We start from the raw sequence: 136,376 nt of genomic DNA on the forward strand, positions 1-136,376 counted from the left end.
CCCCTGCCTCACCGACAGCGGACGCCAGGTGCTTCCCAGCTGCATGGCCCAACCTATCTTAGGTTCTTTCTCAGAGACGCCCTTCCCTACCTCGCCCCCCACCAGGGCTCGTATTCATCCTTCAGAGCCCCGCCTGGCCCCTGCCCAACCCCCGCCCAAGTGGGTGCTCACCACATGACTCTATTTCTGGCTTTTATTTTTATTTACTAAAAATTTTTTCAATGTTTATTTATTTTTGAGAGAGAGCAGGGGAGGGGCAGAGAGAGAGAGGGAGACACAGAATCCGAAGCAGCTCCAGGCTCTGAGCTGTCACCACAGAGCCCCACGCGGGGCCCGAACCCACAAACTGCGAGATCATGACCTGAGCCGAAGTCGGACGCTTCACCGACTGAGCCACCCAGGTGCCCCTCTTTTTCTGGCTTTTAGATGTGGCTCCCTCCTGAGACCCTGAGCCCCAGGAGGTCGAGGACCAGGCTGCTTTGCCTGTGAGCACATTGTCCAGCCTGGGGCTCGCACAGAGCAGGGGAAGCTGAGGGTGGCCAGAATGCAGGGGAGAGGTGGGGGAGCTTCTGTAGCGGAGCGTCAGGATGCCCCCGCCTCCCACTCTCCGAAGTCCGGCTCAAGCACCATGGTTCACACCACCTCTCTCCTACCCTCCAGAGACCCTGGAGATCTCTGTCTTAAGAAGAAAGGGGAAATGTGATTGGGGGATTCCCAGAGTCCCTGTGCAGTGTCCTGACCGGGAGGTCACTGTGATGCAGAGGGAACAGGCAGCCTGGCCCGGGCAGGGCCCTCAGGGTGAGGCACCCGGCGTGAGCCCTGTGGGTCTCTGGGCGCAGGCTCCAGCTGAGACGGGGGAGGGGCAGGGGTCCCAGGACCCAGGTCTCAGGGGGTTATGGGAGGAGACGCCTGGGGGGGTGGGCTCCACCTCATCTCCCAGGAAAGATGGGGTGTGGGAGCCACAGACATGCTGATTCCTGGGTGCCTAGCACTGAGGAAGGGGAGGGCCACACGTGGCAGGTGACAGTCAGCAACGGGGGAGCGGAGGGCCCCGTGTCCAGCCTCCTCCTTCTGTCTCACCTCCTCAATGATGAGTCAGGTGCCCCTGCCTGGTCCTTCCCTGCTGCCCAGGATCTCCTCCCCAGGGTCCCTTAGAAATGGAATTAGGTAGTGACCACGAGGGCATTGGCGGCTGCCAGGGGGACCCTTAGCCACCCCTATCCTGAGGAGCATGGCAGGAGTTGGAAGGTCAGTGGGGGTGTGACAGGAGGCACAGTGGTTGCCAGCACCCCCAGACCCTACCTCGAGCATGCTCTGAGGCCCCTGTGTGCTGCTGGGGTTCCTAGAACGTTCTAGAACATTCCCGATGCAAATGAGGGCTGAGTGGAGCGTGCCCCTTCCCCTTCGTTGGAAACCCCCAGATGGCCTACAGGCAGGAGGGTGTACACGCCCACATGAATAGCAGCATGGAGGTACCCTCTAGCAGGCTTCCGGTGTGGGGACATGGCCTGTACTGGTGGCTGTCCCCCGGGGCCTCCCAAGCCCCCACCTGGCCTCAGGGGCAGGGCCGGTTGTCCTGGGGGACCGTGATCACCACTGCAGAAAGACAGCATTCATCTGGGGGCGCTGCAGGCAAGGAGAGCAGAAAGGGGACAGGGGAGACCTGTAGCCCCAGACGCCAGGGCTGGTTCTGCGAGGACGGGGTCCCGTGAGGGAGGCAGACATTCCAGAGACACCCTCACAAGAAGGAACGTGAGGTCAGGGGCTCCTCTCCTGTGTCCTCTGCATCGCCCCCCAGGGCTCCTGGTGCTGCGGCCACAGAGCAGGGGGGGCGGCTGGCCAGCTGAGGGACAAGGAGAAAACAGCGGGCCGCCTGGCGCCCGGGCTTAATTGACAACGGTGACTGAGGCCTGGGGCTTTTCCCGAGCGATGAGCAGGAGAGCGGCCCCCACCGCCACCCCTGGAGTCCCAGCCTCTCCACATGCGTGGACGTCAGCGTGCCCGCTGCAGAGCCCGGCCGTCACGCACAGGCGGGGTCCAAGGTCGGAGGCACACAGGACCACGTCCTCCTGCCTTGCTCCGGGACTCTGCCCACATGGGCTCTTCCCTCCCGCGGGCGTCGGGTCGGCCTGGGCACGCTGGGGGAGAGCCAGCAAGCCCCACGAGCATCAGGCATGTCCCCTAGCCTCTGAACAAGGACGGGCAGGTCCAGACTGTCTCTGGGGCCGTTCTTGCCCAGGTAGTTCAGCCCGGTGCACGCAGGACGGACGACTTGAGTTCCCTGCCGACCCCCTGCCCGGCTCTGCGGTGGCCGCGGTGGCTGGGAGACCCCGGAGGTCCAACGTGGAGTCAGTGGCCCTGGACAGGCCACCTAACCTCTCTGCTTCCACACCTTTGGAACCACGAGCCTCGGCTGGCATGTGGCACCCAGTTAACTCTGTTGCGACCGGCCCCCGTGAGGACACAGTGCTCAGCCCTCCCCTCCCTGCCCGGCCCGGGTCCCAGAGGCTGGGGAGTGTCCGTTAAAACGTCACACACCAGGGGCGCCTGGGTGGCGCAGTCGGTTACGCGTCCGACTTCAGCCAGGTCACGATCTCGCGGTCCGCGAGTTCGAGCCCCGCGTCGGGCTCTGGGCTGATGGCTCGGAGCCTGGAGCCTGTTTCCGATTCTGTGTCTCCCTCTCTCTCTGCCCCTCCCCCGTTCATGCTCTGTCTCTCTCTCTCCCAAAAATAAATAAACGTTGAAAAAAAAATTTTTAAAACGTCACACACCAACGTGTGACCCGACCTGTTCGGTGATTTCTTTGTAAGATGATTTCCAGTGATGGAGTTGAAACCAAGAAGAAATATAGCAGTCCTGGTGCGCTCCCGATGACAGTTAGGGGACCTGTGGTGACTGTCCGGGTGGGGGCTCCCTCCAACAGCCCCTCAGGGCTGGGAGCCGAGCCTGTGCTCACGGGGGGCCTCGCGGGGGCTCCCCAGCCCCTGGGTCCCACCTGACACCCCCCGGCCCCAGCCTTGGAGGACGCCATCCTGGGGGATGGTGATCAGAGGTGGACCCCGCTTCTGAGCGCTGGGAGGCTTTTGACAACAGGACAGCGGCAGCCCCCACCCCATCCCTGTGACTTCACCCCTGCCCGCTTCCTTTCCTGGCACCCAGGCTGTCCTCCTCAGTGTCCCCTGAGAAATGGAAGAGGTAGTGACCCCAGGGACATTGGTGCCAAGGTCAGTCTGGGCTGGGAGACCAGCGATCCGCTCAGTGGAGGGCGTGGTTCCTGGGTCTGGCGATGGGGACCTACCCGGGGCCTGTGGAGCTGGACATCAGGGCCGGGATGGGTCTCATTGATTTGCAGCCTCAGAGACGAGGGAAGTCAGAGGGTGTCATGCCTGTCACATGACCATGGGCTGAGGCGATGTGGGAGCCATGGGGCTCCGGGGGAGACTCCCCAAGATACTTCCCATTCGAGGCGCCAGCGGGGGTGGGGTGGGGCTAACCACCGGGTGCCTCGCACCGGCCCCCCGCCGGCCTCTTAGGGCACCGGGCATGTGGTGGTCCCCCACCCCTAAGCTGTCCACACGTCCACCGGCTCCAGGGGCAGCCATGATGCTGGGAAGCCTGGGTGGGGAGGGCCCCTTCTGGACGGGAAGTTGGGGTTTGGGTCCCAGCACGGTGTGCACCCAAGAGACGCTGGGCCTGGGGCGCCTGGGTGGCTCTGTTGGTTGAGCGCCCAACTTGGGCTTAGGTCACGATCTCACAGTTCATGGGTTTGAGCCCCGCATGGGCTCGCTGCTGTAAGCACAGAGCCCGCTTTCGATCCTCTGTCTCCCCTCTCTCTGCCCCTCCTCTGCTCGCGCTGTCTCCCTCAAAAATAAATTAGAAAAGAAAAGAAAGAGGGGCACCTGGGTGACTGAGGTGGTTGAGCATCCGACTTCAGCTCAGGTCACGATCTCGCGGTCTGTGAGTTCGAGCCCCGTGTCGGGCTCTGTGCTGACGGCTCGGAGCCTGGAGCCTGCTTCGGATTCTGCGTCTCCCTCTCTCCCTGCCCCTCCTCTGCTCCCACTGTCTCTCTCTCTCTCAATAATAAACATTAAAAAATTTTTTTTAGGGGCGCCTGGGTGGCGCAGTCGGTTAGGCGTCCGACTTCAGCCAGGTCACGATCTCGCGGTCCGTGAGTTCGAGCCCCGCGTCAGGCTCTGGGCTGATGGCTCGGAGCCTGGAGCCTGTTTCCGATTCTGTGTCTCCCTCTCTCTCTGCCCCTCCCCCGTTCATGCTCTGTCTCTCTCTGTCCCAAAAATAAGTAAACGTTGAAAAAAAAAACTTAAAAAAAAAAAAAATTTTTAATATTAAAAAAAAAGAAAGAAAACCAAGAGACCCTGGGCCAGACCTGTTGCTTTCTGAGCCCATCTATCTATCTGTGAAATGGGAACAAGAATGAACCAGCCCTGCCCCTTCCCAGGGACAGGTGAGGTGTGGACACAGTGGGTGGGCTCAGGGAAAGCAAAGCGTGGCCTCCCTCTCTCATCCCCACGGGAGACTCAGGGGGCTCCCCCCTACACCCAGGCTCCAGCGGTCTGGGGAGACACCCTTCTGCAGAGCTGTGCTCAGAAATACGCACATGGAAAGCAGGAACCCCAGTCCCCGGTGGAGGAGGGGATGTGCCCTGCAGGGCCCTGTGTGGGAGACGGGTTCCTTCGGAGGGGACAGAGGGGACGGAGGGGACGGTCACCCTGCTTCAGCAGAAGCTGAGACAGGGGACAGGAAACCAGGAAGACTCCTTTTGTGGCCTCAAGGGGGGCTGCTAACGGACAGGGGAGGGGCAGGGGGAACTTGCCCAGCCGGAACTTAGGGCGTGCTCAGCGCCCAGGCAGGAGGAAGGCACCCAGGCTCTGCCCCTGTGGCCCTGCCTCCGGCCTTTGCACACCCCTCTACCTCTGCTCTTGACAGGCCGCACCCCCTGCCCCCAGGTGGCACGTGTGTGATACTCCTCTACACTCCCGGCTGCCCAATGCCACAGGACAGGGTTAGCCGACAGAGGTCACAGTCCTGCGGGACCCGAGTCTCCGCCGCCGTCCATGGTGATGTGGGGACAACGGCAGATAGAACTAAATTTCCTTCTAACCTGCAGCCCATGGAGAGATACTTAGGCCGGCGGAACAAAATCCCCACTGGGAAAACCACCTTAGCCTGACAGCAGCCAGGCCTCCAGGACCCGGGGAGTCTTTAGCATGTGAAAGTGTCACTGGAAACTTCCCCTGGACTTCACCTCCCCTGACTCCAGACTCCGGGCTGGCTGTGAGCCCAGTGTCTCCTCCTGAATCCGGGGCAGCGCTTCCTGCCCAGGGGTCAGGTCCCCGTCTTTACTAAAATCACCTTTTATGCACCAAAGACGGCTTCAAGAATTCTTTCTTGGCCGCGAACCCCGCTGTCACCCCAAAAACCTCATCGCTCGGCCTGGTCACCTCCCGTCTCCTGCACCCCACTCCAGCCTCCACTGTGGGCTCCAGTCCCTGCTCCCCGGGGCAGTTAGGAAAGTTCTAAGAAACAACACGCCTCCTCATTGGCCCACAACAGCTTTTCTTTTACTTTCGAAAGGGCTGGTTCCGGGCAGAGCGGGCAGAGCGTAAGTCGAATCTGCTGACAGGGGTCCTGGGGCCGCGGCTGGGGAATGAAGGGTCCTGAGGGGGAGCACAGAGCCTCTCTGAGGCTGGGGGCCGCCCCCCTGGAGCCGGGCACCTGAGGCTGATGACATGAGCCTGGTGAGTCCTCTGAGCCCGTGCGTGTGTGTGCGTGTGTGTGCGTGTGTGTGTCCCAGCCCTCTCCGGGGACCTGCCCTGGGCCACAGCCACTTCCTGTCTCCTGTAGGCTTTTGTTCCCCAGCTGCCCTAGCTCTTGGGCTGACTCAGGCCCCGGCACTTGGCCCCTGCTACCAGCGGTTGGTGAACAGACTGGCAGGAAGCCATCCCCCCAAGCAGCAGCGTTCCTCTCCGTCCACCTACCCCCCCCCCCTTTCCTGGGCCTCAGGGCCAGCACCCCCCGCCCCCACTGGAGGGCGCTGCTCCTGGAAAGCAGGATTCCAGCAACGGACTCCTCCCCACCCACCGGCCACAGCCTGGTGCCCAGTGATAAAGTCCTTGTTTGTGCAGAGAGGGCGGGATCCGGGACTTGGCCCGGCTGGCGGCTAGCCCCCCGGGCAGTTACTCCTCAGGAGGGCCCCCCCGCCCCCCCGGGGCTGTGGGCTGAGTCAGCCCGGGAACCGGGGCCTCCCAGATAGCCCTCCTCCCCACCCCCTGCCCAGAGCCACCTGCCTCCCCTGCGCGGCCTGTGACTCCTCAGGGCGTCCCTGCTCTGTCCGTGCGGTTCCCCGAGGGCTGCTGCCCCCACATTTCACAGGGGGTGAGCCCGGGGCCCCGGGGACAGCCCTGGTAGCTCCCTCCTCGCCTCCCCAGCTGTGCCCTGTCTCCACAGACCCTGTACCTGCTCCTCCTGGGGCCCCTGCGCTGCTCCTTGGCCGCGGCCCCGTGCAAAGAGGAGGAGTATCCGGTAGGGGCCGAGTGCTGCCCGAAGTGCGGCCCAGGTACGTGCAGGCCTGGGGGCAGGGGGACAGGCAGGGGCGGGTGAAGCCCCCTCGGCCCCTCTTCCACTCTTTTTCCCGAGACCCTGGGGTTCCTTCCTGCACAGGGATGGGGCCCGGGGGCCCCATCCAGCCCATTCATGGCCAGGAGCTGGGCCATGCCCACACCTCCTTCCAGAGCATTCCTACCCGTCCCCGAGCAGGCTCGCTGGTGAGAGGCAGCAGGGCACCGTGTGTGGCGTGGGGAGCAGCTCGGGGGCCCTTCGGGCCTGGGGGTGTGGTCACACCTGCTGGGGGCCTCCGGGTGGCAGCACGCGTGAGCCCCCGCAGGGCCCTCCCCAGGCCCGAGTGACACGGAGCCTCTGGGGTGCAGGTTACCGGGTGCAGGAGGCCTGCGGGGAGCTGACCGGCACGCTGTGTGTCCCCTGCGACCCGGGGACCTACACGGCCCACCTCAATGGCCTGAGCGAGTGTCTTCAGTGTCGTGTGTGTGACCCAGGTAAGAACCCTGGCCCCAAAGGCTACCCGCCTCTGTCCCGTCCCACATCCCGCTGTGGGGGACGTGCCCACGTGACCGGACCAGGTGCTGGGCCAGGCCGGTCTGCCTCCGGGGCAGAGGTCTGCAGGCACATCCTTCAGGGAGCCTTGGGCCTCTGTCCACCCCTGTCTCTCCCCGGAGTGGGGTCAGTGCCTTTGTAACCCCGTTAGCCAGGCCCTCCAGAGCTCAGGGACCGCGGCGGTCACATGGACACCTGAGCCTGAGGCCAGCCCTGATGGAGCCCCAGGGTCCCGTACTGCTTGCCCCGCGCACGGGTCCTGAGGGTCTGGACCTCGCCCACTTGCAGCGTGCAGGTTCTCGCGACCCCCCCCGCCCCAGCCTCCACACCACACCGCGGCGGGCCCTACTCGCGGCTCAGCGCTCTGACCCTCACCTTCTTCCTGCCAGGTGGTCTGGGGTGGAGGGACCCCAGGAGGAAAGACAGGGGCACAGGTGGAGGCTGGAATGCATTTGGGTCCAGCCAGGTGGGGTCAGGGGCTGGGAGCCTCGGGCTCACCCACAGATCCTGCGATGCCGCTGAACAAAACACCTGTCTTATCGGGCTGAGGTTGGGGTGCAGAGGCACAGAGGCTGCCCCTCAGCAGGGGTGCAGGGGTGAACCCAGGCCCAGCGCTATCCCCGCCTCCCTCCCCCCCCCACTGCCAGCTGGGGGAGGGGGCTCTCACTGCTCTGTCGCTGCCATCTGACCAGCCTGATAGACTGCCTGAGGGGCGGGGTCTTCAGGTGTGGGTGTTGCGGCCCGGGTCCTGCTTCCTGGGACTGCCCCGGGGCTGGGGCCGGTGGCTGACTGTGGTTCCTACTTCCCGTGTGCGCCTGCTGCCACCAATCCCCGTTTCCCCACCAGGCCGGCTCCCCGGCAGGTGCTGGGTTCGGGCTGAGCGGGCAGTGCGCCCGGCGGGACCTCTGGCGGGAGCAGAGCTGGCCCCAGACACACGCACCAGGCTGCGCCGCTGGGCTGGGGGCCTGTCGCCAACCTGTCCCCAGGCGGGAGCCCTCAGGCCCGCGGTGCTGTCCGGGCCTCTGCTTGGCCTCCTCCTGGGACGGGGCGCTCAGCACTGCCCGCGGCAGCTGCTCTTAGCTCCTTCTCTTGGGTCCCAGCCATGGGCCTGGTGACCAGGCGACAGTGCTCCACAACAGAGAACACCGTGTGCGTCTGTGACCAGGGCCACTTCTGCGTTAGTGAGTCGGGGGACGACTGTGCGGAGTGCCGTCCCCACACGGCCTGCAGACCTGGCCAGAGGGTACAGCAGAGAGGTGAGCGGCAGACTGCGGGCAGCCGGCCTCCTGGTCCCCAGCACCCTCTAGGAGACGGACCCCAGACCCAAGCCCGGGGTGGGGGGAGCCCAGCTGCCCCGCTGGCCTGATGCCCTGCATCCTCTCTGCCTGGCCCTGTCATTTCTCAGGCACCGAGTGGCAGGACAGGGTGTGTGAGGACTGCCCTCCGGAGACCTTCTCGCCCAGTGGGACCCTGGAGGAGTGCCAGCCCTGGACCAGGTAGATGATCCCGGGGTGGTCTCAGCCCTGTGTCCCTGGGAGGGGCTCCTCCAGCTCCCCTGGCAGATGAGGCCCCACCCTGCTGTTCCCTATCGTGCGCCAGCCTCCGGGAGAGCCCCTGCCGGGACTCTGGGGCTCACACACCCCATCACATTAGCCGAGAACTGAAAGTCAGTAGATGCGAGCTTCCTGGAGGCCAAGGACGGACCTTCTTCCCCGGGGCAGGTCTGGAGGGATGCTGCCGCCAGATTCCCAGTCCCCTGTGGTTCTGGGGTGTCCCCAGATATCGGGGCCATGGGGGCTCCCAGCGGATCTGGAGTCAGGGAGGTTCTCAAAGTGAGGGCTCCATTCTTCCTGCGACCATCCCCGGAGCCCAGAGCTAACCTGGGCCCTCACAGTGTCCCTGGGCGGAGGGGAGGGGGGCTGGGGTGACCAGATGTGGCTGCTGGTGGGCGACATCCTGCCTCCCTCGGGTCTGTCCGTCTGTCTGCCATGCCGGCTCTAAGGGTCGTGCCCCCCTGACCAGGGCTCTCTCTGCCCTGTCTCCTCCGACCCCGTGCCTCCCTGTCTTGCTGCCTCTCCCCGGCCCTCTCCCCCGACCCGTCTCCCCGTAGCAGCAAGGCCTGGAAAGGCAGAGGGACCCGAGTTCACACCCAGAGCCGCGAGCTGCCGAGCGCCTTGCCACGGGGCGGTTGCCTCCACCTCGCAGAGCCTGGCGGCGCCTCGGGGACACCCCCCACCCCCAGGTCGAGTGAGCATCAGGCCCCCACACTGCTGTCTCCTAGGTGCAACGGCCCTTTTCAGAGCCTTTTAAATGCTGGGACCAGCAGCTCCGATGTCAAGTGCTCCTCCTGGAGCCTTTCTCTTTTTGTGGGCTTGACCTTTTCCGTACTTCTGCTTGGTGGCATAATACCCATAGTCGTCTGGCTACTGAGGAAAAGGATGAAAACCAGACGGTCACCTGGTAAGCAAGGGGGTGTGGTCCCATCAGGGCTCAGGGCCCCAGCAGGTGCGTTGGGGGGAGGTCAGCAGGAGCCGTGGGCAGGGCTGGGTCCTCCCGAGAGGCCTCACATCGTCCCCTCACTCGCTCGGTCCCTGCCCGCTTATCTGCCCTGCTGCGGGCTCCACATCTGGGCCAGGCCCCGGCCCCGGCCCCGCAGACCCGGCTCTGGCCTCCAGCAGGGAGCGGGCGCTCGGCAAGGAGTCCAAGCGGGGAAGGTCAGCCACCTTCTCAGGCTGTCAGCTAGTCCGTGCTGGGCCCTCGCCCCAGGGTCCCCAGGCCGCAGGCAGGCCTCAGGGTCCCGGGCTCTGAGCGGGCCGCCCAGTGGCCGGTGTTCTTTCTCACCCGACTCGGGGGCGCCTGTTCCCCGGCGGACCCTCCCCTGTGAAGTGTCCGCTCCCTTTCCCTGGATGACCATCACATCGGGGTGCGTTAGGGACAGGGTGTGGCAGCTGGAGGCTCGGGCAGGAAGTGCCCCCACGTTGTCACGAGTCCTGGGCTCCCTGGCGGACGAGTCCGCACGGGTCCGGCCTGTCTCCCGGAGGGTCCTTCTCTCAGGGAAGGCCACACAGAGAGAAGTCAGGAGCTTGGGTCCCCCCAACCCCCAATGCTGAGCGGACTCTATGTGACACGGGGTCTCTGTTTTGCAGGGGGACCCGCCAAGGGGAGACTCTTACAGGTATTATGGACCATTCCCCGGCCCCCACCCACTGGAGGTGATGCCGTCGGGGTGGGTGGGGCTCCCGGTTCTCTGAGGGGCCTGGGTCCTTCGGGCCAAGCCACCTCCTCGCCTTAGAAAGCCAGGAAGACCCCGAACACAAGGCCCACGGGCGGGGCCCAGTACAGGCGGGTCTTCGTGTGGAAATTCCCCATCGCGACACAGAAGGGCGTGCCGTGTCCACCCAGGTCCCGCAGGCCCCGCCGGACGTCACCACAGTGGCTTTGGAGGAGACGGCATCCGTGTTTCCCGGGAGGGACCAGCCCACCGATCGACGGCTCTAGGAGGCGGACGTCTGAGACATCTCGGGCTGTGCCCGCTCGAAGCCGCCAGGCCCCCGAGGGCAGACTGTGGGCCCTCAGACTCGACGCAGCAGAGGGATACCGGCCGCCGCTCAGGGGGCTCGGGGACCTCACACGCCTCCCATCAACTTCGCGGGGGCCCGCCTCCCTGCCACCTGTGCTGTCCACGTGTAGACCCGGCCCTGTGAGGACACCGCCACTCTCGGCTCCAAGCCCCACTCACTCCCAGTCCCTCTGGGCCTCGGCTAGCTCGTCTGTAGGATGGGCCTGCCCGCACCTACCTCACAGCTGCGGCGACACTGGAGGGACCACGAATGCGACACTGGAGGGACCACGAATGCGGCACGACACGTGACTGTCACGTTTGCAAGTGATTTCTAAATTGGAGGTGTTTGTTTAACGAATACAAAATTGCTTTATAATTTCTCGTTAAAAAGTATATTTTGGAAGGATGTTTTGAGAGTATGTAAACCTCCTGTTTCTCCCAAAACTTTCATCCACTGATGATTTAAAAGATTTTTTTTATTAAAAATTTTTTTAATGGTTATTTATTTTTGAGAGAGAGAGAGAGAGAGAGTCAGCGAGTGTGGGGGAGGGGCATAGAGAGAGGGAGAGAGAGAATCCCAAGAAGGCTCTGAGCTGTCAGCACAGAGCCCGACGTGGGGCTCGGACCCACGAACCGCGAGATCGCGACCTGGGCGGAAGTCAGACGCTTATCCGACTGAGCCCCCCAGCGCCCTGACGATTTTTGCCTGAAAAGTGATCGTGAGGGTTTCCAGTCGGGGGTGTGACTCCCCCTCGTGCACTGGTGAGTTAGCGTCCGTGGACGGAGCGAGCGCTTCCCCCGCGGGCCCTGCGGCGGCCCGTGCTTCCTCCTTCGACAGCGGATTCTGATACATGACTGTCATTATTTTGAGGCACACGTTGTCCCAGATTTGTCTCACAAGACGCTGTTTGACTCGTTTCTGATGCACAGCCCCTGCTCTGTCTCCCGAGAATCCAAGGAGCTCGGCAACCCACACACCGGCTTCCAGAGCGTTCTCCGTCAAAACCACCAGGCTGCTCCTAGAACGGCTGGCCCAGGCCGGGGCCTCGGGAGTGACAGGCTCACCGTGAAACCTCCCTTCACACAACGTTCGAGGCGGCCACTCAGTGTGCATCAGCCCAAAGCGCCCCCAGGAGGTCCCCCTGGGGGTTACGTCCGAGTCCTCTCGGGCCGCTTTCCTGCCTGCCCGCGGCCACCGGGGCCACCAGGCCACAGGGCCTCATCCCAGCACCTAAACGGCGCCAGGTGGGGCAGCAAGGATCAGCATGAAGCCCCCAGTGCCTCTGGACCAGCACCCCAGACCCAGGGCGCCCTCGGGCTCACCTGTGCAGGCTGACGGCCAAGCTCACCAAGGAGACTACAAATCCCACCCAGAGCGCCAGCGAGGCGCTAGCTCTCCAGTGAGAGCTTCGCACATCACGGGTGTGTCAGAACCTTCGAAAGCACCACAGAAGTCAAGAGGTAACATCTCCCAGAACACGTGGTTACAGACAGCACGTGCAATGGACCGGCTCCGACCCCTCACTGGGCCATTTTAGCCTCTTTTTTGTCTTTCGGGATGTTTTTTGCCCCGATTCTGTTTTCTATCAGGCACCTTTTTTTTTTTTTTTAATATTTATTTATTTCTGAGACAGAGACAGAGCATGAGCGGGGGAGGGGCAGAGGGAGAGGGAGACACAGGATCCGAAGCAGGCTCCGGGCTCCGGGCCGTCAGCCCAGAGCCCGACGTGGGGCTCGAACTCACGAACCGTGAGATCGTGACCTGAGCTGAAGTCGGTCGCTCAACCGACCGAGCCACCCAGGCGCCCCCCACTTTTTTTTTTTTTTTAGAAACACTGCCATGGAGAAGATGCCCATAGGACCCCAGAGACCAGCCCAGAGCCTCAGACAGGAGCTCAGAAATACAGGGGGATACAGGCATTCACGGGCTCTTCAACTGCTGTGTTTATTTTGTGCTGAGAGCGGCCCCCCCCCCCCCCTTTGCCAGTCTGGGGGTTGAACGAGTTAGAGGTTTCCAGAGGGAAGCCATGGGACAGGTTAGGACAGGCTGGTCCCTGCTCAGAGGGACTCAACACACAGCATCACCAGGTCCTGGCTGCCGGGCCCACCTCCCAGCCCTCGCAAGCCCCTCCCCGTCCCTCCCTTCTCCTGCAGCGCCCACGGCCCTGAGCCCTCAGTGGCTGCCCACCGAAGGCCTGAGCCTGCTCCCCCTCTGCAAACCCCACCCCCGTGACCACTTCACCCCTGCGTCTGTCTCTGCCTCCACCTCTATCCCCTCGGCTCCTGCCTCCGCCCAGTGTCTCAAGGGAGCGGAGCAGGGCCACTCAGGCCAGCAACCCTGCGTCCATCGGGAGGAGCTGTTTTCTGCTACCAGCTCCCTTCCCTCTGGCCAGCAGGAGGCTGGGGCCTTGCTGGCCTGGGGGGTCCTTTCTCTGCAGGTGAACTGGGGGTGGGGGGTGGGGACAGGCAGGCATCTCCTTGAAGGAGCCCTGATGTTGGAGCTGCACCTCAACCTTGGGGAGCCAGGGTCCATGCCCCCCTGCTCTCTCAGTCCCTGGCGGGGTCCCGAGCCCTTCCCTTCCCCTGACGGCTCTCTTCCACGGACCTCAGGGCCCCTAGGTCAGCAGCCTCCCCCACGGCTCACCCCACCCTTGGCTCACTTCCTGGGTAGCTCTTCACCGGCCCCACGCTTCCCTCCAGGGCACAAGGAGCCCCATGTGGGCTGGTTTCCAGTGCTGGGGGCGGGGGAGGGACACTGGACCCCGTGTCCTCGGTCAGTGTGCTCTCATCAGGCAGCTCTGGGTTCCGAGGGCAGGGGTCCTGGTGCCCAAGGGGCGGGGCTTCTTGCCGAACCCGGCACCGTGACCCACGGGGCTCCCCCTGCCCAGGGGCCAGGAGGCAGGAGAGCAGTCCGGGTCTCGGTGGGCATCCCGGACCCTGATCAGGAGGTCTTCCCAGGCACGCAGGCAGTCTTCACGCATCTTTCAGAACTCCAGGTCCAGGTGTGGCGGACAGTGGACAAGTGCCCTGGTGGTCACATCCCAGAACTCTCCTTGACCCGGGCAGCACCCCGCAGGAAAAGGCCGGCCTTGCAGGAGGACGCTACTCTTCACTGCCCCGGCGGGAGGAAGGAAAGCTTCCTACTACCCAGCAACAGTGCAGCCGGTGAGAGCCTCTCACAGCCCAGCCGGTGAGAAACAGTCACAGCCCGGCCAATGAGAAACAGTCGTAGGCTGGCAGCCCAGCCAATGAGAAACGGTCACAAGCTAACCAATGAGAGCCTCTCACAGCTCAGCCAATGAGAGACTGTCACAGGCCAGCCAATGAGAAGCCACTACACTTCAAGCTCTGTCTCATTCCAGTGAAGTTAACAGCCTATCCCAGCCCCCTCTGCGCTCTATGAAGGAACCTCTGCCCGGCTTTCCTCTGCCTTGTTGTCTGCAATTGCATCCTGGATTGCGATTCTCTGCTATTCCCAAGTAAAACCATTTTTTTGCTGGTAAAGTAACTGGCAGTGTAATTTTTGAAGGCTAACAAAGGATCTAACCAACAAGGGTCCGATGCAAACCTGTAAAACAGAATTGAAACTCAAATAATGAAAAACAATTATATTTTAAATGAATAAGACAACTACCAAGAAAAACTAACCCTATGCTGATGAGGGAAACAAAGGCAAGAGAATGTGGCTTAAATTAAAATCTCCTTACAGCTTGCTGCCCACTGACAAGACACCTGAAACATGCCAAAGGTGACCTTCCTCGAGGAATTCATGGCTGCATTAGTGCCTTAATGTTTATGTCTTATTACAGGCTAAAAGTAACCTTATCTTAGCAGCAGCTAGCCCCTCAAGGTCCTGAAAGCCTTGCTTCCAAATTCCTTAGAGACTGCACTGTCCATAACCCTCAGTAATTAAAAAGTATGTAGTCATTCACTCCTTCTTATTGGGACACTTTCGTGTCAATTGCTCAGGCTGCAATCCTCTAGCCAATGGCTGCTCTACAGGGAGGAGGAAGCTGGAAGTTAGTCCCCTGGCCGGAATGGTAAGAAGACCCAGAAACTCGATGCCCTCTCTTTATTCCTATTCTTTTTTTTTTTTTTTTTAATTTTTAATGTTTATTTTGTGAGAGAGAAAGAGAAAGAGAGCAAGAGAGAGACCGGAGGGGTAGAGAGGGAGAGAGAAATCGGGGTTCAAACTCACAAACTGTGAGATCATGACCTTGGCCAAAACCAAGGGTCAGACGCTTAACCAACTGACCCACCCAGGTGCCCCTCTTTATTCCTATTCTTATATAGAGTTGTCTTTTGGGAGTTAGGACAGCCACCTAAGTCCCCAGGACGGCTGCTAATCTTAAAGACTCTCACGTGAAGTTTCCTCCTCATTGGTCTAATGTGATCCCCTCCACATCCCTGGTCTAGCCACTTCTCGCTGCAAGACTTAGGCTCAGGGTGGGCCGAAACCAGCCCTCGACTGAATCAAAGCCCACTGGGGATGGCTTCCTAGAGAAGTTAGCTGTAAAAGTCTACATATGCTGGAATGTTGCTTACACTGTGATGGATTTCGCTCTTTACTATTCTTTCATCAGTGCCCCCTACTGACTACTAAAATTATGAAATTGGATAATTTCCCCTTAGAAAGCTCTTCTGGTGTTTGCCATGGGTGAAAAATGGCACGGCCTTCATGGCAAGGCGCAGCGCAGTGTTTTGGTCCATGTGCAGACACCCATTTTGCAGTCTAGCATGCGTCGGGGAAAGGGGGGCCTTTTCAGCTGCCCGGTGATCATAGTGATTCTGTTGGAGGGACCCCTCCAGTCGCTCTGACACCGGGAACCTGTAACATATTCCGCACGAGATGTCACCCGGGAGTCGGGCCAGGGGGGATTCTTGGTAATGAACCCCTAGGCTTCTTCCTTGGTCCCCAAGGTCTCTCCCTTGGGATGCCTTTTAATCCACTGGAATCAATTCAGATCGCAAGATTCAAAAAAGGTCTTCTGTCAAACTGCATGGCCTCAGTACTCCTGAGGAGACAAGAAAAAAATAGCCCATTAATGGGACTTTTAAAGCTTCAGTACGACTTATCAGTTAGATCTCTTCTGCAGGAAACGGGGCAAATGGTCTGAGGCACCCTGTGTCCAGCCCTGCATGGCCCTAAATCACGACCCTGATCGAAGGGCCTCTTGCAGAATGTGTTTGGCCACTAACCAGGCTGATGAACTCCCTCCTGATATACTGGATGGTTGTCTAAACAGGCCTCGTCTGGAAAAACCCAGGTTGCTGGAGGAAGCACAGGCCATCCCTAACGAAAGGGTCTCTGACACTCTCACTGTTCCTCCTGACAGACTCGGGTTATTCTAGCTGTGTGTGGGGGCCTCTCCCTCCTCCATTCCCGGGGTTACTGAGTGCGATAACTGGAGCCAATTGGCTCTGGTTAGTCTATCCAGGGACAGGGACTTTATGGAAAATTCCCAAGCAGCTGCTGAAACTCCTTTTGTTTCAGGGAAGCTCCCCGTCTTCTCAGGCCCGGCACAACTACCCATTTCCACTTGCTCGTGGACGAAAAAATAATCTGCATCCGCTCATATGTCCGAGCTGACAGGCTTGGGGACCGGGAGGCCTCTTTCTCTGTCCTCTGGGCTTTTTCCAGCTTCCAGCATTCCTGCACCCCACCTCTTCCCCCTTCCCCTCCCCCTCCTCCTGTCTGTGCACCGCCTTGGGTGCGGCCTGCATAGCCGGCTCCTGTACCATTCTGGGTGCCTCGGGGGCCACCGGCCCCTCCTCCTCAGTGTCCAGGAGCGAAGGGCACCCCCTTTACGGGAGCCCCAGGGAAAAATCGACAGCGGGGGACACACAGGTGGAACGCATTTGGCATTTACACTAATTTGTTGGCTCAATTATGACAGACATGTCTTTAGAGTCATCAACATAAATATGAAAATTTTTCTACCTAGGTTTACCGAAGGTCAAATAAGCTCGTGTTCTCTCTGTCGCAAATTGTTGGCGAAGGGATTCCTTGAAATGACGGTTCATTTTGCCCCTAAATATATTTTAAAAGGATACTGGTAGGGGGCGCCGGGGTGGCTCACTCCGTTAAGCGCCCAACTCTTGATTTCCGCCCAACTCTTGATTTCCGCTCAGGTCATGATCTCACAGCTCAGGGATTGAGCCCCACGTGGTCGGGCTCTGTGCTGACAGCCTGTGGAGCCTGCTTGGGATTCTTTCTCTCCCTCTCTCTCTCTCTGCCCCTCCCGCACTTGAGCTCTCTCCCTCTCTCTCTCAAAATAAATAAATATTAAAAAAATAAAAGTACACCGGTACAAGATTAAAATTCTGCTTTTCTCTCTGTTTAAAGACAAAGTTTTCTTGGGTTGTTGGTCTGCTCTTGATTAAAAAAATGTAATAAAAGGATTTTTTTCTCTCTTATTTATTTTTATTTATTAAGCTGTTTTAATTTTTATTTTTGAGAGAGAGAGAGACAGAGTGTGAGCGGGGGAGGGGCAGAGAGAGAGGGAGACACAGAATCTGAAACAGGCTCCAGGCTCCGAGCTGTCAGCACAGAGCCCGACGCGGGGTTTGAACTCACGAACCGTGAGATCGTGACCCGAGCTGAAGTCGGACGCTTAACTGACTGAGACACCCAGGCGCCCCAAGGGTTTTTTTCTCTTTTGTCTCCCTGGAAAATCAAGGTTTTTACGCTTTGTCTTTATTGAGTGTTTGGTTACTTAATAACTAAAACTCATCAATATTAAAGGAGCTGAGTTTTGCTAACCACTACCCAACCCTACATATTTGCCTTTGGAATCTCTTATTGCCACCTTGGTTAAATAAATAAAGAAATAAAGTTTTAAGTTTTATAATGATCTGTAATCCTATCTAGGCACGTGCTTCATAATTTTCTGAAGTTTTTAACAAACTTCCCCAAGATTTAAATTGTAAATGAAGTCCTTTTGACCAATTGGGCTTGCTTATTTGGTATGTTAAGTTACTTGGAAAGCCCTGTCAAACAAGTAATGATAAATCTTAGGTTGTATTGCCTGGGTTAAGTGCTAGAACTTCAAATATACTATATGAAATTCCTGCCGTTTTAATTTGTGTTGATAATAAGGTCATCCCTTAACATTCTAACTGGTGAAATGTTATGTTGCAGAAATAACTGAATTCCCTTGTCAACTGCATTTGTCTTTTGCAATTTACCAAATGAGTTTCATCTTCAAAGAGACTTATATCTTTATGATAAAAGTCCTCTTGGACTTTTTAAACAAATGCAACTGGAAAGTCATATTTCAGAGAGAGATGCATAGACTCAGATATGACCAAACAGCTTAAAGGAATTGAGGTTGACTTCACGAAACACGGAAATGTTGGCCTGACACTTTGCTTAGAGTTCCCAGCAGCCTCACCGGGTGAGTAAAGAAGGTCACCTCCTGGCAGGTGCCGGAACCTCAGGAGATCTTGGGGACCTCGTGAAGACGAATCTACCCAAATCGACAGGTATCGCAGGCCTGTCTGATAGTAAGTATTTGGCTTGGCTTCGGCCTCGAGAGGTTACCGGAAGTTCAGCTGAGATTTCCTATAAAAAGTTCCAGCACAGCAAATTTTAAAAGATTTATATTATCAATCTGCTCTTCTTGCTGAGCGTACGTAAATAATTAGGCCAAGTTTGCTAAAACTGGACTCGTTCTACGAACAAATTAGTCTTGATCTGGCTATCTCTGGAAATAAGGGTGACTTGGGAGAGAAACATTATGTTTCAGTAACACATCTTTGCAGACGTTAAACTCCTGGTTGCCTTTAAGTGTCTGTTGTTTGCCAAAGCTGGACACCTTGAGGTAAACTTCAGAGAAACTGCCAGAAGGCTCACATACAATCTTTGTGCCCGTTGCTCGGTGGGCCATTCACAAGGACCTCCAGAGGCATTTGGGTTACAAACCAGACAAATCCATCTGATTCCTGCCTGTTCCCACTCCAAGCCTGACATCTGCAAATCTCACTGGCAGCACGCAAGACTCAGACACTGGGTTTATAATTTGCTCTAACCATTACTCTATTTTCTGTTGCCGTAAAAGTGCCTCTTACCAACTACCTGATTGCTTACTAAACAAAAGTCTACAGGATGATTAACACCACCTACCACACATTTAACGCCTTAAATGACTCTCCCGAACCTGGGAGACTCCGAGGTCTCCTGCCTGGTCCAGGGGCTCTCTGTGGGACCTGGGGAGTGAGGCCGAGGGCTGGGGCCCAGACAGATCTGCGTGTCCCATTATCCGGGTTAAGTCTTGGCTTCATTTCTCACGCCAATGTCTCGGGCCTTTATCGGTAAAACCGGGTGATCACAGGTGTCACAAGACTGCGGTGAGCAATAAACAAAGTCGCAAAGCACGTAGTAAACTGCTCTTACTTCTTTCAGGTCTATTTTACCCAAAGTCTGGGGGCTAAAAGAAGACTTTGCTTTAAGAAATTACCAGCATTATGATTAAAGCCAACGCAGATAATCTAATTGAGAAAGCGAAGCATTCGCGTGGATTTTAAAGCTCAAATAAGGGTAAATGCTAAGCCCTTGGGCTCCTCTGCCTATAGGACGAGGCCCGGGCCCCAGAGCCGGGACTCGAGTGCTCATCGCACTCACCTTAACCCTGCCCTGCAAACCGGGCACTAGGTAGCCGCTGTCCCGCTCGCGCTCCCGCCTTCCCGCCCGCCCCGGACCCCAAACTCGGGACCTAGGATCAGGGGACTGCGGCCGCTCTCCGGCTCTGCACCTGGCGGGGCAAAACGGAGCCCGCCCCCACGTGGGGCAGCGCTGTGCGCAGGCGCACCATGTGTCCGCTGCCCAACGGCCCAGCTTCTCCGGCAGCCAGCGCAGCGACGCCATTGGCCGACAGGCTTATGCATATGCAAAACAAGTGACAAAGCGCGGCCCGGGCCGCTGCCGTGGGCGGTGGCGGAGAGGCGGCCTGGGGGCGGGGCCGGCAGAGGAGAGGCGGCCTGGGGGCGGGGCCGGCAGCGGAGAAGCGGCCTAGGGGCGGGGCCGGCGGGGGAGAGGAGGTCTGGGGGCGGGGCCGGCAGCGGGGAGGCGGCCTGGGGGCGGGGCCGGCAGAGGAGCGGGCGTCTGGGGGAGGGGCCGGCAAGAGGAGAGGTGACCTGGGGGCGCGGCCTGGACGAGAAGCCGCGGGAGGGCGGGGCACGGGTGGGGCGTGGCCAAGCCGGCTGGGAGCCGGGCGCGCAGCCCGAGAGCACGGTGGCAAGTGGACATGAGCGCCGTGGACCTTGCCCGCGTGGGCGCGTGTGTCCTGAAGCATGCGGTGACCGGGGAGGTCAGGCCGGACGAGCGCAGGGCGGTGGGTGGGCCCCTGGCACCAGCCCAGGCGCCCTGGCAGTGGCATGCGCGGCGGGCTTCGGGTCGTGGGGCTGGGGGCGCAGTCCGGGCTTGCGCGGTGCGGGGCTGGGGGCACGGACGCGCGTGGGAGGTGGTCCATCGGCGCCCCTCGCCCGCCCCGCGCAGGCAGTGGAGCTGCGGAGTCTGTGGCTGGAGCAGGCGTGCGTGGTGGCTGGCCTGCGGCGCTTCGGCTGCTCGGTGTGTCGCTGGATCGCCCGGGACCTCAGCAGCCTCAGGGGGCTACTGGACCAGCACGGCGTGCGTCTGGTGGGCGTGGGGCCCGAGGCCCTGGGCCTGCAGGAGTTCCTGGAAGGCGGCTACTTCGCGGGAGGTGCTGGTGCTCCCCTCCCCTCCTCCCACTGTAGCCCCACCAGCTACCTCGAGACCCTTCCCAAGCTCTGGGCAGTGGCCATCCCCTCCTTGCCCAGGCCTGACCCTTCTGTCTCCTGGAGCTCCAGTCATGTCTCCGGGGCTCTCCACCTGTTGCCCCTACCTGTGTCCCTCAGGCACGATGTCCCTCCCACCTTGGACAGAGGCAGGGCCCAGCGGTGATGCTGGCCTCGAATCCCCGAGGGTCTCTACTGGGTGGCAGCCAGACCCCGCCTTCCCAGGAGCCTGAAGGAGTACGGCTGGGACAGGAGCCCACCCTGCTAGACCCCTCTCCCTGGCACTCAGGATACGCCCTCCCAGAGCCCTGGGCCCGGTGGCAGAGTCCAGGCCAGCCCCGTGCCTCCCTTTTCCCGCCACCTCTGGGCCTCTGCCCCTCCGCTAACAGTGGGGACACTCAGTCCTCTGCTCCTACGTCCTGGGTGGGCAAGCCAGGGGAGCGGGGGGCTGGATGCAGGCAGGTGAGCGGGGGAGGGGGGAGGTGAGTGCACACCTGTGGCTTCTGCTTTCCAGAGCTCTACCTGGATGAGAGCAAGCGCTTCTACAAGGAGCTGGGCTTCAAGCGGTGAGCGGGCGGGGCAGCCGCCTCTTCTCATTCCTCTTCCCCCTGCTGCCCTCTTCCTGGGCATGAGGCTCTGGGGGCATCCACTGCTCGGTCGGTCCTTCTAAGGACTCTCTCTTGGGTGCTGGGTGTCCGTTACGGCTGTTGGTTAGGCCCCTCACCCAAGATCTACCCCCCTTCCGGCCACCTCGGGTGCCTGTGTCGTAGGCTGGCTGCCTGGCCTGACTAGTGGTGCCCAGCTGAGTCAGATCTCTGGGCTCACCCAGCCGGGGGTCCAGCCCACACTCCCCAAATCTTCTGCGGGGCCCCAGGCCTACCGGCCCCCAGGCTGGCTGCCCCATGCGCCCCCCCCCCCCCCAGCCCTGCCCCGAGTCCCTGGTGAGATGCTTGTGAGAATCTGGTGGGTGTATCTTGTAGAGACTGGGGATAGAATTGCTGGGCAAGTCTTCGCCGAAGAGCCGGGGCCCGGACTAGCCAGCTGTGTCTTCACAGGTACAACAGCCTGAGCATCCTGCCGGCCGCCCTGGGGAAGCCCGTGCGCGATGTGGCCCTCAAGGTTTGTGATGGCCAAGGACGGGTGGGACTTGAGGTGGTGGGGCTCCCCTGTAGGGCTGACCCGGACCTGCCTCCCTCCTTCCAGGCCAAAGCTGCTGGCATCCAGGGGAACCTGTCCGGGGACTTGCTGCAGAGTGGAGGGCTCCTGGCGGTCACCAAAGGTGGGCTGGGAAAGGGGTGTCAGAGGCCGATGCCTGGTTGCATGGGGGGCCGAGGTCACATCCTGGGCTGGGAAGGTCTGGCTGAACTTGGTGGCATGTCCCGACCCTCTCTGCCTCCCTTCCTCTGGCTTCCTGACCTTGTCAAGTCTTCTCTGTGCTGGGTGGGCTGTGGCCAGGACGGCTCCCTTGTCAGGGTAACCAGGTGGAGTCTCGGACAGCGAGGGGTGTCTCCCTCCTCCCAGCACGCAGGGGCATCCTGACCGCCTCCCCACCGCTGTAGGTGGTGACAGAGTGTTGCTGCACTTCGTCCAGAAGTCTCCGGGAGACTATGTCCCCCGGGAGAGCATCTTGCAGGCCCTGGGCATCCCGGCGGAGGGCTGTGCCAGCGAGGCGCCCCAGGTGAGCTTGGGCCTGGGGAGCACGCCGCCCGCTAAGGGCAGCAGCTCCCCTGGGTTGAGTGCTGGGTACGACCAGGTGCCAGGCTGCACCCGCAGGGTTGACGTACTTCTGCGCTCGTGGCAGCCCAGGATGTCACTGTCACCCCACTGTGCAGGGGGAAACAGGCTGAGGACAGTGGGGAACCAGGGGCAAGGGTGGCCAGACGGCCTGGCACAGCAGGGCTCTCCCCAGAGGGCAGGGGGCTGCCCGTCCTCTCAGCCTGGGGAGGGTCACAGTTTGCCCAAGGTGACCACAGCCAGGGTTAGGGTGGTCCTGGTGGCTGACCTCCTGTGTCCCGAATAGAGGGGAGTGTCTAGAGGCCCCAGACTGCTGGTTGGTGGGACCAGCTGCTTTGGACTCTGGGGAGTGCGGCTGGCCTGACGGGGACCCTGCTGTGCCCACAGTGTGCTGAGGGGGCGTGCACAAGGTGAAGACCAAGGCCTCCGAGGGCCTGGGAGGCGTCTGCTGCCTTGAACACTGGGAGCTGGATGTGAAGAATCTTTCTGGAATCTCTGGACTGGGGCACCAAACTCTGCCTGGGCCTCTGTGACAATGAGCATTAAACTCGTTTCTGGGCGGTGTTTATCTTCATTGGCTCTGATCCCGTCGCCTTGCAGGGGACGTGGGCCTGCAGGCTTCCTTGGGAGGGGCCGGCAGAGGGGAGGAAATGGCCCTGCAGCCTCCCCGAGGGCCTCAGGCCTTTGGCACAGGAGGGTCAGGGGTCGCAGGACCGCGCAGGGTGCGGGAGATGAGGATATGGTCAGGTCAGAGCTCATACTGGGTGGGTGTCCAGGGAGATGTTGCCCCGCAGCTGCTGGGCACGGTGGACAGTGAGGCTTAGGGAGGGCGCTAGTCGGCTGGAAGGACCTTCTCCGATGAGAGCTGTCATTTGCACCCGACTGGGGTGGCTGGCCTGGCCCAGCTGGTTCGTCCAGCTCCGCCACCCCCCCCCACCATTCCTTGGGGGGATGTGACAGGCACCTGGAACCTAGTAGTGTCCAGAGCGGAAACCTGCCCCTGCCCACTGTGCCTGGGGCTCTTTGGTCTGGGTACGTTCAGATGACCTCAGCACCACCCCTCTACCCGCCCCCCTCGCCTTGGCCAGGATGACCACAGTGGCCTCCTAGCTGGCCTCCCAACTTCCTCCCACCTTCCCCCCCTGCCCCGTTTGGTACTACTCTTGGGGGTCTTTAAAACATCAGAGCTGGTGACAGTGTCCCTTTGTGGTTTAACCCCGCCACCGGCCTCTAGTTACATAAAACCCGAAGCGTAGATTCTGATCTATGGCTCCCCGGTTCCCTCGGCCCACCTCCTGACCTCAGCCAGCTCCTGAGTCAGTGGCCCCTCCTCCCATCTGAACCCGTGGTCCCTGAGGGCCAGTATTTGGGGGCGTCCTGGCACAGAGACCCTGGGGGGCTCACCAGGCGTGGCCCTCCCTCTGCAGGGTGCCCTGCTGTTTCCCTGTCTGGCTGCTGTTTTGCCCAAGGCCACCAGCAGTCAGCGCCCAGCCAGATGCTGTCCCCGAACAGTCAGCGGCGCGTACAGACAGGGGCTCGCCCCCCCTCCAACAGACAAGGCAGATGGCTTCTTTGAAGCGTTTACTTAGCTCAAGTCTGAAGCTCATGGACAGCTGACTGGGATGTTTGGAGAGGGTGCGGACAGGTAAACGTGTCTACAGGGCTGGGGCACCGTGCCCCTCACCGCAGGCACGGAGGGCGCCGGGCAGTCACCGCTTGCCCTGGGTGCTGGGGCCGCGGCTGCGCTCCAGGCCCGCGCGGGGCCGGCCGCGTGTGCACGTTGGCCTTGCCCGCGGCTCCAGCTGCACGTCCGAGGGCCACCTGGCTTCCCGCGGCGGGTGGGCGTGGCCACAGTGCGACCGGCGACGGCTACCAGACGCGGCATCGCTCCCGCGGGTGCATGGGGGTGCCCTGGGCACAGTGGAAGGCGTCCGCGAAAGCCGCCAGGTTCTGCAGCGAGCCCAGCACCCTGCGGGCGGCCAGGGGCCTGAGCCAGGTGGCCTGGGCCCCGGGGGTGGGCGCTGGGGGGCGGGGGCGGGGGGCGGGATGGGGGTGGCGCGCACGGATGCAGGGGGCTACTCGCCTGTACTTCAGGGGGCTGTGGACGTCGGTCTTGATAGACTGTATGGCGAACTCAGGCCGGTAAGACCCGCACCACACCTGTGGGGGCGTGAGGGGCGTGGCTGTGGGGGGGGAGGGGCGGGCCTGGGGGGATGGGACGCAGGAATCAGGGGGTCCCTGAGAGCATCCAGGCGGGGGTGGGGTGGGCCTAGGGGGGCAGGGACAGGCGTGTGCTCTCACTTCTTTCTAGGCACAAGGGAGTCCCGCCTGTCCTGTCCCAGGCCATCCCTTCTTGGGTGGGGGAGGGAAGCCAGCCTCCCCTCCCCAACTGGCCCAGCTACACCTGAAGCCCCCCAGCTCCAATCCTCTGCTTCCTTTTCCTCCAGGAAGCCTTCCAGGCTGGCAAGTCTGCTTCTGCCCGGCCTGCCCTCTCAGCGTGGCCCTGGAAGTACCCCTCAGTGGAGGCCTTCCGAAAACCTGGTGGGCAACCGGTGCCCAGCTGCTGAGGCGGCAGGCAGGGTGGGGACTGTGGCTCCTACCTGGGCATAGTTGACGAAGAAAAGCTGGTCGTAGGTCAGTTCCAGTCCTGGCAGCTGCTTGTCCTTGCCACCGTCTGCCATCCACTTTAGGTAAGCCTGCAGACGCCAAACAGGTGCTGGGCCCGGGCCTGTCCTTGCTCCTGGGGTCAGCACCGGCCTGGGGTCCGGGCAGAATGGAGGTCTGGCTCCACGGTCCTGCCTCAGCACCTGATGGCCCTTCGAGCACCCCAGGGACGGCGCTCCTGCCCTGACGGCCTGGTACTCATCTCCGTGCTACAGCGGCTGGGCCCTGGCCCTGGGGCCGGGGCGGGGGGGTGGTGGGGGGGGAGGATCCCTGCTCAGGCTGCCACGCAGCGCCCACCTAGAAGGAGCTCCGAGGCCCGGTGCCTCAGGCTGCAGGTGCAGGGACGATGCCACGGCTGGTGGGGACGTGAGCGCCACTATCTTACCGGGGGAGAGTCAGTGGCTCCCCTGGGGTCCGAAGGCTCCGGTAAGGTCAGGGTAAAATGTGGGCAGCACAGCCAGGTGCCCATTCACCCGCAGCCAGGCTGGCTCCCCCAGGGCACAGCTGCTTTCCGGGACAGATGGAGAAGGGTTCCGGGGGTGCCTCGGCCTGCGCAGGGCACGGTCTCTGCCTCACCCAGGCACCTGTTCCCCTGCGCCCTTGAGGGGCCCCTGCTTAGACCCACCTTATATGCCTGCCGCACTCCTCCGTTGTCAGCGATGTTTTCCCCGAGGGTGCTGAACCCGTTCACCTGCACACAGGACGCGGGACGGTAGGGCGGCCGGGCTCCCCTGCACCCCCCGGGGGCCAGGGCTGGGGAGCCGGTCCCCGGCGGTGGCGGCGCTGCTGATGGCCTGCTCACGTTTTGGTGGTCGGCCAGGTCCCAGGAGTAGTTCCCGTACTGGTGGACCATGCACTCTGACTGCTCCTGGAAGTGCTGTGCTGAGAAGTTGGTCCACCAATCGAGCATGTTGCCGTTCTTGTCGAAGTTCCGGCCTGGCGGGCAGAGGGGGCTGCCTTCATGGCCCTGCCTGCCCAGTGCCAGCCTCACCGGCACGTCCTCCCAGAAGCCCCAGTATCTAGAGCTCATGGGGGCAGGGGACGGGCCCCTGAAGGGTTGGCACAAGGGCATCGGGCTGCTGAGGCCCGGGAGGGGGCTCTGGTGGCCTACCATCCCACCCCCGAGGTCAGAGCCTGGGGTTTCGGGGCCCGGGGGCACCGTGGCTTAATGCCCCTCGCCGTGATGTCCAAACTCTGTGAGCCCCAGGTAAGGGGAGCACGTGGTCCTGGGGGCCACGAGGCTGCCCTCAGAAGGTCCTGATGGTCAAGCCCTGTGGGAAAGCCAGCCGGGGCCCCCGTGCGTGGTCACAGGCCACTAGAGCAGGCAGGGGCCGCACCCCGGGGTGGGAGGTGGGGACGTCGGGTCAGCACATCTCTGGGCTGGAGGAGGCTGGCTGCCCTGGGGTGATGCCAGGCCAGGACCTGGAGCTTCAGAAATGCCCGGGGTAGTGTCACTATCGCCGGTTCACGGGCCCAGGGAAGAGCGGCCCGTTAGGTGGAGTCAGGATCTGGCCCGCGAGCCCTCACACTCTCTTCTCCATGTCTCTGCCCAGAGCAAGGGTGCCGGACGGGGGCCGAGCCTGCCATTCAAGACCTCTCTGCCACCATAGCTCCCCTGGGAACCCAGCAAGTCCTGTCTGCCTGGGTGTCAGTGTCCCCACCTAAATCGTGAAGGGGTTGGATGGACAGCTCCAAGGCCCCCTGTCCCCTGGTCCCCTCCCGGGACTGCTGCTCAGTGGAGAGGGGAGGAGGCCGTGTAGCTCTGACCACCCCCCACGCAGCTACCCTACCGTTGTCGTCAAAGCCGTGAGTGATCTCATGCCCGATCACCATCCCAATGCCCCCGAAGTTCAAGGCCTGTGGCTGCTCCTTGCTGAAGAAGGGGGGCTGCAGGATCCCAGCGGGGAATACTGCCCGGAGACGGGGGTGGAGACATGTCCGTGAACAACCCTCCCACGGGCCAGGCCCCGGGCAGGCACCCCTGGGGCTCCTGCATCAAACCACACGGCCCGGGGGGGCAGGGCTGTGACCCCCCCCTCCGCCCCTCACGTTACAGACCGGAGAATACAGGGCCCGGAGGTGAGAGGCCGGGGCCAGCATGCGGCAGACCCAAGCTCTCCCGCCCCCCCTCATTCTCTGCTGCCCTCGGGACTGGGGTCTGCTCCCCAGTCTCTAAACCCGGCCCTACCACTCAGACAAAGGTGAGGAACTTCCCAGCAGGTGGGGAGAGGGGTGAAGTCCCTACAGGTGGGGAGAGGGTCTCTCCTCCCGAGAAGAGGCTGGAGGTGCCCCCCAGGAGGGAGGGGAGGGTTCTTCTCTGGCACCGGAGGGCTGGGCTCAGTCATGGAGGGGTCACACATACCTATCTGGTTTCGGTTTGGGGAGTAGAATGCATTAACCACGGCCGCCCCGATGATCCAGCTGTGATAGACGGGCCGGTCACTTGGAGCCCGTCTCCTGGACCCTTTCCTCCAGGTCCCCTCCCGGCTGACCAGAGCCCCCACCCTTAGGGCCCCCATCACAGTGGCCGTGCCACGAGACCAGCATTGCCCGCAGCCAGGGCCGGGTCTGGGCAATCCACAGATCTGAATCCTCCCTGAACCCGGGGCTCCGGGTCAGACCCCGGCCGCCCTTCCCGGCCCGCTGGTTCCCGCGTGCCGCCACTCACAGGTTCTGGTCCACTTTCTCCCGAAGCTTCTTGAGGCTCCGCTGGGCACCAGCCTTGAGGTTCTGAAGACCATTTTCAAAGTACTGGTCCTCCGAGAAGTTCAGCTACGGGACAGGGGTGGTCACTGCCGGGTGTGCAGGCAGGGGGGTCGGCAGTGGCTGGGGACCGGCCTTGGGACTGGCCGGGCAGTCCTGCACGAGGCCGACGGGCGGTGGGTGCGGGTGGTGGGGTTGGGGGGCCGGTGCTGGCTCTGGGCCTTCGTGCCACTGAGCACATTCCTTCTCCCTCCCGACCTCAGTTTCCCCATCTGTAACAGGGGGAACTCTGGAGAGCTGCCCACCCAGCGAGGTGGCCGAGACGGCACCACCTGCCAGGAAATTGAAGGCTTGTGGTTCACAGGGCTGGTTCAGGGGCGGATCGGGTCGGGGGTGAGGGGGCAGGTGAAGTTCTCGGGGCCCCCTTGGCCGGGGGTGGGGCGCACGTTGGAATACTCCTCGTCCAGGTGCTTGTTCCTCTCCTCCAGGATGTAGTCTGGGTACCCGATCTGCTCCCGGATACTCATGGCCTAGGGACGACATTGGGGCCGGTCGGTGACTGCCCCACTGTGGGAACCCCGGCTCTGCCCCTCGCTCATTGCCGCGTGGCCCAGGGGCTGAGGGACTCGACCCCCCCCTTGCAAGCCATGGGGAGGTTTAATGGGGACATGTGAGGACCGGCTCAGTCCGACAGCCAGCCAGGGGTCAGATGGGGCGAGGGCCGGGTGCAGTGGGACGGTTTCCACTTGACATCCTGGCCCAGAGGGGGCTTGCTCCGAGGCCACCCCTACTCGTTCGCAAGGGTGCCGGGAGGGTCTCCCACACTTGGCTTCTAGTTCCGCCTCTGAGCAAGCCACACCCAGACCCAGTGTCTTCATCTCTGAAGCGGGTGCGACGACGGTCGCCCTGTGTCCCCGTGCTGGGGCTGCCCTCTCCAGGCAGGATGCCCTGACCGTGGGGCTCCAGCCACCTGCGCACCTTCTCCTGGGCCTTCTTCTTGGATGCCTCGTCCATCCAGCCCAGCTCATCCAGGGTCTCCACGAACACCGCCCGCACCTTGTCAATGAGCTCTCTGACCTGGGAGGACACATGGCTCTCGTCCTGCGTGTCCAGCATTGGGGTCTCTGCAGGGGTCCATTCCAAAGCCTCGTCCCTGCCGTGATGTTGGGGCTGGGGGTGTGGAATGCTCCCCCCCTTCCGGGACAGGGGTCCTGACTGCTGGGCGTTCTCCTGGGTGAGCCTAGGGCCTGCCCGCCCCTGGACTCACAGCGTGTATGGCCTGTAGGCCTTTCCCAGACAGGCCTGTAGGGTTGGGGGTGGGGCCTCTGGCCTCCCCATGTGACGGGGCACCAGGCAAACGTGTGCTCCCCGGTACCCCCTGGGCACACACGGGCTGTTGGGGGGCCAGCAGGGTCCCGGCACTGGGAGCCCGGAGTCACCCTGTGGGGGAGGGGGGCTGTGACCCGTGCCCCCACCCACCACGGGCAGCGTCCCTGTGGGGAGGGGCCACAGACAGACTGAGCACAGGGCACCCACCGCATCCTTGCTGTCTCTGGGAAAGGCCTCCCTGACGTAGAGGGAGCCCACGGCGCTCTCCATGTTGCTGTTGACGTAGCCGACACATTCTCGCCAGCGCACCTCCTCCACGGTCGTGCCGTAGAGCACCTGCCGCGTAGAGCACCCATTCACGCACCGCTGCCTCCCTGTCCTCAGCCCGAGCGCCCAGCGGCCAGAGCGGGGCACCGATGAACTCTGACCTCCCCGGGGAGTGCCGGCCGTGGGCGTGGGCAGGACGGCGTGTGCGCTTTTCAGGGGAGGGCTCCCCACCCGGGCTGGAAGTCTGGCCTCTGCCCCGGGACAGGGGTAGGACCCTGCTCAGCCCCCAAGTGCCACCTTGCCCCCTGTTCTCGCCGCCCTGGCCTGGCTGGCCAGCCCGACTCTGACCTCTTGGACTCCAGCCCCCCACCGAAGCACAGGCTGGTGTTGACTCTGGGGGCCCTGGGGGCCACATCCAGCTCAGCCGTAAGCCACCGGCTCTCCGGCCCCCAGTGGGTTTTCCCATCGCCAGAGTGGAGACGCTTGGCCAGTAGTGTCTCCACCCAACCCGCCAAGGCAGACGCCCCGACTTGCCCCAACTTTCCCGATGTGCTGGAGGGCTTCTGTCCGTCCCATTTCTCTAGCGAAGAACCTGGGGGTCCGCCTGACTCCCCTGCCCCTCAGCCCCCTGCTCGTACCTCAACTGTCTGTTGTCCACACTTGCGTCTGCTCCTGAGGCCCTGGTCCAACCCGTCACCCCGCCCGGACAACGTGTGTCTGCACTCTGACCCCACGCCCCCTCTGATCGAGGCCTTGGAACAGCCACCATGACCACAGGCCTTCCCAGTGGGTCCCCTGCCTCTGCCCTGCCCGCACCCCCACCCCCAGCAGCCAGAATGACCACACGAGCAGGACACTAGGCTGTGGTTCCCGCTCTGAACACCCTGGCGGCTCTCAAGGCACGTGGAATCCACGTTCGGCTCAGTCCCACGATTGCGGGCCCCCACCTCTCTCCCCGACCCCGTCTCCTTCCTTCCCAGCACGTGGCCCGGGGGTGTCCTGCCTTGGGAATCTGCCCCCAGCCTCTTCGTGTCTGGGTCATTCTTGCCTGGAGGTCTCCAGTGTCACCCTCACAGAAAGGCCATCTCTGTCCCATACCTTCCTGTCATGTCCTACTTGTTGCTTTGAAAGAGTGGCTCTCCGGTTTGGCGACTGTCCCAAGAGGGCAGGCGTTGTCAGCCTCTTGCATGGCTCTGCCCCCGGCGTGGACCTTGGCGTTTGGCCCAGAGCAGGTGCCCAGCACCATGAACTAAGTGAACAAATGACAGGCCAGGGGTAGGAGCCACCTGCGGGGGGCCCCACTCACCTTACGGTAGTTAGCTCGCGCATCCTTGAATCGCTGGCTCAGGCTACTAATGCGGTCCAGCACCAGGCGCCAGGCCAGGTAGTTCTGCATGGTCCTGTGGGCAGGAGGCAGAGGGCGGGGCATATGACAGGCGCGTGGAGTTTGCCCAGAGTGGGGATTGGGCTTGTGGGCCCTTGGTCAACGGCTTCTGTGACGAACAGGTGCTCGCCCCAAGCAGGGTGGTGGAGAAAGCCTCTGGGACAACCTCCAGATACAGCCTGTCTGCTCCTAGATGCCCGAAAAGTCCCAGGGAGGGTTCGCATCTCTCACTAATGTTCTATCGGCCACTAATATTTATCTGCCCAGAGAAGATGCTCCCTGGGGTACTCTCCCATGAGGAGACGTGGGGGGGGGGTGCAGAGGCCGAGATGCCGAGGCCTCTGGGGACCTTCCCGGGGCCTCACCTGGCTGAGTAGACATCGATGATGTCTTCAAGGTTCCGGAGGTAGGGGATGCCATACACCACGACTTCCTCATCTGGCAGCAGTTTGATTTTGACAGAGGACAGCACAGATTGTATGAAGAGGGTCCAGTTAAACCCCTGGGAAGGCGGGCGTGCGGAGAAAGAGGGAGAGAACAGAGAGGTAGGTAGACACAGCTCAAGGGCATCCAAGAAACCCAGCCCCCACCAGAGAATATCTGGGGAATCAGAGGGAAGGCACAGATGATCAGAGTCAGGGTGAGGGTGGGTGACATCACCACAGAGCCTACAGACTGTGGAAAGAGATCATGCCAACGTATTTGAAAACTTGAGCGTGATGGAAAAATTCCTGAAAAGAGTTTAGCAATACGACCTATAGAGTATATATCTAATAAATATAAGAACAGTAGAAATATAGTTTTATAGGTAATAAATTGATCTTTCATTCGAAATATTCCCACATGGAAATTTCTAGAACCATCTGCCTTTTCCAGTGGATGCTATTTGACATTTGTGGAAGACATACTGCCAGTCCTACTCAACTTTCCAGAGGAGAGAGGAAGAGAAAAATCTTCTCAATCTGATTTATGAGGCCAAGAAAAACTTGAATCCCCAAATAAGGATGTTACAAGGAAAGAAGGTAACAGGCTAGTGTTGTTTATGATCATAGACAAAAAAAAATCCTATGGAAAATATTAGCAATTAGGATTTATCCATACCTACATAATATGGATAATACATCACAGCCAAATTTGATTTGTTCAAGAATTCAAGCTTGGTGTGTAAAATTTGAAAATAGAATCAAGTAACTCACGGTGATAACTAGATAAAGCAGGATAATCACATCCTAATTTTTTTTATTAAAAAAATTTTTTTAATGTTTATTTTTGAGAGAGAGAGAGACAGAGCGTGAGTGGGGGAGGAACAGAGACAGAAAGAGACACAGAATCCGAAGCAGGCTCCAGGCTCCGAGCTGTCAGCCCTGAGCCGGACATGGGGCTTGAACCCATGAACTGTGAGATCAAGACCTGAGCCGAAGTCAGGGGAGGGGCAGAGAGAGAGGGAGACACAGAATCCGAAGCAGGATCCAGGCTCCGAGCTGTCAGCACAGAGCCCGACGCGGGGCCCGAACCCACGAACCGTGAGATCGCGACCTGAGCTGAAGTCGGACGCTTAACCGACTAAGCCACGCAGGCGCCCCGATCACATCGTAATTTCAATGGATGCAGGAAGAAAGGCGTTTAATGAACTTTGCCGTCTGTTCGTGACAAGAAGTCCTAGCGGACTAGAGCTAGAAGGTAAATTCAACAGTCTGGTGAGGGGAATCCACATACAGCAGCAGCAACCCCGAAAACAAAACCGCCCACAGCAAACGTCAAAACTGAGGGAGGAAACAGGACATCTACTGTCGTGACTGAGGGTCCCTGCTAGCTCAACAAGACAAGTACATGACAGAAAATCAGTAAGGGTTTGGAAGGGAAGAAATAAAACTTATCGTTCACAAAGGACCTGATTTCACGTGCATAAAACCTGAAAGGAACTGCAGATACGTAGAGTATTGGAACGAGTGCGTGCGCGGAATAAAACTGCCGTGTCCGAGGTCAGAGCCTCTGCACAGGCGCAACAAAGAATCCGAAGATACATCACACACTAAGACCTTTCGTGCCAGTGTCAGAAACCGAAGGGCTTGGGGCGCCCGGGGGGCTCAGTCGGTTGAGCGTCCGACTTCAGCTCAGGTCGTGATCTCACAGCTCGTGGGTTCGAAACCCGCATCGGGCTCTGTGCTGACGGCTCGGAGCCCGGAGCCTGCTTCGGATTCTGTGTCTCCGTCTCTCTCTGCCCCTCCCCCACTTGTGCTCTGTCTCGCTCTATCAAAAATAAATAAAATGTAAAAAAAAAAAAAAAAGAGCGCAGCGGGGGCGCAAACTGCTGTGTTCTCAAACTTGACTGTGCGGCCGTCAGCACGGCTGGCCCGGTGAGATGGGGTTTAGCGACGGTGAGAAGTTGTCTCACCTACAAAACGTAGGACAAGGCAACCCAGTGCAGGTGAGTGAACTGTCTGGGTCCGACGGCCCGTCTTGTGGAGGGAGAAGTCGGGGTGGGGGCCTTGGGGACGGGCCGTGTGGACGTGCACACTCGGAGGCAAGTCTAAGCGTTATAAACGCATCCTACGGCAGACAGCCCAACGCCTGGCTTCTAGGACGTTCCCCCAAGCTTCTTCGCCATCTCCGCGGCACGGCACCTGCAGGCCGTGGGCGTTCTCTTCTCTCTCTCCTCTTCCCACTGTTAGTACGTTTGCAGATCCTGCCGGCTCTATCTTCCAAGTGGGTCAGAAACCACCCCTCTCGCCACGTCGGCTAGTGTCTCCACCTGCCAGCGTTCACCGCCTGGTCCTCAGTGTGAGTCAAGTCTGTGCCCCAGGCCCTCTCACGTGCCCTGGAGGCCTGGCATCGTCCACCCCTTCACCGCCGGTGCCTCGTCTGACTCCAGTCACCCTGCAGCCCCTGCCTCAGGACCGGCTGCCCCTTTGTTTGGACCACACACCCCAGACGGTCCCTCCTCCCGAGACTTCTCTCCTGCATCAGCCCTTCCTGGCTGCGATGTCCCACCGCCTCCCTGCTCTCTGCACGCAGGCCTCCCCGCCTGGGCTGCAGTGTAGACACGAGGCGGGGGTTGCCCGCTTGGCTCGCTGCCGAAGCCCGAGCCAGAGGGGGGCCTCGTCCCCCACAGTGCCCGCTGTGGCGGGGGTGGGGGGGGAGCAGCTGTTGGGTTGTGTTGAGGGGCGGGTCGAAGCAGATCACCACTGGGAGCAGGTGCCAAGGAAGAGGGCAGGCTCCAGGGGCCATAGAGCCTTCTGGAACACCAAGTGCCATGAACGCTGGGCAGGAGTCTCCGGAGTTCTCCTGCTTTGTTCTCTGGCTCCGGACCCTCGCGTTTTCTGGTCAGGAGTTAGGAGCTGTGGTGCCTGTCCCACCCCTGCCCTCTGCCCCGACTTGGGCTTCGGTTGTAAGGCTGGCCTGGCTACCACTGCATTTCTGTCCCTCCTGAGGGGAGGCCCCGGACAAGTCTGCGGCTCAGGGTACCGGCCCCCTGAGTTCGGGGTTGGGTGGGGTGCAAAACCCGGCTCCCCTCTGTCTGGCCTGGGCTGCTCCTCCCCAGCCCCCTGCGGTCAGGCCTGGCCAGCAGGGAGGGCGGGCCTGAGGGTCTGGCGGGGCGGGGCCGGGTCAGGCAGTGGCTCAGAACAGGCCCCAGGGGCGCAGTGCCCTGGGCGAGGGTCGCTCTGGTGAGTCGGCGACCCCTCCCGGCTTGTCTCCTGCCCAGGAAAGCGGGGTCCTCGCGGTATCCACCTCACAGATGGGGTGGCCCCGCGTGCCTGGACGGCCCGCCTGCACCTGCCGTCCCAGGGGGAGAGTGTCCCTGTCCGGGTGACCTCTGCGCGCGTGGGCGTGTTTCTGCGGCTCGGCCCGCGGAGGCGGGGCCGGGCGGGGGGCGGGGCCGGGGCCCGTCGGGGGGCGGGGACTTGCCTTCAGGCCAAACTTGTTCTGGAGCTCCTCCAGGCCCATCCTGTGGTACAGAGTGGTGACGTCATGCCTCTCCTCCTGCGGGGCCGTGGCCTGCACCGGGGGGGCGGGGGGGGGGGTCACACCGGGGGCGGGGCGGCCGGGACCCCTCCCCCCCCGCCGCCCCCCCCCCCGCCGCCCCCCCCCCCCCCCCCCCCCGCCCCGCGGCCTCACGTTTGCCAGCTGCGTCTCGAGCTCCAGCACCTGCGCCATGTCCTCCCGCACCAGGTAGCCGTTCTCGGGGAGGTTCATGTCCGCCCGCAGCATCGCGGCCACCGACACCATGAACTGCAGGTATGCATCCCGCACCTGGGCCGAGGGAGGCAGGACTCGGTCTGGCGGCCTCGGCCCCCGCGGCCCCCAGGGAGCTCTCTGTGGGGGCGGGGGTGGGCGTAGGACACGAAGCGGGCCCCCGGGATGCTCCTGGGGCCAACCTCGGCCGGCGGGCGGCGGGACGGGGCGCTCCAGACCGTCCGCGCCCTCCCGGGCCGGGCCGCAGCCGCCACTCGCACTTGCAGACAAGCCGGTGCGGCGGCCGCGGGCTCCGCGTGAGTGGCCTGCTGCCCCGGACCTGCGTGGGGGCCGCACGCTGAGGTCACGCCCCGACGGCTTCCGCCCCATCCCCCACGTCCCTGGGCTTGCACGGGACGGAGAGACCTGTTCTGTCTCCGTGGTTTGCCTACAAAGTGCTGGGCGCCTAGCGGGTGCCCCGTAAAGGCCCCGGGGCCGGCCAGGGCTGTCAGATGCCAGGGTCCAGGGTGGGCTGCCCTTAGTGAGGCTGGACTCAGCCAGGGGGTCAGGCACTGGGTCCGGAGGGTCGATGCCCTTCCTGGACCTGCCTTCTTTGCGCCTCATCCTGGGAGGGCCTTTCCTCCCAGGCAGGGTCCGCAGAGGCCACACCTCCGGCGTCAGTCCGGTCGACGCCCTTGGCCTGGCTGTCTCCGCTCCGCTAGCCCACCCGCGGCTCCTTCTGTCAGCCACACTCGTCTCTGCCCTTGGCTGGACCGTCCTTCGTGGCCCGGCTCACAGCCCGCCTCCACCAGGAGGCCCACCATCCTGCTTCCTGGCCGAGGGCTATTTCACAATTGCACCTCCCACAGCCGGCTCCCAGCTCTTCCCTCTGGCCCAGCTCGCCACTGTCTGCTCCTTGCCTCGCTCCTCCCTGGACCAGGAACGCAGTGGTTACGAGAGCCCCGCGCTCAGGTGGCCTGAGTTCAGATCTCGACGGGCCCTACGCGGCAGACCGGCAGTGTGGACCACAGTCCTCACTGGTGAGACGGGGGTGAAGGGCGTGGGCCTCGGGGCCACCGTCTCAGCTGAGCCTGTCCCCATACGTGGCACGTGGTGTTTAGGGACGGTCCCTTCGACGGTGAGGACGAAGGCTGTGCTTAGCTTGTCCGCAGCTCTCAGCGCCCCGCAGGCGTTCACAAAGGCTAGCCGTGGGGGGCGGGGTGGGCAGGCTGGCCGCAAGGGGGCCCTAAAGCTGCCGGGGAGGGGGGGCAGCAAAGTGCCTGAGGGGCCGGGGCCACTCACCTTGTGGTTGTTGCCTTCGTCGAAATAGTATTCTCGGGACGGCATGCCCAAGGTGGGCTGGTCTATCTGGAGACACAGAGGGTGTGACCCTGGGCAACGAGTCGGGGTCCCCACAGCCTGGCTGGGGAGGACAGCAGCTCTCTCGACGCCCCCCGAACTGCGCCCAGCGGGAACGTGGGCTCCACCCGGAAAGGGGGACGCGCCCCGGCGCTGCTCTGCGAGTGACGGCCGGAGGGCCCCGGGGGACGCGCTGCAGGGTCCGCTGACCAGGTGACCCAAGGGGTCCGGGCCACGTGCAGGGCCTCACGGCGCCCTCGCCCTCCCTGCGTGGCGCGGGCTCGCTGTGGCCGGCGGTGGCTTTCTGAGGTCAGTTCTCCTGCCCTGGAGCCCGAGGCCCGGACAGACGGCACACGGGCGGCTCCTCTGACTGGGACCCGGTCCCCCGGCAGCCGGCGCCCCGGGCGGGACGTGGACAAGGGCAGGGCCCTGGGAACGCCCCCGGGGCTCACCCGCCCCCTGGCCACGGCCCTGCGGGCGCCCCCAGCCAGGCACCAGGGACCCGGCCTACCCCGGCCCCCCGGCGCGGCTCGTACGTAGATGATGTGCCGGCTGGAGTTCTGGTCGTCGTTCCAGATGAACAGGTCGATGAGGACGCGCCTGTTGAACTGCGCGTTCATCAGGGCCAGCTGTTGCTCCAGTTCCCACTTGGGGCCTGGGGGGTCAGCGCCTCACGCTGGAGACCGGCTGCGCTCCCGGGGGTCCCAGGCCAGGCCCTCGTCGGACAGTGGACCCCAGCCCCCTAAGCCCCAGAGCTCGGGGGACATCGTGGTGGCAAGCACACCTTTTGGCCCCGGCGCTGAGGACCCGCTGCGGGACAACAGGGCCAGGGATTGCCGGGCACCTGGTGCCCCTGTGCCCCGCCTGCACGCCCCGGGGTCTGGGAGGTGAGTCCCCCCCAGGGGCCTGGAAGGGTCGTCCTCTGCAGGGCTGGGGAGCCCACCGGCAGTGGGTGTGAACTCGCCAGCCTGAGCCCGCGAGGGCTCGGCTCCAGGGAGCCCCGGGCGGTGACACCTGTGTGCTGAGCGAGGCTGCCGCAGGCCCCGGCCTTACCTACGCTCTCGTTCCACTTGTCCATGGCCACCGGCCAGCCGCCCATCAGATCCAAGATGTTCAGCAGGGGCTGCGAGTCTCGTTTTTCTATCACGCCTGCGAGGGAAGGAGGGTCACTCGCCTCCCCGCCACCCACCTTCACACAGGCCCGTGGGGACGCTGCATGCCCGGCACACAGCCAGGCCCCCGTCACACGGGGACGGGGACGGGGAAGGGCCCGGGAGGAGCAGAGACGGACGCAGGTGTGAGGGGCCCCGGGGGGTGACCGAAGCAGACGCGCCGGCAGGACACGGGGCGTGGCAGGGGGACAGGCGACCGGCTGGTGGGGGAGCCAGGCCGAGGGAGGCCCTGCGGCCCGGGGGTGCTGCACGGGTGGGGGGCGCCAGACCGTGGCCGGCCGAACACTCTGGACTGGACGTGGACAACTTGGGCAGGGCGGCGGAGGTCCGGCAGGGAGCTGGGGAACTGGGGTCACACGTAAGGTGAAGGTGAGGGTCCGGTGGCAGGGCGCCGGGTCACTCGGTTTGGCGGAGACTCACAGGGAGGCAGGGGCATGGGGGAGCCTCATGGTGGAAAGAGGGAAGGTTCCGGGCGAGCCCAGATGGGGGCCGGGGTTTCGGGAGGCACGAGCCAGAAGCTGGCGGCTTCCTCTGGGGAGTCGGATGCGGGGACAGAACAATGAGCCCTCGGTACTAAGCGGAGGGGGGGTGCTCCCCACAGAGCAGCCGACACCCCAAGCTGGGCTTGCAGACCCCCAGGCAGGGACACGAGGGGAGACGGGCCAGAGGGGCGCGGGGTGTGGGGGAGCCATTCCTAGGAGCCGGAGCACAGGGCAGTCCCGTAGCAGCACCCGGGTACACGTGTGGACACTCGCGGACACACAGACACACGCGCGTGTGCGCCTTCCCTGGGGCTTCCAGGTGCGCCCCTCAGCATTGTCCTTCTGCCCGGACGGTGTGGCCCGGGCTGGGGTCAGGGTGTAAACAGAATCACGGGCAGCTGGCAGTAAGTCCCCGCCCCCGGGGGAGCCTGGGCCCGGCGGCCAGGTGGGGGCACAGCCCCCGTGGCCGTGAGTCCTGAGTGGCGTCCAGCTGCCACGCACTGCTGCGGGGACTGTGGGGTCCCGGACCCCCCACTCACTCTCGTTCATGCAGGAGCGGTACAGCATCTTGGCTTTCTGCACAGCTGGCCTGTCCTTGGCGGTGGAATTCTCCAGCACTCCTGTGGGCAGAGGAGGGGGCTGGACAGAGGCCTGAGGCGGCCGCCGGGAGAGCCAGGTCAAAGGTCCCGGTGTCACCCGTCCCTCTTTAGTGAGAGGAGGCCCCTCTGCCCCTGCGGGGCCTTTATTCCAGGGGCTTTCTTCTCTGCGGGCCCCACGGCCACCCTCGAGTGGGGCAGACGTACGGCCTTGCCCAGCTCCACCCCCAAGGTCACGGCGGCTCTCACCTTTGAGGATGATCTCCAGCTCGTCTCGAAGGACGTCAAAGACGCTGTACCGGGAGTTGGTCTCGGGGATCACGTGATGCTGCAGCCAGCCTCCGCACGCGTACTGGTAGAAGTCGTCACACGGTTCCCCGGACGGGTCCATGTTCCGGAGGATCCTGGCGGCTGCTCGCCCGCAGGGGTGGGGAGGGAGAGGGGGGACCCAGTCGCGGTGGCCGCGGACCGTTCGACATTCCATCATGGCTGTGTGCCCTCGGCAGCGTGAGTCACCCTCTCTGAGCCTCAGCGAGGTCGGAAGCGGGAATTCAAATTCTAGGGCTACGACTTATTAGCCACATGACCTGGGATCCCGTGACCTCTGCCAGGACACCCACGGTCCGGCGCTGGGCCAACGGCCAGGACTGCCCGGCTCCCAGGAGGCGGTCTGCTGCCCCTGGAGCCCCCTCACTCGTCAGAGTGTCTGCAGCGGGGGTGGGGGTGGGGGTGCTCTGGGCCGCCACAGGGAGTCTGTGTGCTGTTAGAGGAGACGGTGTCACCCCAGCACCAGAATGTGCCGCGTCACTGGTCGGGGGTCCCCGGCCGAAGGCTCTCAGTTGGACTCCCCACTTGGAACCCCCAGCCCGGGACCCTCCCTCGCCCTCTGTCCCACTTGGCCGGGGCCTCGCGGGAAGCACCGACCACGGACGCTCGTCCGCGACCCCAGCGTGGGCAGGAAAATCTCAGGTCTGAGATTTTTCCTGATGTTTCTTCAGGCCGTTCTCACTGTTTTCAGTCTGCGAATGGCAGCATGTGGTCCCCAATTTTTAGACAAATTCGTGGGAGGAAGCTTGTATGTTCACGTGACCTTTCTCTCTGTGACTGCAGGAAAGAGCCCCTGTCCCCGAACTACCTTCCTCCCCATCACAGGGGCCTTGTGGGCGCAGGGACCTCTTCCTGGGAAGAGGGAGCAGACCCGCTTTCCTCACCCGCTGCAGAGACCCCGCCTGCAGGCGGGGCCAGGGACTGCCCACCGGCCCCCATGCCCTGTCCGGAGGCGGCTCCCCTTGGCCTTGGGAGGCCCTGCGCCCCGGGGCAGGGCTCTGGGAGGTGTGGGGAAGGGGCTTACCTGCTATCACGCAGCCAGGGGTGGTGCAGATTTCACCCATCACCTGGGGCCGTTGGAGGGCTGTGGGCAAGACGCGGCGTGAGCGAGTGGGGACGCAGAGTGGGATGGGGCACAGGTGAGGTGCGTCTGCTGGGGCGGGCAGGGCCAGGCCTCAAACCGCCCCCAGCCCCCGGGGGCAGTCCAGCCTGGGGTCCTCCCCAGGTGGCCCAGGGCTGGGGCTTACGTGAGGGCGAGCCCCACGCCGGCTTGAACGCTTCCGTAACCCGGGAGCCTCTTCCACGGACGCACCCTCTGCCTCCACTGACCCCCAGGGCCCCCGGGTCCCCAGGACTGAAGCTGGTGGTTCTGCCTTCCTGCCTCTCTGCCAGCCGGCTCTCGCCCCTGTCAGGGTCACCTCCTCCAGGCAGGGTGCCCGTGCTGCTGGTCTCTGCACACTGCTGCCCCCCTGAGCCCCCTGCCGGGCCCCAGCTGGTTGTATAGGTGTGCACCTGCCTGGTCTGAGGGACGGCGCCCCAGGCCGGGGAGCAGGGAACACCCTGCGTGTAGCAGGTGCTGTGTCCCTGCCGCTGCCCTGGCTTTCCGCGGGACTCTGGGGGCCCTGGGCGGGGCCCCGCGCCCCTGCTGCACCCCCACCCACCGGGGGCCCCGTCTCCAGCCCACCTGCTTGGGCCGTGTTTTGGAAGGGAAGGCAAAGCTACCTCGGGGTTTTCGTTTTACAAGGGTCTTCTCGTCCTCTGAGAAGCACAGCCGGCTAGGAAAGGACGGGGGCTGCTTCCCTGGAGAGAAACACAGCACTCAGCCCCCTGCCTCCCCCTGCTGGGGCCCCTCGGGGCTTGCCGGGGGCAGCCTTGCCATTTCCCTGCAGCACTGGGGTCCAGGGCTCTCCGGGGGGCTGCCTGCCTCCGCACAGCCAGGCCGGGTCACCAGGGAGCCCAGCGGAACTTACCTCGGAGGGGAGGGGGAAGGCGAGGGGGCTCCCCTGGCTCGCCCACCCCCACTCTCCAGACCCACCCCCATCTGCCAGGGTCCAGAGGGCTCCTGAGTCGGAAGTCCGCATTCTTTCCCCTCAGGGAAGTCTCCTTTGACCTTCCTCTTTGATCTCAAGGTCATGGGCCGCACCCACGCAAGGTGGGCAGCTCCTGGGGTCCAACCGAGGCAGGAACAATAGGTTTGTGTAGGGGGACGGGAGGCCGCTTTCACTGACTCACTGGCCACCTTCCCTGCATCCATCCGCTGCACAGGGCAGGGGCATCACCTGGTCAGCATGGGGAGCTTCCGGGAGGGTGGGGACCCTGCCCAGAAGGGGGTGGGGCAGGGGCGAGGTGCAGGGAGGAGGCCTGCCGGGCCCGGCCCCCTACAGACCTGGCTTGTGGCCGAGTGTCCCCACTACGGAGGCGCATGGAGACCTGGCGGGAAAGAGGGACCTCACGCAGGTCAGAGGCCGCAGAGGGTGCAGAAAGCTCCCGGAGTGTTGGGGGCTCCCTGGGGCCCTGGCCGTGGGAAGACCCGCTTATGAAGTGTGGGGTTGGGGGCGTTTCTCCCCCCACCTGTGGCTGCCGCTCTTTGTGCCCACCGTTTGTGCACCCATGAGTCCGACCTTTGCCGACTGTGACAAGCCTGCCCCGGTGCCGGGCCCTGAGCGTTCAGATACGAGTCCGGCATGGGCCCTGCCTCAGGGAGCCCCGGCCCGTGGGGACAGGACAGCGATGCCGATCAGAAGCAAAAATGCAGTGGCGAGAGGGCACGAAGGCATGGCTGCCCCAGGGGGTCTGTCAGGGTCGTTAACCCAGACCCTTGGGACAAGAGCCGGACCTCGGACCCCAAAGGGCCACGCCCTCAGTGACACTCAGTGACAGTGGACAAGGCCATCTGAGCTCCGGCCAAAGACATGACGAGGAGGAGAAGGGATTTTTGCTTCTGATGAGGACGCGGAAAGTTGAAAGCGACCGTGGTTCCCTCCCCGGCCGGGAGAAGGAGTCTCGGGAGTCTGTAAACACCCACCCGAGAGCTGCGGACAGGAAACCCGCAGAACCAAATTCCAGAAAGGCATGCGCCCTCCCTGGACAACAGGGACCTATGACCGCCTTGGGAGCCACGGCGCGGGGAAGGTGGTCTTGCACAAAGGGGGCTTCGGGCTGGAGGAGCCAGTAAGGCCGCCAGCACTAGGGCTGGTGCGAGGGACGGGGTCCCACACCACTCCCCCACGGGCCAGGTCCTTGTTCCGGGGCCTCCCCGAGGGCACGGGCGGGGCAGGAAAGCGGCGAGAAATCCCCGTGCGTGAAGATACAGGCAAACGTGGCCCATCATCGAGAAAAACCCAACAGAGTCCAAAGAAGTGGACCCGGGGACCAGCTGTCAGAGTTAGGGGACAGAGTCTTCAGCGATGAGGATCACGAGATTAAAGGATCTGGTACAAAAGACGGGAAACGTGTCGACAGATACGTGGTGCGCATCGCCAAATACACGGACACGGTCGGAAAGAACAGAAGCGAAGAATCTGTTCTGCGGGCTTCACGACAAGCTGAGTCTGCACTGGAAGGAATCTGTGTCAACGGACGTTATCCAGGCCAACGCACAGGGGAGAGACACAAAACACACAGAACAGAGCAGAGGAGAGCCCACAGAACCCCCGGTGGGGCAGCCACCTCGAAAGCCGGCTTGGCAACTTCGTACAGAGCCAAACTCGGCCTTACAAGGCGACCCCGCAATTCCACTCCTGCGTGTTTCCCCAGGTGGTTGGAAAGCCCACGTCCACACGGACGCCGGACTGTGAATTTTATAGCAGGTGCGGTGGGTGTTTTTGTTTGTGGTTCTGCAACCATGGTGTCCCGCCACAGAGCCACGAAGAAATAAACCGTATTACAGCCACATGGTGGAATTATTATGAAGCAATGAAAAGAAATAAGCGAGGGGCGCCTGGGTGGCTCAGTCGGTGAAGCGTCCCACTTCGGCTCAGGTCACGATCTCGTGGTTCGTGGGGGTGGAGCCCCGTGTCGGGCTCTGTGCCGACAGCTCGGAGCCTGGAGCCTGCTTCGGATTCTGCGTCTCCCTCTCTCTCTGACCCTCCCTAGCTTGTGCTTTGTCTCTCTCTCAAAAATAAACAAACCAAAAAAGGCAAAAGGAGCTGACCGTCGGCGCGGCAGTGTAGTCGGTGAAATTGGTCCCCACGGGAATGCAGGTTGGCAGTTCTGAGACCACGATTGGGATTAAGTAAGCAGGGGAGGGCGGGAGTCCAGACTCCTCACCGCTGCAGGGGGAGGGCAGGTCGGCAAGGGCAGGGGGCTGGAAGGAAGCTCGTATTTAGCCCGACATAGACACAGACGGTGCACACACGGGGCTGAGCACGCCCTCGGCTGAGAGCGGCCGGAAGCAATGACCCGCCAGCAATGCTCACATCTAGGAACCCGAGCGTGGCTTCTGACACCGTCGCCCCGTGAAGGGAGCCAGGGGTCCTTGGAGAAACGCTGGGTTCTCTAACGGGGGCAGAAAACATACAAGACGGGCCTGGAACAACTCACAAGGCTAGAAGGGAAGGAAGTGCTCCCCTCCCCTCCAGAGTCCCAAAGCCACAGTGACGGGGGATTGTCAGAGGGGCACCAAAGCCACGACAGAGCCCCCAAGGTCAAAGCTGGGGCGATTTGAACACAATAAACTAGTTCTGGGTCCTAGTCCAAAGTATAAAATTCACATCCACGAGTCCATGCCGACATAAATACATCACCGAGTAAATACATAAATGGGGGAAATAGAAAAAACCCCCATAGAGAAGAACTCCAAATCTTTTACGGAGGTGCTCTGCCCGGAGAGATGTGGATTCCAACTCCCCCCGCCCCTTGGGCGTGAGCTGTCCACGGTGGCTTCCTTTCCAAGGGGACAGTATGGAAAGCGAGGGGAAAGGTAACTTTATGGTAGAGAAAGCCCACGAACGTTATATGCCGGAGCCACGTGGTCACGGTCAACGACAGTGACGAGTCATTATAAGTACGTACCCTTCGTTTACGGGCCTTCCTCCCCAAAACACATCCAACCATGAGAAAAACATGTGACAAGTCCCGCCTGAGAGACGTTCTACAAAATATGGGGCCAGGACACCTCAAAACTGTCCAGATCATAAAAACAAGGGAAGTCTGAGAAACCATCACAGCCGAGAGTCGCCTACGGAGATTTGATGAATACTGCTCCGTGGCATCCCGTAGGATCCTGGGACAGAACAGGACATGAGGGAGGAACAGAGGAAATCTGGAGAAAGTGTAGACCTACTTAACAGTCATTGGCAAATGGGGCGCCTGGGTGGCTCGGTCGGTTAAGCGTCCGACTTCGGCTCACGTCATGATCTCGCGGCTCGTGAGTTCGAGCCCCGCATCTGTGCTGAGAGCACAGAGCCTGTTCCAGATCCTCTGTCCTCCTCCTGCCTCTCTCTCTGCCCCTCCCCCACCCTCTCGCCCTCACAAAATAAACGTTAAAAAAAATAATACAGGTTGGCCTTGATTTGAATGATTTATATTCCCTCTCTCTGTCTGTCACCACGTCCTGCGTCTCTCTCTCTCTGGAAAAAAAAGGCCACAGAAATCTCAGAGGGTGGAAAACAACCTTCCTCCCTGGAGAATGAGCACGGGCTGGTCGTCAGGCAGGTGCGCGTACGAGCTTGACCGTGTGGCCAAGGAAACCTCAAGCTGAGACGTGCGTTTTAAGCAGGCGGCCTCCCCAGGTGCCTGATGGAAACAAACAACAAGCCTTCTCTGGAGGGAAACTTCTCGGCCAAGAGACACAGGGTCCCCACAGGTAAAGCCAGTGCGAGCACGGATTCGCTCCAACACGGCGAGAAGCTTCCACGGGTGTGACCAGCACATGGCAGAACCGTGAACCCCGAGGATTTTGTGTTCTGGCACTCTCCGATCCCAAATGTCTGGGGCATCACGGGCCCCCAATCTCGACTCCTCTCTGCCCCCATGCTGTTGCCGGAGGACGTTTTCTCCCTCTCGTCTGTGGGCTGGCCCCGTGGCTTGCCTGGGCCAACAGAATGTGGTGGAAAGGATGCCCACTCCGGTCCTGAGCCCAGGCCCCAGGGGGCCTGGGGGCTTCAAGCCGTCCTCCTCCACTCTGCCCAGGCCCGCCTGCTGGTCCTCGTAGGGGGTGCGAGGACCCCCTGGAGGGGGGGCTGAACAGAGTCCAGCCTGGGCGGGCCGACTTGGCCGTGGCTGTGCGCCTGTGTGTGCGTCCCAACAGATGAACGTTACTTTAACCCCCGAGCACCAGGGCAGTTTGTGAGGAAGCAATAACCCGGCTGATGCAGAAACGAATCCGAGTATGTTTGGAGAAGTAAAAGAAAACACTAAAAACAAGGGCAAGAAACATGTAAAAAGAATCAGTGAGTGAAAGAATAAATTGTAAATTCTAGACACACGAAAGAACGTGGTTGCCAAGATCACATTTCTGGATGTTTCCCTCCGGGCTGCACTGTTTATTTTGCTAATTGAAACCTAAGTGACAACATGTCACAAATTCCGGGGTTCCATGGAATCTTTACTGCACTGCAGGTACAGGCATATTCAGATACATTTTTGGAGAATCAACATTCTGCAAAATGCAGCCAACATTTTAATTCACACCCGAGGGAAGGCAGCGTCCTAAAGGGGATGTATTCCGAGTTATTGCAGGCCATTTGGGGGAGAATTTCTGCAGATCTAACACAGGTGAAGAGAGGGTTAGTGAGTTGGAATATAGCCCAAAAGAATCTACCCAGGAGGCAGGACAAAGTCAGAGACGGAACCTTCCCAGAGACACTTGGAGGATAGAGCGAGGAGGACTGAGGACACGCATAATCAGAGTTTTAGAGCGGGAGAAGAGAGGTCGTGAGGGAGACACAGCGTTCAGAAAGATAGTGCACGACTTCCCACAACGAATACACGGTATTGATGCGGAGATCCGGGAATCACGACCTACCCAAAGCAGAATAAACAAAACAAATGTTCGCAGCCAGATACCTCATGGTAAAAGTGAGAAGATACCAGAGACAAAGGAAACACAGCTCGGAGGGAAAGAACGTTCACCCGACAAAGAACCACAGTTAGACGGGCCCAGATTTCTGCACAGCGGCTGCAGAAGCCAGGAGACCGCGAGACTAAATCTTTAAGCCATCGAGGGAGAACGGGGTCCAGATTTGTCTCATCAAACTACCACTGAAGGATGGGCAAAGGTGGGGGGAGGGAGAGAGAGACTGAGAGAGAGAGAGAGAGAGAGAGAGAGAGAGTCACAAGCAGGCTCCAAGCTCAACATGGAGCCCAACGCAGGGCTCGATCCTATAACCCTGGGATCGTGACCTGAGCCAAAACCGGGAGTCGGATGTTTAACCGACTGAGCCACCCAGGCATCCCTACCGTGGAAAAATTGTTACCGCGGTGCTCCCCACACTTGCCTGGTCACAAGAAGGGCCTCAAGTGTCCATCATAGTACAGAGGTTGAGGCCTATCGTGGACCGAACGTGGCTTCACCCCAGTTCACGGGCCAAGGTCCTGGCTCCCGGTGGGCCTGCCCGAGGAGGTGATAAAGGTTGAATGAAGTCATCAGGGTGGGGCCCAGCTCCTGAGAAGAGGCGGGTGAGGCTGCCACCCCCTGGTCCGCAACCCACACCTTGAATAGGAGGTTCTGGAAGCACGTGCTTTGGAGAGAAGAAAGATGGTTTCGAAAGGACATCCTGAGCTGGGAGACGGGAGGACGAAGAAAGCTCGCGGGGTGTGTGATGAGCCCAATGAGCCCGGCTGTATTCACTAACGCTGCCTCCGTGAGAGACCAGGGTGAGAGAGAACCGAGTCTCGCCCGCGACCACACAGAGCCGGCACGGGAGGGACTCGAACGGCTCTAAATCCTTGCGTGTCGGGAAGCAGAACGGAGGTGTCCATCAGCTGAGCGCCTCACTAGCTAAGCAGGCACGCGCACGTCTGAGGTAGGAGGGGTCTGCTTCCTGCTTGGAACGCCGGCAGCCACGACAGTACCCTGCCCGTCCTCACGACAAGAGAAGTCTAGATCGTCTGCAGACGTCACAGCTTCTCGAGAGCCCCGTCTAGGGCCTGGGGTCAGAGAGCAACTCGGGAAACAGTTTCAGAGCGCGAGGAGCCCCTCCAAGGAGGGACGACAGCGTCCGCCCTCTGACGGGACCCAGGAGCGAGACTGGTCACCACGCAAGTGGGTAGGAGGGACGGAGGGAGGCGCAATCTTCGCGCGTTCTTAGAGGCCACCCGCGCGTTGGCTCGCTGGTTTGGAACAGCCGGGAGGGAACACTGCCTCACTCGCGTGTTCTAGCCGGGGGTCTTCGGCAGGTGCTGACGAGAGACACTGGGGGCAGCCATCAGAAGGCCAGAGAGAGCCCCCTCCGGGGCCCAGGCCAGACGTCATCCGCTTCCGCTGAGGCACACGCACCAGGTTCCCCTGCTTGCCCGCGCCTTCCTCTCGTCGGGAGCAAGGGCCTGAGCCGCTGGGGAAAAGGCAGTAAAGCTCGCACCTCCAGGGGTCAGGCAAAAGCCCACCGGTCGGGAGGAGGGTCAGAACCAAAAGTCCTCTGCCCGTGGGACAGGGACAGGAGCCCCCTGTGGCCCCAGGATCTTAGCATGACATCAAGCTGACGTCTGCTGCCTCTAGAGCAAGGGCGGGAAACTCAGGCGTGGAGCAAAATTTGGTGGACGAGGCGACCAGCACAGGGATGCTCCGGTCCAGGGCGGCTGGAGACCAGACGTGGCCGGTGCATCAGGGATCGCGTGCCCCCCGGCGCGAGCCGAGCACTGACCACCTACCCTTTGTGGAGGGACTGGGGCGCGGAGAGAGGCCCCTCTGTGTCACGGGCATCCGGGGGCCGCTGCCGGTGAGGCTGAGGCAGGGCCGAGGGGAAAACGGGAGGTAACGGCAGCCAGCCGGTTGCTGGAGGAATTCGAATCCGTGGCGCCCCGAGGGTGACTCCTGACTAGATGCGTCGAGCCCACACACCAACAGACTGGCAGGACACATGTCCCCGTTTCCAGCCACAAACACGATGTGCCTCGGTCTCTCCTCTTCCCCACGTGGCATTCAGGATTCGGCGAAGGTGCGTGAGACACACACAGGCAAAAGCCAGAAAAGCGGTCGAGCGGTCCGCTGCTACCAAATAATCGGCTGAACTCGATTCACAGAGGGGCGCCTGCGGGGCTCGGCTGGTTGAACGCCCGACTCTTGATTTCGGCTCAGGTCACGATCTCGCGGTTCGTGGGGTCGAGCCCCGCGTCGGGCTCTGTGCTGACAGCTCGGAGCCTGGAGCTGCTTCGGATTCTGTGTCTCCCTCTGCCCCTCCCCTGCTCATGCTCTGACTGTCTTTCAATAGGAAATAAACATTAAAAAAAAAAACTTAAAAAAAAAAAAACTAGATCCAGAGAGTGCCCAGATGCTGGCACCATCAGAGCTGAACTTTAACACAACTGTGGGTGATACGTTAAAGGATTTAATGAAAAAGGAGGACGGCATGCTTGAACAGATACGACATTTCAGCAAAGAGGTAGAAACTATAAAAAGGAGTCGTGTGGAAATATCAGAAATAAAAAGCGTATTATTACAGGTGGAGGTTTTTCCTGACTGGCTGCCCAGCACATTGGATCCAGCCGAGGAAAGACGCAGCGCACGTGGAGACTAGTTCGGGTCAGACTCTTTAATCCGCATCACAAAGACTAAAAGGGTGAGAAACACTGAACAGGCCATCCAAATATTGTGGGACAGCATCAAACCGTCAAGAGAAGAAGAGACAGAGAGAGAGAGAGAGAGAGAGAGAGAGAGAGAAAGGGGTCAGAAGAGATATTTGAAAAGACAATGGCTGAGAGTTTCCCAAGATGAGTCGAAGAAAGTAAAACCCCAGATTCCAAAGAACACACGCGGCACGATTCCTAAAATACTGAACCGCGCCCGCGCTTCCCCCGGCCACACCGCAGCCGAGGTCAGAGGGAAAAATCTCGAGGGCAACAGAAAGAGGAGAAACGTTACAGACGGAAACAGCAGACACGGGAGTCATGGCGGCCTTTCCCGCAGCAGCCGTCTGAGCCAGAAGGCAACGGAGTGACTGAGGGAGAAACCAAACGGTCAACCGAGGATTCTCTGCTCAGAGATAAAAGTCTTTCAACGCGCAGAGGAAAGAAAGGCTTTTTCAGAGAAGCAGCAGCTGAGGAAGTCCGTTTCCAGCACACCTGCCTGGGATAAATCCTGACGGAGGGTCTCCAAGAAGGAGGAAAACGGGTCCAGCCGGAAAGAAAAAGGAACGGAGAACTCCGGAATGGCTTTTCTTCTTACAACAAAAACAAGTAAGCGAGCCTGGCAAGGCTCCCCCAGACCCGGGATCCATGGGATTCTGGAAAGATAACTGTATACCTTATATTTGTGCAGGCTCAACCCGTATTACCACGCCTCATAACCACCTAATAATTGATATACGTGGAACGCAGAATGACGGATTCTTTGGCTTTCCTCGACACGAACAGGACCCCAGCGATCTGGCCTCTCGTTGAAGGAGCGGAACCTGAGGCCAGGCGGAGTGAGCCAGCTGCGCCTCAGTTTACAAACCGTCCGAAGGACCTTTTCGTGCAGGAGACCGCAGGTGTAGCTCCTTGAGCTGCATTGAAAAATTCTTTGGAGGAAAGATCAGAGAGGTTGGGAACAGAACTTGCAGATTTAGAAATGTCATTTTTTAAAAAATGTTTATTTAATTTTGAGAGAGACAGAGCATGAGCGGGGGAGGGGCCGAGAGAGAGGGAGACACAGAATCAGAAGCAGGCTCCAAGCTCTGAGCCATCAGCCCAGAGCCAGACATGGGGCTCGAACTCACGGACTGCGAGATCATGACCTGAGCTGAAGTCGGACGCTCAACCGACTGAGCCACCCAGGGCCCCATCCATAACTTTTAAAACAACTGTTCAAACAAAAAATCAACGAGAACCCCTAAATGGACAGTGATCGAAAACCTGCAAGCTAGCTGAGGGAAAATAGAGGAGGAAAAAGTACCAGAGCCACCCAAAAGAAGGCGGACGGCAACCATAACGAAGGCCAGTAAGACTGAATTCTCCGGGTAAGAGACAAAGTCCCCAATCCAATCCAGATTCGTACGGTTGCAAGAGACACATCGAAGGCGAAAGACACAAGAGGTCTGACAGAGAAAGAATGGAAGAAAACGGGCCGAGTGGTTATATTCACATCGCACAGAACAGAACTTTAGGCAAAAGATATTAAGATAGAAGGTGTCACTGTGCAATGATCGGCTGTGTGAAGACACCATTTCTAACCTTGTCTTCACATGATAACGTAGCCTTAAAATCGGCAAATTAATATTTGGCATAAATACGAGGAAAACTGGCGGTTCCCTAGTGCAAGATTTCACACAAGAAAATTAAAAAAAAAAAAACCCAAATATATAGAAGATTCGACTGGTGTGGATATATCTGTACTGCCAATTTCATCTAACAGTTAGTGATTGGGTGTCTTCCACGAACACGCGTGGATTGTTTGCAAAACTGACCACGTGGCAGTCCCAAAGCGAGCCTCAGCAAACACCCAAGAATCAGCGCCGCGTAAACCCTGATTTCTGACCACAATGCAGTTAAGTGAGAAGCCAATGAGAAAAGGTAACTGGTCAAATCTCCGTGCATCTGGAAATTAAAAAGAAAAAAAAAATTTCGAAATAACTCAGGAATCCAAGAAAAAATCGTCGTGGAAATGAGAAAGCACTGAGAAATACACAGTAACACTGCACGTAAATTCTTCCGCGGACTCGAAGGGACTGAGGTCGAGATCAGCTGGGGGGTGGGGGCCGGGGGGACAGTCCCGTCCTCCGGAAGCCTCTGAATCAGGTGTTTCCAGCCCAGCGAGCCCCAAACTAGGCTCCTCGAGGTCTGGGCTCCCCAGGGCTCTCTGTGCAGCCAGAGGCTCCTCCCCTGCCCCCTGCCCCTGGAGCTGGCAGTGCCCCCACCCTGGCGGGGGTCCCAGAGGGGCCAGAGACCAGAGCAGCTGGCAGGGGCCCTCCGGGCGCCTGGACAGGCTGGGAGCAGCGCTGGGCTGGGACGCCCATCACATCCACAGGCTGCGCCCACTTCTGGTCCCCAGAAAAATAGCCTCGTCTAGCAATGGATGGCTGGTTCCCTGCGGTGCACGGGGCCAGGGCCAGGCCAGTGTCAGTCTAGTGACAAAGGCCGTGATGCCCTACTGTGAGCCCCTCTCCGGAGTCCCGTGCCCGCTGCCCTGGGGGTGGGGGTGGGGGTGGGGGGTCAGCACCCACATCCGGGCTGGGGTGGCGCCTGTGAGCAGCAGGGTGCAGCCCAGGTGCAGACACGTGAGCCCCACCCCCGCCAGGCCCCCCACCCAAGTCGGGGACAGCCCCTCCCTATCCACGCGGAGGGGGAACCAGAAGAGGAGTGTCCTTGCACAGCAGCCCCGGCTGCACCCCCGGGAGCCCAGTCTGACCCCTCCCGCCGTCTTGCACCCAGGGGAGGCTGTCTGGGGGTCACGACTTCTGCAGGGCGGGGGAGAAGGAGGACGGCAGCCGCCTCCGTGAGACACAGGTGAGCGCAGGGGAAGAGCGCGGCTCCCGCCACCCGCCAGCCGGACCGCAGTGCGGGAGGGGAGGGGGCCGCGCGGAGCCTGCGGAACCGGCCCGGGGCGGCCGGCCCTGGGCAGAGCCTTCTGGAAGGGGCCGCCGGCGCCCTGCAGGTTAGTGCCAGGTGCGGACCCTGGGCCCCCGCCTGCCCCGTCGACAAGACGGGCGCATCGGGGTGGGTGGGCGGGGGGCGCCTTCACTCACCTCCGCCGCGGGCGGCGTAGAGGAGGCCCAGGGCCACCAGGGCGACACTCAGCAGCAGCAGCAGCAGCAGCAGCCCCCCCTCCAGGAGGCCCGGGCGCTTCTGTCCCGACCAGCCGGCAATCTCCACCATCCCTACCGGGCTCTCGGGCTTCCCCATCGCCAAGTCTCTAGACGTGGGGAAAGTGCACAGCTGAGAAAGTCCAAGGCCGAGGGCAAGGGCTGTGTGTCCGGCCAGGGTGGGGAGCCGCGCGTGGAGCCCCTGGGGCCCTGCCCGAGGCTGGGAGGCCGGTGCCGGTCCCTTCAGGACACCGGGCTCCTGTCCCCACTGCCCGGTCCACAGCCGGCTCTCGGCCTGTGTCTCGCTAGCCGGTCTCCCCAGGCCAGAGCCTCTGAGGGCCCGAGGCGCCGGTGGGGGGGGGCGGGGGCGGTGCGGCCTGCGGGCCATGGTGGCAACCTCTCCCCAAGGTCGGCTTCTCCAAGCCCGCTCTCCAGCAGGGGTCGTCCAGGGACCACTCTGCTCACAGCTGGGGGTGGGCACTAGGGACCCAGCAGGCCCAGCTCCCCATGCTTGCCAAGGGGCTAGGGCAGCGGAGCCGGCCTGGGGCCCTAGTGCCCGGGGCTGGGGAGGGGGTCCTGGAGTCCTGGAGCTACGGGCCCCGAAAACCCTCTGGGAGGTGGCGTGGGCCACTGGGCTTCCTGCCCACCTTTCCTGCCCGGAGCCCAGGAGTGGACCCTGGGGAGACCAGAAGGACGGGCGCCCATGCAGGCAGTGACCATGAAGGCCAGCCCAGCAGCCACCTGGCCGGCGTGCATCCCTGTGTCCCCCTTCCCCACCCTCCCCTTCCCCCGCCACTCCAGGGGTGGGCAGCGGTGGAGGACCGTCAGGGCTGTGGCAGACAGGAGAGGGCGTGCTGCCTGGGGACAGGCGGGGACAGCAGACCCCAAGGCTCTGAGGTCTGCGCTCCCTTTGGCAAGTGGGCGTGCACACGCCCCTCTTTGCTGGTGCGCACAGCCCTGGCCCTGGGACGGCTGTGCAGCTGGGAGCAGCTGGCCGCCGGCCTGTGCGTCAGACTTCCGGTCCTCAAACACCGTGACACAGCCGAGCCCCGCAGCAGCGCCCACGCTGCACCAGGCAGGGCCGCGAGTTCGGGAAAAGCCTGAGGAGCGCAATGCCAGTCGGGCCCGTGGGCGGGCAAGCGCGGCTGCTGAGACACGCTGGGGCTGGCGCAGGTGTCCCTACCTGCCAATGCCCAGGGGTCTGCCTGAGTTCTGTCTCCCGCTCTGGGCGGGGGCGGGGGGGGGTGGGTGGGTGGCCCTAGGCGGGTCTTACTCTCCCCGGGCCTCACCCGCTCCATGACCCGAACGGAGAGAAGCCAGGCCTGCTCTGATCTCAGCACCCTCCGCAGCCCCCGCCCGTCACCTCTCTGCGCACCCCATGTGGTCCTCTGCCCTCAGCGCCCGGCAGACCCCTCCTCGGAGGCTTTGCCCTTCCCCCAGACCCTCCCCCACCCCCTCACTCCCCAAAAGCCCCTGCTCAAGGCCATCTTCCCAGTGGAGCCTTCCCTGGGTCCGTCTTCACCAGCCTGACCCCTGGACCTGATTTCTGTTCTGCCACCAGATGTGCGATTCAGGCTCGATGCCCCTGACTTCTGTTTCCATGGTCCCCCTCCCCACGGGAAATGTCGGCACCATGGGGGCGCGGGGCTCCGTCTGCCTGGGTCCCCAGCACCCACTCTGGTACCCACGACCCCAGAGGCATCAACCAACGTCTGCTGAACGATGAACGAAGGAATGGGTTCGGCTGGACGGGTCCGAGCCTTGGCCTAGGGTCTGTGGCTCCGGCCTCTCCAATGGCTTTTGTCTTAGGTCAGAACTAGTGAATGCGTCCTCTCCTTCTGTGCCGCTCGCTTCCAGGAACTCGGTTTGGCAGAAAAGTGCGCACACGCTTTCGTATTGAGGGCTAAGGGCAAAGCCAAGTGCTAGGGAATCAGAGCAGGCTTCTCCGGGCTATGGTGGCCAGCCAAGGAAATGGGGCTCGTCGGAGGGGAACGGTGTGGGCGTGCTCACAGAATGCTCTGCCCGGCCCCTGGGAGACGGGCTGGGCGCTGCTAGGGTGCTCCCTCCGTGCTGCCCAGGAAAGCCGGCCATGGCAGGCAGGCCCCCTCCCTCGGCTCACCTTCAGGTCACTCGGGGGCGGCCGCGTCCCACGGGCAGGTCTCAGAAGGCTGGGTCGGGCTGGCCTAGAGCTCCTGTGAGCTGGGGCCAGGTGGGAGGGCTCCCAGGGCCGGAGAGCAGTGGCTTCAGGTGGGGTTCCACTGAGGCTTCCGGGCCTCCTTTGTGATGCGGGCGAGGGTTCCCTGGAGGCGGGACCATCTCCCACTCACCGGCAGGGGGTTCCATCTGGGTCTGGTGTGGGGGAGGGGCCGAGAGCAGCTCCTGGCCGAGCGAGGGTCCCTTTGCGGGCCTCTGGCCCTGCGTCCTGCTTCCTCCTCCCTCCTCGACCCCACTGTCCTGAGGGGGCAGCTGCGGGGGCTGCCGGGAAGGAAGGCCAGGCCCTCCCCCCGCCCTGCCTGAGAGGCGGGGACCAGAGACCCTCCCTGGCAGTGGGGTTTGCCAAGGCCCCGCCGTGGGGCTCTGCCCCTTAGTCTCCAGTGAGATTGGTGGGTTCTGGGGGCCTCGCCAGGTATAAAGGGAGGTGGTGCTCCCTACCCGAGACACCCACGTTCCGCCAGCTTGGGGCTCAGCGGCCTCCCTCTGCCCCTGGGGACTCTTGAGGGGCAGTTGGTCCTGGCTAGGGGAACAGGAGAGGCTTCTAGACTTGACAGAGGCACGCCAGTGCCTCTGAGCGTGAACCAGTCGCCCGGCTGACGGAGGCCGGGGGCTCCGGGCGGAGCAGGTCCAGCCACAACCCAGGCTTCCGTTCCTCAGGCCCCACTCGGGTGCCAGCATGGTTCTGCTTCTGTTTCAGAACCCCACGGAACAAGCAGTCCCCCAGGCCCCTGGGACTCTGGAAGGGTGTCTGGGCAGGGCCGCCCATGCTGGGTCCTGCCGGGAGACGTCACACCCTTTTGGGGTAGCTCTCTGCTTGGCTCCCCCCCCCCCCCCGCGGAGGAGGGCAGCACTGAAGCAGAGGGGCTGATGCCCGACCCCACCCCCACTGCCCAGGCGAGGCTCTCCTCACCCCCCTGTCTGGTCTGTCTCCCAGCACCCATCCCATCTGAAGGCCGGAAACCCAGGCAGAGCGAGGAGCCGGCAGCCTGGGGCACCTGGGCTGCTGGCCTGGAAGGGCATGAGGTCAAGGTCAGGGAAGTGAGCCGCCGGGGGACTGCCCATCCCGGGGGGCCTTGAGGCGGGCCGGGGGCCAGCTCGGCCAGCTCGAAGCTCCTTCCCAGAGCATGATGGCCCTGGGGACCCCACAGGTGACACGGTCCAGCCAGAGTACCACCTCTTACCCCGTCACCAAGGCCGCCGGGATGCAGACGCTGGCTGCTGGCCGGAGCCCAGCCCGCCATTCCCACCCAAGCTGCCGGTTCATGGGTTCTGTCTGCAGCCGTCCAGAAGCCGTGAGCCAGGGGCCAGCGGGGCGTGGTGCCGAGGCCGACACCATCCGGCGGGGCCGGCAAGGCGGTGCTCGGGTACCTGGCAGCCAAGGGAAGCCACGGCTCCACAGGGCAGGGAGCTACAGACCCCCAGCCTGGCCAGGTCCTGGGTGCAGAGTCCCAGCCCCCATCTTATCGTGCCCAGGACAGTCTGGAGGGTGGATTTAAGCCTTTTTCCTAGGTGAGCTCTGGGGTCAGTGGGGGCTCCCTGCTCACCCCTGCCTGTATCTTGGGCAAAAGATCGGAGATGGGGGGTTGGAGACCCAGACTCCCATGAGGGGAGGGGTGGGCACCACCTCCCTCATCGGCCCTGGGACGAGGGCAGGTCTAAGACCTGCCCTTGACTGTCGCCACCCCTGCTCTCGGGCAGGATCGTCTGGGGCAGCTCCTGTCCTCTGCACGAAGCCCGGCCCCACCTGGCAGGTGTCTCTGGGCCTCTGCAGGGCAGGGATCGGATCTCCCCGCGGGTCTGTCCACCCGTGCTGTGGACAGGCGCGAGGCGCCCTGCTCAGAGAAGACAATCGGGCTGGAGGAAGTTGAGGGCGTTCCCGGAGCACTCACAAAGCTGCGGTGAGAGCCCGGCCTGTGGGAGCACCCCCACACCCTCCCTGACAGCTGCTTCCTGACAACGGGCCTTGGGTCCCCCGCACAGGAGGGAAGGGGCCGACGTCTGACTGCCCCTGGTCTTTGTCACTGAGCCACCAAGCCAGTCCCCTCACCTAGAAGAGCCGTCACAGAGTCTGAGAGAACGGATGGTCCGTGCCAGGCGCAGAGGTGTGGTCGGCAAATAGCACACGGGGCACGGGGCACGCTCAGGGGAGCTCGGTCACCCAGCGGAGGGTTGTGGGTGACGGACGGCAGCCTGTTCGGAGAGGCTGCTCGTCCGTCTTGAACTCTGTGGTTGCCGCTTCCACGGTCCCTAGGGTTCTGCCCGTTACATAACTGCCACCTTCTTAGCTAATTAGCGATTCTTTATATTAAACCCTCGCCATTGCGATCACGGGTGTGGTTTCCGTCTCGAGTGGACCCTGACCGATACGTAAATTGGTACCACGAGTGGTCCCTGCCACCAGACCCACAAAGACGGATCTGGGGCCTGGCTCGGTCGTGTCCTTGGGCCTGTCTGCACGGCCAGGCTCGTCGGGAAGGGAGACTTGCGGTGTGCAGGGGCTTCACGACTGATGGTGATGGAGCGGTCACCGTGGTGGTTGTGACGCACCCACTGAATCAGGGGGCGTGGGAGCCCAGGCGCTGTGGCGCGTGGCCGTTCTTGCAGTGATGGTGGCCGCAGGGACTGTGGCAGGGGGTGGGCTCTCCTGAGTGTCCTGGAGCACACACAGGAAGAAAATGACCAGCTCAGGTCATAGCCCGGGAGTCAGGGGGCTCCATGGCGGCCCTGAGAGGACCCGGTTACGAGCACGGGCCATGCTGCTAAATGTCAAACGTGACAGGTAATCCTGTGAGCCGTGTAATTACAAAGTTGGTCGCATTTACAGACACGTCAACTTTCTTGTGAGAAATCGGGGCGCTGATTGCGAAGGGATGCGACCCTGGAAGTAGGAAGGGGGCTCAGATGAAGCTGAGAACTTTGAACCCCAAGTCCCCGAGCCCTTTTCCAGGGGTGCAGCCCATCTTCGTGTGGGAGGAGACGAGCCTTGTTTTCATCATCAACCCTGAGAGCCTCATGGGGGTCAGGGGCCCAGAAAGAAGGATGCTCATTCTCTTCAACCTCCATGACCCCCTCCCTCACCCAGGGACTCTAGACCCATAAATGGGTTCTGATCTCAGCATCCTGGGGGAGGGGGCGGGTACAATGTCTAATCCTGGAGGAAATAGCATATGCGCCCCGGTAATCGCAAGATTGCGCTAATTCACACAGGGGACCCTGGGACTTCTGTGTGGGAACGGAGTCTGAGGGTGTTAGGCCACGGCGGAGGGAACACAGCTCTGGGCTGGGTCGGCGCTAAGGCCGTGGGCACGCCCCCCACAGACGCTGGAGACGGTGTGCCCGGTGGTTTTGCCAGTCCCCGTGGCTGAGTGCAACCCTCACTCGTGGTCTCTAGTGAAGGAAGACGAGATGCCAGGACTTCCCGAGTACAACAGAAGGAATCCAAAGGCGTAGGATCTGTCCAGTGTGACCATACACCCTGCCCCCTGCAGCCCCCAAGAAGGGCCGCGGGACTTGTGTCCCCGTAGCCCGGTTACTACGATAGACCGTAGCGTCCCCCACCTTGAACCGTCCTCGTATTGCCGTGTACGTTGCTCGAGGTGAAGCGTGAACGCGCCGCTGGACTTGGGCTTGTTGATATTTAGGATTTTTGCAAGACAAGTGCGTGCAGGGGCCACGCTAATCTGTCTCGTTCCAATTTCAGTTCGTGTGCTGCCGAGCCGAGCATGACATTTAGGATTCTGGAACTGGTAATTCAATTGGTTTGTAGCGTTCTTTGGGTTGAGATTATGCTTTCTTCAATGATGAACTTGAAAGCTTTTCTTTTTCTTGGCATGAACGAGCTTAAAGACCTTTGGAGTTGACAGCAGCAGCACGGCCCAGCGGAGGGACCCTGGGCTTTCTCCACTAAGTTAGCTGTTGGTTCACCTGCTTTATTTTTGAGAAACCGTGTTTTAGGTTTATTGATTCTTCTATCCTTCTGTTCCTAATTTATTAACTTCTGCTTTTGTCCTTGATTCCTAGCTCCTGACTTCCCTTGTTTTACTGTCTTTTTCTGACTCCTTGAATGGAACACGTACTTTGTTTCCTTTTCATTGCTTAGTAACCTCCTTGGGGCCTGCCCTTTCCAGCTTTGTCATCTTGCGATGACGTAATACTATCCATACGCTATCGCGAACGTCTTCTCGCTAACCTGAAACGTGGTGATACTGTAGACTCTCACTTCCCAGCTGAGTCTGACCTACATGGGTGAGGCCCACGGTATCCTGCTGCTCAGGAGCTCCAGGCGGGGGGCGACAGGGCGACCCGTGGCCCGGGCCCGGAGAGCACGGGGTCAGTGGAGCCGGCAGCCCAAGGAGGCCTCCCTCCGGACCCTCGCCTTCAGCCTCTTCAGGCCACCGTGCTCGGGGTCTACCAGGAGGCCATTCTCCGCGGCTGTCCAGGCCTCTGCATAGCGCTGCTCCTCCATCAAGGCCTGGCCCTGATGCAGGAACACTTGGGCAGTGGGGTCCCGGCCTGGCCGCTCCCACAGGCTGCTCTGGGCCAGCGCGGGCGCCAGCTCGAGGGCCCGGGTGAAGGCGCCCGTGGCCCTGGCCTCATCTCCCAGGCTCAGCAGCAGGCGTCCCCGGGAGCACAAGTCCTCCACCTGCGTCGGGAGGCCACCGTCCCTCCCGTCCTCCCGGAGCACACGGTCCAGGTCCTCAAGTGCCCGCTCAAACTCCTGCAGCTCAGCCAGACAGGTGGCCCTCAGGCGCAGGTGACGGGCATCGCTGCCTCCCGCGAGGACGGCCAGCGAGCAGTAGCCCAGCGCTCGCCCCGGCTGCCCCGAGTTCAGGAGGGCGTGGGCTTCCCGGGCTGCAGCCTGCACAGAGGGGACAGAGGGACACAGGGCGGGTCGGGCCAGGAAGCTGGGGCCCCTCACCGGCCCTACACACCTGGCCTCTGCTCCTGACCTGCCAGAGCGCTCTGGCTGGCAGCTTCAGGAGGGGAGGTACAGGGGAGGGGACATGGGCTGCAAGCCCTCCACCTTGCAACCCCGCCCAGAGGGGTCCCCCCTGGACTCCCTTCTCCTCACTGGTCCTCCCCTTCCTCGCAGCCCCACTGCTTCTGCCATCTGGTGAACTCCTCCCTCATTCCTCCCTGCCTCAGCCCCTCTCTGCGGTCACCCGCCCGACGACGGGCCCACGGATCCCACACTGCCCACCCTCCCGCGGCTGCGCTGGCCCTGAGGACCCTCGCGAGCACCGCCTCTGCCCAGCTCCGTCCCCGAGCCCCCTCCTCTCCCCGAGATCAGGGAGGCGGCCGCTGAGCATTGGTGGGTTTCTCCCTCCGGTCCACGAGCCGCTCCTGCAGAGCCAGACTCAACGCGGAGAAACTACGGCACTTGCTCCCGCATCGGCCACCGTGACCTCCGGGGGCTGGGTTCACTGTGCTTGCCCCGCCCCCCCGGGACTGGTAGTGGTGTCGTGAGGAGGGCGGGGCCAGAGGTCAGCGGGCACCGTCCAACCTAGCCCTGCCCCCTCCCCCCCCCCCCCCCCCCGGGTACAGCGGGGGCTGGGGGGGGGGCCCCGGCTGGGGGAAGCCCGCTCTCAAAGCCTGCCCCCACGCGCTCCGGTTCCCCCAGCGCCCCCTGGGATGAACCCCTCTCCCAGGAACCCACAGCGGCTCCCGCTGGAGAACACGGCGCCCCCGGGGCCGGCCCTTCCCGCCGCCCCTCTCCCTCCGCCCCGCGGCGGGGTGCAGCCGAGCCGGCCCCCCGAAGAGGCGCCGAGCACCGCGGGGCCCGCACGGACGCCGTCGGCCTGGGAGGGGGCGGCCCGGCCCGGGGTCCGGGGTCCGAGCGACGCTGCCCGGGCGCCGCCTTCCCGGCAGCCCGCGGACGCGAGCCCGCGGGAGGCGGCACCTGCCGGGAACCTCGAGGCTCCGGTCCCGGCGGCCGACAGGGGCCGCTGCGGAGCAGGCGCCGGGCCGCCGGGGGTCGGGGCGCGCGCCGGAAGCGGGCTCCACCTCTCGGGGTCACTTCCGCGTCGGCCCAGCGTCGCGCAGGCGCTCACCCGGGCGGTCTGCGCCCCGGAGCCGCGAGCAGCCTGCCGGCCGCCCCTCTGCGCCCCGTGTTCCTGTTCGGAGCCCCCCCCCCCCCGGGCCCCCTTCCCGCTCGGAGACCCCCCCCCCCACTCCTTCCCGCTCGGAGCCCCTCTCCCGGACCCCCTTCCCGCTCGGAGATCCCATCCCGTTCCCGCCTGGCACCATCCCCGCCAGGGAGTCGGACACCCCTTCCCGTCCCCCTCCTCCCGTCTCAGAGACACCCTCCCCCCAGACCCCTCAGGGGAGCCCAGAGATCACCCAGCTCCCTCCTGCGAACCGGCCCAGACCAGTCTCCTCCGTGCTGAGACCCCAGCCAGACCCGTCTCAGAGATTCCCTGGGGGCTCCAGGTCCTGACGACGGGCCCCCCCCCCCCGCCCCCCCAGGTGGCAGCTCGTTCTCCTGCGTCTCTTCGCTGTTTCCACCCCTAATGCCTCTGTAGCCACTTCCTCTCTTAAGCCCCCTGGCTGAAGCCCCCGGTAGGGTTTCCGTTCTGCTGCCGGACCCCGAGAACTAGAACCCACTAGAGGCCTGGGCACAGCAGGCGTGAGGACGTGGGGTACCTGCCCCAGGTCGCAGGACGCTTGAATTGGTAGTCCCTCGGACTCGTCCGCTTGTGCTCTTGGCCTCCCCTTCCAGGCGGTCCCTTCACCTCCCTCCCCTCCCCACAGGTGCAATTCAGCTACTTCCGGGGCTCTGCTCGCAGCGTCTGTTCCCCAGCCCAGCGTCTCCCCCCCCCTCCCCGCCAGGGCTCCTGCCCCCAGCCTGCGGATGGGGCAGCCCCTTCCCTCTGCCCCCGCGCCGCTGGCTCTTCCGTCAGACTGGCCCCCACTAGCCCTCGGCCCTGAAGCCTCTCCCCCTCCCCCAACCCCCTCCTCCTCCATCCACACGAGCTGCACTGACCACCCGTTTTGTGGTTTTTGTGAACTTTCTGAACGCTTTCCTACCTCCACGCCTTGGCCTCGGCCTGTCTGTCCCCTCATGGTTTCGCCTCCGGTGCCACCTTGTTAACCCCACGGCCCCGTCTCAGGGTCTTTTCAATCCCGGTACTCTCGAGAGTGAACCCTCCCGCTGCCTCCCCTGAGAGACGAGGCCCACAGCGCTGCTGGAAGGCGCTCGGTGTCTTCTCGTCGACTAGACAGCGATCGGAAAATCAGCCAGCCAGAGGCGGTGACCCCAGCCCACCGCCCCGCCCGCAGGAGCCCGCCTTCCTGCCACGCTGTCACTGGGAGGGACGTGCCGCTCTTTCCCTGACTTGGGGTTGGAGCGGGCTTCCTGCGAGGGCCGCTGCTCCTGGCTGGCTCGGCCGGCTCCGACGAGGGGTCCCCTCTCTCTCCCCGGCCCTGTCGCTTGTGGCTCATGTGTCTCATGCATACGAGGGAGGTTGCTGGGGTCGCTGGCCAGACTGGCTTGTGTCCCCATCCCACCCCCCCCCCCCCCCCCCCAACTGAAGTCAGGCAGACGGGGAGGGCAGAGCCGCCCGGGGCGAGGGGCCGGGGCGCCGGGCGGGGGCTCCGTGGGGCGCACCTGGGTGAGGCTCTGCCGCTCCGAGGCCTCTAGGAGTTGCAGCAGGAAGCTGAGTTCCTGGGCGTCCGCCTCTGCCAGGCACTGAAGATCCCGCGCGGCGGCTGGCACGTCTCCCTTCTTGAGCTGGAGCAGGCCCCACCGGGCCCGGGCCGCCGCCGACGGGGGGGTGGCCCTCGGGGCTTTCTGCAGGCAGGCGCCGGCCTCCTCGTAGCTGCCTGTCAGCGATCGATCGGGGAGGGACGGTCACGGTGGGGCGGGGACGGGGGACGGGAGAGAGAGGTGGGAAGCTGGCCACAGCCTCTCTTGCTCAGTGCCGGCCCAGGGAGAGGCCAGACGATGGAGGGGCTCGGCTCCGGGGACAGGAGACGCCGACAGCGTGCCAGTCGCAGCTTGTCTGTTGGCCCGATCCTCCCCACTTGGGGTGGGGGTCACGAAAGCCCCTGGCATGGCTCTGGGCCTCACACTGGTCACCTGGAGGGTCCCTCCTGAGCACTCGCAGGAATTTGTACTCTACTGCAGGGCAGTCTAGGCCTTGAGGAGGGCACCTCACAGGCTTGGGGGGGACAGTGACAGGCCAGGAAAAGGCAGGCTGCAGAGAGCTGTCCCCTTTCACGTTAGTGCTCGAACAACGTCAGGATTTTGCCCCGCGTGGGCGAGCTGCCGAGGAGGCCGCGGTGTTGCGGTCCTTCCGTGAAAACCCAAACCACTCCTTTGTTTCTCCTCCCTGCAGGGGGCCCTGGTGGTGACTGAGAGCTCTGGACGCTTACACCCCAGGCCCCACGCGGGGACCGGGTCACAGGGCCGAGGTCTGGGGTGGAAAGGACCCCAGGAGGCGCCGAATCCTTTCATTTTACAGAACAGCACCAGGAGTGACAGGAGTCGGACACCCGCGTGCCCCGAACCCGGGCTGAGCGTACCCGCTGCCGTGAGCACGTCCGCCAGCAGGATGTACCAGCCCGGCTGCCCGCCATCGATTTCGACCAGCGCCTCCCCGGCCGCAATGAGGCCCTGGGCGTCCTCGTCGCTGAGGGGGGCCCCGGCGTCCGACGCCTGGCTCAGGAGGGCCCGGCAGCGGGAGGAGAGGCCCCGGGTGACAAGGGCCTGGGCCTCTGGCTTCAGAGAGCGGATCTCAGGGACCGCTGTCCTCGCATCAAGCTTCAGAGCCAAGAGGATGTCGTCCACGGCCTCCTGTGGGGAGAGCGGGGGCAGAAGGCGTCCCCGCGGGCGCTTGTCGAGTGTTCTCCCAGGGCCTGGGCGCTCGCCATGCCAGAAGGGGCACGTAGCCGGGTTGCTGGCTTTGCACGATAGGACGGCCCGGCCGGCGAGCCGCACAGAGCAGAGCATGGGGAGCTGCGGCCAGGATGCTGGGGTTCCGGAAAGGGAGGGATGGCTGGCACCAGGGAGGGCACACTGAGGAAGAGCCCGCCACAGGCTGGAACGGAAGCCAAGCTGCCAGCGCCCTTGGGGGAGACTCAGGACTCCCGAGGGGCAGACGCCAGCACCGTCTCTAGAGGCTCTCAACTCAGCGTCTGGGACCATCTCTCCTTGCCTCCGAGCACACGGCCCTTACACAGTTAGGAACCCTGGCAGGCAGGCCACCTCTGGGCTGCGGCGCCTCAGGGAGGCCACCCAGCTTCAATCACCGGGCTGAGAGGTGCCGTCCAGGGCTGTTCAGCTGTGGCTGCCTGCGTGCAGGTTTTCTCTGGGAAAAGCCCCTGTCCTGGGTCTGCCAGGGCGTCCCCTCCCACCTCTGTCCCTGCATGCTGACCACCCGAATCCTTGGGTTTTGTGCAGACAGCTCGGGGTGGTTCCCAAGAAGGCAGCTGCGGTCTTGTTATGTTAAGCTGAAGGGGGGGGGGGTCTAGTAGCCCCAGGGGGCTTGGACATCCTGTGCTCACTGAGGCTGGGAGGCATGGGGACTCTTCAGATGAAAGGGACAGACTTCCTGAAACCTGGGATGACGGGACGTGATGATGAGTGTCCCGGGAGCCCCCGTGCAGGAGGAGTTTTAAGGGGCGTCTCACACTCAGGACGGTCTGGCCCTGCTCCCTCTCCCCTTGGGCCCGAGAAGGAAAGCGGTGTCCCGGTTCCTCCTGGGTGGCCCTCCCCTAAAGCACTGTTCCCCTAACCCCGCTTGCCCAGTCCCAGGCGGGGAGGGGAGGGCCTGGTACCTTCTGCCGGTCCAGGGCCAGGGCCAGAAGCGCCCGACCGCACAGAGCCTGCACGTTCTTCGGCTCAGCCCGCAGCACTGAATTGAAATCAAACATGGCGGTCTTCTTCTGGCCCAGGAGCCCATAACAGTGGGCCCGGATGAGCAGGGACTCCACTGCTTGACTCCCTGGAGGAAGGGGGTTGTGGCATCAGGACGTGGCCGCTGTTGGGCCTGGGCGGGGGGGGGGGGTACAGCATCTGCCCCCATCCAGCATCTGCTGGTGCCCAGCAGTGGGGCAGGGCAGGGGCGCACCAGCTTCGGGGCCGCCGTGGGGAGCTCACGGACCCCTGGGCACCAAGACACGATCTTGTGTCTGGGTTGACCGGGGGGCACTGGCCGTGGGGCACAGGGAGCCCAGCCATAAGGGTGGCATCCGGGAGGGCTGGTGGACAGTCCGACAGGGGTCCCGAGAGGAGGGGGCACCGGGGCACCAGCCGAGGGTCCCGGAGGCAGACGGGTCCTTGGGGCTGGAACAGCTGGAAATGGGAAGGTGCCAGGTGGGCAGGGAGGAGCGCTCTGAGTTCTTGGGCCCCTGCCCAAGGAGACCACCACCACTCCCTCTGGTCATCTGTCCAGCGATGGGCACAGAGAACAGCACAGGGGCCCTGCAGGATGCCCTGGCTCACGTCCCCTTCCCCACCAGCGCGTGCAGGCCGTGAGCCCTGCCGTCCAATCCTCACCACCCCGGCCCCTCACCCCGGCGTCTCCATCACCCACTTTGAGAAGACGAAAACGAGGAGATGCTTAGTAAGTGCAGAGCCAGGAATCCACCCGACCACCTGATCCAAAGTCCGCACTTTGAATCTCCACGCACCCCAGGATTTGAGGCGCGTCCTTGGGGAAGCCTCTCCCCTCCAGCATGCGCGCCCTGTGCCACCGCATCGAGAAGGCCCCACTCCAAGAGGCCCCGTCGCCCAGGATGGCGCTGGCTGGGCAGAAGGTGACAGCAGGCTCGCTCCTACGGACACACCCCCACTGTTTCCAGGAAGGGCTGAAGGGGGCCAGGACTCTTCCCGGTTGGAGGGAGGGGGCCAAGCTGGGGGAATGGCCTTATTCCCTCCTACCCAGGGTGTGTGTGTTGGGGGCCCTACCCAGGGTCCAGGGTGTGTGTGTTGGGGGTCCCAGCTCAGGTCCCAGCCGGTCTGGCCGGTCTCCCAGGCTTTTTAGCATGCTCGCCTGACGGCTAGGGGCTAGGGCAAGGCGTGAACCGAGAGCGTGCTGGGATCTCTCAGGTCTCTGACCCCCTACCCCCGCGTGGCTCACCTTGCCCCTACGTACCCGGCACAGGATGGGAACCCCGGGGCGGGCGGGCAGCTCCTACCTGCAGCGAAGATGGCCAGAGAGAGGTAGGCGATGGCCTCCCTGGTGTGGGCCGCGCCCTCGGCCCCGCTGGGCCGGGCCCGCAGGATGGCCAGGGCCCGAGCGTGGCAGTGACCCCGCAGCAGCTGCCGGTCCTCGTGGCTGAAGACGTCCAGGGTGGGCTGGAGGCAGGCCGTGTCCCCGGACTGGACCACTTTCTTCACCAGCTGCAGGGCAGGGCAGTCACCGGGTGCCCCCTCCCCCCTGCGCCGGATGCCCAGACCCCTCCACCCCCAGGTCCCCTCGCAGGGGGGCAGGGGCGTGGCCCACGAGCGGGAGCTTCCAGGGGCGGGGCTAAGGGGACCGGCTCCCGGGCGGGGTCGGCGCGCCCGGCCCCTGAGAGCACCGGGAAGCGGGGGACACGCTGGGCTGCTCGCGCGTGGGGGCGGGGGTCCCAGTGTCCCCGAGCCGCACCTCCTCCTCCGAGCCACGGAGGCCCACACGCTGCAGGTCCAAACGGGAAGCGCGGGGAAAGGGGGCTCTCAAGTCCTAAGGGGACAGAGGGCACCGGAGTCCTTCGGAAGGCGAGGAGCAAATGCCCTGGGACCGGAGCCCGTTCCCGGCCGCTGGAGCGAGACCCGGGTGGGCGTGGCCGCGGCTCTCGGAGCCGCTGGGTCCCACAGAGAGACCCGCTGCTGCCCCTGCCGGCCGCTCGCTGAAGACCCAGGTCCCAGAGCGGAAGGTCCCGGGCATCCTCCCCGCCCACCCGCGTGGCCCAGCGCAGGGAGACGGGGAACCCGAATGTCTGACCCAAAGCCTGACACCTTCCCCTGGAACATGACCTCGGACCCCGGTTCCAACGGGAAGCCCTCATGCCACCTGAGGGAGGTGAAGTCCTGCTCTTCCTGGGAGCAGAGCGGTGTCGGAGAGAGGCGAGGCCAGCAGCACCTCTGCCATCCCCCTCCCTGAGCAGGGTCACCTCCAAGCCTAGTTCACTTGGAAGACTTGGGATGAAGCTCCGTCTACACCTGACTCTTGGCCCTTTTCCTTCATAACACAACGAAAGCAACTATGAGGCACCTACTACATGCCGGAGACCTGCCGGGCCCTGGGGCACCTGCTCTAGCTGTTCAGCAAAAACCCGTAAGACCAGGGCACGGATGAAGAGACTGAGGGTCACAGAGGCGAGGGGCCTTGCCCGAGGCGGCAGAGCCCGGGGCTGGGACAAGTTCTGCCCGCTCCGGAGTCCAGGCTGAGGGTTGCAGAGTGAGGCCAGAGGGCCTGGTGCCCTCCAGGGGGCTGTGGCCCGGTGGGGCCTCCTCACCTGGTGGGCGTCATGGAAAAATCCCCTCCTCAGCTGCAGCAAGGCCAGTCTTGCCAGCACGGGGGCCGCCCGGGGCCTCTGGGAGAGGGCCACCAGCAGGGCCTTGTGGGCGTCGTCCAGGCGGCCCAGGCGGTACAGGGCATCGGCCCCCAGGAGGCCCGAAGCCTCGTCTCCCCTGTCCAGCTCCGTGAGGAGCATGGCCAGCTGGTACACGCCGTGGGCATCGCTGTGGAGAGAGTAGCGGGGGAGAGCTGCGCCCCTTTCACCTGCCCAGGGAGGCGGGCCACGGGCAAGTTCCAGCCCCGGCACCTGGTCCGCGCACCTCCCTCCCCACCCGACTACGGAGGCCTGGTTCCTGCCGGAAGGCCCCTCACACACGTGGTGCCCAGAGCTCCAGCCGCCCTCTGACGTGCACCCTGGGCGCTCACTCTCTGCCCTGTCCTGCCACGGAGCCTGGAATCTGTCAATTCCCAGAGACAAGAAGTACCAAAGGGCCCCCGATCTCATCCGGGAAAGTTCCTCCTCAGCAGCGCATTAAAGCGATTTGAACTGAGCATCCTGGAGGCAGAGGAAGGTGTGTGTGTGTGTGTGTGTGTGTGTGTGTGTGCGCGCGCGCGCGCGCGTGCACGCATGTGCTGGGTGGGTGGTGGCAGTGGAGCTGACCTCAAACACTCCCTGCCCCCCCAGGAGGCTCCCAGCTCCGTGCTGTTAGCTTTGCGGAAACACGTTCCTGCCCCCTCTCAGCAAACAGAGAATTGCAAGCCAAAACAGCTGCAGATTCACCCACTGACTGAACAAACCGGCAAAACATCTGCAAAACAAACATCAGGGCGGGGCTGTGGGGCTGAACGGGCAGGCAGGCGGCTCCTGGGCTCAAGGGCCTCCCGGGGGGCTGTGCGCCCGGACTCAGAAACCCCACCTCCGCGCGCATTCTCGGGGCGGAAGGAGCATCGTGGAGATGGTTGCGTTATAACGAAGGGCAAAAGCTCTAGGAACGCGCGGGGAGTGTTCCCGGGGTGCGCTATCCAGATGCCCCAGAAGGAATCTAGGGGCCAAGGAAACGTTCAGGAGCTGCCGAATAAAAAGCAGTGGGCTAAAAATTGCACACAGAGCACACACTCTGGTGAATTCTATTTTGTGTGTGCACCGGGGAAACAACTAGAAGGGAACGTTATCGGTGCGGTGGTGGGCAAGTCGTACATTCCCATTCCCATTTTTGAGTTCTTAAATTTCTAGGGCCATAAGGCCCACAAAGCATCACATCGTTTGAGACTGAGAGTCCTAAGACCTGGCTGGGCTCCGCACTGAAGCTGCCATCCGTGATTTAGGGACCCCCCCCCCCCCCGACCCCGCCCGCGGCTGCTTCCTGCCTCAGTTTACTCATCCGTAAAATGGGAAGACGCACAAACCCTAGCTACCTCGCAGGAGACCAGAAAGAAGCAGCAGCCCCGGGGGGTGCACCTGGCTAGTTTTTACCCTTCCTGCGCGGCGGGGCTGTGCATCTCGGCGGCCTTCCTCCGGCGGCCCGGTGCGCCCATGTGTCCCGGGTCTGGCCTCCGCTGCAGCATCTTGCGGCCCTCCTCCCGCAGCACGGTCAGCAGCAGGCCCCGCTGGTTCCAGGGTACGTAGGCCTTGGCGACGAGCAAGGCCTCCTCGGGTTGCAGCCGGCTGGCGGTGACATAGTCCAGCGCGCCCAGGAACGCGCTACCCGTCAGCACGCGCAGCAGCCCTCGGCCGCACAGCGCGCGCACGCAGCTGCCCAGGTGCGGTGTTCCGTGCTCCACCACCTCCTGGAAGTCCTCCCGGGCGCGCCGCGCGTCGCCGGCGTGCAGCGCGCAGAAGCCCCGCAGCGCCAACAGGGGCGCTCGGTCCCCGGCGCCGTCCGCGCGGTCCCCGGGGCGCGCAGGCCGCAGCCAGCGCTCGCACAGCGTCCGGGAGCCCGCCGTGTCCCCGGCCAGCAGGAGGCACTCAGCCAAGCGAGCGCCCAGGGCCGGGCGCTCCCCGGGCGGCGCAATGCGCAGCAGGACACGGAGCGCGCGGGTCACCGGGGCCAGCAGCTCGCGGCCCGAGTTTTCGCGGAGCTCAACGCGGCCCCGCACGGCCTCCTGGAAGTGGGCGAAGCCCACATCCGCCGCCTCCTGCGCCCGGGCCCGCACGCGCTCTCGGTCCCCAGCGGAGAGCACCGCCTCGAACTGCCTCCGCGCCCCCGAGGGGCTCTGGCGGAAGGCCTCGTGCAGGTCCCGAAGCAGGTCCCGGGCCCCACCGTCCAGGAATAAGGCCGCGGCCGCGCGGGTGACCAGCAGGGCGGCCAGACGCTCACCTGGGGAGAGAAACAGAGGCACTGGTCCTGCCTGTTGGGTCACATCCTCCGGGGTGTCACCTATAGCCCCCGACCGTGCGGCGCTTTGGACCCTCTGGAGCACCTCGTGGCATCTCCCGAAAGTGTCCCAGTAGCCCAGGACATCGCATCCCGAAGATGGACCGTTAGTGACAGGGCAGAATCGGGCGGGACAGCCGGGGTGCCTGTCCGGCAGTGTTCTCTGCCCGCGGGTTCAAAGCCAGTCTCACCGCTCAGCCCACAGGGAAATTTAGTTAGAAAACTTCTTTACTTTTTTTTTTAAAAAAATTTTTTTTCAACGTTTTTATTTATTTTTGGGACAGAGAGAGACAGAGCATGAACGGGGGAGGGGCAGAGAGAGAGGGAGACACAGAATCGGAAACAGGCTCCAGGCTCCAAGCCATCAGCCCAGAGCCTGACGCGGGGCTCGAACTCACGGACCGCGAGATCGTGACCTGGCTGAAGTCGGACGCTTAACCGACTGCGCCACCCAGGCGCCCCAAAAACTTCTTTACTTTTTAACGATGGATTTGGGGATTGAGTTCCCTCTCTGGGATCAGGCCACCCCCCAGGGTCAATGCTGAGGTTCTTGACCCTGTGACCTTGGTAGGGGATGGCTGGTACTTCAGCATTCTGCTGCTGGCCTCCTTTGGGCTGGGTTGGGACCCAGCGCCTCCCTCTGGAGCCAGCCCGGGGTCAGGTCCAGGGAGTAGAGGATGGATACACCCGGTGCTGCTTACACAGTGGGGGCCTTGGGCCATTTACCGAATCTCGCTGTGCCTCGGTTTCCTTTTCTGCTTTATAATGGGGTTAAAATGGTCTACACTCGAGGGGCCTGGGTGGCTCAGTCAGTTGAGCCTCTCACTTTGGCTCAGCCCCACATCGGGCTCTGTGCTGACAGCTCAGAGCCTGGAGCCTGCGTCGGATTCTGTGTCTCCCTCTCTCTCTGACCCTCCCCTACTCATGCTCTGTCTCTCTCTATCAAAAATAAATAAATGTAAAAAAAAAAAAAAGAAAAAAAAAAAAAAAGAAAAATCTCGCACCCTGAGATCAACCAACCAACAAGGTCACCGTGTCTAGTCTTGGTGGCCAAGTAGGATGCTTTGGGCCTTTCCTGTCCTTTACTGGTTCCTGAACAAAACCATTCTATGCCTGAGTTTTACAATACTTCAGGTCCTAGGGAGTTGCGGTAGGCGGAGAGCCCTTGGGGCCCTTGGGGATCTGCTACCTATTTACCCACATGGAAGTGTGTTCTCTGTTCTTCTGAGGCTCCAGTTACCCAATCAGACTTCCAGACACGGTCCCACACGTCACCAAGATTCTGCTCATTTTTCTCCTGTTCTTCATACTGGATAATTTCTATCTTCAACTTGACTGACTCTTCTGCTTTCTCCAATACGCTCTGCATTTTTCAAATCTAGAATCTCCGTTTCACTCTTCTTAAAACCAGTGTCCGTTTACCGGCTCAGATTCCACATCTGTTCATTCATTGGAACCGTATTTTCCTTTGGTTCTTGAATCGATCTGGAATAGTTCCTTTCAAGTCCTTCGTCTGCTAAGTTCAGCACCTGGATCATCTTGGGCTCAGTTTCTATTGACCTCTTTGTCTCCTGACTGTGGCTTCCATTTCATTTCCCAGTTTCTTTGCATGTCCGGTTGGTGTTTTGTAGAGACTCTGGATTCAGTTATGTTCCTCCGAAGGGGATTTTGTGTCAGCAGGTAGTTACAGCGGACAGGATCAACCCCCAGATTCCGTCTTCTCTTTGCTGGGCCCAGCTAAAATCTCTGGTGAGTCCTTGAAGCTCCCAGCAGCTGCTCTTTCAGACCACCCAGTCTCTCCCACGGATGCGCAGTTTGGTGGCCCATCAGGGATTCAAGTGGATTTAATACACAGATTTGGGGTCTAACCCCCTCGGTGGCTCCCACCTCTTCAGGACTTTCCTTCTAAGTTTTCCAGCCACTTTTCTCAGCCTGAACTCTGTCCTGCAACCTCTCAAGCCAGTACAACGGCAGCTTCCTGTTTTACTTGGCTAACACGCGGACTGAGGGGGCTTCCTCTGGCAAAAAGCTGCAAGCCTGTGCCTCTCGCATGGTGTGCATTTGGTCACCGTTCAGTGCCTTCAAAGGATTGCATTTTATATTTTGGCCGAATTTTATCACTGTTACCTGTGGGACACAGTGCAGTCAAGCGAGTCCACCATTATGGAAGCCAGACACTCCTATTGTGAGACTTAAACATTTCGACAATATGGGGGGATATAAATGCTATTCCACTGTTGCTTTAATCTTAATTTTCCTGATTACTAGCGAGGCCAATTTTTAAAATCTTAATTATTTTCTCCAGTGGGGTGGGTGGAAAGTGGTATCTCATTGTTTTAATTTGCATTCATCTCATTACCATGATGGCGAACATTTTTCGTATTTCTCTGCCATCTGTGTTTTCTCTTATGGGAAATGCTTTTGCCAATTCTCATATTGAATGTTTTTTCTTATTGATATGTAGGAATTCTCCAAATACTCTAAGTAGTCATCTTTTGCCCATTGTATATTTTGCAAGTATTTTCTCTCGGATGTCGATTTTCCTTTAATTTCCTCTAGTTGTGGGCAAAATGGAAGGTTAAAATCTTAAATTTAATCGAACACAACGAATTTCCCTTTGTTTCCACTTTCTGTGTCTTAAGAAGTCCAGCCATCCACAGAAATCAGAGTGGCATTCTCTTACATTTTCTTTTAGAAACTCTACAACGTAGCTATCACATAATCCACCTGGAATTTATTTATTTTTATTTTTATTTTTTTCCAGAATCAGCAGCATCCGCTAAATAATGGTCGTTGTCTTTCCCTATAGACCTGTGATGCTCACTCTCACATATTAACTTCTGGATGCCCACAGGTCTGTGTCTGGCCTTTCGAATTTGTTTTGTTGCTCTTTCCATCTGTCCCTGAAGTCAATAACCTTTGGTATTGGTTAGTTTAGCCTTGTATCGACTGGTAGGGGAAATCTTTATACCACTGTCTTCCACTCCGTTTTCTCCTTCTCTCTCCCCTCCCCCTCTCCCCCCCACCTCTTGCTCGTCTCCTTCCCCTTCTTCTTCTTTGTCTTGTCTGCTATTGTTTTTTGCTCTTCTATTGTAATACCAACCCTTTCTAACAATGGACATTGGATATCTACTTATATGGGTATTCTTTATTGTTTTTAAAGAAAGTTTTACAATTTTCTCCACAAAGTTTTATAGCTCTTTGAAACCAATTATTTTCCGTCGCTACAGTGAGCGGTATATTTTCAAATGATAAAGTTTATGTTTGTTGCTCGTGTCTATACATGTAAGTGCTTTCTGTACCTCCATTTAAATTCTGTCCCTATACCTAATACCTTTTTGCTGTATCTGTTGGCTTTCTGCGTAGCTAATCTGTCCCTATACCTAATACCTTTTTGCTGTATCTGTTGGCTTTCTGCGTAGCTAATCACATTGTCTGGAATAACTTTGTTTCCTCCTTTCTAGTCCGACATTTATTTATTTTTATCTTGTTGCATTGGCTAGTATCTCTAGTACAATCATGGACCCAGGGGAGGCGGGGAGCCACCACATTCTTGACGTTAAACGGAAGACTTCTCCCAACCGTTAAGTTGGCATTTGGGTCAGGTGTTGATAGCATCTTTCTCAGCGAAGGACGTTCCCTTCTATTCTTTGCGTAAATTTGTCAAAATTGTGTTAAAAATATTCCAAGCTGCTTTTCCTGAGTTCCTTGCGAAGATCATACACTCTCCTTCCGTTAATGAAGGTAGTGAATAATATGATCGTGGACACGTGAAATTGTAACTCCTCTATTATTTCACTGAGTTTTGGCTGAAACACGCATCAAAGCCTGTTGCCGTGAGTCGGCAGTTGTATTGGTTACTACTGCTGTGTGACAAACTACCCCGAAACTTAGTGGCTTAAAACAATGACCGTTTCAACAACCAGAAGAGCCCATGATTCTTTCTCAGTTTGGGCTACTTGGGTGGAGGTGGGCAGTTCTGGTGATCTCACCTGGGCTCCCTCACGTCTACAGTCATCTGGTGGCTTGCCTGGGCAGGAAGGTTTAAGGTGGCCTCACTCCCAGGCCCGGGGCCTTGGTGGTGGCCTGGTGGAGCCTCCCTCTCCGTGCGCCCCCCTGGCTCACTGGTCTAACTTCACGGCCCCGGGGGTGTGGCTGGATCACCCCCGACGCTTGCTGTGTGCATTCAGTGAGGATGCACGTCAAACCTTAAAACGGGTTTGCCCACCTAGCATTCAGGGGAAGGCGGCTGGCACTGCCTTTCCCCATCTCTAGGTGCCCGGCTGCCCCCGTCTCCCTGTCTAGACCCTTAAGTCTGAACCCCTTCTTTGTGTGTTGGATTCTGAAACCTCTTCCTAAAACCAAGCTCCCTCTCATCTCAAGGCTCATGTGCTCAGCCGCCTAATGACATGTCCACATGACTGGCACAAGGGACATGTTTTTGAGTACTTAATGGGTGACACCATTTTAAGGGTTGGACATATATTTTCACTGAACCGCGACAGCGAGCTTCAGAGGCCAGTGCAGCCACCAGCCCCACGTGCACATGGGGAAGGGTGGGAGAGGCCGCGCGGCCGGGAAGGATCTTAGAGGGTTTGTGGTAGGGTGGTGTGGGGCTCCTGGGACTTCACCCACTGACCCACGCTCTGTCCCAGCCCCCCACCGGAGGAGGACCCAGTAAACGGACCAGAGAGGAGCAGTATCTCAAACTGGGGGTGCCTAAGTCCCCCATGGCCCCCTTTCCCATCTGCTCCCGGTCCTCCTCCCGATCTGGTCCTCCCCCCATCCTGGTCCTCCTCCCAGCCTCCCAGCCTCTTAGCATCTTCTGTGATCACTCTGGCTCCCTCGGCACATTCCGCACACGGCAGACAGAAGAAACTAGAAATGCAGCCGAGAGCACATCTCTCCGTAGTTTAAAACTCTTCTATGGTTCCTTGCTGCTCTGGGGGTAAAGTCCAAAGTCCTTTCAGGGCCAGCAGGGCTGAGCCACAGCTATCTCTTCAGGGCCTCCCTTCTCCCTCTGCTCCTGCCCCCTGACGGCTACTACGGCTCCATTCAGTGGCACGGACACCCCAAGTTCTGTGTCTCTTAGGGACCTGCCATGTTCTGTTTTCTGCTGCCGGGCACCCTTCAGTATTAACTCAAATGATACCTCCTCCAAGAAGCCCCCCGCTGACCACCCAGCCAGAGTGGCACCTTGCACGGTCCATTTTTCTAAGCACGTTTTTTATTTGTTCCTTTTCTTGGATGCTTTGTAAGGGCAGGGGCTTGTCCATCTGGTCACTGTGCTGTCCTCACTCCGGGAACACCCCCCCCCCCCACCACTGCACCGTAACCAGCCCTGAAGCACGCTGTGAAGGCTTGGCTGGGCGACTTCCACCCGGCACGGAGGGGACAAGAGCCACACTCTTACCTTGGGGGCCGCTGCCCACCACGTCAGACTCCAGGGCCCGGCTGCACGCTGCCCGGCAGTCCTCATACCTGCCGCTGCGCAGCAGGGCTTCCGGTGACAGGGCGTGGCTCCAGGTGCCGCCGGGGTCCAGGGCTGCCAGGAGTCCCCGGCAGGCGGTCTCCTGCAGGCCGGTGCCGTCCTCTGCCTCCCGGCGCCCTGAGATGTAGTCCTGGAGGGTGCCGATCAGCACGGGGAGGTAGGGCTTCTGGTGGGTTCGAACGAAGGCCACGGTCCGGTCTGCGTTCGAGGCAAAGGCCTGCAGATAGTCGACCGCGCCCGCGCCCGCCTGCAGCCCGGACAGGACGCGGGCCAGGGCGCGGGTCAGCTGTAGCTCCAGGGCCTGCTGGCCGTGGGCATCCAGCAGGCTGCCGCAGCGCCGCACCACTTCCTCGTGGTGCCCGTGTGCCAGCAGGCCAGCCAGGGAGTGCAGGACCGTGGCCGGGTGGTCCGGGCAGAGGGCGGCCAGGAACGCGGAGGCCAGGGTCCCCGTGAGGGACACAACCGCCATACCGTCCCAGTGGATGGGCGGGATCTGGCTGTCGCCCCGGCACCAGGCCTCGAGCGTGGCCACCACCGGCGCCCCCCGTGCCTCCGCCAGGGCAGCGCGGACGCTCCGCACGGCCGAGGGGGCGTGGCAGCTGAAGGCAGCCAGGTAGAAGGCGGTGGCCAACGGGGGCTCTCCCAGGGCCAGGTGCCGGTCTCCCTCCCGGCAGAGGCAGGCCACGAGCTCTTGGGCCGACATCACGCAGTGCCCACGAAGGGCCCGTGTCCAGTCCTCACGGGCACCTAGGGTGGGAGGGGGTTGTGTGGTTAGTCCGCAACCCTCCCCACTGAGACCCCAGTGTCAGGGCCTGCGGGGTCAGGCGCTCTAGGCCCTTGCCTCCCCCCACCCAGGCGGAGGACCCTCAGGAAGGTGGAACACCCGGCCCCCTCCCTGTCCTGGTCACAGGGGCCACCTTCTCAGCTGTCTGAATCTGCAGAGACCCGCCCAAACTCAGGGCCACACCTCTGCCCACCTCCCCGGTCCACCATTCCACGTGGGTGCCCTGGGCAGCTGGGGAGGTGAGGGGCACTTGCCTGGCTCCTGGGTGGGGGTGGGGAGCCTCGGTGGCCCAGGCCAGGGGGTCAGTTCTGAGGTCGGTTCCCGGGGACTAGCCCCTGCCAGTCCCCTCCCTCCCTTGCCAAACCCGACCTGAAGTCCTAACGACAGTACTCGGGGTCATTCTCTCTCGGGTCCCAGAGCGCCTGCACACAAGCCCCACCCAATACACGCTGTCCAACACACGGACACCCGTGCAAGCACCCTGCGACACGGAACACACGCGCGCACACTCACCCAGGCACACACGCATGCACACACGCTCACTCGCACCCGCCTGTGCGCTCAGACACGCACACTCGCCTGTGCTCCGAGGCTGAGCGGGGCGCGCGCAGCCGCATGGAGGGGTGGGGGGGGGGTGGGCTGCGTCGCCGGGTCCGTTTCCCGGGAGAAAGTCAACACCCGGCGTCCCGGCTGCTCAGCGGCGCCCCCAGCGGCCGGGCGCGCCCCGCCCCGCCCCGCCCCCAGGCCCTGGCCCCGCCCTCGGCCCCGCCCCGGACCCCCGCCACGCCCCCAGGCCCTGTCCCGGGAAGGGTCCGGGAGGAGGAGGGCTGAGCGGCCCTGCAGGGCCAGGGTCTGGGCAGCCTCTGAGCAGAGAACCCCGAGTTTGCCGGAGGTGGGGCTCGGGCCACTGGGGACCGGGACCAGCACTCACCGCAGCCTCACCGTCCTCACCGAGGAGGAGGGAGCTCTGCGGAGAAGAGCCTGAGGCCTGGCCGCCCAGAACTCTGCCTTGGCTGCCTCGGGGCCCCTTCCCCACCGGCCCCTCTTCCCGCGGGTGGCTTCCGTGGAAGCCGGCTCTCGGGCCACCCCCTCCACGTGGGCTCCTTGGGTGTTCCCGCGGGCTGTTCCCAACACCCTGCAGGTGGACCCTTATCTGCACATCCAGCCCCTTTCTGCTGACTTCCTGGGTCCGGCCCGGACAACCCGTGCTGAGCAGAGGGCCTGCCCTTGCTTGGGGAGAGGTCCAGCGGCTGTAAGGAGCAGCGACCTCAGCCTGCTGGCCCAGGGTCAACCTGACTGCAGCTGAGGAAGGTGCTATTTTAGGGACCCCCGCCGCCTCCTGCCGTCCCTACCCCAGCAGGAGGTAGCAGCAAGGCTCTGAGATGTTGAGCCCTGCCCAGGTGGCTGGTGGAGGGAGGGTGGGGGGGGGGAGTCGGTGATTTGCACGTCCCTGGAGAGATCCTCTTGCTTTGGGCGAGGCCCCTCCCGGTTCAGGTTGCTCAGATGCCAGGTAAACCCAGGTTCCTCTGCGGGGCTCAGGGAAACAGGCGGGGGTGCCTCTGGCGGAGTGGGGGGGCGACACGGGTGCCATGAAGCAGGGCGGTGGGGGCCCTGGGAGTGGGGGCCGTCGCATCCCCGACGTCCTTCCCGGGGATCCCGCTCCTGGGATGTGGCCTCTCGGCCCATTAGGGAGGGCACCACGGGCAGAGGCAGAGTCTGGGATCCAGATGTGCGGTGGGCGGGGGGGCGTGGCTGGCAGGGCCCCCGTCCCCCCGACTTTCACAAGGGCAGAGCCCCCGAGCCGCGAACGAACGCGGTGGTGACAGTTTATGAAGAGCTCTCCCGTCGCTTTGATTACTCTCACTTAAATTACCCTAATTAGGCAAAAGCCATCATAGAATGGGGCCGCCACATGGGGCCGTGCGGGGCCCGGGGCGCACAGGCGGCAGGCCTTTCACCAGCACGTCAGCTCTGATGGGCCCCCTGCCTCTCCGCCTGCGCATGGAGCCCGCACGCCTGCAGGCGCAGGCCAGACGATCCCGGTGATCTCAGTGGACCACGAGCCGTGGCCACGGCCCCCCGGCCTCAGAGCCATACACTTGGCGGATAAGCCCAGGGCCCCTGCCTCCTGCCACCGGGCGGGGGGCTCAGGAGGCAGGACTGTGAGCAGGTGTCACGTATGCGTGGGCTGACCTGAATTCGACAGGAAGCTGACTCCCTGACCAGCGTCAGGTGGAGCCCTTGTGCCGCTGTGTCCTCTCGAACAGGACAGGACAAGACAGGTGGCGTCTTTGAGGGGAGGCCACGGCTCATCCCCAGCTTTAGGGGAAACGGGGTTTCGCGGTGAGGAGCCCACAAGCGCTGTGTGGATCACGAGCCTGGTGGGAACAGGGGCCGCAGGGGCTGTCCCTCCCGGTCGCCAGAGGCGCCCCGGGCTTATCAGACCCGGCCCGGAGAGGGAGGGAGGGGGTCTCCTGCAGGACTCCTTGCTGTCCCTGAAACAGCCACGGAGTGGCAGCTCCGAGGGACACGGGCACCCATGTCGTGACCCCCCGCGGGGGCGCGTGGTCCCCGCTCTGGATGCCGTCCCGGTCATGGCCGACTCGGGGATAAAGACCCACCAGCTGGAAAGGGAGCTCTGAGCCCCGTCACCAGAATTTTCTTCGGTGTGAGCAGAAGCATGGCAGGGAAGTTAGAAGCAGAAGTGGTTTCGGGATGCGGACTGCTGGTTGTGGCCTTGGGGTTGACCTCACAGTTCTGTGGCTTTCGCCTCGTGTCGGGCGGGTGGGCAGGGTGCTCCTGGGCCCCTAACAGGTGACTCTGGGCTCGCTCGGGGCTGCTTCCTGGCCGGGCGGCCATTCGAGGCTCCGTTCTTTCTCTGGGCTCAGAATCCATCCAGCATCCCGTGAGCCCCGGGGTGCTGTCTGGGGGCGTGTGAGCCGTCCGGGGGCCCCCCCGGCTGCCAGGCTCAGGACGCCCTCGGGACTCCGAGCAGCCCCTACTTCACCCTGAGGGGCTTACCTGTGGCCACAGTGGCTGGACAGCGGCAGGGATCCGGGGGCGGCAGTGGGTGGGGACCTGGTCGTCACCAGATGAAATTTCAGCTTCTCGTCCCTGCGGCCAAACAGGCAAGATGCAGGGGGTGTCTGCGTCCTCTGGAGCCTGGAGCCTGCGGGGAGGCCCTCTCCTCCTGGGGCTTCCTCCTCGCGGGGCACCACCCCCAGGCCTGGCCCCGGCCCTCGTCCCTCGGCCCGGCAGGCGGCCTCGGCCCGGCAGGCGGAGGCCACACCTGTCACGGGGCGGCTCCTCCCCATCAATAATGCAACGGGGGAGGGGCGCCCCCACCTTCCCCTCACCCACCCGCCCACCTGTCGCTCTGCGTGTTTCAGTCTCAATTACAGGGCTGGCGGTTGGCCGAGGGCCGTCTCTGCGTCAGGGGCGCTGTTGTGGGTGAAGCCTCGGTTTAGGCGCCAGTGGAGACGGCTCTTCATCAGGTGTTTTTATCAAGGAGGCTTCTGGGGCTCCCCTGAACTAACGGCTCCTGCCCGTGGGACTGCCCCCGCCCCCGCCGGTCACTCAGCCCAGCCGTCCTGGCTCCCTTGAGGTCCCCAACCCCACCGGTTCCTCCAGGAGCCCGTCCTGCCCCAGGGCCTTTGCACTGCCTGCTCCTCTTCCCTGACACCTCCTCTCTCGCTTCTTTCAGGTCTGGGCTCAATCGTCCCTCCTTACGGAGACCTTCCCTGCCCATCCCTCCCCCCGACCCCTGCATCTAAAGCAGCTCCCTCTTCCCCCCTGCCGCCTCATCTGCTTTGCCACCTGGCACAGTGTGCTTGCCTGATGTTGGCTTTTTTCCTTGGGATGTTGGCTCCCGAAGAGCAAGGTTGGGCTACAGTTGTCCAGCAGGTACCTGACAGGTGGGGAATGAAGGAGGGAGGGAGGGAGGGAGGGAAGGAGGGAAGGATGGAAGGAAGGAAGGAAGGAAGGAAGGAAGAAGAATGGAGGGAGGGGGGAAGTGAGGAAGGGGGAAGGAAAGGAGGGAAGGATGGAAGGAAGGAAGGAAGGAAGGAAGGAAGGAAGGAGGGAGGGAAGGAAGGAGGGAGGGAGGGAGGAAGGAATGAAGAAAGGAGGGAGGGGGAAGTGAGGAAGGAGGGAGGGAAGGAGGGAGGAAGGAAGGAAGGACAAAAGAAGGAAGGACGGAGGGAGGGAGGAAGGAAGGAAAGGAGGGAGAGGGGAAGGGAGGAAGGGGGGAGGAAAGGAGGGAAGGATGCAAGGAAGGAAGGAAGGAAGGATGGAAGGAAGGAGGGAAGGATGGAGGGAGGAGGGAGGGAGGAAGGAAGAATGGAGGGAGGGGGGAAGTGAGGAAGGGGGGAGGAAAGGAGGGAAGGATGCAAGGAAGGAAGGAAGGAAGGAAGGAAGGAAGGATGGAAGGAAAGAGGGAAGGAAGGAGGGAAGGAAGGAGGGAAGGAAGGAGGGAGGGAGGGAGGGAGGAAGGAATGAAGAAAGGAGGGAGGGGGAAGTGAGGAAGGGGGGAGGAAAGGAGGGAAGGATGCAAGGAAGAACGGAGGGAGGGGGAAGTGAGGAAGGAGGGAGGGAAGGAGGGAGGAAGGAAGGAAGGACAAAAGAAGGAAGGACGGAGGGAGGGAGGAAGGAAGGGGAAAGTTTGGAAAGTTCCTCCCCCAAAGCCACTCAGCTCTCTCCTCTGCCTTCCCCTTCCTCCGGGACTTGGGAGCCGGCAGGGGAGGGGCGCGGAGGTTAACGGGCCTGCTGGCTGGTTTGTGCACAGAACGTATCCTGGCTTGAATAAACGAAGTCTATCAAGCAGGCACGGAATCATTAATCACGCAGAGAAATAACACAACGAAATGACTTTTCGAGATGTCGTTGGTGTAATTATCATCCTGCCCGTTACGTTAACCGCCGCCATTTATATCTGTGCTGTCTAAGTATGCAAACAGTAATTAACGGGGTAATGAACTGGGGCCCCAGAGCCTCCCCTCCCCGAGCTAATTTGCATGTTAATTATCATTAGTGACCAGGGAACAAGTTATAAACAGCCTAATTAGCAACCAGATCATTTTTACAAGAAATCGCGTGCACTTTGACACTCGAGCCGGCGTCAGATTAATGAAGTCGGGCGGACCTGCCCCTCCTGGGGCAGGGGTGCCCTCCGCGCAGCGGCCTCGCGGCCCCGGTGACGTGCACCAGCAGGGCGCGATTAGGGGTTGACACGGGGCTGGCTGCAGTGCTGCACGAAGGGCGGGGTGCCCCGCGAGCCGTCCCCCCGAGACTCAGGCCGTCGACACCGGCCCTGGATGGACCCTCCCGGCCCCCGTCCTTGGGCGTGGGCTCGGGGTGGACGGGAGGAGCCGGGAATCCGGCCCGGCTGGGGGACACCGGGGAGGGGGGGACAGAGGCGCAGCCAAGCCTGGAGGCCGCCCCGACAGGAGCAGCTACCCAGCGGGGACGGGGCCGGGGGCACTCGGTGCGGGGGGGGGGGGGGGAGACAACAAGAGTAGCCATCGGGGGAGGGGGCTTCTGGCCAAAACGACTGCGCGGCACCTTGCAGGCTGAGGGCGGGGCCCGTGCAGGGGTGGGGGGGCTCCGAGCGCCCCCCCGAAGTTCGTCGCCACGTGCAAAGTATCTGTGTTTGCACCTGCTTGTCTCGTGGACGCGCAGCTGCTCGGCCGAACACCGGGTGTCACTCCTCAAAAGAGGGGACTTTCATTCGGCTCCTGCCTTGTGCCGGGCTCTGTGCCGGCTTCCCCTGCCTCACACCCCCCCGCCCCACACCCCTGCAGAACAGCCCCGTGAGGGGGTGACTGTGGTGTCTGCTGAGCCCTGGGTCGCCTCTCTGATCGCACCGGACCCCGGGTGCTTCCTGTCCGGCGGCCTTGGCCTCTCCTCTCCCACCTTCCCTCCAGGCGCTGGCGACTCTCGGGCCTCCGTTCCGAGTCTCCTCTGCAGAGGCGCGCTCCGGCCACCCCATCCGAGACGCCCCCCGTCGTGCTCTTGACCGTCCGCGTCCCCGGCTGGGATGTCAGCGGACCGGGGCAGGGACCCAGCACCTTGAGCACCGCCTTCCAGTGCGCTCGGCGGGACTCGGCGAGCCCCGGGGGGTGGGGTTAAGCGTGGCCGCGCGCCGCCCCAGAACAGGGCTGGCCCCGGGAGGAATGGTCACTTCCGGCCAGGCTGGCTCTGTCCCACGTCCTCACCACCCACGGCGGGAGCCCGTGCCCACAAGACTTCACTAATGGCTGCGAACAGTTACGTCCCGCTGTTTCCAGGGGTCACAAAAGACAAGTCTTTTGACATTTTCCGGCCACCACGAAGTGAAGACACCTGTGTCAGCTCCCGGGCTGTGCACCCAGCTCAGGGCCGGCGTTGGCCACTCCTTCAGGTTTTCTTTTCCACACGGATTTCAGAATCTGATTGGTTCCAGGGGCGCCTGGGTGGCTCCGCCGGCTGAGCGTCCGACTTTGGCTCAGGCCGTGGTCTCGAGGTTTCGGGGGATCGAGCCCCGCGTCGGGCTCTGTGCGGACAGCTCGGAGCCCGGAGCTGCTTCGGATTCTGGGTCCCCCTCTCTCTCTGCCCCTCCCCTGCTTGTGCTCTGTCTCTCTCTCTCTCTCAAAAATAAATAAACACTAAAACAAATTTTAGAACCTGATTGGTTCCCATAAAAAGCTGTGTGACATATTTTAGGAGAACTTTTCTTACATTTATTGATTAATTTAGGAAGGCTTGTCATTTGCAGACCTTCCTCATTTCTGAGTCGCTCCTACCTACTTCACCTTTTCCCCTGTTACACGGGCATCTTACCACACGGGGACGTGTCGTTTGCGCCCGTGACGGCTCTGGGTTTCTCCACGTTCATTCCGTCCCCAGTCACGGACTGATGTTTCCCGGGGCTTGGAACGGCCTTACAGCTGATACCAGTGCATTTTCACGGCCCGGGGTGGTGCCGGCTGGAAGCAACGTGGCTTTTCTTCCTCCTCGCGGGTTCCCACGCGTCCCGTTTGGCCGGAGCGTCGGCCGAGCCGCTGGCACGGTGCTGATGGATGGTGACGGGGTCTCCTCGTCACCCTGGCTGCACTGTTGGCGGTGACGCTACTTGAGGCGTGACCCTGGACGAGCCTCCGACCGGGCAGCCGGCAGCCTCCGTGATGGTGGGGGCCGGATCCGCACCCCTTTCCAGGGCAGACCCCGCTGAAAACGAGGCCCGGCGTCTAATGGGGGGGGGGGGGAGGGCCGGAGTGCTGGGTCGCGGAGGGTCCTCAGAGCAGAGAGCGGGCCCCCGGGAGCATGGGGACCGCAGAGGGGGCTTCCGTTGTCTGTGCTGAGCGGGCAGCGGGACGCCCTCGTATTCTCTCTCCAGCACGTCGTGCGGGCTTTGCCGCCCCGTCGCTGCAAAGCCCCCTGGGAGCCAGTGATGAGCCACAGGCGTAGGGGGGGCATGAACGCCACCTGCTTGTGGCCCCGTGCCCAGCGGGGAGGGCTGTGGGGGGCAAGGGTGGGGGCAGCGGGCCGTGGGGAGCCCCGCATGGTTCCAGAAGGTGCCATCGCCGCGGGAGGCCCAGGAGGACGCAGCCTGGCCTCCGCACCAGCCCCGATTCCTTGTGGATGTGGCTGCCACTTGGCTCCTCCTCGTGGGGCCACGTCGTCAGGGGTCAGCAGGGGTCGAGTCAGAGGAGAGAGCAGCTGCCGCCGGCTGTGGTGACCGAGGTGGGGCCGCACGCCGGGGGCGCAGACGCCTCTCCCTCCAGAGGGAACCGGCCCTGCCAGCACCTTGGTTTTAGCCCCGTGACACCCCGATCGGACTTCTGGCCTCCAGGACAGTGAGAGAACACATTTCGGTTGTTTTAAGCCACTAGGTTTGTGACGACTTTGGCAGCAGCCTCAGGAGACTGATGGAGGGGGAAGCGACCCGAGGGACAGACCAATCCTGCACGTGTGCGTCACCTGCGTCCACTGGGGCCGAGGGCGGCTCTGCTCCCGCCGCCCCCCACCGTGTCCTGGCGTCCGGGCCAGGGGGCTCTCCCGCAGGGAAGCAGGGCGCGGGTGGGAGGGAGCGAGCGACGGTGGGAACACCGCCTGTGCCAACATTTGGTCACAAACGCTTGCTTCTCTGACACACGCAAGACGCTCCAGCCCCTGAAAGGCATCGAGCTCAAAATCCAGGCTCTTGTGACGCGCGTTATGTCTGGACGTGGCTTCCGGACCCCGAGACCCGCGTGCGGGCCACGGAGCTGAGTGATGGGGCCCCGGCGGTCCCGGTGCCGCGGCGGAGCCACGACCCGCACACTGCGGGCTCCTGGTCCCACTCCTGGGGAGATGCCCCTGTTTCCGGCATCTTCCTGGACACATCTGCGGGGGCCTTGAGAAGATCACCTCTCCGGTGGCTGAGGAGCCTCCTTCGCCTGCCCCCCGACTGTGGACAGGTTGGGGCCAACGGTTGTTTTCTATCCTTAGCAGTCAATCCGGGCTGGTGGCTCTCCGCCAGTCCTACTGTCTTAAATCCTAAAAAAATATATATATTTGAGTTGACACAGTTCCATGTTCCCAAAGCCACACCCATCGCTCTTTCCTAGGTGTGTTCCCTCTTCAGATTTAAGATAACTTTTTAAATTTATTTGGGGGTGGGGAGAACAGAGAGAGAGGGAGAGAGAGAGTCCCAAGCAGGCTCTACGGTCAAGGAAGAGCCGGCCTCGGGACTCGATCCCATGGCCCTGAGAGCGAGACCTGAGCCGAAATCAAGAGTCGGATGGTCAACCTACTGAGCCACCCAGGCGCCCCTGTGCTGCCTCTTTAGACTTGGCCGCAGCCACCCCCGCCCCACCAGTGGTCCCCCCGGAAGGCATGAGGCCCGTCCCCCGATTCGGGCTTTGTCCCCAGGCTGGGTCTTAATCTGGAATCTTCTACTTTTACCCATGAGGAAGAATTTCATCTTCTGACCGTGCGGTCCGGGGATTTCTGGATGCCCCTTCCCCCGCCGTGCCCGCTTGGGACAGGCCATCAGCTCTCCAAGCACCGTGTTTCCCAGGCAACCGGCCGAAGCCCGCTGTCCACCTCGGACCCGCCTCAGAGCGTCCTCCCCGGAGCCACACGCTGCCTCCCCGCAGACCTGCCGTCCCGGTTGTCTCGGGCATCGTTTAGGAAATATCTTGCTGTGTCGTGACACGACATGCTTCCGGCCCCCCAGAACTTTCTCTCCATTGAAGCCGATGTCGCCGTGCGGTCATCGCTGGGGCGGGACCCGCTTCTGGTTCCGGTTTCTGTGTCGGTCAGCTTTGGCTGCAGGAGCCGAGAGCCCGGCGTGGCGGTGTCTCCCAGCAGGCCACTTCCTGGTCACGGTGCGCGGGGGGACTGCTGGTGCTGGGGGGCAGGGGCCGCCCTCCCCAGAGCACGGCAAAGCCATCTCGCCAGCCGCAGCCCCAAGTCGGGAGGGTGGCGAAGCTCTGACTCCTGGGGGGCTCGGCAAGGAGGAGAGCAAACGGGGGGTCGTGACCCAAACCATACAGTCCTCAGCAGGGTCACGCGGGCACAACGTGACCTGCTTGGGAAACACGCTCCGTGTGGGACTTCTCCAAGCGTCGCTGGGCTGATGTGCTGCGACTCCCGAGCAGAGCCGGTCCCAACGCCTCCGATGGGAAGCCGACCCCCGGCCCCTAGGACCCGGTGCCTCGCCGCGTCACGTGCGCGAGTTCGGGATCGATTGTGTAGTGACTCACATGCTTGTACCCACGTATTGTGTGTGGCTAAGTTCCGCCCGGCTTCGGGCCAAGGGCAGAGGCGGAACTCGATGCCCGCTGCTGCCTGTGGCTGTGGTCCCACCCCCAGGAGGGCGGAGGGGAAGACCCCACATTCGAGGGCCGCGCGGGGCCGACCTGCGGCCTGGACGGCGTTCGGGCGTCTGCCGCGCCCGCTGGGAAGACGTTTCCAGCAACGAGAGGCGAGCGGAAGCAGACAAGCCCAGGCTCCCGGTGGCTCGCGACAGCCACCTCTTGGCCATGTTGCCTGAGGACTGGCAGCTGGCCGCGGCCTCCCTGGGCTCTGCGGCTCCGGCCTGAGCGTGGGGGGCGGACCTCCCGAGGGGCCCCGAATGCCGACCGGATCTCAACCCACAGGCGCGGACTGTGAGAGCGGCCCTTTTTAGGTCTGGAGGCCATTGCACGGTGGTTATAAAAAGCTCGGCCGGGTAGATGGTGAGAAAGGGCACTTGCAGGGAGGTGGGGTGTCACAACCCCTCATTTCCCTGGTGAGTAACCATCTCTGTCCCCTCGAGCATGGGGACCGAGCAAAGCGATGACACTGGAAAGCAGGACTCTCCTATGCATATCGTGTTGTTAAATTCAGAAACCAGCGCCGGGGGCTTGGTATGTTCAGTGCCCCCTATATATTTAAAAGAGTTTGGTGTATTAGATCGTCCAATGGACTAGCCTTATGCTTCTAGTTTAAAACTTTAATGACTGATCCGGATTTGTAATCTTTTTCAGTTAGCTTGTTTATTTTTGAGAGAGAGCGCGCGCGCGCACATGAATGAGGGAGGGGCAGAGAGAGAGGGAGAGAGAGAATCCCGAGCAGGCTCCGGGCTGTCAGGGCAGAGCGCGACGCGGGGCTCGGACCCATGAACTGTGAGATCGTGACCTGAGATGAAATTGGGAGTCAGAAGCCTAGCTGGCTGAGCCACCCGGTCGTCCCCAGATTTATAATTTTAAGTTGAATAGGACTTTAGTGAGTTTGTGAACAGCCCTGGAATTTGGAGAGACTTTAAAGTTTGTCGATATTTAACAGTTTAATTCGTTGGACTTATGAGAGTTCAACAAGTCTTCAGGGAGGTTTGTCTTATCAGAAACCGGAAGCACTTAAATACGAAAAATTTGTTTCCTTGTAAATGTCTAAAATGTTGACGGGAATGTAATTGCTCTTCCTCCTTTGGAAAACGATGGTTGCGATTTTAACTTTTTTGGTTTATTTATTTTGAGAGAGACAGAGAGAGAGCAGGGGAGGGGCGGAGCGAGAGAGAGAGAGAGAATCCCGAGCAGGCTCCGGGCCGTCAGGGCAGAGCGCGACGCGGGGCTCGGACTCACAAAACCGTGAGATCATGACCTGAGCCGAGACGAAGGGTTGGACGGTTCACTGACTGAGCCACCCAGGCGCCCCCGTGGTTGCGATTTGAAAATCAGAACAAGAATAGTACGATTTCTCTGTGATCAAGAGCTTAAGGAAGAACGGGGTTTGAAAGTTTATCGGGGGCAAGATCCCTGGGAAGCAAGAGGGACTTGGGGGCCAGCGGGCAGGAGACAGGTTTCCTGAGCCGGGGAAGCTGGCGGCAGGTACCCGCGCCCGGAACCCGGTTGCTTCTGGCTCTCTGGACTGCAGGCCGTGGCTGACCCTTCCCTTGCCAGCCTGTCCTGGGCTTCTGTCCGCCCCGAGGTCAAATGAATGGGTCCAGTCACGCAGCTCAGACCCCAGCAATGCCGGTGCAGCCGAGCCTCCCTGCCAGGCGAGGGACAGGGGTCTGGGATCGGACGGAGCCCCAGCCAGGGATTTGTTCCCCATTGGGAGGACTGTCCTGCCCGTGACAGCCGTGGCTGCAGAACCACAGCAGAAGGGCAGTTCTGTGGTCTCGGTGTTGATTTCCTGCGTTGCCAACATAGCCTAGTGTGTTAGTGGCGTCCACGTTTCATTTAGCAAAACCAAAGAAGTGCGATATTTTCCGCGTTCGAGGGATACAAACGACGCACGTTACAAAAGCGAGCAGAAAATGTGAGTTTGCAGAACCATACCCACATACGCCGTTATCGTAAAATTCCGTATTAGCAGACACGTTGGTTCCCCCCCAAAAGTATTGCAGACAACAGCGAAACATCACGTGATAAAAGGAAAGCTCTTTCTGAGTCTCGATATTTTAGCAGACAGTGAGGATGTTCTGATGAAATATTTGTCTCTCTGACCCCGATGCCGTCCGCATCGGTTAGCTACAGCCGCGGAACAAGCCACCCCAGGGTCTTAAACCACTCAGTGCTGGTAATTGTTCACGTGTCCTTGGTCAGCGGCGGGTCAGGGACGGTCTTCCCGTGTCTGGGGGCTGGCCGTGGGCTGGGGCGGCTGGGGTCTCACCTGTGACGGGCCGGCTTGAGTTCGTTCGGAGAGAAAACACGAAACGCCGGACCCTTGGAGCCGCGCGCTGCCGTGTTCCGTGGGTCGGCCCGGATTCAGAGATCTCCCCCGTCCCTTCCTGCAGGGCGCGTGCAACACTGCCGTGCAAACGACGCGAGGGAGGCGAGGGGCGAAGGATCGTTCCCTGCTGTGCTGTCACTCTGGACTTTGAGATGCTCTAACTAATTTTTTAAGGGACTGACTGCCCTTTTTGTCCCCGTAGCAGGCTGTCCCCGTCCTAACACGGTGATACACTTCTCATCCCCCTACCAGCAAGCACACCCTTCATCTTTCTGGAAACCCTTTGGACGGGGGCTGGAGAGGCTCCTGCACGGAAGCTTTAGAAGCGGCAGGTGGGACGGGCCGCCTAGGCCTCCGGGCAGCTCCGTGCGGGTTCTGTCTGACGATGACGATGTCAAAGTCTGAGCCGACGATGTCAAAGATGAGCTCTGGATTTTTGAAACGTACTGGCACCCTGGCCGCACACGAGCACATCTTCCAGGGTCTTGTCCTTAAAAATAGCGTGGTGTTATGGGGTGCCAGGATTGTGGGATGTCCTGGAAAGTAGGGTTGGCTTGCTTGGGCTGAGCCCGTGGGTCCACGAAGCCCCCGCCCTGCGGGATGTTGCCCCCCAGAGAAGCCCCGTCCAGTGCCTTCCCACGGCCCCCGGGACAAGGCCCGTACTCCCCACGGAGGCCCCGCGGCCTGCTGTGGCGGCTCTGACCTTGACCCCACGACACCGGGTTGTGCCGGAATCATCTGAATGCCTTTTATTCTTGGGCTCAAACAGAGCGACCTCCTCCCTCTCATCTGGGCTGGTGGGGGCCTCAGGGCCCGGGTCCTCTGGGACTTCCCTCCCTCGGAGGTGGTACGGGGGGCCCCCTGCTGCCTCCAGGCCCTTCGTGAGCGGGGCGAGGGCCGTGGGCCTGGGCTGGGGCCACACTCGCTGCTGCCCCCGTGCTCCGACCGGCCCTGGGGTGCTGGCTGGGGCTCTGACCGCCACAGAGACCCAGGCCCACCCACAGCCTCTCTCTGCGGCCCTCCCTCCTGGGGGTGCTCCGGGAATGCAGGCACCTGGGTGCAGGGCGCCCCCGGCTCGGGCCTGCCCCCACCAGGCTCCGCAGCTCCCACCCCGCCCCGTGAGCCCCCTTCCTGCCTCCTCCCCAGGACGCCCCGAGCTTCTCAGAGTACCACAAATACGAAAGCTCTTTGCGCACGTAGGTGCGTATACACGTGGGTGCACACGTGCAAAACAGCACGCGTGTGGGCGTGTGCCCCAGGCACTCAGTAACGCCAGCGCCTGCCCAGCCCTGACTACCTGCCGGCACGCTTGCCCGACCCTGCCGTGTGCCTCCGAGGGGCTGTGCCCGCCCCGCTGGGACAGACGGGGAGAGCAAGCTTCAGGGTGTCCCCGAGGCCCTGTGCCTAACTTGATACTCTCTCTGCAGAGCGGACCCCACACCGAGAAGCTTCAGGCCCCGGGAGCCCTGGGCCTCCCCTGCCCCCATCTCCCGGCGGAGGAGCTGAGGCCCAGAGGAGCCCGGGAATGGGGAGCGGTGTGGGTCACAAGTGGAGGCTGCACCGTGCCACCCTCCGACATCGACATCTCCCTGGAGGGCAGGCCCTCTGGCTGGAACCGGGGGCTGGGGGCTGGCGGGCGGTCAGGGGGCCGGGACCCCTGCAGGGTGGTGACCCCCTGCTCCCAGTGAGCCGGGCCTCTGGGAGGGGCCGAGGCGAGCTCAGTCTTGGATTCTGGGTCTGGCCCAGTTCCAGCCGGCTTCCTGCCCCAGCCCCCCCAGCCCCCCAGGCCCCCAGGCCCCCAGGCCCCCAGGAGCGACGGGCCGGTGGACAGAAATGTCCCAGCTTTCGCCGTCAGGGCAGATAAACAGTCAGCCCGCTGTTTATTCCTGCTGAGCCCGCCAGGCCCCTCTCTCTGGAGCCAGGGGAGCCGCTCACGACGGTGATGAGAGAAACCCTTCATCTGCCTGGGCCGCGAGTGCCGCTGCGCCCGGGCGTCTGGGGGGTGGTGGCGGGGAGGGCCCGGGAAGCTGTAACCTGTGAGCCAGGCCCAGGGGGACCGGGATGGTGCTGGGGCTTCCAATGGCCTCTCGGGGCGGGGGCTGGGTGTCGGGGCGCGGGCGCTGGGCTCCGGTGGGGTCAGGCCTTGAGCTGACCGGAGGGTGGGCAGGGCGGGGAGCCAGGCTTCAGGGAGAGGCTCAGCCCTGTGCAGGGAGGGGCCCTGGGGTCTGGCCCAACCCCAGATGCCTGGCAGCTGGCGCCTCTCACTCACCGCCCCTCCTGGCCTCCTGCCCCCAGTCGTTTTGGGAGGAAGTCTTGTGGGGTGGGAGGGCAGCGGCCGGGCCCCAGCCCCTCCTGTCCCTGGGCCCCACCCTCTAGGGCTGCCCAGTCAAGGTCAAGGCGGCCCCAGCCAGGCAGCCTGAAGAGGGAACACTCCAGGACAGGCCGGAGGGCGTCCCGTGCCTCCGTGTCTCCGTCTGGGCAGTGGGGGAGGGTGGCCTGATTGTCTTTAGGCTGGCTGTCCCCCCAGGGTGGGCAGTGGCCTCTGGAGAGACAGGGCTCTTACCCCAGCACGGCCTCACCTACGGATCACTGTCCGTGCCTGGGCCTCAGTTTCCTTCCTGAAGAAACAGTTTCGTGGTATCTGCTCTGAGCCCACAGGGGATCAGGGAGCCTGCCGTCTGGGGCGGCCCGGCACCTGCCGACTCACAGCGCGTGCTCAGCGGATGCTGGCTCCGCCCTGGGGCCAGGCCTGCAGCCCCGACTGAGTGGAGGGCGTCTGCCTTCTCGGCCCCCACGGCCCCCCACCATCCAAGGCCTGTGGCCCCAGGATTCCCGAGCCATCCTGGAGGCGGCCTCCTGGGATTACCTCCTGAGGTCATTGCACATGGGCGCCAGCAGAGGGAGGCCGCGCTCCACGCAGAGCCGGGCCTTTCACAGGAAAGACTCCCTCCCGGGTGCCTTCAGGAAGCAGGGAGGCTGGGCCCTCAGGCTCACAAAGGCGGGCGGGGGGGGGGGGGCGTGCAGGGAGGTCCAGGGATGGAGAGGCGGTCCTGACTATTAACACCCACAGAGACGGGTTTTCTGCCCCGTCTCGTTCCGATCACACGGGTGTCTTTGCAGGAACCAGAGTTCCACGGTTGGGGCCCGCATCGCTCCTGGCTGGGAGCTCAGAGCAGGCAGAGCCCGGGAGGTGGCCCCGCAGAGCGGGCACTGGGCCGGGCACATCAGTCTTGAGAAGCCGGAGCCCTGTGAGGCGCAAGAGTCTCTGCGAAGGGCAGGGGCCCCGAGGCCTCAGGGACGCCGGTGCAGGGCCTCGAGGGAGGGACAGCCCCCTGCCATGTACGGCCGAGGCTGAAGCAAGCCTCCCTTCGAAGCGGGCAGGGACGCCTCGCGGAGAGCGAGCCTGAGCGCCCCTGTCCACCGCTGATGGGGTCGGGCCGGGACGACGCTCGAGGAGAGCGCCGTGTCAGCGGCCTTAGAAACGTCTGGAACCGGTGGGTCTGTGTGGGATCCACGCAGAGGACGTGACGTGAAGCGTCGTGAGCGCGGGGGACCCAGATGGCCGTCACAGCGGCGTTTACGACGCCAGATGCGTTTGACGCGGGACAGTTGCTGTGGGACCTGAACGCGAACCCTCTGCGGCTAACAAAACCTGCGGGCAAGAAGAAACAAAACAGGGCACCTGTATTAGCTCCCGGCCGCTGCTGTAACAAATTACCTCCAACCTAGTGGCTAAAAACAACGCTAATTTGTTGTGTTAGCCTTCTGGGGGCCAGAGTCCTAACATCAAGGCACAGGCAGGGCTATGTTCCTTCTGGAGGCTCCCGGCGAGAGCCGTCTGTTTCAACGTGTCTGTTTCCAGCCTTTTCTGTCTCAACGGGGAGATTAAGGGCAAATCACACATCCTAGCAGAGAGGGAAGGCAGAGCCTGGGAGGGCCCGGTGGGCTAGCCTCGGGCCTGGGAGTTCAGAGCTCCCCCGAACTGAGGCTCCCCAGGCCTGTGGCCGGATCTCTGAAGTCGGCGTGGTCTGCTCTGCCCGGGAGCATCTTGGGTCGCAGGGAGGGCAAGGGAGGGCCAGCCGGGCGCCTGGGACAGGGAGCTGGGGCCTGTCCCTCTGAGCCCGTGGCTCCGTGCAGCTCAGCCCTCCCCGGGAAGCTCAGGCCAGGGGCCAGCCGAGCACACGCCTGGTGGGGCCTCCTGGGTCCAGGGTCTCGACAGCGGGGGACACGCGGATGGTCACCTGCTTCTATTCCGTTGAGCCGCTGTGCTGGGGCAGCCCTCGGGGGCTGAGTGCGGGCGGGGACCAAGGGCTTGTGCCCAGCGACCCTGGGACCTGGGGTCAGAGGCTGCACGCGGGAGTGAGGGTCGGAGGTCAGGCTGCTGGACTTGGCCTGACGGAGACCCCAGCCAAGGGGTGGGACCTCTCCAGCCTCGGTGACTATTGGCAAAATGAAGCCCGTGGTTCCTGAGAAGAACTCAAGACAGACGTGGGACCGGGCTGCCCCACTCGGGACCTGGGGGTCGCCGTGGAGACCTTCCCTCGCTCCTCCCTGGTTCCCCTGCAGCAAAGCTAAGCTCCTTTTCTTGGAAAAAGGAACGGAAGCAAAAGCAAAGACAAAACTTGCCTCTGAATCCTCAGCGCTGTTGAAGGAACAAATCAGGGTTTGACGAGGCCGGGGACCCACGTCCACATCGCGGGATGAGCGGGGACCACACGGCCACAGGGAGGAGGCGGGATAGCGGCTTCTCTCTGATTCCCTCGGGGGCCCTGTGCTCACACACGCGGGGTTCCAGGTCCCCACGCCAAAGCAGGTGCCGCAGAGTCCCTCTAAATCAAGTTCCCTGCTTACCCGCCCCTGTTCTACCGGAATTAGTGACGATTTCCACGGGGATCCGGAAGGAGAAAGAAGGAAGAAAACGAGGGCAGGGGAGGGACACATCCCCCAGGGTGTGCTCGGCTGGGCAGCCGAGAGCACTGAGGTGCGGGTGGGGGTCACCCGATGTCACCCTGTGGGGTGGGTCATCGGGGCCGGAATCCCAGAAACAGGAGCTTCTTGTTGATGGCAGGCTGGTCCCTGTCCCCACTCCCCTGGTCACCCTGGACCCCGCTCGGGAACCTGGGGGCCGGATGAGGCCGTCACAGGGGCCCTGGTCTAACCAGCAGCACGTGCGCGGCCCGGGCTCCGGCTTCCTGCACATCACGCGCGCCCCGAGGACGGGCATTTGGCAATGAACAACTTGGCCGCTTTCCCCACGTGCCTGCCATGGGGGCCCCACCCCACAGCGAGGGTCTTGGCATTGGAGCTTGCCAGACACAGCCAGGCGGGCGTGGTGGCTGCCCGTTGGCGGTATGCGCCCAAATTCGGGTGGAAATCCGGGGGTGGGAGCAACCGTGCGGACACAGAGGTGCCCGCGTGCGGGAGCCATTAACCGCCAGGTAACAGATTTGATTAATTTTGTGCCTGGAGGGTTTTTTTTTTTTTTTCTTTTCCCAAAGAATCAGAGAAAACAAAATATTTTTCTAATTAAATAAATCTACGGTGCACGCTAATGGGGCCCGTCTGTGGGCTTGTGACAGGGCAGGGGGAGACGTGGAATAATGATTTTATTTTTTCATTAAATAGAATTATAGGCAGTTACTCAAAGCAACGCTGAGCCTAATTGAAAGAAACCCATTTCTCCTTAATTTACTTTCACGGTTTTGGATGATAAAAGAGCGTGCTCGTTGGAAAATTAAATAAAAAACACAACACAAGGAAAGGGGTTTCCGTAGGTGCGTTATTTTCTCCTTCGAGATGTGAGTAGCGGTCACTAGGCTCAGGCGGGAAAGAGGACGCCAGGCCGTGGGGGTTGTGTCCGGGGCTCCGGGGGGCCGGGCAAGGACAGCAGCAGCCAACCGGGGTCTCCCGTCCGTGCAGCACGTGGCGTGCACAGCCCCACAGGGTGCAGACGGCGCCGAGTCTGTCCCAGACCCTCTCCTCTCACTTCCGTGGGGTCTAGACGGCCCTGCAGAAAGGGTTTCTGCCCACCAGAATCATCGGTAAGGCTGCCGGCCCGGAAGCTCGGGGCCGTCAAGATGGTTCATCAGAGTCTGTGCCCCTGGGGTCAGAGCCCTGCGTGCCAGTCCTCCAGCAGGGGTCCTGCCTCCTCCCAGGTTTTGTGCTGTGGTCTCTGACCGCGGGCCTCCGCTGTCCTCTCTAGGCATCCATCAGGTCCTCCTTCCTCCCGATGCCCGAAGCACCGCTTCTTCCAGGAAGCCCTCCCTGACCAGCCCCCTCCTTCGCACATCCCACTCCCTGCGTCCAGCTCTGGGTGTGAATGAGGGCGCAGTATTTACTGAGCTCCTACGGTGCGCCGGGGAGGCCTAGGAGGTCCCAGCGGGGGGCGGGGGAGGGGGGCCACAGCGCAGCCTGCCTCGGTGGCCACGACGCCAGGAATGGGTGGCCGCGTGTAGATGTTGAGCCTTTGAGACGGAGCTAGTGTGACTCGGGAGCTGAATTTTCAGTTTTATTTATTTTCATTAATCTAAATTGAAATTGTCGCTCTGGCTGGTGGCTGCCACATTGCACAGGAGTCTTTGAAATTCTGGTGACATCCTCACGTGTAACAGTCTTCAACACCGAGAGAGGAGGCCTCCGTGTCTCCATAATACACATCCTGTCCTCAGTTTTGGGGGGGAAAATAGCATTTCTTGGGTGAGAGATAAATTCAACCAGACAAGCATGAGGACATTTATTTTTATTCTATTAAAAAAATTTTTTTAAACCATTTATTCGTTTTTGAGAGACAGAGCGTGAGCGGGGGAGGGGCCGAGAGAGAGGGAGACACGGAATCGGAAGCCGGCTCCAGGCTCCCCAGCCGTCAGCACAGGGCCGGACGCGGGGCTCGAACTCACGAACCTCGAGATCATGACCTGAGCCGAAGTCGGATTTATTTTTAATCGAAAAATTTTAACGTAATATAAAGCTCAGAGTGCACAACGGCGTCTGGGACGAATCAAGGTCCCCCCGCCCGGCTGCCAGCCGCCCCCACCCCTGGGGGCTCCTCTTTATCCCTGAGAGTCGCAGTGAAGGGGTGGGGGTCCCCACGGGGGGTCAGGCACCTGCTGCAGCTGCTGAGTTTCCTGTGACCAAAGAACAGTCACGTCGCCAGCTACCACCCCCGTCCACGTGTGCCCGTGACCCCCGTGGGCGGACTCCCAGGAGGGGGACACAGACCAAGGCCTCAGGGGGTGTCTCTGTGCATTCCTGGGCGTGCGCCCCGTTCTCTCTGCCTCTGAGCTGCTGGGCTGTGGGGTCCCCACCAGGGCTGATGGAGGCCGCGGGCTGTTCCGCAGTGGAGAGCTGCTGGGGGATCCCCGGGCTCCCTGCCCCACGCTCCTGGGAACGTGACACCGAGGTGCCCTCCTCTGCCCCCCAGCTTTCCCGACCCCTCTTGGCTCCGCCTTGACGGCCTCGGCTCTCAGGACCCTCCCGGCTGGGAGCGGGCCGCCCCCCCCCCCCCCGCCCCCCGGAGGGGTCTCCACCTGTCCGTGCGCTGTGGCCGAGTGGTCACCTCCGGGTGAGGTCACTCCCCGTGGGGCCACTTTGCCGGGAGGACGTTTCCATTCACCGTTTCTGCTACTTTTCTACGCTAACTGCTTCCCAGGGAGGGCCCGGTGGCCGCACATAATGGTTCCCATCTGCAAGGCTTCCAGGCGGCTTGTCATTGGCCGGGCCCCGACTCCTCTCCAGAGGAGCCCGGATGAGCCACTCCTGTCCCCCGGGGAGGCTTAGCTCCCAGGGGCACCGGGCGGGGGGGGTTGGGGGGTGGGGGGATTCCTCATTGTAGCCACTTTTCCTTGCTTTCTCGGGACCTGGGCCCAAAGGGGTCTGCCTGGTTCGGAGTGGTCTTCCGGGCTCACTTATTAAACACCTGCTGTATGCCAGGCCTGTGCCGGCCCCTGAGGCCTGGGGTTGGGCGCATGAGCTCCGCCGAGCGCCGGGCTCTGTGTGAAATCTGCGTTCTTTCCCAGGGGACCGAGGACCCCAGGCTGCCCCACCCTGCGCTGCGTCTGGGGTGTCAGCCGCCTGGCCAGGTTTCCTTCAAGTGTCACTGATCACCCCTGGCTGCCTGGGTTGGGGGCGGCTGGTCGGCGGCGTCTTTGTGAGCCGGAGAGTGAGCCCCGGCGGCCGGCATCCACCCTCCGCGTCGCCGCTTCTCAGCCTGCGGGGCCCTTACGTGTTCGAGCACGGGTGCCGTTGGGACCCCCGCCCCGGGGCCTGTCCCTGGGTCACCAGGCCTTTCCGTTACCTGCGGCTTCTTCCCAAAATGTGCGTTAATGCTCCCCGCCCCACGGCATGCACCCGTCAGCGTCCGCAGAGGGAAGCGCGGCTGTGTGGGGTGGGGTGGGCTGGGGGTCCCGGGTCAAGGAGGGGGACGCATGGGCGGGGCTGGGCGGGAGCAGGTGCCCCCAGCGGATGTGGGGAGCCCGGAGGCAGGAGGGAGCCTTTGGGTTTGTGGACGGAGCGTGGAGTTGTCTGGACGGCACTGGGCTGACGAGCCTCTGTGCCTCATTGGTCTGAGCCCCAATGCCTCTGCCCTGGGCGCAGGGAGGGAGGGAACCGGGTTCTTGGCAGTGCCTTCCCCTCCCAGACCCCTCGTCCGCGGCCCCGCCACCCACCCTGCCCTCTGGCCGTGACACCCATGGAAGGGGCACCGGAGAAGTGTCCGAGGGGCCCGAGAGGGCTGGCCAGGTCTCCTTCATCCACAGATAGCTGAGGAGGGGTGTCTGGCCTCCCCTCAGCCCGGGGAAGGTGGCCAGGGTCGGGCAGAGAGGTGCAGGGGGCTGAGCGGAAGCACCCTCTTTGGGGGTCTCGGGGCCTCCGCATCACCCTCCGGTCCTCCCTGGTGGCCTCCGAGCCCCTGGGTGGAAGCTGGCACCACAGGGCGGTCACGGCGAGGCCCGCCAACCAGCCGCGGAGGCGCGCCCGGGGCGTGATGGATGGAGGCGACCGTCCTGCGAGGCCGTGACAAATGTCCCTCTCACTCACAGGCTCTCCTCGGGATCCTCTAATACTCCTCGAAGGTGAAGTCCCATTTTTCCGCTGTAATCACACTATTAAACTTTAATATCCAATATTAATAAAACATTCTCTCCCTAATAGAGCCAGCCGAGGCTGGGGGCGAGCCAGCGGGAAGATGGCCCCCGGGTGACCGTCCTCTGCTCTCTGCCCGCCGGGCCGGGTGTGGGGGCAGCACCGGGGGCGTCTGCTGGCCCCTCTCTCCCCTCGCAGCACCAGGCTCCTGCCGGCTTCCTCCAGGCTCTGCATGGGTGAGCAGGGCGGCGGCCTCCGGTGGGGAGTGAGGCGGGGGGGGGTGTGTCACTGTCCTGAGTTCACCTCCGGGGAGGCCCCCTGCACCTCCCCCTCTCGACCCCCATGCTGTAGCCACGCTGCCCGCTGAGCTGCTGCCCATCGTGGGGCTGCTGAGAATCGTTTGTCCACACTGGGGCTGTCGAGAGAGCGCGGGGATCCCTCGCGTTGGCTGGGACGGACGGTGCAGCCGGGGGCCGTCCAGGGACGCGGCATCCATCCCTCTCAGGCCTGTGCGGGGGGAGCCGCCCTCCCGCCATGCCTGCCTGTCTTCCCGACTGCTCACCGCCACCCCCGAGCCCCAGTCAGTGTCACCTGTGCCCCCGGGGCCTCCCCAAGATGTGGCGCGTCTGGGGTGACCGGCGGGGGCCTGGGCCACTCAGGAGTCCCCGTGCCTCCAGCAAAAGACAAAGGCCACAGGGGGACCGGGACTGGGCTGCCGTGCCGTGACCTTTGTCCAGCAGAGCCGTCACCCCTCCCCCCGCCCCAGGCCAGGAGCCCCTTGGAGCAGCCTCAGTGGGCCCTCGGGAGGCTTCCGAGGAGGCGACTTTACTCCATCTTCGGGTGGGGACGGAGGGGTCAAGTCTGGGGCCGTGGGGAACCCTCTCCAGGCCCGATCGGTCTCTGCTTCCCCCAAATGCCAGGCCGTCTTGGGCACAGAGAGTGGGGAGGAGGTGGAGGGTCACCCGGGTCTGCAGGCTGGGGCAGGACCCCAGACCTCAGAGGCTGGAGGTGTTTATAGATGGTGGCCGGCCAGGAAGCAGGGGACAAAGAGGCTTTGCTGGGGGAGGGGCCAGAGCAGGGACAGAAAACCTTCCCTGGAAATCTGGCTGGCTCTCCGGTTGGGGGGGGGGAGGGAGGGAGAGGAGAATGGGGACTTTGTGCACAGCCCTCTCCCCAAGCCCGGCGCCGCCCCGCCCTGGCAGCACGTGGCTCCCACCCTGCATCCCACCACCTGGAGCCTTCCAGAAGCTCGGCGGCCGCCTCCTGGCCCGGCTGTGTGGCTGGGGCGTGAGGCCCGGGGGAGCCAGGGATTCTGAGCCAGGGTTTGGAGTCCAGGTTTTAAGGCCAAGCCCCAGGGGGGCCTGAGTGGTGCCTGGGGGAGGGGGACAGAGCAGGAGCTAGTCTAGCTCCTGTGCCGGGGGTGGTGGGCCAGGAGTGTCCCCAAAGAGCCTGTGAGGTCATCTGGAAAAAATCAGCGGGCACATCCAGAACGGATGCAGCGCCCTCAGCCCCTTTCCATGTCCCCCCGGGGTCATGAAAACCAGGGGGAGGTGGTTTCCAGGTCGTTGCTCAGACACTGTGGTCCCACACCTGGCCCCGCTGTCCCCTCCCAGCCGGCTCGGCCACCTCGGGCCCTGCATACAAAACCCAGTCTCGCCACCCCCCCCCCCCCCCCGCCACCAGCGCCCTCCCCCTGTCCCCCGCCAGCCTCTGCCGTCTCCTGGGCTTCCTGGAGCCCAGGCCACTGGCCACTGGCGGCTCGGCCACCTTAAGGGGTCTTCAGGCCGTGTGGTGCATCGGACCAAACGGTGGGGAAGCATAAAGTCCACACGCATTCACTAATATGAGATTGAAGATTAATCATGACTTCCACAGAAATCCCATTATGCAAATAATAATCATTTTCTTTTGCAGGAGCCTCGAGGCCTGCAGGGTCCAGAGATCCAACTCCCCGACCCCCAGGGCATTATCTGTTATGAGACTTTGTCAGATACAGGCACGGAGCCCTAATGCGTTTGCACCTTTTCCAAAGAAAGCTCGGGGACCTCTAGATAAAACCAACCGCGTGCGCACGCGTGTGTGCGTGTGTGTGTGTGTGTGTGTGTGTGTGTGTGTTTCTTTCCCCAGAACAACTGCAAAGCGTTTTCAGATTTAAGTGTAAGATTTTGCTGCTAAAGGCTGACAAGAAATCAAAGCTGCATACGGTTAAGTCCGCTGCCCTGGCCCCAAGGAGGTCGCGGGACAAACCACAAAGCGAGCGTAGGCGCCGGCCAAGGAAGGGGCAGAGGGGCGCGCGGAGCGTCCCCGTGGCGGCCTCACTCTGAGCTGGGGCCCGGCTGGCCTCACTGTCCAGGAACGCTTCCTGACCTTTGTCGTCGCTGGAGACTCGCGACTCAAGACCCCTTCTGGTCTTGCTGCGGAGTTGACCACGTGTCTGAAAAGGCCAAGGGGACCATGCTATGCTAATGAGGTGCTGAGCTCTTTGGCCTGATGCTCAAAGACACACAAAGTCACACGGCATTCAGCTCACCCACGCGGGGAGGAACCTGTGGGGAGTGAGGGACGGGACAAAAGTGTATCCACGACCCCAGTCACGTAAGTAAACCTGATTCCCGTGATCCTCGGGTGTGGCTTGGTGGACCGAGCACCAGGGGGACAATAGGACAGCTTTCTTCCCGCCTCCGTTAGCGCACGTTGGGGCACACGTGTGTGTGCAGCAGGCCGAACGGTGGCCCCGAACGCACTCGAGGAGCTAGCACCCAGACCAGGAGACAGAGAGTCCCCCCCACCCGGGCCCGTGTCCACTCCCGGTCACGCGTCCTCACGCCTCCCCGGAGACTTCCCCCGGCACGCACGGGGTTTGCCTCTTTCTGAACTCGACACGCCTGGAGTCACACGCGTGGCCTCTTCTATGTCTGGCTCCGTCCTCTCAGCGTTGCTGGTGACACGAACCCATGACACGCGGGGCTGTGATTTTCAGCCACAGTCTCCCGTCCTGCCTAGAGCACCGTTTGCCATCCCACCGGATGGACACCAGATTGCGTCCACCCCGGGGCTCCCGCCGACTGCGTTGCGTGAATGCCGTTGTGCATGCCGTCCGGGGCACGTGGGCAGGGTGGCCTTCTCCCCAGCGCTGGGGAAGCCAGACTTCAACTTCAGTCATTTTGGTAGGCACGTCTCACTGGGACGTTAATCTGCATTTCCCTGCTGAGTAATGACACTGAGCATCTCCCACCCCCAATTGTTTATAGGATAACTTACGAAATGCCTGTTCAAGTCTTCTCCTTACTCTTTGATTGTTGGACGGTCTTTGGTTCTTGCCGATTTGCAGATGGTCAGTATATATTCTGGGTACGAGTCTGTTACCAGATATATTTGCTTTCGGTCCACGGTTTGCGTTTTAACTTTCTTGTCTTCCGGTCGGTGTTTGCGTATTCTACTTAAGAAGTCTGCTTCCCTCCAAGGTGTGTGGATTTTCTCCTGCGTCACCTTCCGGGAGTTTTGCTGTTTTACGTCTCGTATTTAGATTCGCGTTGTCCTAGGAGCTGATGTGTGTGGGTGCGATGGAGAGATCCGGATTTCTTTTCCATAGGCTATCAGGCACCGTTTCCCAGAAAGGTTGGACTCCCCCTGCCACACTGCAGTGTGGCCTTTGTCCTACACCAAGGGACCATCTATGTGTACGTCTGTTTCATGGGCCTCTTTGTCTGTCCTGGTGCCAAGACTGAGACCGCAGTCCCCTGGCTGTAGCTTTGTAAGAAAGGGTCCTTCCGCTTTGGTCTCCTGTGACATTGTCCTGTCTCTTCCCGATCCTTGCCATTTTCACGGGCACCTCAAGACTGGCATCTTGCCTCCCACCAGTGAAAGCCTCCTGGAATTTTAAGATGAGCATTGAACCCGTGTATTGATTTGGAGACACTTGGCATCTTTCAATGCTGTATTTTTGGTACATGAACATGGTGTGGTCCCCCATTTATTTAGGTTCTGCGTCACTGTGTTTTTGAGAGGAGCTGCACATTTTAAATTTATTCTTAGGTATTTGATTTTTTAAATGTTACTGATATCATTTCACTTTGGGTGTTTTTTTTTTTTAATTTTAATTTTTTAAAACATTTTATCTTATTTTTTGAGAGACAGAGAGAGAGATTTTATCTTATTTTTTTTGAGAGAGAGAGAGAGAGACAGAGCACAAGCAGGGGAGGGGCAGACACACACACACACACACACACACACACACACACACACACACACAGAATCTGAAGCAGACTCCAGGCTCCGAGCTGTCAGCACAGAGCCTGATGCGGGACTCGAGCTCACAAACCGCGAGATCATGACGTGAGTCGAAGTCAGACGCTGAACCGACTCAGCCTCCCAGGTTCCCCTCAATTGTTCACTGTCCATCTGATTCCTGGCCAGCATGTGGGAGCCCTCACCCCGTCCACTCCCAAACCACCGTAAAACCCAGACCCGTCTCCTTTCCAAGCCCCTTCAAGTCATTTTCGGACAAGATGAGCCAGCACTGCCCTCTCCCCAGAGCCTCACTGTGGGAGCCATAAACCTTCTCGTTTTCTTGGGGGGGGGTATATGTGGTTATCGATATCAGCATCCGAACCAAATTTTATATGGGGTGGGGTGATCGATCTTGTTCCTTGTGTGCGGTGGCTATAACACTGGCATATACGAACATCATTGACTTTCATATATTGACCTCATATCCAGTCACCTACTGAATTTATTTTTTTAAATTGTTTAATGTTTTTATTTATTTTTGAGACAGAGAGAGACAGAGCATGAGCAGGGGAGGGGCAGAGAGAGAGGGAGACACAGAATCCGAAGCAGGCTCCAGGCTCTGAGCTGGCAGCACAGAGCCCGACGTGGGGCTCAAACCCACGAACCGTGAGATCGTGACCTGATCTGAAGTCGGACGCTCAACCGACTGAGCCACCCAGGCGCCCCTGCATTTATTTGATCATATAGTAATTTATCTGTGGATAAAACGAACCATTTTAAACATTAGCCTCTCAGGTAATTCCAACCGTGAGATCATGAATGACCTGAGCCAAAATCAAGAGTCAGACGCTCAACAGCTACACCACCTAGGAACTACTCTGCATTCTAATATGTTTAACAAATTGGTTTCTAGCTTAATTCCACTGTGATCTGTACTTCCAAGAAACTGGAAGCCAATGTCCCCTCATATCTTGTGTCTTGGAAGCCTCATCTTGAGTCACCCTCATCCTGGCCCTCCCTTGACATTTCTGGGGTGTTTTCTATCTCTGAATATGATAGACTTTGGTTAATATTCCTTGTGTACCTGCAGTTGTTGGATACAGTGGTGCGTATCTGTAAACCAGGTCCCTTTCTAATTACATTTCCAAACCATGTTCTTACTGAAATTCTACTTACTGGTTCTTTCCGTTTCAGGCTGAGATAGGTGAAAATTTTGCCATTATGGTTATAATTTTTTTCTCTTCTCCCTTTATATCTGTCAAATTTTGCCCTATATGTTTTGAGGTTATATTATTAGGTGCATATAAGTTTAAAATTATTGTGTTTTCCTGAAAAGGTGACCACTCTGCCTTCACTGAGCATCTCCGTGATCTCTAGCACAGCTTCTTGCATTGTTTGACGTTAGTGTATCAAAACTTGAATGTCCTTTTGGCTGGTTTTGTAGGGCACGGATTTTTCCATACTTTTTGTTTCAATTTTTGTATGTCTTTACAGCTAAAGTGTATCACAAACAGCATATAGTTGTTGTTTTTTTATTTTTATTTTTTTTAACGTTTATTTATTTTTGAGACAGAGAGAGACAGAGCATGAACGGGGGAGGGGCAGAGAGAGAGGGAGACACAGAATCTGAAACAGGCTCCAGGCTCTGAGCGGTCAGCACAGAGCCCGACACGGGGCTCGAACTCACGGACCGCGAGATCGTGACCTGAGTCGAAGTCGGACGCTTAACTGACTGAGCCACCCAGGCGCCCCAGTTGTTGTTTTTTTAAATACACGATGACAGTTTTTATCTTTTAATTGGAACACTTAGTACTTTTACATATAATTACTGATATTTTGGGGTTTAAATCTACCATGTGACTATGTTGCTTTTCTATTGAAGACATCTATTTTTCTCTTTCTTTCTTATTTCCTGTTTTCTTCTTTTCTCTCTGTTAACTTGTTAGACACATAGATATTTTCTTCTTCTTTTAGTCTTTACCCTAAAAATTAAAACATGCAACTCTGCCATAGTTGATGACTTCTCACTTCTAAGACCATGGAAGCAGCTTAGAGTATTTTAACTCCATTTATCCCCCCTTGCATTTTGTGTTATTGCTACGATACGCGTTAATCCTAAATATATATAAAACTCCGTAAGACATTATTATTGTTTTATATAGTCAAGATTCATTTATATTAATTCACCTAGTTATCTTTTCTGTGCATTTAATGGCCTCATGCATTTCATTTCTCCAGTTTGGAACAGTTTTCTTTCTGTCTGAGAACTCTTTTTAATATTTGTGTGTGTGTGTGTGTGTGTGTGTAATGGTGTGTGTGATGTCATGTGTGTGATACTGCGTGTGTGTGTGTGTGTGTGTGTGTTGCCGCTACGTCAGTTTTCTTAGTTTTTATTTGTCTGCAAGTGTTGTTTTTGGCTTTCCTTAAAAACAACTTTATTAAGCTTTATTTACACACCATTAAATTCATGGTGTGAATGAGTTTTAGTGTATTTGCAGGATTATACAACCACCACCACCACCCCTCGTTCCCCACCCCCGCCTCAGGCGACAACTGGTCTTCCGTGTGTGTCTACACATTTGACTTCTTGGGCATCTTGAACCATGACGTGGGCCCTTCCGTGTTTGGTGCTTTCAGTAAGGTTTCCAAGGCTTATCCATGTTGGAGCCTGAACTGGTACTTTTATGGCTTCACACTTTGTTTATCATTCAACGGTTGATGGGCATTTGAGCAGTCTCTTCTTTTTGGCTTTTGGGTGTAAGGCCGCTATAAATGTTTGCCTGGGCAGTTTTTGTGTGGACACATGTTTTCATTTCTGCCAGGTGTTCACCTGGCAGTGGAACTGTGGGGTCATACACATGGTCCGTGTTTCACTTTTTAAGGAAGTGTTGGCCTTTACTTGTGAGGTTCGCCCCTTGGGTCAGAATTCCAAGTTGGGAGTTATTTTATTTCAGGACCTGAAAGAGAACACCACGTCGCCTTTGGCTTCTGTTGTTTCTGTCTTACTGCTATTTTGAGGACATTTTTCAGTTCCGAAGTTTCCATTTATTACTTTCCACAGATTCCAAATTTCTGGCGAAACTCTCCATTTTCTGAAAGACACCTTGTTAAGCCTTTTCTGAGGCCTCTAATACGCACGTCACCTGTGGGTCTGTTTCTATTGTCTGTGCTCGTTTCTCGCCTTCTGGTTGGCCGTGTGTCTCAGTGTCCTGTGGCTGCTGTAACAGATTACCTCAAACTGGGGGCTTATAAGGTAGGATCTCCTTCTTTTGGAGGCCAGAAGTCCAAATCAAGGTGCTGGCAGGGTGGCCCTAAGGGAGAGTTCGTTTCTTGTCCCCTTCAGCTTCTGGTGGCTCTAGGCTTCCCGCCGATCTCTGTTTCCATAGTCATGTGGCCTCCTCGTCTTGTTCTTGTGCGTCTGGAATCCATACATTCCAGCGTTTTCCGTTATACGGCAGGAGGATTGGCCTGCCATAAGCCGCAGTGGAAGGGGAGGGGTATCGTAACGTATAGTGATTGCCTAATAAAATAAAACTTACTTGAATGCTGAGTATGGAATAGTCATTTCTTTACAGAGTTGAACCATGGTACAAATGATTCAAGTGCCGAAGGTCGATCTTTTTCCTTGTCATCAATTGTTTGAGAAATGAGTTCCCGACAAGTTATTGAGCATATTCTAGAAGTACAGATGCATTCTGCAGCACAGCACGGAGAGTCACTCGGAGAGCCTCCGGGACTGAAGGGGGTTGGCAACGACTTCACCCACCTCCCTCGTCAGACGCAGGTGTGGCCATGAGAGGGGGCTCATGGGACGCCACAGCCTTTGCTGCGCGACTGACCCACACTTCAGCTTCCTCAGTGATGATGGCCCCGACCTCATGGGGCTCCTGTGGGGAGGAAGAACTTTCCTTTGGAACCCCAAGTGCAGGCTGAGGACGAATTTCTGATTTGGTGGAAATAAAGACAAAAACCAGGTAAGGCCCTGACTGGTGCCTCCAGCCAGGGCTGTCCTGGGAAAGCACCAGCAATATCCCCCCTGGGCCGGCTCTTGGTGACCACGGCCACGCCCTCCAGCCTCCCCCTTCCACACCCGCTCCACTAATGACTTCACCTCTCACTTATCATTCTGCTTTAGCAAGAGTTTTGAGCACATGAGAGCTTTAAGGTCTAGACATAGGAATTTGTGTTGTGGAGAACAGAGCTGACACCGAATCCCCAGAGACAGTCCCACGTGGGGCTTGGTTTTCAGCTCACACGGGCCGGTTTCTTTCCAGCCTGAGCTGAGGAGACCCAGATTCTCCGCCATGATGCTTCCAGAAACGTCCAGCTCAGGGAAGCAGCATCTAGGGTCTAATCTCAGAGCTGGTTGAGAAGAATCCTTCAATGTTTCTCTTCCTCCTTTTTTTGTTAAATGTAAAGCTGAAGTTTGTGTAATCCTTCTGGACCGGCTGCCTACCCAAGATTAAGGGAAAAAAGCCCGAAACTCTCATGGTTTACCACAGTTCCCGTTCGGTTCTTGTTCATGTCACAGTCCTATGAGATTTGGGGGCTGTCCTGGGTGGGTGTTCCCAGCTGGTGTGTCGGGGACCCGGGCTGATTCCTTCTGCCACACGCGGCCCTTTGCTTCCAGTACATGGCCCTGAGGAGGGGACAGAGGTACCAACCCCTCTTAATGACCTCATACCACTTGGGTTTCCGTTGGCGGGACCCGGTCATGTGACCACGCTGTCCAAGGGCTGGGAGATGGCAGTCACGGGATGGGATGCTTGGGGATGAGCGATGGTTTCTGCCGCCGTTTGGTTTGAGCTTTTTAACACGGAAAGAGCTGCTGTGCCGGCTTCGGTGATATACACGTGCGGCAGTGAGGAGGGGAGAGGGCAAGTCTCCAGGCTCCGGAAGAAGGAGAAAAACCATGATCACCAAGGTATGGGCTGAACTGGGGGTGTCTGGGGGGCTCAGTCGATCGAGCATCTGACTTCGGCTCAGGTCATGATCTCACGGTTCGGAGGTTCGAGCCTCGCGTCGGGCTCTGTGCTGACAGCTCGGAGCCTGGAGCTGCTTCAGATTCTGTGTCTCCCTCCCTCTCTGCCCCTCCCCTGCTCGTGCTCTGTCTGTCTCTCTCTCAAAAATAAATAAACATAAAAAAAAAAGATATGGGCTGAACTGTGACCACTACCCCATATTCAGGGTTTGGAGTCCTAATCCCCAGCACCTCTGGATGTGACTGTGTTTGGAGTCCGGGTCTTTACAGGGGTCATGAAGTTAGAATGAGGTCACGAGGGTGGGTCCTAATCCAAGAGGACAGGTGTCCTTATATGGAGGGGGGATGGGGACACAGACACGAAAGGAGGGATGACCACGTGAGGACACGGGGACAGGACGGCCGTCCACCCACCAGAGAGAGAGGCTTGGGAGGACACGGCCCTGCCGACCCCTGGGCCTCGGACCTCCAGCCTCCAGACGGTGAGGGAATAAATGTCCGAGAACTTTGCCGTGGAGCTAGCGGGCTGGTAACACACGTCAGAGACATGGTCGAGCTGTCAGAACGCACGTCCTCGGTGGCGAAAATCAAGCAATACGTGTCAGGCTTTGGTCTGCTCCACAACTGAAAAAGCACCTAGACGTGGCTCTTCAGGGGAGACCTTAAGCAGAAGATCCACAAGGTCCCACCGCTGTGGCTCCTGAAGCCCGCCCTCTCCTGCAGAGGCGTCCGCAGCCTGTGCCCCTGACATCTGGGCCGTTGCAGCTCTGCGACGGTTGTGACCAAGCAGGCAGGCGGTCGCGGGCATTTTCACGCTTGCCCGGGGCAGAGACATCGCCCCAGCTGCCGCTGGTTCTCCCCAGCCCAGCCGCCCAGTTCCCCTCCTGGGGCGCCTGGGGCGGAGCAAATCTGGGCTTCCCCGGGACAAGGCTCACCACGTCTGCCAAACGCTGCCATTGTGTTTGCACACAGAGGCCGTGGGCGTCGTCGTTCATTTACGGGCAGACGCGTTCGGCGACCCCATGGTGCTCTGTTTCAGACGCCTTGGGGTCCGAGGTGCTGCCCTTTGCCCCGTGTGTCAGGCGTGGAGAAGGCGTCTCTCCATCTGTGGGGCCCTCTCCTGTCCGCGGGGCCGAGCTGTGCCCACGGGTGGCTCGCAAGCTCGGAGGGGGGGCCCGGTGGTCCGACGTGGACGGGGTGGACTGTCGTGCCGATCTCATCCCTGGCAGCTGCCACGTCCCACGAAGCAGCCTCATGGGAGCCCTGGCCGGGGGCCCAGAGAACGGTCTCAACAGGCCCGGGTGCGGAGAGGAGGAAGGCTGTGGGCCACCCAGCTTCTCTGGGGACGACACCCATGGTGTGTGCCTAGATCGTCACATTTTTTTTATCCAGAGGCCCAGAGGCTTTTTTTTTTTTTTTAGTGTTTTTGGAGGGGGAGGAGGGGCAGAAAAGAAAGGGAGACACAGAATCCCAAAGGGCTCCAGGCTCTGAGCTGTCAGCACAGAGCCCAACGCGGGGCTCGAACCCACGAACCGTGAGATCATGACCTGAGCCGAAGTCAGACTCTGAACCGACTGAGCCCCCCCCCGCCCCCAGGCGCCCTGAGGCCCAGGGGCTTAACATGTGAGTTGCCCCTTCAGAGATCCAAGGGCCCCGGGGAGTTTAGTCCCCTCGCCTTGGTGCACGTGGGTAGAAGACAGGCGTTTCTTTCCATCTTTTTTCTGTTTAAAATTTTAGATCACTTCGTGGAAGCATAGCTTGCGTGTGATAAGAGGCACCCACCGGACCGCATGTTATTGGGATGGCTGGTGCAAAACGAAACAAAGCAAGCACTAGCGGGACGTGGGGAACTGGACGTCGCACACCTGTGCCGCGGGAACGTGACCTGTGCGGCCGCCACGCTAAACAGCGTGGCGGCTCCTCGAAGACTTAAACACGCAATTACCGCGTGAGCCAGCCCTTCCACCTCTGGGTGCGTCCTCAGAGGCTTCAAAGCTGGGACTCGAACAGGTGTCTGCACACGCCCATGTTCGCGCAGTCTTGTGCACAAGAGCTACGACGCGGGAGCCACGGAAGTGGCCGCCGACGGGTGGATGGACGCACCAGCGTGGACCGTCCGGACAACCGCACGTGACTTGTCCCCGAACGGGAAGGAAATTGTGACACGGGCTGCGACGCGGACTGACCTTGAGGACGTCGCATGGAGTGAGGTCAGCCCGTCACAGAAAGACAAATCCTGCCCGATCCTACTCTTATGAGGCCCCCGGAGGCAGCGAATTCACAGAAACAGAAAACAGAAGAGAGGGCGCCAGGGCTGGGGGAGGGGGTGCAGGTTAGCACTGAGTGGCGATGGAACTGTAGCTTGGGAAGACGGAAAGTTCCGGAGGCGAATCATGGTGATGGTTGCACAACCAGGCGTGTGTGTTTAATGACACTGAGCTGTATACCGAACGGTTAAAAGAGTGTGTTTTACGTCGCGTATGTTTGACCGCCATTAGAAAACGTACCCAGTTAAAGTGTCTAGTTGGGTGAGTTTCGGCAAATGTGTAATCCATCGTGTAACCACCTCCCAGAGCAAGTCAGAATGCCCTGCCACCCCCTGGAAAGCTCTCCCCTCTCCTTTGCAGGCAACCCCCCCTCAGCCTCCACCCCGGGCAAGCCTGGGTCTGATTCCTAGCACTACGGATACGATCAGAGTGTAGAATACGGCTACGTCGTCTTCTGGCCTGGCTCCTTTCTCTCAGCATATTTGTTTTGGGAACATCCATGCTGTCCCCTCTCTACTGCTGGGCAGTATTCTGAGTAGGATCCTTCCATGGTATTCATCCCATGTATCCGTTGTATGTATCAATATTATATCCATCGATGCCCCGTGATATATCGATATTATAAACGTCGACGCCCCCGTTACATATTAATACCTTATTGTAACCCCACGTATCAACTGTATATATTAACACATTGTATCGATCACATGTATCCATTAAATATTGACACATTTGTACCAATCACATCCATCCATCAATGCATTATAACTGTCACACAAACCTTTGTGATACGTCCGTGCATTGTACCTGGAGCACACACGCATATGCTGTATCTTCCAGCTCGCCTACTGTGTGTATTGATACATTATATCCATTACAGTTGGCCCTTGAACGAGGCAGGCGTTAGGGGCGCCAACCGTCCCACACAGTTGAAAATCTGTGTGACTTTGGACTCCCTCCAAACTTAACCAACAGCCTACTGTTGACAGGCAGCCTTACCGGTAACACAGTCAGTGAACATCTATCTTGCGTGTGATGCGTATCATATAATCTCACAGTGAAGTCAGCTAGAGGAAGGAAAACATTACTGAGGAAATCACAAGGAAGGGAAAATACATTTCTGGCATTGCACTGTATTTATAGGAAAAAATCAGCATTTAAGGGGACCCGCACGGTTCAAGCCCGCGTCGCTCGGGGTCGGCCGTGCAGGGCGGAACTCTGGGGGTCCCCCGTGCCCCCGGCGATGGACTCCTGGGTGGCTCGCACCGTGGGGTTCCCACGAATACAGTTGCTTGGGGCATTCACTGACGCATCCCTGGGTGGACAGGCGTTTCCGTTTCTGGGGTAAATGCCTAGAGGCAGGATAGCTGGGTCTATGGTGAGTTTAGGTTTTTCCAGAAAGGCTGTGCCGCGCTGCGCTCAGTCCCAGTGGCCCCATACCCTCCTCAGTACTGGGCATCCCCAGGCTCTTTGAGTTGAGCCGGCCTGACGTCATTGTATTTCCCCATATTTTTCTCCTTGTGCTTTGGAGCAGGATCTCTGCGGCCTCCTGCTTTTCTTTATCTGCACCGCCCCCCCCCCCCCCCCCCCGCCACCGCCCCTCCAGGCCTGGAAGGTTCTGGCTTGGGTGGAGGTGTCTGCTCGATGCCAGAGGCCCGGGGGCTGTGAGGCCGGGATCTGGTCCTGCTGTCCGGGGCTCACGCCCTGCTGGGAGCTGGGACTTCGCACTGGTTCTCAAGGGGCTGCCCGGAGGAGGCGGGGATGATGCCGGAGGCCTCAGAGGCCTCTGACAGACATAGCGGGAGGGGGGCGACTTCCTTGGATGGTGCACCTCCCACTCGGGCCCGGGGCTGACATTCTCTGACCCAGCCTTTGACTTTCCCGGCTGGGAGGGACAGCTTCACGTCACAGGTTGGGGGTGGGGGCCAGGCCGGGAGCGGCCAGCACGCGGGCTTCTGGGAGGGGCTGTGTGCGTGCGGGGAGCACGTGGAGTCAGCTCACGGGGTCTGGGGTCCAGGGCCCGCGGGGGCAGCACCATGAGCACCTGAGAGCCAGCGAGGAGGGTCTCCGTGACGGCACGTCGCCTGGCCGGGACTCACCCCCGTGGCTGCCCCAGAGCTCCGTCCGGGAGCCAGAACTTCGAGGCGCTGACCCACAGCCGCCTCCTGTGACCCAGGCCTCTGCGTCCTGCCTCAGGGGGACAGAGGTGTGTCGAGTCTCCGGGGGGCGTGCGTGGCGGGAGGGTTCCACTCAGTGGCGTCTGGGTTGGGACTCTCCAGTGGAGAGTCCCCCCCCCCCACCCCCCCCCCCGTGGACTGTTCTGGAAAAGCTGTGTTGCTGGCTAGTGTGCATGGTGGGCGGAGGTGAGTGGTTCACGCGTCTCTCGCTTTAAGCCCCAAACTCCGCAAGCAGGCCATGAGTCCAGGCCGGGAGCGGCAGACCCTTGCCAGAGGCCGTGCAAGGTGGCAGGAGGCGCTTGGCGACCGGACCCGCGTCTTGGGGTCTGGCTGAGCCTGGGCCCCAGCTGGTGGGGGACAGGTGGGGCCCGTCTCTCCTGGCCTCCTCCCTGCCTGGTCACCGGCAGTGTGGCCTTGGCCTGGTTTTTCTGCCCTAGTCCCCGAGTTCGGGGGCTTAAAACACACCCCCCTTTCTTCAAGGAGTGATCGTTTCGGTTTCTGTCTAAAAGAATCGATCGGAGACATCGCCACTGCCAGATGGGGGGTCTGACTGGCCACAACAGCCAGCGTGCCCCCGGCGGTGACGGGGTTCCTGCCCCAAGCGCGGAAACCTGACGTTCTCCGCAGCCTGGCAATGTCGGATTTCCGTTTGGCCTGTGGCGGCACCGAGGCCAGCTCCGGCCCCCCCCCCCCAAATCTCCCGCCCTGAGCCGCCCTCGTCGGGGGTCCCCCCCGCCCACGGCGTCGGCAGAGGGGACTCCTGCCCCGTGGGGCGGCCCGGCTCCCCTTCTTCTCCCCTCCGCCCTCCAGAAGCTTCCAGAACCCCCCCCCCGGACCCTGGCCCGTGGGCTGCCAGCAGGAGAGCCCGGGCCCCCGGCCAGCGCCCTCCGCCCCCCCCGCCCCCCCCCCCCGCCCGCCGAGCTCACCGGTTCTGAGCTATCATGCCCTCTATCGCCTTTGTGAGAAATGTAATCCATAAAATGCTTTCGTGGTAACCTTATCCACGGCAGCCAGCGATAGCATCTCGCGGCCCCGTGACAGGCAGGAACTCGCAAGCATGGAGTTAATAATGCAGACTTTCAAAAAAGGAGGCTGGCAGAGGGAGACGCGGCCGGGAATAAAAGGGGCCGGTGTGGCCGTAATTGGGACCATGTGAACTTCCTCCGAGGGGGATTAGGGGGAAGAGACAGGCCTTGCCCGCGAAGATTAGTTTCAATTAGACGGGCTGGAGGCGAAAGGCCGGCCTCGGTGCAAGATTAAAACAAGAAGGAGAAAGTCTCGGCGGCGGTGGCTCTGGGCCCGCAGCGGCCGCGAGAGCCACTAATTGAAGCGAAGCGAGCGCGGGCCGCTCGGAAGGACGCGCGTTAATTGATTCGTCGCTGGCCCTGCTCCGGGCCTTCCCCGGCCGTCCTCCCCCCCACCCCGCCACCCCAAGGCCTTTCCAGATCTCGGGGGGGGGGGGCTGGGGGGGCAGTGGCTCGCCCTCGCCGGCCGCCTCACCCGGGGCTCTTGTCCTCGGCCGGTGCCACCGTGTGACCCAGGCCCAGGTGTCGGGGTCACTTCTGGCCGCAGTCGGTGCTGGTCCTCCCCCCGCCTGGCCCCAGAGAGCTTTCACTCGGGAGCTTTAAAAGGGCTTTGTGGGCGCTGCTGAGCCTGGATGGAGCGCCCCGTGTCCTTCCGGGGCTCAGACCCCGCGTGCCCGGACCGTTGGTGTTGTGCCAGGACCCCGAGCACAAGGGATGTGCCGGCCTGCCCACCTTCCCTCCTTCCAGCCTCCTTCCTTCCTTCCTTCCTTCCTTCCTTCCTTCCTTCCCTCCTTCCTTCCTCCCTCCCTCTCTCCCTTCCTCCTTTCCTTCCCTCCTTCCCCCCTCCTTCCTTCCTCCCTCCCTTCCTTCCCTCCTTCCTTCCTTCCTTCCTTCCTTCCCTCCTTCCTTCCTCCCTCCCTCCCTCCCTTCCTCCTTTCCTTCCCTCCTTCCCCCCTCCTTCCTTCCTCCCTCCCTTCCTTCCCTCCTTCCTTCCTTCCTTCCTTCCTTCCTTCCTTCCTTCCCTCCTTCCTTCCTCCCTCCCTCCCTCCCTTCCTCCCTTCCTTCCCTCCTTCCCCCCTCCTTCCTTCCTCCCTTCCTTCCTTCCTTCCTTCCCTCCCTCCCTCCCTCCCTCCCTTTCCTTCCTTCCTTCCTTCCTTCCTCCCTTCCTTCCTTCCTTCCTTCCCTCCCTCCCTCCCTCCCTCCCTTTCCTTCCTTCCTTCCTTCCTTCCTTCCTTCCTTCCTTCCTTCCCTCCTTCCTTCCTCCCTCCCTCCCTCCCTTCCTCCTTTCCTTCCCTCCTTCCTTCCCTCCTTCCTTCCTCCCTCCCTTCCTTCCCTCCTTCCATCTTCCTTCCTTCCTTCCCTCCTTCCTTCCTTCCTCCCTCTTTCTTTCCTTTGTCCGTCCTTCCTTCCTCCCTCCCTCCCTTCCTCCCTTCCTTCCCTCCTTCCCCCCTCCTTCCTTCCTCCCTCCCTCCCTTCCTCCCTCCCTTCCTTCCTTCCTTCCTTCCTTCCTTCCTTCCTTCCCTCCTTCCTTCCTTCCCAGAGAAGGTGGGCATCCCGATCCCAGCCAGTGGGTCACTGTTCTGTCCTTCAGCTGTGCTCCAAGGTGGACCCTGGGCCTGTGTCCGGCCCTGCGTGCAGGTCTGGGAGCCAGAGGCAGGTAGGTGCCCAGGTGTGGCCAAGGTGCCCAAGCCTGCCCGTGGGGGGCAGGGCCAGCTGCTTCCTGGCACCTCCTCGGGCCGTTCCCCTCCAGGCCCCTCAAGCACGTAGTGTGCTCGTGTGTTTTATAAATCCTTCCCATTGTAATGACAGCTAAATTACGGAAAATGCATTTTCACAGCTGGTGAGAAAAGCCATTAGCATTAATCAAGGACCCAGCCTCGTCGGGGATTCGCAGGCTGAGTTTTGTTGGGGAACTTATGGGCGTGCGAAACAGTCATTAGTGGGATTCGTTTGAAACGGGGCCGCTCATCCATCTTGACACCACACTTGGGGAGCCTCCTTGCTGGGGGCAGAGGGCTGCACTCACTGAAGGCCACCTCGAGGTCACTTTGCTTGGGTGTGTGTGGGGCTCTGGTTTTCAGGGACCCCCCCCCCCACCGCCCCACAGCGGAGGGGCACCTCTGTCTCGGGAGCCAAGGGAGGTAGTCCGGGTGACATCTGGTCGCCCATCAGGGGACAGCAGGGAGGGCCCTCCCTGTCCTGGTGTCTGTGGTCATGCTCCGCAGACACGGGGCCAGGAGCCTCGGTGTCCTTCGAGTCCAGGGCCATCGTGCGTCCTGGCCTCACAGCGATTACAGTCTCTGACCTCGGTCTCCCCGGGGAGCAAGGTGCCTGGCCCTTGCCAGGTTCTCAGAGAGTAGAGGGAACGAATCAGTGACAGGCCACCGGCCGGCCAACTTCTAGACTTGAGCACTGGCTGCATGAAGGCACTGTGCTGGGGTGACTTTTTAAAATAAACGTTTTATTTTGGAATAATTCCCGGTGAGCAGAAAAGCTGCAGAAAGAGAACGGAGCGTTCCTACACCGTCTCCTCCTCCGGACTCTTTCCCAAGCCCTGTAACCGCAGGGTCATCTTGAGACAAACATCAGACAAACCCAGACCCGGGATCTTCTCCGGGACCCCCAGCCAGTTCTCCTGGAGGCCGTCCTCACACCCCCTGCCAGCACCTTGGTTGTTAGCATCACCTCGGACGCGTGCTGCTGCAAGACACGGGAGGGTGTGGCCCGGGACCCACGCTCCTCTGTCTCCAGGCGCCGTTAATGTCCTTCGGCCCCAGCATCCCGTCCTGGGACCACACGGCATGACGGCCCTGCTCTCTTCTGGGCCGCGATAGCTTCCGTCTTTCCTCGTGTTTTCCGACCCTGGCGGTCTTGAGGGCGACTGGCCAGGGGTCCTGGAGAACGTCCCCATTCCAGGTTTGTCTGATGTGTTTCTTACGGGTGGGCTTGGGTCGTGGGTGGAGGAAAGAGCGACTCTGGGGTGAGGCTCCCCTCCGTCGCGTCATTTGAGGGCACCTGAGGTCTGCATGACATCACACGGGCTGCTGAGCCGGGTCACCCGGTGGAGGCGGTGTCCATCAGGTGTCACCTCTGTAGGGCTCCTCGGCGGCCGGGAAGATCCAGCCACGCCTTCTGTAGGGGTGACCACACAGCAGTTTCTCAACAAGGAAGATGTGTCCCTCCACCGCCCCCACCCCCCGTCTGTCCTCCCTCCCATCCTTCATCGGTACCCGCACGAGCTCGTGGGTATTTATCTCGCGTTTGAGTTCTAGTCCCTACTACGTTATTTGCGTTTTGTCCCCCGCTCACGCTGACCCGTGTGTCCCTTCTTCCCTCCTCACTGCCGGCTGTCCCGGGCGCATCTCGCATTTCCCCGCCGCGGCCTCAAGCATTCCTGCTTCCTTCATCGGCAAATGGAATTAGAAACCGCGAACTGGGCACCCGGTGTGCTTGCCGCGGCCGTGCCTCTCGGGGGACGGAACCGGGGAAGACGTGCGTGCACGCCAATCCACGTACACGCGCGTGTGTGGTCACAAAGTCGTATGTGTGTTGACGAACCGCGTACACGCGTTCGCGTGCTAACTGGTGTATACGTGTGTTTGGACCCGTGTATACAGACGTGTGCATACTAACCTGTGAATACGCACGGGTCTGTGGCTGCCGGGGTGGGGGGGGGGGGCTTCAAGGGTCCACGAGGGAGGTTTGCACCTGCACAGAGAGAGAGCTGGGGGCAAGCGGCGTAACGGGGTGCCGGGTGGGGAGGCCCTGTGGGGTCAGGGAGCCAGGGGTGACTTTGCAGGCGGTGGGTTTATGCTGGGGTGGGAGGGGCGAGTGTGGCAGGGATTCGGGGGGCAGGGAGGGCCAGGACCAGGAAGACCTTCGGGGGGGGTCAGGGAGCGGACCCTTCTGGGAGATGAACTGGATGTTGATGGAGCCCGAGTGTGGGGGGTGGGACACACGGGCCAGCGAGCTGCCCTGTACTGTCCTCAGCATGTCCCACACCAGGCACGGCCCCTGGTCCTGGGGGACAGCTGGTGGCCGGGGCAGGGGCTGAGACAGGAGACGACAGGCTCCTCACCGGCCCCGCTGGGCGGAAGAAGGAAAGGAGCTTCCTGTAGAGACAGAGCGTCAGACTCAGGCTGCCCGGAGGCCGGGGGCCGGTCCTCAGCGCCCGGAGCCCCCGGGGCCCCGCAAGTGGCAGCGGGACGAGAGGCGGCAGCCTCGGCTTGTGCTGGCCTCCTTGGGTGGCCCCGGGAGCTCGGGCCCCTGCCCACCTGCCTCACCGGCCTCGCCCTGCCCCCCCCCCCCCCCGCCCAGCAAGGATGGCCGCAGTCTGCAAACTTGAGAGCTGTTCGCAGTGTGGCCCCGGGCACCCAGGCGGGCCCTGCCCCGCGGGGCCGTTTCCTCTGACAGGTGCCGCCACTGCCACCAGGCCATAGACACAGAGCCGCCTGGCTGGGTCACGCAGCGGGCGGTCTGGCCGTCCCTCCGCCCCCGTCCTGCCGCGGACCACAGGGCTCCGGCTGTTTCCTCCAACAGAAGCTCCAACCTCGGTGTCTGCCCCTCGTGGGTTTCCTGTGTGAGGGGCAGCACCCCGCAGGGCTGGCCCGGCCTGTGACGAGTGTCCCCAGGACCCAGCGCCCGCCGGAATGCAGGGCGGGGCGTAGTGTCCTGGGTCAGGGACCTCACCTGGGGCCCCGGCTGGCCGCTTGCACCCTGGGTGGCCCCGCATGAGCCGCGGGAGGTCTTTGCCCCCATTTGCACATCCACGAGATGGGATGATAGTGCTTGTCCTGCCGACAGCCAGGCAGCGGGGAGGGGGGGGAGGGGCGCAGCAGGGGGCAGAACAACGGGTCACTGACGGTGTTCTTTGTGTCACATAATGATGGTCAGCAGCTGTTTTGCAAAGAGAGTGAAGGTGTTTCCCGCCTTTGTCTGAGGAGGGACCGGTCTGCACAGCGACGGGGTCCTGGGAAGGCTGGTTCTCCCCGTCCACACCGTCCAGCCTGGGGTCCTGGGAAGGCTGGTTCCCACCATCCAACCCGTCCAGCCCTAGGAAGGGTCCTGGGGGTGACAGCCACACGGCTGGGGATGGGGACACTGGAGCCTCGGCCCTGGCACGCCCCCCACTCACTGTCTGCCTCTCTCCCAGGACGAGTGGGGACAGCGGGGACACTCACTGTTGGATGCACACGTTTATCTGCAGGTTTTTTCCTGTGTCTGGGAAAATCACCAGAAGCACATCTTCCACCCCAAACCAGGGGGACACAGCTCCCTCAGAGCTCTTCCGGCGGTGGGGCCAGGACGCAGGGACGGTGGGACGAGGAGGCCGGAGGGGCTTGCCCACTGACCCGGGGTCTGCCTCTCGAGCCGGGAGCAAGGGACCCAGGCCCGACCGGCCGCTCAGGGAGCACTGCCCCCTCCCGGCTGACCGGAGAGGCGCGGTCTCAGAGCTTCTTCCTCAGAGACCTTAAAAATAAACCAAACCAGTCTGGTGCTCTCTGAGTTTGGGACACAGACGGTCCCCCAGTCGTCACCATCTCTCCATGACAAACAGTGTGGCCTCTCTTTCTTCTCTCACGTGCTACCCGGTGGGCACAGGCAGCACGTTTTGTCCCCGGGCTGTTTCCCACCAGGAGGAGGTTGGGGGAGGGGGAAGGTGACACTGAGGCCTGGAGCCCAGGAGTGGCTGCGGGGGGGTGGGGGGAGCCGGGCGGGCAGTTGATCGCCCCGGGGCCTGGGAGAGGTCAACTGGAGGGAGGCGTGGGTTTCCAGAGACGGGCTCTGTGAGGTCCAGACCCCTAGGTGTTCAGTGACAGTGGCCCTTTCTTCTGGGGGGTCACGTCCAGGCCCAGGAAGCCCCCCCCGCCCACCGCACTGGGTGGAGGTTGGCGCTCTCTCAGGGGCTCTGGCTCCCGGGAGCCCCTCCTCAGGCTGAAGACCTTACTCCTTCTGAAAGTCAAAGCCGCCAGAGAGGAGCGGCGTCAGCAAATCCCCCCCCCCCCCCCCCCCCGTGGAAGGAAGTGAAGAAAGTGTGGGCGGGGCCTGTCCTCTGACCCACCCTGCCGGCCAGCCGTCACTCACCCCCATCCCGGGACCATCGAGGTGCATCTTGTCGGAGCCGGGGGCCAGCCGGAGAGCGGGTGACCCTAGACGTAGACCCCCGCCCCCCACCTGCTGCTCCCTACGTGGGGCCCAGTTGGAGGCAGCTGGGCGTGGGCCGCAGGGGGCAGGGGGCCTGCCCGTGTCTGCGCACGGCTCAGAGGACCGGGCACAGGGCCTTCGGGACAGACGTTTTCTGGGGCGACAAACCCACGTTCGTCTCTCCGTAAACGTCCCCCCAGAGGCTGGGGCTGCCTCCTCTGTGGGCTCCATCCCGCGTCGCGTCCACATGGAGGGACGTCGATTTCTTTATCGGGCGGAAACGAGATCCGAGTGCCTCCCGCTGGGGCGATCTGTGCTGGGCTCCGCGCCCCCCCCCCGAGTGACACCCGCGGACGTCCGAGGGCGGGGTGGCCCGGACGCGCCTGTGGGTCTTGTCGCTGGCACGGGGGTCCTGGCCGTCCGCGGGCGCACCGGGCTGCGGCAGGGTTCATTTGTTAAATTTGCTGTCAACTTTCAGGCGCGATCGATCAGCAATTTTAAAGGTTCTGTTCGTTCGGGGCTGGAACAACAGTGTGTCAGAGTTTGAGCTGCAAATTCTTTCCGGAAAATGCAGTAATGTTCACTGGGTTAGCGGCAGCCTGAAGGGCAGGCCCCATCCCTCGTCTGGCGGGGCAGGTCCTGTGCTCCAGCGTCTCACCACCAGGCGGCTGGGTGGTCAGCTGGTGGTCACCCCAGCTTCCTGGGGGAGGGGACGCCCCAGGCTGTCGGCGGGGGGGGGGGGGGAGTGTGTGGGGGTGGTTAGGGAGGTGGCTTCCTGTCGGGCTGGGGCTCAGACCCTTTGAGGGAAACTGGTTTACCAGCGGGAGGCAGCGCTTTGGGCCCCTCCCTAACTTTCTTTCTGGTGGCGGTCCCCCATCTGTGAGACAAGCGGGTGGGCAGCTCCCGGGGAGGACCAGCCTAGGCTTGGGTTCCAGGAGCGTCGGGGCCCTGCATCAGGGAGCCACACAGCGTCCCCACTCATCTGTGTCCCGTGTGGTGTTCCCCAAGGTTCCAGTGCGTTTGTGACTTGTACAGAGGACATGTTCGGTTCGGCCACCAGGCAGTGGGGGACAGCCCGAGCCCAGACTACCTTCTCTGCACCCCTTTCCCTGCCTCCTGCGGCCAAGGTGAAGTGGCCACAAACCCAAACCAGAGGTGGGGCCGGGACCACAGAACGCCTGTCCTCGGGGACCCCGTCCCCAGGGACACCCCTCCCTCGAGCTGAGGCCTGGCCCAGGCCAGGTCCGTGGCCTTTGGCCAGGCCACCTGATTGCGACCGGCTTTCTTCAGTTGGACAGCCAGCAGGGAGGGGGGTGTGGGGCAGCCGGGACCCAGCAGACAGCGGCTCCCTCGGGTCTGGGTGGGACCGGACAAAAGCAGGATCCAAGTGCCGGAGGCACGGGGGGCAGGGGCTCTGAACCGGTTTGGGAGCCAAATGCCAACGTAAAAGGGCAGCTGTGTAGGAGGGCTCGGGGCGCCCGGGGGAGCTGGGCCTTAGCCGGGCATGGGCGGGGCCGGGCGGGGGGCCAGGGTGGGGCCCCACTGAAGCTTAATTGGGCCCGCCGAGGTGGGCAAGGCCCTGGGGTCTCGTACCGGGGCCTTCCTGCTCCTCACCCGGAGCCCCACCACCTCGGCTTTGAACCACTTGGGGGGCGGGGGCCCGGCTGCTGGCTCCAGCCTGTTTCCCTGAATTCAGACGGACTGCGCTTTCTCCAGGACGGGAAATGGATATCAACAAACTTCCACCCGAAGATCAAACTGCTTCCTCCCGCCGGCCCCAAGGATGTCTCGAATCCTCTGACCGGCCCCTGCCCCCAGCCCCCAGCCCGCGTCCCCCTAGCGTCTCAGCCCTGCTCGAGAGTGGTGGGTGAGGGGGCCGGGCCAGCCTGCCAGTCTCTGGGGTCCAGGTGAGGAGCCCAAGGGGACAAGGGCCGCCTCCCTCAGGGGCCTCTGGAAACGCCCGGCCAAGTGCGGCTGCGGTTCTGAGCCCTGCCCTCGGCACAGCCTTCTGTGCCCCCAGCGCGTGGCTCCCGAGGGTCCGGCCGGCTCAGCTCAGACCCGCTGGGTTGTGAAGCCGGGAGACTCGGATTTTCTCCCTAAAGTCAGCTTCCGGGACACGCTTGTCTCTTCTGGGACTGCGGGGCACAGCTCTTAACATCTCCCATCAGAGCCCCGCTCAGAAGGCCAGCGAGTGTGGACTGCAGAGGACATCAAACCGCGAGCCTCCCGAGGACGCTGCTGCTGTCAGGGGTCCCTGTGGCGCGAGGGGCCGAGTCGAGCTTGGCAAAGCCAGGCCCCGTCTCTGTGGTGGAGCTCTGGGGACAGGGGGCGCGTCGTACGTAAGGCTGCCGGGCTCCCTCCAGGGCCTTGGGTCGTGAGAAGGACGAAGGACGGAGAGGTGCCCCTGGACCCGTGTTGCCAGTGTGGGCACGGGGCTTGCAGTTCCCACCTGGGGGGCCGTGTGGACAGGCCGCGGTGAGGAAAGGGCTGAACGGTCACCAACGGAGGCCCCGGGAGAATGGGGGACACGGGGTCCTCCCCGACTGGCCCTGGGAGGGGCTGTGTGCACGGGAGACCAGCTCACGGGTTACCCACGAGAAAGAGGGGGGTGGTGCCAGGCTGGCCTTCAACCCGGGTGTGCCCGCTGCCCATGGGCACAGGAAGTGGGGGCATGCCTGTGATCTGGGGGTGACAGAGATGGGGGCAGGGAGAGACAGAGAGAGACAGAGGGCAGGGGAGGACACTGCCCCAAAGGGTGGCTCAAAGACCCTCGATCAGGTCCCCGGCCCCTGGGCTTCTCCCGCCCCGTCTGGGGCTGCGGCTGGGGCTCCGGACAGGCTCCTCCGGGGAGACGGCCGTCGTGGAAAGGCAGGCCCCGCGTCTCAGTGCTGGGAGGTGGTGGTGAGGTGGGAAGGTGTCTGGAGGCCTCGGCCGGCCCTGCCCTGCTCGAGTCCAGCTGGCCCCCCGGGGGCAGTCTCGCGGGTTCTCTCGAGCGCTGGCGGCCGTGGTGACCATCGTGATGGCGACCGCGGCCGGGCTGCCTCAGAGGGAAGGCGGCACCCGACCCGACCCCCTGCACAGCGCCCGCCCACCGGCAGAGGGGAAGGTGGCGGCTCAGGGAGGCGCCCTGATGCTCCTGGGGGCCCCCTTCTGCACACCCCGGGGCGGGCTCCCCCTGCGCGGGCGCCTCCGTGGCGGGGGGCTGCTGTGCCCACAGCCCTCTGGGCCAAGGCCACTCGCCCGCCCGCCTGCAGGTTGACGGATTAGCCGGGCTGCGTGGCCTGGCTCGGCGTCCTCGCCCCTTCCTATGCCGGGAAGAGACGGCAAGCCCTGTTTATTTAGACTTTTCCTAAAGCTGACAGCTTGAATCAGGCTAATTTACCTGAAGTATACCAACCGTCCTTGTATTTATTTTACGATGTTTCACCGGCGTAACCCAATCCCCGCCCTCTCCTGCCTTGTTTACGGCGGCTTGGAGCACATCTGTCTCCCGCAGCACCGCGGCCGCTGCCCTTGGGTTCAAGGACGGCGGAGAGGTTTCCAAAGGGGGGCGCCCGGGGGTCGAGCTCGGCTGGGGCTGCACACGCGGCCCCCTTCTGGATCTGGGGTGCGGGCCAGGCCCCAGGGCGCCCCACGAGCAACAGGAGGGGACTTGTCACCTGCACCCCCTTCCCGGCCTCACCCGTCGGGGGGGAAGGAACTGTTGGTGGGGGCCCGGCAAGGGGGTTGACAGAGGCCCCCACGCATCTCACGACTGAGCTCGCCGGGCGCCCCGGGCTCTGGGCTGGGCCTCTGTGCACGGGGAGGTCTGGGCAGGAGTTCCAGGCAGAGGTACGAAAGCCTTGCGTGGGACCCCTCTTGCTGCTGGAGGAACAGAGCCTTTGTTTCCCCCAAAGTGTTAACGACACGCCGAGCCCAGAGCCACCGTTCCCAGTGCCTGATGGGTGGGCGCTCCCACTGGGTTGGTCATCACTGGGTGACGGAGTTCAGCCTGCCTGCGGGGTCCCCGAGGACCCCCTCCCGCTCCTGGCCGCCCTGGGCCCCCCGGCGTCTGGCCGGGGAGAAGACTGGCCTCCACCACCCCCCATGTGCTATGAATACCCTGGTGGGGCCCAGAGGCAAATCTCACCCCCAGCACGACGACGTGGGTACGGCTGCCCCAGGCCCTGGGGGCTGGCGGAGAAGGGGTGGCCCTCGGGTCGCAAGTAGGGGTGGCCACAGGGACCCCGAGGCCAGGGACCCCCGGGCCTGAGATTCAGCCGGGCCCGCAGGGGATGCTGACTGAGTCCCTCCCCCCGAGTGGGGCGGAGGTTGGCGAGCGAACGGGGGTCCTGCCAGTGCCGGGGTGGGCGGGCAGGCCAGGTCCCGGCGGGCGCCGTCCGGCCCGCCTGTGCAGGGGCTCCCCCGCCCCGGAGCACGCTCCCCCCGGGAAGGGGCTGAGGCTGCATGGTGCCATACATCTCTGTCAAAATCTCTATGAATAAATTAACCTTTTTAAAGATTAGTGCACTCTAATACCTCAGGGTTTTTAAACGGCACAAATGCTGAAAATATTTTGACAGAGCTTGCTGAGTTTCCAGAGCGGCTCATCGACAAAGCCCGGGACCCCGGCCCCTCCGGCCGGCACCGGCGGGCAGGGGGAGCGGCCCCGGGGAGAAGGCGGCCCATGCAGCGGGGGGTGGGTAGGGGCGGGAGGCGCTGCGGCTGTGCCCCTGGACGGGGCGTCGCTGCCCCTGTCTCAGCCTGGACCCGCCTTGGCGGTCCTTGGCCAGCTCCTCCCTTGTGGGCCAGGGGTGGAGGCCTCCTGCCCGACGGGGCCTGTTTCTGCCCGCGGGGCTGAGGAAGGCGGCGTGTCTAGGCAGGGGCTCAGTGTGGACGGAGGCCTGGAGTCAAGAAGCGGGGTTGGGGGGTGCTCCAGGGAGCATGGCGTGGGGAGGCTGGATCTGGGAGAGTGGGAGGGCCGGCGGGGGACGGGGAGGGGGGGGGTCGTCGCAGGGCAGTGGGGGATGGGCGTCTGGGTGCAGGGGGAGGAGGAGGCGGGCTCTTGGCCCGAGCCCAAGGGAGCCACCGAAGACCGGAAGAAGGGGTGCCGGGCGGAGCCGGGAGAAGGTGCAGAGGCCAGCAGGGTCCCTCTGACCCCACGACGTCCCCTTGCCCAGGGCCACCTTCCCTGCTTCTCTGTGACTTCTCAGCACCCAGAACTGAGCCTGGTGCAGAGCAAGAGCTCAGTGGCTGAGAACTGGGGGTGAGGGTCCCCTGGAGCCCCTGTCTCCAAACCCACCCACTTTTCCTGGGAGCTGGGTGAGCTTCCGGGGTCCTGGCTGGCCCAGCGGGGGCGGTGCTGTCCCCTTGGCGCCCATGGGCAGGAGGAGCCCCTTCCTCCCGCGGCTCTCTGCCCTCTCGGCTAAGAACTTCCCAGTAGCTGTCACCTCAGCCCTCGCTACGACACCCCCCCCCACCCCAGGAAAATGGCAGTGGGAGGGGCATTCCCTGGGGCAGGGGGCTCTGGGGAGCTCGGGGCCCATCAACAGGGGGTCCCAGCCTCCTCTCCTCGCTGGGCCGGGAGGGGCAGCTCAGGGCTCCGTCCTCAGAACCCAGGGAGGGCTTGGCCCACCACTCGCGCCTGTGCCACACGGAGAGCCCAGCCCGCCCCCCAGGGGAGCAGGCGGGCACCTGCGGGGCGGGGGGGAGAAGGAGGGCGTGGGGTACCAAGGGCCTTGGGAACAGGACCCTGTGAATGGGGACCGGGAGCCCCTTCTCCGTGTGTGAAGCTCCTGGCTCTCACCCTGGGGGGGTCTCTGTTGCCCCAACTTCCACGAACACTCTTCAGGCACCCGCTGCCTGCTGGGCTCAGCTCTGCCCCACCCTGGGCTAGTGCCCCTTTCCAGAGGAGGCGAGGCCCGGCCCTCACCTGCGAGGAGGCAGTAGGGCCCGGCTTGGACGCCCTGCCTCTCCCCCACCTTCAGCTGCCTCCGGCTCTGGCCCTCTCGGGGTTTTGGGGTCTTCCGGATGCTATGTCCTATCTGCCCTCCCACCTGCCCTGCTCCTGTGTCCCAGCCGGCTGTTCTCCCGCTTCCAATTAAATAAACGCCTCTTCCTCCAAGAAGCCTTCCCTGATCTCACGAGGGCGAGTTAGTCCCGTGACATCCCCAAGACATTATAGGGTCTTCCCCTCTTACAAGACACCTGTCCTGCGTAAGCTTTTCTGGGTGGGTCACGGCCCTGGGGTTTCTCGAGAGGCTGGGCAGGGGCAGAAAGGGCTGGCCGAGGCCTCGCAAGGTCCCTTTCCTGTCTACGCGTCACAGGCTTCTGGGGACAAGGCCTGAGCAGCCAGGCGGGTTGGTTCTCGCAGGGAAGCCCCCAGGGCGGGAGCCCGCGGCCAGGCTGGGACGCCAGGCACTCGGGGAGGAGAATGTATCTGCACAGGTACCTTGTCAGTAAACCAGGGGCCCGGGCCCCAGCTTCTCCTGATACTGCCGAGTGTGGCTCCCCGTGGGTGCTGTTAGCCCCTGCACCCCATTTCCCCAACTGGAGGTCGTCCCTCTCAGGGCCTGCGTCCTCTGCTGGGTGCAGACGGGGCACCGTGGGCCCAGGGACACGGTCTTCCTTCTCAGGCCCTGGCTGGAGGGAAGGAAGGGTCAAGGCCAAGCCCAGCCGTCCCCGTGTTTGCTTGGGGAGTGCTCCCGTCCCCTCCCAGGCGCCAGGGCCGACCCTGGAGCCGGCCTCACCCCGCCCACCACCGAGCACAAACTTGATGTCCCTGCAACACTCCCCTGGCTGCGGGGGTTTATCGTGCTAAAGAATGTGGCGTCCCAAACCGCAGCTCCGTTTACGAGGTGGCACGGCATGTGGGACCTCAGCTTCCAGGCTGTGACTCCGTCCTGGGAAGAGCTCGGGGACGCCCCCCCACCGCCCCATCCCCATGCCTTGGCCGGACCTTGGCATTTCCTCTGGCGGCCCGGCCCCACCCTGGCCCAATGCTTGCTGTCTGTCTGTCCATCTGTCTGCCGGTCCCTCTGTCCGGGTCAGAGCCTGGGGTTGGAGGTTCTCCCTGGCCTGGAGGTGTCTGGAGGAGGTTCTCAGGCATCCTCCCCCAGGCGGATTGTCCCTGCGGGGACACCTCCTCCAGGAAGCCCTCTCGGAATCCCCGAGACTGGACCAGATCTCCTTTCCGAGTCCCCGAAGGGCTGCGGCGTTCTCTCGTGTGTGAGGGTCGCCCTGCTCCTTGCCCCCTCTAGGCTGCCCTGGTCAGGAGGACAGGGGCCACCACACACATCCAGTCCCCCAGCCTCTGTACCCCACAGGCCGGGTACGAGGGTGGAGGGGCGACCGGGGGATGTGAGCCTGGGTGGCTCACGGGGCCAGTGACTCACCCATACCCGTGGTGGGGCTCAGTCGTGTGCCCTTGAGCGTGCGCTGCACGTGGGGCGTGTTAGGACCCCACCGCCCTGTTTAATCCCGAAGGCAGGTGCTGTCACCCCCTTGTCACCGACGGGGACTCGGAGGCCTTGCTCTGCACCACCGGCCCCCGGGGAGCCGTGCTGGAGGCAGCCGATAAGAGTCCTGATGGGAGTCCGAGGGAGGCGGGCACACACCTCAGAAGGCAGAGGCGAGGGCGGCCCCCGCTGCTGAGTTTGCGGGAGACCCCGAGAGCCAGGACGTGGCCAGCCAGGTGTGCCCGCCGAGCTCCGCATGGGGGCGACAGGCTCCGTGTCGGGGTGAGGGGAGGCTGCGGAACTCGTGTAAAGGGTCAGCTTCGTTTGTGACAAGGGCAGAAACATTTATCCTGAGTTATTTCAGACAAGGCCCCTTGAAATGCTCCTTCTGTGTGCTGGGGACTGGGGGTCTGGGGGGGGGGTGACGGTGGCGGGGCTGTAGGGGCAACAGGTGAATAAAACACAGAGTAGTCAGGGAGTGGTCAGGACTGGCAGTATGACACCCGGGAGGCTTCTCGGAGGAGGTGGCGTTGAGCTCAGGCGCAGCCTGGAGTGTCACTTGTACAATGCGTGCTATATCTCCTTCCTCAGGACATTTAAGCCCAGGGTGCAGGGGGAGGGCCCTCGCTGCCCTGGGGCAAAGCTCCGAGATGCGGTGAGGAAGGCGGCGGGAGGCGCCCGTCTGGCCATTCTGTTGGAGCGGGAGCCAGGGCGGGGTGGCACGGATGTCCCAGGCCCACGGTCGGGGTTTATAGGACCAGGACGAGTGAGGGATGGCGGGGCGGAGGGGTGAGGCATTCCCAGGGCCTCGCTTTTGTGCTCCTGTGACATCCTGGTTTCCGGACGTTCCTGGGGGTGACCAGTGAGTGACAGCCACCAGCCTGCCTGCGTCCTGCAGACTCAACATTACAGAGACGGGGCAGGGACCCATCAGGGGACAGGGAGACTTTCTGCTCCCAGGGAACCCCCCACCTCCGACGGTTTCCCCGTCATTCACATTCGTGGGGCAGCCGGAAGGGGCTGGTCTTGGGGGAAGGCGGGGTGGCCCTTCCTGCTGGCTCTGGCCGGGCTGCCCTGGCTGGGTCCCCCCTCCCCCCAGTCCACCCCAGGCTGGTGGGGGCGGTCTGTCTCACGGCTGGAGGCAGGACAGTGCTTTCCAGACCAGCTGGCTCCCGTCTGTCGTCTGTCCTCTGCTTCCCGTGCCCCCGTCCCTGCCTTTTGTCACGGTGCAGAGATCGGCGTGGGCCCTGGGCCTCCGTGGGTGTCTGTGCTCTGGGGTGGGGACCCCCTGGGAGGAACGGCCTGGCAGGGCCTGCAGGGCGGGGCTGCTTTTGGGGTGGGGGGGGGGCAGGCCGGCGTCCCCGGCCACCCAGCCCCACCCGTGACCCACACAGACACACGGAGTTCTCACAAAAGGTAATTCAACAAACTCTGGACCAGATCCCGAAATTTGCTTACAAGGACCTCTATTTATAGAGCCTCCCCTTCTCTCTGGGGTCGGTCGGCCATCCATACACTTTCAAGCGTTTATAACTCTATTATTAAATTTAAAGTTGGCCGCGGTTTTAATTCGGAGTGAAAACGCATTCTGTGGGGGGGCTGGCGGAATGCGTTTTCGGGCCACTGCCAGCAGGCGTGTCTCCTGGAGTCCCTCCCCGGGAGACGGCCCAGGTGGGTCCGGTCCGGGAGACCCCGACGGCGGGCTTTCCGGAGCCCCTCGCCCAGAGGCGCTCGGGCAGCTTCTCTCACTGGGGCTTCTGCTGCTCTGGGTGGCCGGAGGTGCAGCCCCAGTCCGGTCGCCACCGCTCTCGGGGGGTTTCGACGCTGTGAAGGGAGCTGCCCTGTTCTCGGTGCCGAGGCCGGGAGCCTGAGAGGTGGTCACAGCCCGCTGGGGACGGGCCGGCTGCTGGGCTCCAGACCCGTCCTGAACAGGAGCCGAGCTCTCTGGGAGTTTGTCTGCGTCTCTACGGCGGAGAGGGGTGTCTCTACACGCCCACTGTCTCCTTAGAGCAGAGTCGGGGTGCAGGGCCGGGCCCCGGGCCTGCTGGGCGTCGGGATGGGGCTCGGGCTCAGCCGCAGGGCTGTGCGAGTCCCTCTGGATTCCTCCTTCCTTCTGGTTCTTCGGATGATCGCGGAACACCATTTGGTGTCGGTACCGGCCCACATCCAGACTCCCCTGGGAGAGCAGACGCCAGGTTCCCCTGGGGCTGGCACGGCCTGGGGTGGCCCGCGGGCGGCAGAAGGTGGCCAGGGAGGCCAGGCCGGCAGCAGCGAGGAGGCCGGGCCCCACAGACGGCGGGCTGCTCCCTCCCCTCGCGGGGGGCGGTGTTGATGGGAGGCTAGTCCTCCGGTCCGACCCCACAGGAATCCGTCCGCGGGGCCTACGCAGCCGTGCGTGCGGCAGGAGGCAGCGTGGACGGAGCGGGCGGCCAGTAGGTGGTGTTCCCGGCCTGCTTTCCGGGTGCTGCGGCCCGTGCCTGCCGGCCGGCTCCTGCGAGCAAGCTGGGCGCATCTGGAAATGTTTGATTTGATAGAGTGTCGCTTTACATGGCAGAAATGAGCGTAAGCGGTTTCTTGACCCACCAAGTGAGAAATGTGATCTGGGTTTTACTGCCGACCCTTTAAATAAAAACCAGATCGCTTATTAAACCATTATCTATCAAGGATGGGGAGGGGCCAGAGCGTGTCCGCACGGGCACAGATGGGAGTGGATGTGGCCCTGTCTCCCGGCGAGGCGGGGGGGGGGGGGGGGGGGGGTCAGCCAGGTCAGTCCCGCCGAACGAGGGCACGAGGAAGGGGCTGGAGCCCAGCGGGCGCCCTGCCCGCCCCTTCGCCAGCCGCCGGGGAAGGTTTGCCGCTTTCCTTGCTGGAGCGGCGTGAGTGTCACCACCAGCCGCTGCCCACGGGCCCCGAGAGCCCTGCTCCCGCCGGAGAGGCTGGGCGGACTGTCGGCCTGTGGGTCCCCACGGCCCCGGGGCCGCGGGTTCGCACCTGGCCGCTGTGCCCACTGCCGACGTGCCCATGGATGCAGGCACTCCCGCCCCCGTGGCCTCGGAGCTTGAGTCTCGGGGAACAGCCGTGTCTGGGCTGTGTGGGAGGATGCACAGGTGACCAAGGTCCTGGGCCCCTCCCTGGCTACAGGCGCACCTTTACGGGGGGTGGGGGACCTCCATCCTGGGGGTCCTGGCTGCCTGAGATCCAGAGGGAGGCTGGCGTTTGGAAGGCGATGGGCCCCCACCTCCGTGGGGGGACTTCCTTTCATTTTGAGTGGTTTTGCCTGATGAATTGGGTGTCATCTTTGGTATTTACAGCATATTCTTTGAAACACGGTTCTCACATCACCTCCCCCTTTCCTGCAGTCTTTTCAGTAAACGAGTCCCAATCCTGGCTCTGTGCACACGTCCTGGTCAGCTGACCAGAGGGCCACCTGTGGCCCTCCTAGGCATTTTCCGTCCGTCCAAGGACACATTTCAGGTGCGTCGTGCTGAGGCCTGAGCAGATCCCACCCCACACGCCGGGGTCCTCACTGCTGGGACCCGGGGGTTTCCTGAGCTGGACCCAGAGGTGACGTGGGGAGGCTGGTCCGGCTGACCGGGCCAGGGAGAGGGTCGGGTGACGGGGAGAAGGGCCGTGTGGGGGGACCGTCCAGGAAAACAAAGGTGGTGTGGATGGGGGAAGACCGGGTTCAGGGACACGGGGAAGGACGGAGGTGTGATGGTGTCGATGAGGCAGAGTCGGGGACAAGTTGTGAGGACGGGGCCGAGCTGGCCAGGCACTGCGCCCGGGGTCTGCTCCCCTGCAATGCCGGGGGTCCTGCAGACCCCGAGGCCTCGGCACGGGTCCCGTTGACTGCCGGGGAGGCGGGAGGACACGTGGGGCGCCCCTGAGCCGGGCTGCGGACACCCGGTGCTTCGAGCCGCCGTGGAGGCGGGGGGACCCCGGGACCGGACAGGGGGCGCCCCGGCTCCTGTGGTTGTTCGGCAAGCCTCTGTGGGGGTGCAGAGCCCGGAGCTCGGGGAGCCTCAGAGATGCAGAGGACCCCACGGCACCCGCCATCCACCCCCCAACAGCGGGGGCGGCTCCGGCCCGCCCGCCCGGCTGTGTGGCCCACCCTCGGGGTGCCGCTGGGGGTCCGGACACGGCAGGTGCTGCTTCTCAGGGGCCGGTAAGGGGTGGCCGGGCAGGAGAGGAGGTAGGCCGGGGGTGCCGAGAGACCCCGTGGTGGGGGGGGCGCGAGCAGTGGGGGCTGGCGTCAATCGGCCTCTGGAGGGTCACGGGGTTCCCACGTGGGGCGTGACCCGCAGAGCAGAGCCGGGCACAAAGTGAGAAAAAGGAGGCCCAGAGAGGGTGAGTGACCGGCCTCGGGACACACAGCCAGAAAGTGACATCTAAGACAGGGCTCCAGGGGCCCGAGTCCCACCCCACGTAGGCGTTGCTGCTGGGGCAGGACGGGCGGCAGGAAGGAATCGGTCTCCGTCAGTGACAGCGGCCACAAGGTCGCGCCCCACGCCCCCCCTCCCACCCCATGCTGCGGGTCTTTGGCCCCATCGCACCCGCCCTCCACTGGCCACCACCTTCTCCGATACGGCCCGCTGCCCGCGCTGGGTTGGCCGGGGCAGATTTATCTCTGCTGTCGTTACCAATAGAAATATGGCCCTGCCCGAGTCACTGTAGTTACCGTGACAGCCGTGAGGGGAACACGCGTGATGTATGGGCGACACTCGTGTGGCCAGATGCGCCACGGTCCCCCCTCGGCAGACCTCACAGGGCCGCTCTTGACCTTGAACAGGGCCTGTGACCGCAGCAGGGACCCCCCCAACACAAATGGGGGCCGCGTCTCGGTGGCCCCGTGGGGCATCCAGGCCTGGGGTGGCTGGAATGTGGGGTCTTCAGGCGGCAGCCCGGTTGTGGGGGCTGCATCTGACTCAGGGGGGATTGGGGACCTGGCTCAGGGGACGGCTGGGTCCCTGGGCTCCTGGAGGCTAAGGTGTGGGTTTGGGTGAAGACAGGGGCTCCCCAGTCCTGCCCCCCAACCAACATGTCCCCCTTGTTCCTCTGGCCCATAATTTTTGGCCACTTGTCGGACCCCCCCCACCCCTCCAGGTGGGGCTCTGGTCACGGGAGCCTGGCCCTCCCTTTCTCCTCTCCGCTGTCTCCCTGACCTGCTTCTCATCCAGCTGCTCTGCAGGAGTCCTGCCTTGCGTCATCTGCCGATGGGTTTCTGCCACCCTTCGTTCCGAGCCCTGGGCCCTTCTGGGTCCTTGATTGCCACGAACACCATCTTGAATTGGGGGGCGCACGGTGAAGGTCCCTAGGCTCCAAAGCCACACCTACTGCTGTCCACGTGTCTCTTGTCGCCGGGGATGGTGGGCACTGGCCGGGGGTGCCCCGCACGACCCCTCTGCGTGGTTGCTGTAGCTGGTCTGGAACCAGGGAGGATCCTTGGAGGCCGGAATCCCAGCAAAGCCTGTGTGGGGCTGCACCGATTTGCTCCCCAAGCCGAACGGGCCGCTCTGGGGACGAGGTTGTGGGATGCGGGGACCCTGGAGGCCACAGATTTCTTGTGCTCCCGGGGGTCCGGGGCCAAGTGCCCAGCCGGGTGCCAGTGGGTGAGGGAGAAGCCACATCTCACCCAGGAGGCCCCTCTGTGCCTTCTGTGCCCCCACGGGACTCGCGGGGAGAACCCAGCTGTGGCCCCGATGCAGGCAGCCCCCTCCTCAGGCAGGTCTACCACGCCTGACTGTGCAGAAGGGGTAACGGAGGGTCGGGAACCCCCCGTAGCTGCTGTGGAGGGAAGAGGCGGGAAGGGGCGGGAGAGCAGCTTTTCTAGGGTCGGATCCAGGCTCGAGCGGAAGCCCTGTTGGGGGGGGAGGCGCGCAGCGGGCACCCAGGCTGTGCCAGGTGGGGCAGGGGTGCTGGGGTGACCTCTGTCCACGGGGCAGCTCACTCACAGGGCAGACCCCGGGCCGTGCCTCCCCCAGACCCCCTGCCGTGGCTCCTGGTGGGTGGGGACAGCACCTGCTCTGGGCTCTAGGTCCAAGGAGACACGGGCCAGGACAGCTGAGCACCAAGGCAGCCCCCGGGGCAGAAGGGCAGTGAGGCCTGGGGCCAGGGTCTCCACGGGGGGAGCTGCCGGCTCTCAGGTCCCGAGGGTGAGTAGAAGCTGATGTGGGGGTGAATCAGGAAGGACAGACGTCTGGGGGCAGAGGGGACGGTACCTGCAAAGGTGCAGGGTGACAGTGGCCTCACACACCAGCGCGGTGCCAGGCTAAGGTTGGGGGAGGCCGGCGGGTGGGCCAGGCAGAGCTGTGAGCTGGGGGAGCGGGGCAGGGCCTGGGGGGGCCTAGACGGTCACACTGGGTGAATTCTCGGCCGCTCTGCCCCGTTCCCCTCTGGCCCATGAGACGCCACAGTGGGCCAGAGAGACGGCGACCGGATGTGCACGTCCAGCAGGGAAATCCTGGGGCTACAGTAGGTGTCAAATAAGTGTTTGCTGGACGCACAGATGACACGGGATAAGGCAGCCCTCCCGGGGGCCATGTGACCTCCTCGCCATCTGGACGGTTCCGGAAGCTGGCTCTTTCTAGGGTGCCAGGCCCCAGGCTCCAGTTGAGCAGACACGAACACCGATGCGCACACAACCGTGGCGGCACACGCACGAACCCTTGTACAAACACACGCGTTCACACACAAACACGAGCGAATGCTCGTGCAGGCACCCACACTCACACTCATGTGAGCACCATGCACACACATGCACACGCTCGTGCACACGGCACCCTTGGTATACTTGTGCACGCACACAACCGCGGGCACACAGCCATCCGTGCTCATGCACGCGCACTCACGGGGGCACACATCACCACGTGTGCACCCTTGTACACACGCACACTTGTGCGCACACAACCACTCTGGAAGCACACGCTCGTGCACGCACGCGGTGCAAACACAGGGTGGTGTTGATGCGCTCAGCCCCCCCCCCCCCGCCCCACCCCTGCCGCCGACATCTCTGTCTTGCAGCGCCCCCAGCCTGTGCCGGCTGCAGCCCGTGTGCGCGGGTTACACACTGGGGTGTGTTCCGGGTAGATCGTCGTACAGGGAATCGCGTGCGTCTCCACGGAGAGAAATCGTACCCAGAGGGTCACCGGCAGCTCTGCTCCTTAAGGGTGGGAAACAGAAGGGACCGAGCCATTTGAGTGGCCGGACCCCGGGCTTCCGGAACAACACCGAGAAGGCCACGCGATGACTTGGTCGGCATTTGTGTCCAGCAGGGACGGTGGGCGTTGCGGGCAGCGGCTGGCAGGGGCTGCACGGATGGGGTCCCGGCCGGGCGGCAAGCAAGGACACCCACCCTCTCAGGCCTCCCGTCCTGCATCCCGGGAGCAAAGTGGGAAAGCAGCTGAAGGGGAGAGAGTCAAGTGTCCCCAGGGGAGCTTCAGCCGGACAGCTGGGCCCCCTGGCGAGGCCCGGGCACCCCCGGCCGGTCCCACTGCCCGGGCTCGTGAGGACTGAGCCTGGTGGGGGACACCGCCCCCGCCCTGGCCCCAAGGCTGGGCAGGGACCGCGGACTTGCCGGCCGCTCCCGGGGAGGCCTTCTCCACCCCAGGCTAAGCACGAGCAGCCGGGAGGCTCTGGGACACCCAGCAAGGACCCGCTTTGACCCTGTTGACCTCAGGGAGGTCTCTGCTGAGGCCGCCTTGCTGGGGGCTCCGAGGGGCCAGAGTTTCCAGGACTTGGGGGCGCGCACCCCAGCCCCCTTGCTGCCGGGGCCGCGTACTGGGGCCCGGGGCGGGCGGCCGGTGCCAGGCTTCTCTTGGCGGGTCTGAGCAGACGAGCCTCAGAGCAGGGTCCCCCAGGCCCCTGCCGTCTTCCTAGCCTGGCCACAGTTACCCAGTTCATTTGTGGAATGAAAGAAACAAGAGCGACGTATCTTCGTCCCTTGTGTGTGGAACGTCCCACCAAGACGTCAAGGGCAGAGGGCACCCCATGAGTCTGCAGGGACGGGACCTCCCAGAGCACACAGTGCCCTCCACGTGCTGGCACCGCATGTCACTGAGGGGCTCCTAGGCCCCGTGGGGGTTTCGCGGGGCCCACCGGGTCTGCTCTGTCCTGCAGTGGTCAGGGTGGGCCTCCCCATGGAGGACCAGGGCGGCGTGGGCGCCTGCCCCGAACGCACATCCCGTGCTCCCCGGTCAGCAGCCCTGGGTTTCATTACCCCCGAGTGCCCCCGCCCGGAAAATACCTCCAAAGTAACCCATCCCTGCCGTGTGATCGTATCAGGCCTCTGCGGCTGAAAACATGCCTCGTTCATCTGGTTTCCGTGCTTCCCAGCTGTGTGGGCGTGAGCAGGAGTCAGGTGGACGAGGTCTGGGGACAGAACCCGGTCAGCGCCATCCAGCCCGGCCCTCCTCCGGCCAGACCAGGGGCCGGCCGGCGGGGCGCTGTGGGGTGAGGCGGCCCTGACGCACCGCCGTGGGCCAGGCGCCCGGAAGGAGAGAGTCCTGACGGTGGGGGCGGGGGGGGGGCGCTGTCCCCCTCGAACCCGTCCCTCTGGCCGTGCATCCACGTGAGCTGGAACTACATCTCCAGCTGATCCGAAGGGGGCCTCCCAGAGCGCCTGGCGGTGGACCCCTGTCACCCCGGGGGAGGGGGACACCTAGGGTCGGCGGCGGGCAGGCAGGTCACGGCCTGTGGCCGTCCAGCTGGTCCACCGTGGGCACCTTGATTTACCGTCCCTGCCCCTTTAACGGCCTCCTCCGGGCGCGGGCGGCGAGCCCCTCCCTGGCCGGAGCTGCCCCGTGCGGCTGAGCTGGGAAAATCTATTACCGCCGAGTCATTAATCTGGGGCTGCCGCCGCGGGCGCTCCGGGCCCTCTATTTAATGGGCTGCTTCCTGAGCTCAGAGCCGCGCCGCTCGCCTCCCTTGATCAGCTTTGTTTAATTATCAAAATATTTGATGCAGAAAATTGACATTAGTTCTGAAGGTTCTGCCCTGCTCCCCCCGCCCGGCTCCCGGTGACATTGAGTGCCTCGGCCGCTGCGCCCCTCAACTCAAAATAGCAAGTGGCCGCCCAGCCCGTGCGCGACCAGGCGGACACGGCCAGCAGCCAGTCGGGCCCGGTGGGCCCGCGTTCGGGACCCCGACCCGGGCGCCGCAGTTCTGGACCCCCGGGGACGTGGGTCCCCCGTGTCTCTGGTGCCCCGGGGGCCACTCTCATGGGAGCGGCTGGAGCTGGGACTCAGCTTTGCACGGCCACCGTGGAAACTCTGATGTCCCTCTGTCCCCACGCTGCTGACGGCAGGCTGGGCTCCCAGGGTGGGCGCCGCCCCTGTGTCCCGCTGTCTGGTTGTTGTCAGCGCCTCTCCCGTCTGCAGAGCCCCCGAGGGACCCTCTCGGGCGGGGGCCAGGCTGCCCTGAATGGCTGGGCCCCTCTCCGTGGGACAGGACAGGCCCTCTTGGCCAGCCACGTGGCCAAGGTCTGAGTAGAGGCGGGACAGAGCCCGTGAACACTCGGCTCTGCTGTTCCACGCCTTTAAGGCTCACGCTGCTCCTTTCCACGCGCTGAGCCCAGAGCCCTAAAGGCTCCAGGTCCTGGGCTCCGACTGGGGACAGACAAAGCTGCCCTCCTCGCTTTCCGGGCCACGGTGGGGTTGCAGGCCTCAGAGCTGGCCTTGGAACTCTGCGTGTGCACGTGTGTGCATGCACGTGCCCTGTGCGTGTCCCGTGTGTCCTAGACACGTGCCTATGCATGCCCACGCGTGCCCATCACAGGCGGTTAAAGTCACCCTCAAGGAATCCCCTGCTGCCTGACTCCTGGACCTGGGGCCGTCACCCGTGGGGGTCTGTCTTTGCTTCCGGAGGTCAGTGGCCCCAGAATGTGGCTTCCTGGTCCACGCGGTCAAGGTGGGGGTGGTGGCAGCCATGGCAGGCTTTTGAGCAGGGGCAGGCACACAGACACATCTAGAGAGCAGTCCAGCTTCACAGCCAGATCAGCAGACCCAAAACTCATTTATTTGCTCACGGTCCCTCGGTCTTGGGGACACTGGCCAGCGTTTGTCCTCAAACGTGCCTTATTTTTAGATGTCAGATAATTTTCAAAACACACAGCAGTTTCAAGGTTGAGAAGAAGCCATTATGGAAAACAGTGTTCCAGCTCAGACTCGCGGTTTCACTTGCAATCGGTGTCCCCCAGCAGGGACAGGACACAGGAAGCTGTCGCGCTCAGGGAGGCAGAGCGTGGCCGCGGCCTCGGGTCCACCTGTGGGAAAAGCGGAATGAGCACCGTGCGTGACTTCCCGGCCGCTGGGAGGTGATGGGGCGGCCGCGGTGGCTGGCCCCTCCCGAAACCCCAGGGCTCCTGTCTTTGTGACCAATGCGTGCTGTGCATTTGTGAGTCTGGGGAGAGACGACACGGTCCCCTCTCGGGAGCTGGAGCCACGCTGCGAGGGGCCCTCCAGGATGCAGCACAGCAAACGAGCATAGCAAAGGGGAGCCCTGTGTTCTGGGGAACAGGAGCAGGGCGGGTCTGTTTTCTGCACTGGGTAGACGAGTTTCCGTCAAAAATATTCCACGGGTGTTTGCTGATTTCTGTGTGAGGGGCCGGGTGGGGCTGCTGTGTGGCCTGTGACCGGGGGGCTCGAGGGAACCCTGATGCCAGGGGGAACTCACGGGGCCACGCAGGTGCACGGGGAGGCCTGGGTAGGACCGTCCTGGGCTGCGGGGACAAAGCCCCACAGCCCTACGGAGGTGGACTCCCCCATAGCCAGCAGGCCAAAAGCCTGGGTGTCAGCAGGACGCCCTCCCTCCGGAGCTCAGGGAGGCTCGTGCCCGCCTCTGCCGGCTCCGGGGGCTCCAGGCGACCCTCCGGCCTCTGCTCTGTGGTCACGTGGCCGCCTGCTTCCTGGGTCTCCTCCTCTCCCAGGACACCAGCGGTGGCACTGGGGCCCTCCCTAAACCCAGGAAGACTTCATCTTGAGATCCTTAGCTAAGTATACCTGTAAGACCCTACTCCCCAGTAAGATCTCATTCTAGAGTGCGGGGTAGACGAACGTGGGGGGACCCCGGTCAACCTGTCCATCTGTGGGAAGTGTTTCCTTATTCTCCCCAAGCAGCCAGCCGAGGAAGGACATCAGGGTGATGGGAGGCCGGGGCTCTTCCCTCGGAGAGACACGGGCAGCGAATTGTGTGCAGGACGCCAGCCAGCTCCAGAGGGCACTGTCCCGGAACCGAGTGCCGCGGGGCCTGCGCGGGGACCACGGGACCGCGTGCGAGCTGCATCCGTTATGATACACGCATGTGCACGGCGGCCACTGTCCTAAATCTTGGTGGAACTGAGCAGGGGGTAAATGAACACTCTAATAAATAACCATGGTAGTGACCTGCTACCCCCACCCCCGGCCCAGTGGTCTTTGAGCTCATTACTCTGGACGCCGCTTGGAGGCCACGGGCAGGTGACCTCTGTGAATGCTCATGGAGACCCCTGCATTTTTAGCGACGGCACCGTCTGCTCGCTGTGTCGGGGCATCTCAGTGGGCATGAGGGGGGCAGGATTGCCACACGCAGGGAGCCCGCCCCCATCCCTGGGCTGTTTGTCTTTAACTCCTGGAGTGACACCCCCCCCTGCACAGCCTGGTTCCTCCCGGGAGCTGAGGCTGGGGGGCCGTTGTGTCTGCGAGGCAGGCACTGCCCTGGGCAGGGCGGGGGTCTCCGGACGGGCGTGGGGGCATTTGGGAGACTGTGCCTGTGTGCCCCTGGAAGGCACAGCCCCTGAGCCATCTCGGGGAGGGCTGCCGCTCTGGGCCCCACTGCCCCGGCCGCCCGGACACTCGGGGGTTAAGCCTTCTCGAGCATCAGCGCTGGCGCCCGGGGCGATCACTTTCAAATATATTTGTTTGTGGTCAGAAGTCGTCACAGACCAGGGCTACCGAGACCTTGACTTTTCCCTGACACTTACAATTATTGCCGCCCCGGGGACTCATTTTCTGTGCGGCCACCTGCTGACCCAGCCAAACGTTGGGCCGTCCTGTCGCCTGTACGTCCC

At 62.1% G+C, this 136,376-nt stretch overlaps 4 protein-coding genes across 6 annotated transcripts; 2 read left to right on the forward strand and 2 right to left on the reverse strand.

Annotated features, from left to right (window-relative positions):
* The first annotated feature begins 5,603 nt into the window (after nucleotides 1–5,603).
* Nucleotides 5,604–11,191, forward strand: TNFRSF14 (TNF receptor superfamily member 14). Of its 2 annotated transcripts, XM_030324707.1 has the most exons (8): nucleotides 5,604–5,756; nucleotides 6,466–6,574; nucleotides 6,945–7,070; nucleotides 8,229–8,384; nucleotides 8,534–8,624; nucleotides 9,410–9,588; nucleotides 10,275–10,303; nucleotides 10,531–10,719. In XM_030324707.1, exons 1-8 carry the CDS (start codon nucleotides 5,748–5,750, stop codon nucleotides 10,624–10,626), a joined length of 795 nt encoding a protein of 264 aa, XP_030180567.1. In that variant the 5' UTR covers nucleotides 5,604–5,747; the 3' UTR covers nucleotides 10,627–10,719. The 2 variants fall into 2 exon arrangements, with proteins under 2 accessions (XP_030180567.1, XP_030180566.1); XM_030324706.1 differs by lacking the exon at nucleotides 9,410–9,588 and having other exon boundaries at nucleotides 10,531–11,191.
* Nucleotides 11,192–19,894: 8,703 nt separating this feature from the next.
* On the forward strand, nucleotides 19,895–22,740 carry PRXL2B (peroxiredoxin like 2B). 2 transcript variants are annotated; one of them, XM_030324708.1, is made up of 7 exons: nucleotides 19,895–19,998; nucleotides 20,187–20,391; nucleotides 20,961–21,012; nucleotides 21,502–21,565; nucleotides 21,650–21,725; nucleotides 22,006–22,124; nucleotides 22,568–22,740. In XM_030324708.1, exons 1-7 carry the CDS (start codon nucleotides 19,936–19,938, stop codon nucleotides 22,592–22,594), a joined length of 606 nt encoding a protein of 201 aa, XP_030180568.1. In that variant the 5' UTR covers nucleotides 19,895–19,935; the 3' UTR covers nucleotides 22,595–22,740. The 2 variants fall into 2 exon arrangements, with proteins under 2 accessions (XP_030180568.1, XP_030180569.1); XM_030324709.1 differs by lacking the exon at nucleotides 22,568–22,740 and having other exon boundaries at nucleotides 21,968–22,019.
* A 1,309-nt stretch (nucleotides 22,741–24,049) lies between these two features.
* On the reverse strand, nucleotides 24,050–51,710 carry MMEL1 (membrane metalloendopeptidase like 1). The gene is made up of 23 exons (XM_032594128.1): nucleotides 51,458–51,710; nucleotides 40,359–40,436; nucleotides 39,661–39,720; nucleotides 38,559–38,720; nucleotides 38,253–38,333; nucleotides 37,113–37,208; nucleotides 36,596–36,714; nucleotides 36,003–36,068; nucleotides 34,644–34,778; nucleotides 34,434–34,523; nucleotides 30,893–31,029; nucleotides 30,450–30,543; nucleotides 29,084–29,212; nucleotides 28,526–28,624; nucleotides 27,994–28,077; nucleotides 27,513–27,616; nucleotides 27,207–27,265; nucleotides 26,635–26,754; nucleotides 25,647–25,780; nucleotides 25,470–25,535; nucleotides 24,781–24,876; nucleotides 24,264–24,340; nucleotides 24,050–24,149 (listed from the first exon to the last, which is right to left on the reverse strand). The coding sequence occupies exons 1-23, from the start codon at nucleotides 51,612–51,614 to the stop codon at nucleotides 24,050–24,052; spliced, it is 2,343 nt and encodes a 780-aa protein (XP_032450019.1). The 5' UTR covers nucleotides 51,615–51,710.
* Nucleotides 51,711–55,676: 3,966 nt separating this feature from the next.
* On the reverse strand, nucleotides 55,677–74,740 carry TTC34 (tetratricopeptide repeat domain 34). Its single transcript, XM_030327672.1, has 8 exons — nucleotides 73,960–74,740; nucleotides 67,646–68,489; nucleotides 66,170–66,395; nucleotides 64,868–65,072; nucleotides 63,506–63,672; nucleotides 62,252–62,522; nucleotides 61,335–61,549; nucleotides 55,677–58,586 (listed from the first exon to the last, which is right to left on the reverse strand). Exons 1-8 carry the CDS (start codon nucleotides 74,738–74,740, stop codon nucleotides 58,059–58,061), a joined length of 3,237 nt encoding a protein of 1,078 aa, XP_030183532.1. The 3' UTR covers nucleotides 55,677–58,058.
* Nucleotides 74,741–136,376: the final 61,636 nt, after the last annotated feature.

This window comes from Lynx canadensis, chromosome C1, assembly GCF_007474595.2.
Source record: "Lynx canadensis isolate LIC74 chromosome C1, mLynCan4.pri.v2, whole genome shotgun sequence".
Classification (NCBI taxonomy): Eukaryota; Metazoa; Chordata; class Mammalia; order Carnivora; family Felidae; genus Lynx; species Lynx canadensis.

Bases quoted from the DNA above. Each gene is read 5' to 3' on its own strand.
- TNFRSF14 (XM_030324706.1), top strand. The intron at 6,575-6,944 runs GTACGTGCAGGC...TCTGGGGTGCAG, and splicing joins CTGCCCGAAGTGCGGCCCAG to GTTACCGGGTGCAGGAGGCC. The intron at 8,625-10,274 runs GTAGATGATCCC...TCTGTTTTGCAG, and splicing joins GAGTGCCAGCCCTGGACCAG to GGGGACCCGCCAAGGGGAGA.
- PRXL2B (XM_030324708.1), top strand. From the start codon at position 19,936: ATGAGCGCCGTGGACCTTGCCCGCGTGGGCGCGTGTGTCCTGAAGCAT. The intron at 21,726-22,005 runs GTGGGCTGGGAA...CCACCGCTGTAG, and splicing joins GCTCCTGGCGGTCACCAAAG to GTGGTGACAGAGTGTTGCTG. The intron at 22,125-22,567 runs GTGAGCTTGGGC...CTGTGCCCACAG, and splicing joins GTGCCAGCGAGGCGCCCCAG to TGTGCTGAGGGGGCGTGCAC.
- MMEL1 (XM_032594128.1), bottom strand. From the start codon at position 51,614: ATGGGGAAGCCCGAGAGCCCGGTAGGGATGGTGGAGATTGCCGGCTGG. The intron at 37,209-38,252 runs GTGAGTGGGGGG...CTTCCCTCGCAG, and splicing joins CCGCTCCTGCATGAACGAGA to GCGTGATAGAAAAACGAGAC. The intron at 30,544-30,892 runs GTGAGGCCCCGG...TCCTGCCCACAG, and splicing joins ATCGATGTCTACTCAGCCAG to GACCATGCAGAACTACCTGG.
- TTC34 (XM_030327672.1), bottom strand. From the start codon at position 74,740: ATGTCGGCCCAAGAGCTCGTGGCCTGCCTCTGCCGGGAGGGAGACCGG. The intron at 68,490-73,959 runs GTAAGAGTGTGG...TTCTCTCCCCAG, and splicing joins GGTGGGCAGCGGCCCCCAAG to GTGAGCGTCTGGCCGCCCTG. The intron at 62,523-63,505 runs GTACCAGGCCCT...CTCTCCCCACAG, and splicing joins TGGCCCTGGACCGGCAGAAG to GAGGCCGTGGACGACATCCT.